The sequence below is a fragment of the Drosophila innubila genome, assembly GCF_004354385.1.
Source record: "Drosophila innubila isolate TH190305 chromosome 2L unlocalized genomic scaffold, UK_Dinn_1.0 4_B_2L, whole genome shotgun sequence".
Taxonomy (NCBI): domain Eukaryota; kingdom Metazoa; phylum Arthropoda; class Insecta; order Diptera; family Drosophilidae; genus Drosophila; species Drosophila innubila.
Window position 1 is genome coordinate 17,929,572 of NW_022995372.1, and position 127,011 is coordinate 18,056,582.

The 127,011-nt window shown below is 37.0% G+C and overlaps 13 protein-coding genes, 1 long non-coding RNA gene and 2 other non-coding genes across 16 annotated transcripts; 8 read left to right on the forward strand and 8 right to left on the reverse strand.

Annotated features, from left to right (window-relative positions):
- The first annotated feature begins 7,236 nt into the window (after positions 1-7,236).
- Positions 7,237-7,926, forward strand: LOC117780813 (fibrinogen-like protein 1). The gene is made up of 2 exons (XM_034617479.1): positions 7,237-7,725; positions 7,789-7,926. The coding sequence occupies exons 1-2, from the start codon at positions 7,295-7,297 to the stop codon at positions 7,904-7,906; spliced, it is 549 nt and encodes a 182-aa protein (XP_034473370.1). The 5' UTR covers positions 7,237-7,294; the 3' UTR covers positions 7,907-7,926.
- Positions 7,927-10,402: 2,476 nt separating this feature from the next.
- Positions 10,403-11,715, forward strand: LOC117782197 (leucine-rich repeat extensin-like protein 3). The gene is made up of 2 exons (XM_034619205.1): positions 10,403-10,462; positions 10,678-11,715. Exons 1-2 carry the CDS (start codon positions 10,460-10,462, stop codon positions 11,554-11,556), a joined length of 882 nt encoding a protein of 293 aa, XP_034475096.1. The 5' UTR covers positions 10,403-10,459; the 3' UTR covers positions 11,557-11,715.
- A 1,397-nt stretch (positions 11,716-13,112) lies between these two features.
- On the reverse strand, positions 13,113-23,408 carry LOC117782198 (microtubule-associated protein futsch). Its single transcript, XM_034619206.1, has 7 exons — positions 22,986-23,408; positions 22,587-22,768; positions 21,989-22,453; positions 18,168-21,929; positions 14,888-18,060; positions 14,730-14,830; positions 13,113-14,291 (listed from the first exon to the last, which is right to left on the reverse strand). Exons 1-7 carry the CDS (start codon positions 23,188-23,190, stop codon positions 13,729-13,731), a joined length of 8,451 nt encoding a protein of 2,816 aa, XP_034475097.1. The 5' UTR covers positions 23,191-23,408; the 3' UTR covers positions 13,113-13,728.
- A 476-nt stretch (positions 23,409-23,884) lies between these two features.
- LOC117780011 (WD repeat domain phosphoinositide-interacting protein 2) lies at positions 23,885-32,160 on the forward strand. The gene is made up of 4 exons (XM_034616378.1): positions 23,885-24,200; positions 29,805-30,538; positions 30,958-31,554; positions 31,615-32,160. The coding sequence occupies exons 1-4, from the start codon at positions 24,163-24,165 to the stop codon at positions 31,713-31,715; spliced, it is 1,470 nt and encodes a 489-aa protein (XP_034472269.1). The 5' UTR covers positions 23,885-24,162; the 3' UTR covers positions 31,716-32,160.
- On the forward strand, positions 26,554-29,363 carry LOC117780010. The gene has a single exon (XM_034616377.1). The coding sequence runs from the start codon at positions 26,739-26,741 to the stop codon at positions 28,812-28,814; it is 2,076 nt and encodes a 691-aa protein (XP_034472268.1). The 5' UTR covers positions 26,554-26,738; the 3' UTR covers positions 28,815-29,363.
- Positions 29,220-29,359, forward strand: LOC117782435. Its single transcript, XR_004617263.1, has one exon. It is a non-coding gene; the product is annotated as a U4 spliceosomal RNA (small nuclear RNA).
- A 396-nt stretch (positions 32,161-32,556) lies between the features above and the next one.
- LOC117780012 (glutamate receptor ionotropic, kainate 2) lies at positions 32,557-37,483 on the reverse strand. The gene is made up of 12 exons (XM_034616379.1): positions 37,415-37,483; positions 37,203-37,349; positions 36,820-36,882; positions 36,564-36,761; positions 36,296-36,507; positions 35,796-36,137; positions 35,295-35,726; positions 34,755-35,113; positions 34,136-34,436; positions 33,942-34,071; positions 33,615-33,883; positions 32,557-33,213 (listed from the first exon to the last, which is right to left on the reverse strand). The coding sequence occupies exons 1-12, from the start codon at positions 37,458-37,460 to the stop codon at positions 32,707-32,709; spliced, it is 3,006 nt and encodes a 1,001-aa protein (XP_034472270.1). The 5' UTR covers positions 37,461-37,483; the 3' UTR covers positions 32,557-32,706.
- A 320-nt stretch (positions 37,484-37,803) lies between these two features.
- Positions 37,804-38,692, reverse strand: LOC117780920 (cilia- and flagella-associated protein 299). Its single transcript, XM_034617615.1, has 2 exons — positions 38,358-38,692; positions 37,804-38,299 (listed from the first exon to the last, which is right to left on the reverse strand). The coding sequence occupies exons 1-2, from the start codon at positions 38,679-38,681 to the stop codon at positions 37,919-37,921; spliced, it is 705 nt and encodes a 234-aa protein (XP_034473506.1). The 5' UTR covers positions 38,682-38,692; the 3' UTR covers positions 37,804-37,918.
- A 545-nt stretch (positions 38,693-39,237) lies between these two features.
- Positions 39,238-43,709, forward strand: LOC117779943 (glutamate receptor ionotropic, kainate 1). Its single transcript, XM_034616297.1, is given in 12 exon segments — positions 39,238-39,847; positions 39,921-40,070; positions 40,137-40,199; positions 40,263-40,469; positions 40,790-40,872; positions 40,944-41,386; positions 41,707-41,884; positions 41,944-42,167; positions 42,219-42,356; positions 42,425-42,855; positions 43,182-43,495; positions 43,497-43,709. Coding segments are annotated over 12 exon segments (2,442 nt in total). The 5' UTR covers positions 39,238-39,756; the 3' UTR covers positions 43,617-43,709.
- Positions 43,710-44,303: 594 nt separating this feature from the next.
- Positions 44,304-49,214, forward strand: LOC117781599 (glutamate receptor ionotropic, kainate 2). Its single transcript, XM_034618375.1, has 13 exons — positions 44,304-44,392; positions 44,593-44,739; positions 44,802-44,864; positions 45,395-45,604; positions 45,815-46,026; positions 46,107-46,265; positions 46,328-46,486; positions 46,840-47,120; positions 47,183-47,372; positions 47,455-47,816; positions 48,129-48,559; positions 48,621-48,880; positions 48,934-49,214. The coding sequence occupies exons 1-13, from the start codon at positions 44,311-44,313 to the stop codon at positions 49,117-49,119; spliced, it is 2,742 nt and encodes a 913-aa protein (XP_034474266.1). The 5' UTR covers positions 44,304-44,310; the 3' UTR covers positions 49,120-49,214.
- Positions 49,215-49,842: 628 nt separating this feature from the next.
- Positions 49,843-49,980, reverse strand: LOC117782437. Its single transcript, XR_004617265.1, has one exon. It is a non-coding gene; the product is annotated as a U4 spliceosomal RNA (small nuclear RNA).
- A 5,372-nt stretch (positions 49,981-55,352) lies between these two features.
- On the reverse strand, positions 55,353-55,616 carry LOC117781612. The gene is made up of 2 exons (XR_004617185.1): positions 55,474-55,616; positions 55,353-55,418 (listed from the first exon to the last, which is right to left on the reverse strand). It is a non-coding gene; the product is annotated as an uncharacterized LOC117781612 (long non-coding RNA).
- Positions 55,617-70,921: 15,305 nt separating this feature from the next.
- LOC117781767 (mitogen-activated protein kinase kinase kinase kinase 4) lies at positions 70,922-72,284 on the reverse strand. Its single transcript, XM_034618589.1, has 2 exons — positions 72,164-72,284; positions 70,922-72,106 (listed from the first exon to the last, which is right to left on the reverse strand). The coding sequence occupies exon 2, from the start codon at positions 72,094-72,096 to the stop codon at positions 70,975-70,977; it is 1,122 nt and encodes a 373-aa protein (XP_034474480.1). The 5' UTR covers positions 72,097-72,106; positions 72,164-72,284; the 3' UTR covers positions 70,922-70,974.
- Positions 72,285-80,699: 8,415 nt separating this feature from the next.
- LOC117780110 (coiled-coil domain-containing protein 34) lies at positions 80,700-82,020 on the reverse strand. Its single transcript, XM_034616518.1, has 2 exons — positions 81,983-82,020; positions 80,700-81,904 (listed from the first exon to the last, which is right to left on the reverse strand). Exon 2 carries the CDS (start codon positions 81,874-81,876, stop codon positions 80,842-80,844), a length of 1,035 nt encoding a protein of 344 aa, XP_034472409.1. The 5' UTR covers positions 81,877-81,904; positions 81,983-82,020; the 3' UTR covers positions 80,700-80,841.
- Positions 82,021-90,371: 8,351 nt separating this feature from the next.
- On the forward strand, positions 90,372-95,845 carry LOC117781858. The gene is made up of 2 exons (XM_034618731.1): positions 90,372-90,489; positions 93,713-95,845. Exon 2 carries the CDS (start codon positions 93,735-93,737, stop codon positions 95,352-95,354), a length of 1,620 nt encoding a protein of 539 aa, XP_034474622.1. The 5' UTR covers positions 90,372-90,489; positions 93,713-93,734; the 3' UTR covers positions 95,355-95,845.
- Positions 95,846-101,231: 5,386 nt separating this feature from the next.
- On the reverse strand, positions 101,232-114,139 carry LOC117779944 (limbic system-associated membrane protein). The gene is made up of 12 exons (XM_034616299.1): positions 114,007-114,139; positions 113,229-113,326; positions 111,345-111,490; positions 111,222-111,283; positions 107,641-107,799; positions 104,666-104,794; positions 104,429-104,566; positions 103,476-103,628; positions 103,356-103,409; positions 102,823-102,915; positions 101,391-101,544; positions 101,232-101,339 (listed from the first exon to the last, which is right to left on the reverse strand). The coding sequence occupies exons 1-12, from the start codon at positions 114,137-114,139 to the stop codon at positions 101,285-101,287; spliced, it is 1,374 nt and encodes a 457-aa protein (XP_034472190.1). The 3' UTR covers positions 101,232-101,284.
- Positions 114,140-127,011: the final 12,872 nt, after the last annotated feature.

Here is a 127,011-nt window from a genome sequence, read left to right on the forward strand (position 1 = left end):
TTATATACAAATTATGACTAATCATTAAAACATTGCCCATAAAACACGGGCTAAAACAAGTTCCACTGGTTTATAACCGCAACTTGAAAAATTTCATTTATTCATTTGTCTAAATTATTAAGCAGAACTCATCTATAAATTGTCGTGCTTAAGAAACCACGAACGGGTTTGTTTACCTGAATCAAATATGAACTCAGCTTATAAAAATGCTTGCCAAAAGTTTCCGATTTTTTTCGTTTTGTTTACAGATCCCACAGACGAGGTGCGAGGGAGTCAGAGCAACAAAAAGCTCGCACGTCATTTGTTCTGCTTTTCACTTCCAGTTAGTGAAATTTTCTATGGTAAAAATAACAACAACAAGAAACTTTTTGTTATTGTTTTCTGTTTGGTGTTAAGCAACAATACGCGGCGAGTGCGTCTTGAAAAAAAAAAAATATAAAAATAATTGAGGTTAACTCTTTGTAGCGCAGCGCTCTCGCTTTTTGAGTCTCCACTTGGAAGTTGACTTGGCCTTTATTGAATAAATGTGACAAACGAACGTGAGACTGACAAACTGACAGACTAACGCACTGAAACGTCAGACAGTCGGCGCTTTTGTTTTGCTATATAGAAAGTAAAAGAAATTGTTCTTTCATGTTGATTGCCGTTGTGCTACTTATACGGACTTCTCCCCGGCATCTTGTATACGCCATATCTGACTGCAGCCAAGCTAGTCTTACATCTCTTTCACTCACTGCCTTAATCGTGAATCAATCAATCAATTACTTAAACACAATTAAAGTGGCAGCTGATACACAATCAATTTTAATGTTAGTCGCTTGGCAAAATGAAAGCGTGCCATTTGTACACTTATTATGATTATATCGAATACATATATAAATGTATAGTTGTAGCTTTTGTTTATCAATAACGATGCATAATCGCATTTTTGCGCAATGAGTATACCCAAAGGCGCGGCTTAAAGTGGAATTTTTGATAAGTTTAACTGAACTTTGAGGCATGATGTCAGCCGCAAGCTATCCTATCGAGTGATTCTACCAACAAAGAGCTATGATCTCAACTGATTGAACATTTTCAAATGTTTAGGTGAGATACAGCATCATATCTTTAAATGTACTTCGAAATATTCTGACTGTTCCAAACACAACTTTAGAGATTTTATTGACAATTGTTTTTAAAAACAACCGTCAGAGATTTCCATTTTCGCAGTCAAAAAAATTTTCTCCCATTAATTTATTTCAACAAAACTATTAATTTTTGGAAAATTTAAAGTTGCATGCATTTTTTTTTTAAATACTTTTAAGATGCCCGAAAGTCAGATATTAATAAAATTCTCACTAAAGATACATTTTATTTTCAAAATGTTATATTCTACATAAACTTTGCACACCGGTTTTAAAATCGACTCAGGTAAGATAAACTTTATATTCGTAATATTCTCTTGTACTTTGTATACCCTTTAGATGCCCGTTACTTAAGTAACTTATTATCATATGCAACTCACCTCTGTTTATATGCAGCCTTTATACACAAAGAATATGTATAAGTTGATTTTATGTATCGCGATCTGCTTTTCAATAATCCAATTTATGTGGCATGTCAGCTGGTTATCCTTGAAGTCTTCCCGTTTCGTATGCAACACAGTCTACCACTGTAAACTGTGGTCTCTTTATAACTAAGTATGTAAGTATTTTGTTGTTGTTTCGATGTTTATGGCAGCTTTAAGTTAACTTTTATATATTTACTAATCAATATATTTGTATGTGCTTGTAGTTTCTCAATGCACAAGGCCAACGTTGTTGCACTGCAGAGAGATAGTTAAGAGTTCGATTGAGTTAGGTTACGTCGAAAGTATTAAAAAAAAAATACGAAAATCAGATTTCAACGCGACACAAAAATATATGAAATTTATGAAACGAACATGTTTATGCAATGTTCTATGATATTTTAATGGGTTGGGCTAGCGGCCTATTAATTATGCATGCAGAAACAAGCACCTGAGCCGCTTGACGAGGCTAAGCACGTTTTCTGAATGCGTTAAGACCTTAAGACGGCAATGGGAACAGTTTTGTAAAAGAAATCTAAGAAAAATATTTATGTTAATTAAAAGGAATATTGGTTGGGGGCGAGTCTAGAGTATTCTTCATGAGATTTCGGATTTTTCTGTACTTTACTCAAACAAAAGACTTAGGCCACAAACTTGCCCCAACTCTCCTATTTGGCAAATTCAGAGCTGTAACCACACGCTGCAATTTTGCAAAGTATTGTAAGTATTTTTTATATATACTTTATACTTGCTACTGTTTTATTTTTTTCTCTTTATTACCTCGATTTCTTTGGTCATTGCGCAAAACACTTGTTGTTGTACCTGTTCCCCTGTTTCCCGTATATAATTTCTACCTGGTTAATGGGAGCGTAAATGCGCAGCTGGCATGCGAAGTTGGTATGAATATAAGTTGTGCTCGTACGTATTCTAATGTCAGTTAACGTAAAGTGCAAAAGCCAGAGACAAGTTAATGGAGTGGTACAAAAAGAACGACAACCACAACAACAGCAGCGGATAGCTGTATATTTAAGGTTCAGCTAACTTTCTTGGATAAACTTGGACAAAACCTAAGATCAATGGCGATGAACAGCTAGATTAATGTTTACACATAAGAAGAAGACAGTTCAGATAAATAATAGTAAATGTATTTCCTCTTCAGCTAAAATATACTAAAATTCTTCCTTCGTTTTTTATAAATATTATTTTATAATATGTTTAATGAATTGTTATTCCTTTCTGCCATTAATTTCTTAAATTTCTACAACAAAATTTGCCTTACAATTTATAAATTCAATTTAATCAATTAAAATTTTCTTCAATATTCAAAAGTATTTTATTATGTTTTCCATAATATTTAATTATATTTATATGAATATTTTGTTTGGTGCTTTAACTTCACAATTTCACTTGTTGTTCCTTTTTTTAATATCCAACTTAGTTTTTACTGCATGTAAAACACTTAAAATTAATTTTGATTGCCAATTTTTCTTTGCAGAGCTGCACGCGTTTTGATTGGCGAAAAAACTTTATACACAAATCCTTTGGCAAACACAAACACAACGACACGTAAGTAGTGCACAAACAATTGTATAAAAATCCAGTTTGAGCGGCTTATAGAGAGAGACACACACAAGCACTGACACTGTCAATTATTATTTTAGGGTCTGATCGAAGATTCGACGACGATTCCAATGCGTATACTGTACCATGCCAGACGAAGGCCAAACTCTGACTAAAACTTGTTCAAGAAATTCAACGCGACTGCACCTGAAGTTTCAGTCAACACCGCAACACACACACACACACACACATACACATGTATATACAGAGACTGAGACCACAAGACACGCCAGCAGAAAAGGCAAAACGCAGGCCGAAAGAAGGTAGAGAGCCACAGAGTGGCCAATACATAGTTAGATAGGTAGAAAAGTACGACAAAAGAGATGAAAATAAAATAGCGCGACGTGCCCGTTTTACAGATTTTATTTAATTTTTTTTCTTCTTTCAGACTTGTCTCTAGCTGGCTTGTTCGCTCGTTCGTTGGCTTACTCAATGCTAGTGCCAGACTTCTTAACGGCTTTCACACACACACACACACACAGCCATACACAAACGCATACTCATTTTATATACACACTACCTACGCTTTTCTAGCTCTCGGGGCAGCTTCAACGTCCACAACGCGCCACAGTTGAAAACATACTGAAAGCTTTGCGGGTCTATCAGTTTGCCGGCAAGACGTTTGAGCGCAACGCCGTTGACTTGCATTTTAATGACGGCTTCGAGAGACTGACTCAAACTTGCGGCGAAATCAACATTGGTTACCTGATCGTCACTGCAACCGCTGCGTGAGCTTCTCTAACGCATCGGGATTAACTGCTAGTTCCTTGGAAAAATCCTACTAATTACAGTGCACTCTCAACATGTGTATTTACTGCTTGGGATTTCCGTCGGCTGTTTTCAAATATTTACCAGTCTGGGCCAAGTCTTGATCCTGGGTCATAAAAATGTGCGAGAATCCTGTACGTGCGAAATGGCAAACGGAAGCGGAATCTACTTAAGTGCAACTCTTGTTGTGGCAATTGCGCTCAACGAAAGACTTAGGCAACGAACTTGCCCAAAATGCCCTTTGGAAAAGTGGCAGCAAACAAACCCAGAAAAAATGTATGTTGTAAAGGGTGCAAGTAAGAAATTAGGTTAAAGTGGATGGTCAATAAAAATAATAGGGTTCATATGAGAGCAGTGTGGCACAACAATTCCACAAAAGGAAGCAAATTTTATTGCTGAGTACCCCTCAGTTTATGCTGTGCTAATGGATCTGGATCATCAACAAACAGCAATTAGAAAATTTATCTTGTGATCCTCATTGTACTAATGATTCATGAATTTTGAAAAGCTAAGTATAAAACATCGTTTTACCTTACATCTTCCAATGAAAATTGTATTTTGTTAGATTCGATTTTTGAAAAGATTTTAGCTAAGATGTTTCTTATAAAACGGGACATTTTGGCAAGAAATAAAATTACATATACTCGTGTGTATATTTAATTCTAAATGCATACATTTTAATAAGTACTAAAATTGTTCATTTTTTACAAGATTAATTGATAATAGTAATAAAAATAAATTAGAACAAAAATTGTTTCTAATTCTTGAAATATTTAAAAAGTAAGAATAAAGCTAGAGATGTGACAATTAAGATAGACTTTAATGAACGGTGATTAGTTAACTCAGATTGAGTTTCGAGTGCAAGTGACGCACCGTTAAACAGGCACTCAAGCACACACACATAGAAACTACTGCAAGTGCAGGTCAAATAGGTATTATGGATATAAAGTACAAGTACTAAGAATGCAGACAAAATGCATTATACTTAAAAATTGGAGAGGAAGAGACGGGTACGATGTAGACACACAATTGGCTCGGTGAAGCTTGGACAGTTGGACAGATGGTCGGACAGCCGGCAAATATTTGAGTTCAGAACGGAAGTGCCATATAAAGCTGGTTCGGTGTTCGGAACCGTTAGACAGAGAGACATGCGCAATGAGTTCTTGAATTGAGTGCGTGTTGCTTAAACAATTTGAGTATGGAGAAAGTTTTGCTATTTGCGTCAGTATGTTAAATTTAAATTTCAGAAAATACAGAAATAATATTAGCAAATTTTGCAGTTTTTTAAAAATCATGTTTCTAAAAGATGAAACTATTGGCTAAGTAGATATAAATGTATAGAATTCTTACGAGCCGTCGAGTTTACCCATGGTCCATAAGAAGGATTAATAATAATTCAACTGGAGGAATTAACCCAAAACCAGATCGTGATAAATACTATATTCTGGGGCTTGCGGCAACCATTTTTCCTGGGATCATCTTTGGAGTATACGTTGCTAAGAGTTTGGCTCAATTTCTCGAGGATAGTGAAATATTTTTTCCTGGAGACGACAATACATTTGATGATTGAGTGTTATCATTATTCTGTTCCAGCTTCAATATCAGTCCAACGATGAATTTAGTAAACCGAATGTTTCTGTGGGATGACACACTGAAATACTTACTTATTATAATTAGTTAAATGTAGAAAATTGACTTCAAACATGTAATTGATTTTACTTCATACACTCGTATACCCAAGCGTTTTTGATAAACCGATATAATATTTAGACCAAGCTTATTTTAAGATGGAGCTAAATGTTAATACCAATTAATTTTTTATAGAATATCTATTGAATTTTTCTAAAGCAAGCTTCACTTTATACATGTTTTCGTTAATAGTATAGTTTTTCTAATAAAATCTACAGAGTACAAAAAGTATATCAGCAATACTCTAACTGGTGATAGAATTTTCAATATCTTGAAAATGGCCGTATTGCCAAGCCTTGGTCCTTGCTATTTATCACTGTGCAATATTGGAAAAATTTAATAATATTAATTTATAGGTTTCAAAAAACAAGTTGAAATTAAAAAAATTTAGATAAATTTACTTTATGTTATTTTAAATTAAATGAAAAGTTTTTTGTGTCTTTCAATTTAATACAAGTTTATTTTATATGCATTTGCATTTTAAATCACTACTACTACATAATTTCTATAGTAAATAATATTATCATATATAGTATACAAATTACTTAGTCTTTTCTACAAATATGTACTTGCAACTCATGAAATAATTATCACAGAGCGCTGCAGCGGGCGCTCTCAAGTTATTCTCTTTTATAATTCCACTGATAAGTAAACGCTTATATATAGAAGACCCGAGCTCAGCCAGATTCAGTTGAAATTATAGTTGATTGTGCAAAGATCGCAGAAATGTGTATTAAAAAGCAAATAATTTTAATAAATGTAATTATTTTATTCGTTTCTGTGCCAATAAAATCGAATAATGAATCTGAAGAGCCTACGACGATCAGAAGCGTTGAGTCAAAATCTGTGAGTTACATTTTGCAAATGCGGATGTTGAAAATAATACTAAAATATTTTTCTCAGAGCTTCGAGATTATTAAAGAAATGGAGGGACAGTGCTATGCATACTGTTTTAATATAGTACAACCTCTACTAGAGCATACAGTCAGCTTACAGGTGAAAGATCAATTAATTCTAAAACAAAACAATACTTTAAAGAATTTAGAGAAACAGTTAGCAGATTTGCAGGCAAAGGTTGGAATATATGAAGAGACAATAAAGAATAAAGACCTTCAATTGGCACAACAGATCCTTAATTCAGAAAAGAGTAAGAACGAAACTATTGAAAATCTTACAATTTATGAAGTGACAGTAAAGAATAAAGACCTTCAACTTCTAGCATCTGAAAATAGTAAGAATGAGATTTTACTTAAGCTTGGAATCTGTGAGGAAAAAATTAAAAGTAAAGACCTTCAATTGGCAAAACAGTTCCTATATTCAGAAAAGAGTATGAACGAAACAATAAATAAGCTTCAAATCTATGAAGAAACCGAGAAAAATAAAGACCTTCAACTTCTAGCATCTGAACAGAGTAAGAATGAAATTTTCCACAAGCTTGGAATCTGTGAGGAGTCCATAAGGAATAAAGACTTACAATTGACACAACAGCTTTTAGCTTCTGAAAAGACTAAAAATGAAATTATAGATAAGAACAGAATGATTACTTTAAAAGATGAATTACAATCTCAACTTAGGGAAAAAAATAAGGAATATGCAGTTAAATTGGACAGCTGTCTAGCCACGAGCTGCATCGGTAAATTAAGTGATGTTTATGAGATAAAAGTTCCTGGTATGGAGGCCTTTTCTGTACCTTGTGATTCGAGCTTAGCTGGATCTGGATGGACTGTCATTCAGCGCCGTAAAGATGGATCTGAGAACTTTAATAGAAACTGGACAGATTATCGTCAGGGATTTGGTGACCTACGTGGAGAGTTTTTTATTGGACTTGAGAAGCTGCACCTAATAACTAAATCGCAAAACCACGAGTTGTACATTTATATGCGGGACTTTGAAAACCAAGTCCGATATGCCCGATATAATAAATTTTTCATTGGCGACGAGAAGGATTTGTATGAGATAAAATCGCTTGGTACTTATTCTGGAGACGCTCAAGACTCAATGGACCCACATAAGAATATGAAATTCTCGACTCCAGATCGCAATAGTAATACTTGTGCCAAAGGATATAAATCCGGCTGGTGGTTTCATAGTTGTTATACCAGGTAAATATTTCGAATGTCAGGTTTATCTAAAAAATAACTGATTCTTTATTTACTTATCTATAGCAATCTTAACGGAATATATGATAAAAATGCAACTAAAATCAATGATCCTGGTATTAAGTGGAACAACTGGCATACTAAGTCTCTTAAATTTGTTCAAATGATGATTAAACCAAATTAAAAAAAATGTTAAGCCGAAAACATCAACAGATTATCTTTAGTTGTTGGTAAGAAAACCCAAAAACAGCCCAACTTTTAAGCTGCGTGGCAGTCAAACAACAGAGAAGAACTCACTCTTGTCACCACAAAAGCTAATCTAAGAGAATAAGGCATCTAGCAGACCAGAGAAACTTATGAAAGTCTGTCCCTAAGATGACACACTGTCAGATAGTATAATCCAGCGACAAACCGAACAACTGTCAGACTGTGTGATATGTAGAGTATATTTAACATTGAATCATTTGCGATAAATTGAACACAGCATGTGTTGTTTAATATAATCAAGTACAGTATGTCAATAAAGTGCTTTGACAAAATCCAAAATCTGCACAATTTCTTTTGCAAGACTTTTATGTATATTTTTCTTTTCAAAACATGTTAAAAAAAGAAAAGATTATTAATTTCGAAAAATACTTTTTTGACTAGCTACGTACTAAAAATAGTACAGTGCGGTAGCGCCGATCCAGCCTTTGTTGTTGCTTAAAAGCATTTTATTTTGTAGTCCTTGGTTCTAAATTCCGACATCGATCTCGTCTGGTGAAGTCCAATTGCACACTCTTAAGTTTCAATAAATTCATATTTGTTTGTTTTAAAGTTCATCAACACAAAATTTAACGGCTCAAAGAGTAATGCTGCCCCATTTGCAAAAAAGTGCTTACTTTTAGTGCTGCCAGACCAAGGAAATACTAAACAGTATTACAGTGCTGTAAAGCGCTTGAACTTGAGTTACTGAGCGCGAAGATTTTGAATGCTGAAAGCTTGAGCTTTTAATGCTCTTTCTGCAACATTTGACGATGATAAAGCTTTTTACATAGACAGACGAACATAATAGCAGTTTAGCTTAGTAATCTACACTAATTAGTATCAGTTAAATCAATAAATTCACTTTCAAGTTGCCGCTTCTCTTGCTCTAAATATTTATTGGGCAAGCTTATTGTTCAGCTCTAGGAGTTTCAGCGTCTTTATCATAGATATATGTATTAGATAATTCTGGACAATGTGAATAGACAATTTGAGACAGTAAATAATATATAAAACCAGTTATATTTATTAACTGCAGATAGTTAAGACGAAGCCTACCTCAAAGGGCTGTCGTGTTTTGTATTTTCCTATGACTTATAATTGGTTAATTACAGATGGCCAGACAACCAATTTAAAGATGATCGTTTTGCAAATGTTGTTGTTGTTGTTTATGATGTTTTTACCTCTGGCTACGTCTGTGGCTATGATGAATTGAGAGTCATAATTAAAACGGCTTTAAAATAGACGCCCGATGCGTGGCCAGGTCAACAATACACTAGACAAGGGCTTCAAACTAGGCTAAGCAAATGCGTTTTTGGTCGGATTGATTTTGTTTTAAGTCGTAAGGTTTTAAGTGAAACATGCCATCCAAATTGCATGTATTAAACATTAACCAATATGCATTGATTGGCATCGCCTTAAATACAAGCAAATTAATCAGGTTTTGTCGGCCGTCTGAAGGTCGCCCCATGGCAACAATACTATAATGCTCCCAAACCAGACACAAACCAAAAGAAAAGAAAAAGGTGTTCGAGCCAACAAAAAAAAAATAAAAATAAAATAAAATAAATAAGAGAAAGACAAAAATAAACGCCAACTAATGCAACGATTGGGTAAAAGTCGCCAAAAATAATAAAATGCTTTTAAAGAAAAATGAAACTTGTAAATTACTTAAATAACAATTAAAATAAACAATATTACAGTGTATAAAGACCAAATGTTGTCTACATAACAGCCTGAAATTAATTTAATGATGGAATGGCCTGACTTGGTTATCCTTGAGCTGGACAAGCCAAGCACGCAGCGTTTAACCATTAGCATTATGGCTTAAAACACGCTAATTGCTGGCCAATAAATGCTTAAGCCATACATTAATATGCGTGAAATGGGCTAACAAACTTTGACATTTGCCCTTACTGTGGCCCCCTAAAATATCTTGTGATTTATGTAGGTGTAAATTAAAATATACTTTTTTTTTGTATATTCACACTCAGATTCTTATGATATTTATATAGGTTTTTAGCTGTAGTTTAATCTTTAAATCATTTAATTTATTTATATATTAAATATTTTTATACTTTATTTTTTTTTAATTAATTTTTTTTGTGTATCTTTCAGATATAAATTTGTGTGTGTTGATATGCTAATGCGTTGGCGTGTCGACTACCGCAATGCTGATGCGCGCCCTATTGACATTGCAAAACCTTCAACTGACTTCGGCTGCGCAGTCGCCGTTGATAAGCGTTAGAGCGAGAGAGAGCGACAGAGAGTGAGCGTGAGAGGCTGAACGTGCAAGCGAATGAGTGAAAGATAGAGAGGAAGATTCAATCTCAACCTGAACTCAACCAACAGACACAAGTCGAGTGTCTTCAATATTTTTTTGGGGTATATAAATGGCGTCGCATCTGCAGGTTGTCATCATTCAGCGTCAGGCACTTGGTCAAACCAAATCCAACGAATCTTTACAACCTTAGTAACAACAATATCAACAACAATGGTAAGCAACAATATCGACAACAACAAGTACATCTGCAACCACAACTACAACTTGACCACATATCACATCCATCAAGATACTTGGAATTGACCTTACATTTATTTACCTTTAACATTGGCCTGTCAATTAACTGGTCGTTAATCTCACATGGATCATCGCTCCACGGATTTTTATAATCGCCTCTTTTATAATCGTTTCTGCATTTTTTTTTGCAGAAATTCTTCGTTTTGGCTGTGTTTGCCATTGCTGCCGTTTCGGCTGATGTCTCGCATCTAAATCTGGGCGGAGGCAACGGTTACTCATACGATAAGCCAACGCCATCGTTTGACATTGACATCCGTTCGGCAGCTGTCCCTGTTCAGAGCCATTCCTACTCAGCACCAGCTCCAGGTCCAGTTTACTCTGCTCCTGCACCAGCTCCTATTTACTCTGCCCCTGCTCCTGCTCCAGCACCTGAGTACCTACCTCCCGTGCAGGATATCCCCGCTCCAGCACCAGCTCCAGTCTATTCTGCTCCCGCTCCAGCTCCAGTCTACTCGGCTCCAGCTCCAGCTCCAGTCTACTCGGCTCCAGCACCAGCTCCAGTCTACTCGGCGCCAGCTCCTGAATACAGTGCACCTGCCCCAGCTCCAGAGTATCTGCCGCCTGTTCAGGACATTCCTGCTCCTGCCCCAGCTCCAGTGTACTCTGCCCCTGCTCCAGCTCCAGTCTACTCTGCCCCTGCTCCTGAGTACCACGCTCCCGCTCCTGAGTACCACGCTCCCGCTCCTGAGTACCACGCTCCCGAGTACAGCGCACCTGCTCCAGTTCAGCCAGCTCCTGAGTACCTTCCCCCTACACAAGAAATTCCCGCTCCCGCCCCAGTTTACTCCGCTCCCGCTCCCGCCCCAGTCTACTCTGCTCCTGCCCCCGCACCAGTGTACTCTGCTCCTTCCCACCCCGCTCCAGAGTATCTGCCACCTGTGCAGGACTTTCCCGCCCCAGCCCCTGCTCCCATCTACTCAGCACCTGCTCCCGGTCCAGTCTACTCTGCCCCCGCTGTCGAGTCCAGTGGATACGAATACAATGTGCCAGCCAGGCGTTTCCGTTTCTAAGTGGTCATCTTCATCCATTCATCAGGGCGAAGTCGTTTGTTAAATTAATAAACGGCCTTTGTCTCTTTGTTGTTGATTATTTGTTGTTATTATGCAAAGTTTCTGTTGAGATTTTTAGCTAATAAATTTATATACAAAATAAAAAATTAAATTAGTAAATACACAAAGGTCTCTTAATTATGGAAAGGTAAGGGGCAACCCTTTTATAATGGACATTGCATGATGCCAACTTTATATACATTCGTATGTACGTATATATATGTACGTATATGTGCATATATGGAGAATGGAGATATTGAAGTGTTATAAAATCCAAGTGCCATAAAAATTGATACAAAATTATGCAAATCTTTTGCTGCTTTTACCAATTCCCCACTGAGGATTATCAAAAGAAATACAATGACATTGAAACTTGGTCAAAGCGACACAGGAAATGTATGTCAAAGGGATCAGAAGCGGAGATTATCATTTTGAAGTTAAGATCTTAATTGCATATCTATTAGTTTAAATCAGTGTAGAAAAATAGGATGCAGTAGGCTATAAAATACATTTTCGAAGCACATATAATAGGAAAAAGGATTTTGTAGCCTACTTTGGACACTATTGATTGTAATGCTTTTTCTGTTCATTTTTAAATTGTTGCACTAAAAAATTAGTAATTTATATCAAAAATTTGAATCGAGTTTTATATCAAAATATATAAAATCTACTTAAAAAGAATCGAGGTGTCGATATATTAGTAAGTAATACATCGAGTTTTACGAAATCACTTTACTTATGCAAAAGTGTAAGGCCAAAATGCATAGTAATAGAAACAAATTGAATTTTCCAATTTTGATGCTAATGTTTTTTTCTTCTACCACAACTTTTTGAAAACAACTACATTACAAAGCAAACAATAAATTTAGGTTATCAAAAACTTGTGTGTTATACTCCATTATTATATTATACTCCATCTTTTAACCAAGACCTTTAAATTTTCTTCAATAAATGGCGAATTTCATAAATTTTTAAATTAATTACTCTGCCGCCAAGGAATAAAATGTTTAAATCATCTATTCGATACCAATTCAATTGTTAATTTCATAAGGTTTCGCTGTTTTGTGACCTAATTAGATAATTTGCATTGGCTAGCCCGTGCATTCAATAGATTCAATAGATCCATAGTCAACTTGTTACATACATTTGGGCCAAATTGAAAGCTGATTAGCAAACGATATTATGACTTATGCAAATATAAACACGTTGCATACGTAGTTGTTTATCCATAACACGAGCTCTTTATAATTAATACTGTTATCTACGACTATTTGCGAATTTTAGCATATGCAAGAGATTTGCAACGAAAGGAGATAAGAAACAAACAAAAATCAAAAACCTTAACCTAACAAGAAAATGTATAATATCAAAATTACTAATTAGTTGCATTAATAAACCTATTACTTAATAATATGAAGAGAATTAGTTATCTTGAAGACTCGACGGCTCAAAAAAAAACAAATATTTTTTATTTTTATTCAACTAATATTAAGTAGTTTTATTTGCTGGTTTGATTCTTTTTTAATTTCATTTGTATTTTAAGTATACGTCAATTAGCCCATTTTGTTATATATAGTTTCATTAACTGTTTATAATATGCATTTATAGTTTAGTTTACGTTAGGTTTCTATAAATATATATTATAGAGGGTAGTGTGTGTGTAAAGGTATATATATATATATATAAATTATTATCATTATATTGTTGCAATCCGTCTAATTGATATCGAGTTCGGTTGATATCGGCTAACGTTAACATATCGATCGAACATATAGAGCTATCCAACTTTCGTACTTTACAATTATAATTAAACTAAAATACTTAAATTGTTGCAGTTGCTGTTGAAGCGACTCTAGGAGCACATAGAGAATACGTTCACAAAAATAAAATCCTAAACTTAAAATAAATAAAATATGTATATTTAATTTAAAACATTTAAATAAATTTGACATCCTTGCATAAATTCATTCTCTTGAATAAATCTATAATATATGCACTTTTTCCGTTGCGATCGTATGTAAGTGTGTGTGTGGACTGAAATTTTCAATAAGATTCGGTTTACTCTACACATATACATTCCTATATATAGATCAACTACATTATATACAAGCTTGCGGCTGACGGCGGCGTTTGTTATGTGTCGTAATCATCCTGCTGAGAGCTGAAGTAGCTAACCAAGCCACTAAATTCCCCAACGCCACCACCGACACTGTTCCCAGTTGCCGCATTGCTGCTATTCCCATGTGCCGAGCTGGAATCCTCCTCCGCAATGGCGGCTGGTGAATCCGCTGTTGAATCACCAACAACAGCCAGCGGAGACTTGGTATTGGAGTAGGCCTCCAGTGTAATTAGTTTCTTGCTGGTTATCACGGATGATTTCGGCATTTCCGTTGTGCTTGCACTTGCATTTGCTGGTGTGTGTGGAGCCGGTTGTGTTGGTGGTGGTTGTTGTTGTTGTGGTGGTGCTACGTTTACGTTTACTACCGGAGCTGCAGATGTAACCGGAACTGAAACTGGGACGGGAGCTGGCGCCGGAGGAGCTGGAGACTTGCCGCGCGTTAATGCGGAAACTGTATGATTTATAGGTGTGACAGGCGGTGGAGGCAGCGCACTGACAATCACTGAACTCGGTGCAGACGCATGCGCGGGTGGTGTCGTTAGAGGTGGTGGATAATAGCCATATGGTGGATAACCGCCTAAAATAAAGAAAGTGGAATTTCAAAAATATACACGACAGAAATAAAAGGTAAGAAAGAAACAAATTATTTGATTCCCCTGCAAAACCCTGAAATTAATCTAAGACCTATATGTTCCTATATGATACAGTAGTTATATTTTAGCAACCTTTTGTCAGGGGGTTTATTTGTTTGTTTAAGATACCTATGAAAACAAATCATTTGCTTACACTAATTCAAAATTTTCGACCGATTGTTACGATTTATACCAAACTGAGTCAGGCTGCATTAGAGCAAACTAAACGCTTATTTTGTGAACTTTATTTCGTATTAAATTATTGGTTTGCTAGAAGCAGACGGACATGGTTATATCGACCCAGCTCGTTGTACTGATCAAGAATATAAATACTTTTTGCGAGGGTATCATGAGGATGTGGCTTTGTCTTAATGTTTACTCACGTGCTCCAGCTGCATAGTCCACTGCGCCGGGTCGCATATTGGGTGCACCAGGTTGCGGCACACGTGGAGGATAGTTGGGATTGCCATATATGGGGGGTGTTCTAGGAAAGGATTGCAGTGTTAGTGTTTCATTCATCTCATTGGGGTAATCAACTCACCTGTAGGGATTCAGATGCGGAGGGGCGTGACGAGCTGGTGGCGGTCCAGCGCCATAGACGCCAGCCAAGGAGCCGGGCGGTGGAGGTGGGCCGCCGTGATGCTCCGGTCCGTGCAGATAGGGCGGTGGGCGCGAATTGGGCACACTGCCAACTGCTCCACCGGCTGAGGACGTGGGTGGTGCCCCACGCAGCGGTGGCGGTGCACCGTAAGTGGGTCGCAACGCAGAGCTGGGCGGCAGCGGCTGACCATAGAAACGTGCTAGTTCCGCACTGCTCGGATACATCCCACCTCCAGGTGGTGGCGGAGCACCGCGTACATGTGCGGGAGGCAGCAGCGAAGGTATCGGCATGCGAGTGATTACAGAGGGCTGGGAGACGGCAACAGGTGCATCTTCATGTGGCTTGAAGAGCTGTGCCGGCGGCGCCTTGCCAGGTGGCGTTGACTTATCGCTGCCCACGGAACTGGATGTGGCGGCGGTGACGGCAGCTGCGGTTTGCTGCTTCTGCAGCTGATCCCGCAGTGGTGTGACCTTTTTTCGACGTCCACGCGGCTTGGGATCGGGTTGCGGAGGCGGCGGACGCACTGCAGCAGCTGCAGCGGCGGCCTGCATGAGGTGTGCAGCCGCAGCCGGCATGGACATGCCCAAGGGCAGTCGCTGCATGGCCGGAAGCTGTTGTTGCTGTGGCGGCGGCGGATAGTTGGCTCGACTTAATGGCTGACCCAACGGAGCGGAAAGCGCATTCTGGAGGAGCTGCATGGCCTGTGGAGGCGGTGCCAGATGACGCTGCAGCATGGGATGCATGCCCGGTGGAGGCTGTTGCTGCTGCTGTTGACCTGGCGGTGGAGGTAACAATGAAGCTGGAAGTGCTCCGGCTGAGCCATGTCCAGGAAACTGATGACGCAACAGTGGCGGATGCATTGTGGGCATCGGCAAACGCTTTCGCATCGGCTCCTGCAAGCCCGACGCACTGGGCAACTGCTCCGGTGTCGTTGGCAAGTGTTTGGGCGCTTTGGATTTGGCGGGCGTGGTGCGTAGCACATCATCCGGTGCGGGCAGCTCCCGTGCAGCAGCTGCCGCCGTGAATTGTTCCTCCTCCTCCACCATGCGCGCTATGGCATCCTCCATATCGTCGGGCAAATCATCTGGCAGTTCGGCATCATCTAGCTCCGATTCATCCACATCGTCCAAATCATCGACAGCCTCACCCTTGCGCTGCAAATAGTCAATATCCAGCACCTTGGCCTGACGTATAACGGACAATGGAACCGTTGACAATGAATCCCCGGCTCCAGGTGTGGCTCCCACTTTATTGGGTGTACGCTTCTCCTGCAATGCACCAGCTGCAGTTGCTCCCTTGATGGGCGTGAGACGAGGCGTGGCTGCCAGCTTGGCTCCCTCAGCATTCTTTTCGGCCAACATGCGCTTGATCTCCTCCTGTTTTTGTATGAATTTCTGACGCTCCTCGGGCGGCGTATCCGGACGCTGTACGCCTGGTTTGATGCCACCGTCGGAGCTGTCATCGTCAAAGTCCTCAATGTACGCATAACGACGTCCACGTGTGCGGGTTCGTTCATCGGAACCACCTCCACCTCCTCCGCCAGCACCACCATCATCAGAGGATGCCGGCCTCTTCTTCTTCTTGCTGCTGCCACCACCACCAGACTTGCCTTTGCCCTTGCCCTTTCCCTTGCCAGCTGACTGCGCTGATGATGACGATGACGTCGTCGATGTGTTTGTCGTCTTCTTTAATGGCTGCGAGCGCGGTTGTTTGCCAGATCCCTTGCCGGACAAAGGCACACCATTGGCGCCTATTTGCTCATCGTCGTCGTCCTCCTCATCTTCCTCCTCGCTTTCGCTGATGTCATCGTCCGAGTACTCCAACTGTTTGGGTTTCTTCGTCACTGGCTTCTTCAATTTTGGTGATTTGCGTGCAATGGCCGAGGATGCTTTCTTGGCGGCTGCCTTCTTGCGCTTGGATGGATGCCAGCCGCCATCATCGCTCTCGCTGGTCGTGTCATCGCAAAGATCGGCACTGTCCATGTTCTCGGTTAGCTCGGAGCCGTTGTCGTCGTCGTCGTCCGTTTCGGTTTCCGTATAATCGGAATCCTCTTTTCGTTTCTTTTTTGATTTGCCGGCCTTGGAGCGTTTCTTCTGCTCCTCTTCACTCTCATCGCTCTCCTCAACCACAAATTTGCGATCCTTGCGTCGTTCACGTGCCGCACGTCTCGCCGCCTTGCGCTGCTTCTTGCCACGTCCAGGACGACGATAAACCTCCAGGCTAGAGTCCGAATCATCCGACGCAGACTGTGAACTGTCTTCGTCGGAGAAACTGGACGTTTTAAAGTCCTCATCGCTGCCATGATCCTCCTCAGAGCTGACATCGAGTGTGGTTAATTTGCGTGCCTTCTTTTTAGCGGGAGGCGCTGCTTTGATCTTTAATTTCTTTGATGCCTTTATAGGCTGATCGTCGTCGTCGTACTCGTCCTCTTGGCTGTCATCGTCATTGCTTGACTTGTCCACTGAGTCTCGTGGCAATTTCTCCGCCTTGTCCTGCTTCGTTTTCTCCTTCTCCCCGCCCTCGTCCTCTGGCTGTTCTCCCTCCTCGCGACGCGTCTTCTCCTTGTCCGCTTCGATAATGGTGCTGATGTCCTTGCCCCTGCCAAGATTCCCAGCACCGGCCACCTCATCCATCTCCTTCTTAAGCGCCGAATTGATCAGATCATCGTATTCATTCAGACGATAACTCACATTGATTTGTCTCCGCTTACGTAGCTTGTAAATGGGCTCATCATCCGAGTCCGAGAAGCTGCTGCTGCTGCTGCTTCCACTGCTGCTGGAGCTGACAGAGCGTGCTCCACCTCCGCCCGATTGCTTACCACTCTTTGTGCCACTGCTGCCACTTTCTGATCCATCATCCTTGCCTCCGCGACGTCGCCGCGTTCCTCGCTTAGCTGCTCTTCTATTACTGCGTCCATCTCCTCGTCTCCGTTTTATTTTGTCCGCCTTGCTGCGTTTATTTGCTTTGCTGGACGCATCGTCATCGTCCTCATCATCGTTGTCCTCATCATCATCGTCACCATCTTCAGCATCATCTTTCTTGCGGGCATTCTGAATTGAACGTTCCTCCAGCTCGCTGGCGGTTCGTGCAGCTGCTGCAGCTTCTGCCACACGCTGCAAAATAAATAAAATTGTGAAAAAAATGTCAAAAAACCAGTTAAATGAGTCGTTTCTCTAATTGCTTCAGTATATAAATAAATGCATGAAATGTTCTTGCTAACCTCAGCTTCCTCAGCTAAAAGCTTCTCCTGTTGCTTGCGGGCAAACATGTCATCGAAGTGCTGCAACTGCTGCTCCAGGGCGGCGATGAGCTGCTCTTGCTGACAGGGCGGACAGTGCCAGTCGCCCTCGGGTATGTAGAAGAGCACGGGACTGAGACAAGAGCAGTGATAACCTTTATTACAGTCCGGCGTATCGCAAAGTAGAATCCATTCGGGATGATCGGATTTGCCACACTTTTGGCACGCTTCATCCGCATCTGCCTCTTCGCTCTCATCGGCGTTTTCCTTGCGAAGCGTGCGAGCACGTTTCATGGGCACGACCTGAGAGTCATCTTCCAGCTCCGATTCGGGTGAGAATTCATGATCGGATTTGAAAAGTGGTGAGCCAGGATCAGTATCGTAGTGTGGGGGCTCTTCTTCCTCCTCTTCGCTTTCAACCTGCTCCTCGGAGTCGGACGACCAACCATCTTTACCTGGACATTTCTTTTTGATCTTTTTCTTTGTCTCTTCAGCTTCGCTGGCCGACTCGACGGATTCTGATTCGCCCGAGGGTTCCAGCACGGTGGGATCAGCTTCCATTTCGGCCTTCTTCTTCTTCTTGAACTGCTGCTTCATGGTACGCAGTGCCACCTCCTCCAGTTTTCGTCGCTCCGCCTCCTCTTTGATTTTCTGTTGTGCTATGCGTCGCGATTGACGCACTGGCGTTTCCGAGTCGTTTGTATCGATGATGTTGGTAGTGTCCACTTCACGCTTCTTTCGCGGACCACGACCACGTCCAACTCCAGGAGTTGCAGGTGTTATTGCTGCTTTTGCTGATACCCCCTTGGATTCTTCTCTCTTTGGTGGTTCCGTCGGTTCGCTCTTTGTTTCCTCCTTGATTGGTGAATTTGTTTTAGCTGCAGGTTTGACTGGGTTAACTGGTTTCTCCTTTTCCTCCTCCTCATCTTGATGCTCCTCCTCGCTTTTAAGTGGATCCTCTTGAATCTGTGGCTTGCTCTCGACGCTAGGTTTATCCTTAATGCCACCCCTGGTGCGTTTTGGTTGTGGCAGCTCCGTATGGACTACAGCAGCACCTCCCCGACGCCCAGAGCGTCGTCCCGGACATTCAGCTGGCGGTGTCGCTTCTTCTTTAACTGGTGGCGGAGTTGACTCCTTGACCTGCCGAGACTCCTCCACTTTAACGGGAGGCGGCGTCGCTGGTTTGATCTGTTCCGCCTCCTGTTTAACTGGAGGCATTTTCTCCTCGACTGGCAAGGATTCCCGCTTGAGTGGTGACGTCTTCTGTTCAATTGGCGTTTTCTCCCGCTCGATTTGCTGAATAGACACTGATTCCTCTTCCACCTGGTCATTATTGCGCTTCAGCTTCTCGCTGACTGCAGGAGGTTCCTCGTTGACGTTTGCCTCCTTAGACTCCTTGCCCTCTTCGCTGCTTCGCCGTTTGCGTTGCTGCGACGACTCTACTCCGACTGGCTGAGGACCTGGAAGGGATGCAACGACAGTTTCGCTGGTCGTGCGTTTTCTGGGTGTTGCATCCTCGTCGCTTTCTTCCTGGCGAATTTGGGTGAGCAGGTTCTTTTTCAGGGGCTTTGTAATAGGCGACTTTTTGGGCGGTGTAAAGGGCACAGGTTCAGCCTTTTCAACCACTGGAGGAGTGACTTCTATAGCTGACGACTCTGCCAGTTGCTCCGTTGGCTTTTCTGGCGTCTTTTTCAATTTCTTTTCAATAATTTCAGCTAGTGTTGGTTTCGTTCTAACTGGATTGGGCTTTTCCAGGTGCCGCTTGGGCGCAATAATCTTACGGCGACTTCGTGCATCTTCCTCACCGCTGGAAGATGTTGTCTCCTCGATTTGAGTCTTTTGTGCTTCTACTTTCCGACGCACCTCCACATTGGTGATCTTCGGGCGCATTTTAATACGTTTACCTCCCACATCCAAGTCATCATCGTTGTCATCCACCAGCTGCTGTTGCTCCTCCTCCGGTTGCAGTTCGGCATAAGCATCAACTTCGCTTTCTGACGTGGAATGACGTGGACTTGGAGCAGTAAAGTCAGTTAAACGACGTTTCCGATTTGGTAGCAGTATTACTTTCTTACCATCATTTTCAGGAGTTGCTTGTGACTTGGATGCGTCATTTCGTTTTTCCTTAATATTTTTTTCATTGGAAGCTTCAGAGGTTGGTTTTCGATTATCGTCGATCTTTGAGGTGCTAGGCAAGGGTTTTTTGACCGAGTCTATCAACTTGTTAACCGTAACCGGCTCTGGAAGAGTTGTAGGCGTTGCATTAGCCGCTTGAACCGTTTCAACCGTTTCGCCTTTATGGCTGCATGCGTTAACAATGTGTCTATCAGTTGCAGCGCCGTTTGCCGCGCCGTTTGAATCTACTTTCTCATTAATGACCGATTTTATTGCAGTTGTCTTTGATGTAGAACATATATCTTCATTTTCAACCGATTTAGCAGTGTTTTCAACCTCTTTCTCTTCATTAACAATCGTTTCTGGTTGTTGTTTTGAGCTTTTTTCTTCAATCGCTACCGTTTTTTTACTTTTTTCAACTGTTTTCTCAGCGAGTTTATCAGTTTCTTCTTTGATAGTTTCATTCTCAGCCTGATGCTGGCTTACATCCTGGACATTTTCGTCTTTTTCAGCTATATTTTCTACTTTGTCTTCATCCTTTTTTGCCTCTGTTTTTATGCTTTCTTTCGCACTTTCCTCACTAGTTTCTATCACCTTCACATTGCAGATTTGTGTAATGTTACCCTCAGATTTAGGTGCGGGATTTTCCTGCTTTTCCATTTGTTCTTTTGAGATTTCTTTTGTTTCATTTGACTCTTCAGTCCTTGCTTCAGGTATTTCCTCCTTCGGATCTATTTCTGGAGCCTTTTCTTCAACTGCTTGTGCACTTTCGCCATCTTCATTGCAATCTTCGGATTTTTTGGTTGTTTCTTCTTCTGTTGATTCATTTCCATTTAGCAACGTCGTCTCCTTTTCCATCTCCTCCACCTTGATACTTTCGCCATTGGTCTTCTCTGGCTTTGCCTCTCGCTCCGATTCTACATTCCCTATGCTATCGAATATGCTGCGTTTAGTTTCCTGCTTTGGTGTCTGCTTGATGGGACTGAGTTTAAGGCATCCTGGCTCGCCGAAAAAGAATGTAGCCTTGGGCTCTGGCTTAGATGTGGATTCTTCCGTGGTAGATTCGTCCTTGGCATTGCCCACCAGACAGTCAACGCCGTTGCCTGAGCCATGCACATAGTAAAGTGGTTCAACGATGACCTCGCCCACAAGTGCATCCAAATCTTCATCGTTTACCAGTGTGTTTAGGAATTGTTCTTCTTCAGGTGTCGCCTGACATTCTCGACCTGCTCCCTGGCCACGAACTATTAGCGTAGGCTCCTCGATAGCTTCGCCGACTTCATCGTCATCGTCGTTATCATCCTCTTCGTTGAATTTTTGCTCATTTTCATCCTCGTCGGCAGCAGCACTGTCGAGTGATTCCTCTTCGCCATCAAGGGATTCCTCTTCCTCCTCCTCGCCTTCATCCAATTCGGAATCTTCCGAATCCGCCTCATTATCATCCTCGGATTTTGTACTCTCATATCGGCTGGGCTTCTTGATGCGTTTCGTGTCCAGGAGCGTTGGTCGATGCTTCTTCTGCTGCTCCTCCGCCGACAGCGCTGTGGGACTGCTGTCCACCTCTTCCAGCGGCCTTTTCTTCGCCGGAGCAGGCGATCCTCCGAGTTTAGCTTGCGTTATAAGCAGTGGCTGCAATTAAAAATTCGTCAAGTAAAACAACATAAAAATCCAAGTAAATAAATACTCACCTTCACCTTCTTCGATTTGGCTTCTGATTCCTGTTGTTCCGGTTGCTGATCGGGAGTACGCAGCTTAATCTTTAAATTGGGCACTTTAGCTTCGTGTGAGTCGTCATCCTGATCCTGCTGCTGCTCCTCGGGGGGAGGCAGCTGTGCATTGTTGCTGCTACTGCTGCTACTTGTAGTATCCTCATCCGCCTCACCGATGTCTTTGGAGGGCAGGACGACTTCGTTACCACGCAGGCGTGCAATTAAATTCACAAATTCATCTCGATTTGTGGCCACCACCTGCCATATTTCTTCATCCAAATGCTCCTGATAGATCCTCAAATTGCAGTCGCCATCCTGCGTCAACCAGTAGGCATGGCCCAAACGATCCCGTCCAATTGGCTGTGCGCGCAGTGAACTCGCATTCACCGTCAGGATATGAGCTCGAAATTTCGCATTACGCTCAAATTGGCTTTCGAGAAGTTCCTAATGGGGAAATGAAGCAAATACAAAGATTAATTGGGTACTTTTTAAAGATATGCATTATTTGTTGCGTTATTATTTTGAACAGTGTTGTTATGTGGAATATAAACGTGATTTAATTTTGTTTTATACTCACGCGTAAAATGCGAAGTTTGACCTTTAAACTGGAGTTGCGGTAGCCAAAGCGTTCAATCTCCCAGGCATCCTGCACGGAGTAGCCAAAACAGAATTTGCTCAATGCCGATTCCCAGCTTTTCTCGTGCACCGTTTTTCGCGTCTTGCGCAACAGTTTAATGTGCAGGTCTCGCAATTCGGGCACTGTAAAAAGTATGTGTGTGAGGTATGTTATCTAAATGTTGCGATTGTTTTTGTTTTTGTTTTCTTTTAAATTTTTTTCGGTCTCCGCTTTACTCCAAACCAAACAATAATACAAACAAGCAAACGCTCTCTGCCACTCTCTCTCTCTCAGTGGTACACACACACACGGTTGCATAGATTTGTATGCACGGACATATGTACATACACACGTACGTACCTTCATCGTTGTTTGTCAACCACTCCTGCAATTGCTTAAAGTTTGGCAATGCCAAGCCCAAATCTTTAGCAAATTTTTGCATAAACGCACATATTACTGCAAAATCTGGATCATTTGCACATGTATGCAACGTTGTAGTTAATGCATCGTCATCTTTATCTCTGCATTCTTCTTTACATTCAGCCGTAGCTGAAGACGCCGCCATTTTTCATGCGTCTGCTGAAAAAAATGTGCAAGGCGCTCTGAAACTTGAACACTACACTTGCAAAACAGCAAATAAAACACAAAACACGTACGGCATTTGTTTAAACTTTAAGTACGCCTAATACACATCACTTTATTGCACGAATTAGGCATTTTTTTAATCACTTTTATAGCACTATTAATTTACTTTATTTTTCGACGCATGAGAACCGATAGGCGACCGATTAATGGTGGTGGTCGACCAATACTCTGCAATTTGTGGAGGTCGGTCGATAAGCTGTAAGCAGTATCACTTGACGAAACTTTTAGCGTTCAGTTGCCAGACTTAGCAACAGTGTTTTAACAGTGAATATAATTTTTTGCAAAATGATATAACTTTGCAACAAATTAATAATTAGATGCTAACTTTCAATTCGAAATTAGATTAAGCAATGGTGTTCATTAAAGGAAAGGTTTGAAGTTCGTCAACCCTCGGGCGGGGAAGTTTCCAATATAATTTTAGGAACATTTTTAAAATATCCATAAAATTTTAAAAACAATTCTGCAAAAATTTTCAAAATTTTACCTTCAAACTTAAGAACAATCTTTGAAAAGGTATTTTTTAAAAACGTTACTATATTTTTCTTTTTGCCAAAAATGGTACGAACTGCCAGACTAAACATTTTTTCTGGGAAAGGTGGCAGCCTTTTGTTTTAAGACAAATGTAGCAGAAGCAAATAAGAAGAGCGTAGAAAAACAACAAAGACGGACAAAAACAAGTCGAAACTTAAATTTGTATCTGAGAATTTAAAAGTGACTTTTTGTGCGAATTCTCGAATTTTTGTTGTTGTGAAATAGTGCAATAAATTTTTATCATACAACATATCAAAACGAAAAAAAGCAAACGAAACAAACAAAAACAAAACCAGCCAGTGAAAGTGTGTGAAATAAAAGATACATCATAGATAAATAGCAACTGAAACAGATTGCTAAAATGGCAGCATATCAAATGAATTTCAACCAGGACTTTACGTAAGTTATAACAAATTCAATTGTCAACTTATTTGCAGACACACACAAAAAGCCTTGCTTCCAAATAAAGAAGGTCATTGTAGCAAAAAAAGTGGCAAAAAAAATGAGATACAACGACAAACGAGACAAGTAAACAAGCAAAACAGCTGCCGGGCGGGGGTGCGATGGGGAACAATGGCTGCTAATAGCTGAACTGTAACAATGCCTATCAGTACGTGTGTGTGTGTGTGAGAGAGAGAGCGTGTAGTGGTGTCGTTTGTTTATTAGAACATGCAAACAACCAGTTCTAATAAGAATAACATGCATACATTTATTATGAAATATAGTTTATGGACAGCGGGAGGGAAAGCATTAAGCTACACTAGTTTGCAAAGTAGCGAACCAAGATAATTACATGGATGGTACCGAAATGTGTGAAAATAACAGCTCAATAGATAATAAAGCAGCTCATTCCATTCTACATACTGTTAATAGTTCACATCTGACATCATCACAACAGAAAAGCAAGCAATGCATAAAATTAAAAGTTTGCTGTGCAGTGTAACAGTTTAGTTTGTGTGTACCAACTCAGATACACGCACTGACACACTGACACATTGTGTGCGTGTGTGTGTCTGTGTGCAACAGCTGATGCTGAATTTGACTTGCAATCTTATTAAACTTGTTTTTATTTATTTAAAGCTTTTTGTTGTATTAAAAGATTGTTTATTTCTACTCAGCTGATGTCATATTGAGGTATAACCCCGTTACTTGTAGCGCAACTGCTCTTTCTCTCTCTCTCTTTCTGTCTCTTTCTCTCGCTCTCTCCTAGGGTGCATGTGACGCACATATATAACAAAAACAAAAACAATCAATATTGCTTCTTATGGCGAAAATATGAAAAAGAAAAACACTTAACAACAAATACCTTTATTCAAGTATACATTAGCAATAACAAAGGCCACAACAACAAAGCTGATAGACGCGCGTCATAAAGCGAGAACAAAGAACGACTGAAGAAAAGAGATAGGAAGTTTTCTAATCAGAACAAATCAATTAGCTTTAAAAGCGCGCTGCGGGTGAATGCACCAACAAAAAAACCAATTAGACATTGATTTGATTGAATGCCAAGTTCAAGGGCACAGGTGCAATTGCAGTTGCAGGTGCAAGGGAAGCGCAGATAATGACAAGACGATGCCAAAGCACGCGTTGAATACCTGCGCGAATAGTGCAATTGAGTCAATATTGTTTTTTCTTTGTTATTGTTTACAATTTCCAGTTGTTGGTCATCGGTGTTATTGCGTGTCTTTTCGCTTCTCTTCTTTGCATACTCTTTTTTGTAGTTTCCAATCAGACTGTAGTTCAGTTCGTAGCATTTTCATTTTCAAATTCGAATTAAAATGTCGTCTGTAAACATTTTAAAATTTTATAATTGCTGAATGGGAGTAATGAAATTAAATAATTTAATTTGCTTTTAATGCGAAAAAGCCCCACTGCACCTGGTACTGTGAATTTTAATTTATAGCTGATGCGTCATTTTAAAATTAGCCAAAGTCAAAACAAAAATAATATACTTAATCATGTATAGTTAATATGCTAGTAAACAACACAGAACAAAAACAAATAATAATAAAAACAAACCGCAAACAAGGCTGTCGCGCTATCGATATTAAGAGGGGTCTGAATCCCCACCACATAAGGCATGGAGAAGAAGGCCTTGAGCCTCTTTTTATTTTTTGCTATAAACTAGTTTTAATGCCATGAAAACAATAACAATCACGGCTAAACAAATCGGCCGAGTAGACACACACGTGTTGCGCTCAGCATGAAATTTGTTGCTCTATCAAAACTTATCGTTTTGGGCGAACTGTGAATGAAACGTGCTTGAAATAAAATTGTTTCGCAAATATCTCAAGCCCAAACTTTTCCATGGTCGAATGGCTTTGTATAATCTCAAGTGCGAACGCGTAAAAAGCAAAGCAAACTCAAAGCTTTAAAGCTGTGCATTTTCAAAAAGAGCGCGCTCATGTGCTTTCTGCAGACAGAGGTCTGGCACCTCTGAGGACTATCGATAGGTTAAGTTATCGGTGATAGAGCTGTTTACAACGATTAAGATCGAAAATTTTAACAAAAATACAAACCAAAAATAAAAAATGATCTTTACGAATCCAAGGTCTGTCAGCGGTTACATTTTTAAGGTTGCCAGACGTTCACTGACCGAAATAATATCGAATATCATATCATAGTAGAATATCGACAAAATCGCATTGAATATCAAATCGTTTTCAGCTAAAATGTAGCCAATCAATATCTATATAATATAGATATCGCCATCGTTGTTCATCGTAGTTTAAAAAAGGTACGAAAATGTAGAATACCGAAAATGTACTAATTTTTTAAGTACAAAAATCAAACCAGATCGGATATTTTTACTGGATGGGCAACCCTCGATACACTCTAATATAAAAACAACAAAGCGAAATTGCATTTGACATTGAAAAAGGCGGAAATTGGAGCAGAATTTGATTTGCATTGAGGTTGGGAAAAATTAATTGTGCAATGGAGCAGCGTGCTAATTTCTTGGCTTTAACGCTCTTGGATGCGCTGGAAGATGAGAACGAGTCCGATATATTCTCAATGCTGGATAGGAACACTATCAACTCCAGCGTCGTGCCCTGTGAGCGCGGCTTGGCTCCGTTGCACTATGTGTGCGGGATGCAGAACGAGGAGTTGGCCCTGAAAATCCTGCAACGCTTTCTAGAGAGCGATCAGGTGGATGCGAATGTGTGCTGCGATGGAAACATGACGGCACTTCATATAGCTGCAATTTATGGTCGAGTGGAGCTGGTGCGCCTGCTATTGGAGCATGGTGCTCGACCGGATCTCATTGATGACGAGCACAAGATGCCCATGCACTATGCCATTGAGGAGTGCCACTTCGAGGTGCTGCAGCTGCTCAGCGATCACATATTAAAGGAGAAGCAGGCGAAGCAGGAGAAGCAACTGAAGCAGTCACTGAAAACGCCCAAGTCTATGATTAAGTATAACCACGATGTGACCTCGCCCTATTATATCAACATTACACACAGACGAAACAAGCCGCAGCCCAGTTTTCCCGATGAAATGGAGTTGGAGCATTCGGTGAATCTCTTTGCGCTCACCAGGGATCATCTGGAGGAGCTGTCAAACCGTGAGAAACCGTCGAGTGGTCGTCGCACATTAATTGAGAGCTGGCGGGATAAAGTGGAGCGTTCGCGTGTCCGCAAATCTATGTTGCAGGAGGAGCACGTTGAGGCCCTTGTGGATCAGGCCATGACCCAGGATGACTTTGACTATGAGCAGCATGTGCAGCAGACACTTAGGGAATCCGATCAGGAGCGAGAACGGGACCAGGATCAGGCAGCATCACAGCAACAAACCGCATCCGAAGCAGGTAGAGCCGCCTTTGGCCAACTGGTGGAGCAAGTGGCTCAAGCGTGTGTGCTGGAGCAGAGCTATCACACTGCACAGGATGAGATACAGACGCCCAAAAAGGAGGACTACTATCTGCAGATGACTGAAGCATATGTCCACACGGATGATGAGAATGGACTCGTCTTCTACGAGACCAAATTACTGCAGAATGCCGTCAAGAGTGTGCCAAGCAAGAGAAGGGAGAAGCAGGAGCATCTGAAAGTTCCGTCTCCTCCACAGCTGGACAGCAGTGTGAGCACAAATCTGACCCTGCCCCTGGACTACGAGACGGATGCACTGCGTGCGGAACTGACACAGTTGGGAGCACCAGTTGGACCCATCACTCGAACAACCAAACGACTGTATATCAAGCAGCTCATCAAGTACAAACGGAACACGGAGGCGTTGCTGGCGGCACAGAAGCATGCAAAGGCGGCACAAATCAAATACTCCGTGGAACTACATCACACGCTCCGTTCCCAGCCCGACTTCGATCACATCGCCAACGAGTACATGAAATATGAAATTCAGTCAGCTGCTCACTTTGCCACGGCTTCGACCACGACAAATGGACGACAGATGCGCGAGGGTCACCTGAAGCAGAGTTTCATCTACATGTTGATTGATCCACGGATCTCGCGCAATTTGCCGGGAGAGCGCAACTTCCTGGATCCCTTGTGCATTTGGTCACGCTTTCTGGATGCCATTTTCTACGTGGGCAAGGGCAAAAGCTCACGACCCTATGCCCATCTCTATGATGCAATGCGTCAGCATACGCGTGCCCATCAACAGCAGCATAATCCTGCAGAGAAACGAGGAAAGGCTAAACGCTGCCTGCTGATGCCAGAGCTGTTCAAGTCGCCGCCGCCAGCGGGAAGTGGCCCAGCTGGCAGCAGGAAACTCCAACGCATCCTGGACATTTGGCAGCATGGAAGCGGCGTCGTTTGCTTACATGTATTCCACAACATTCTGCCAACGGATGCATATACAAGAGAGGCGTCCATCATTGATGCACTCGGTCTCACACACTTGACCAACTTGAAGCGGGGGGATTACTATGGCCCGGCACAGATCTGGACAATGAAGCACAAGAAACAATTAGGAATCGCGCTGCTCCACAAGGCGATGCACATTTATTTGGCCGAAGGGGAATCCCAATTGTCGCCCAGTGACTTGATTTAGTAGCAATTGCAGTTCGTCCTTTTTTGCAATAAGTACCAAGTACAAAGTGTAGCAAGCCAAAATATTTTATAGCTGGATCTCAATTGTAGAATAAATTAATATGAAAACAAATACAAAACATATGTCATAAGTCAAAACAAACTAATTTTGCCCTTGTTGGTATTTATAAATACGCCACCTGTAGTTTTGTCTTACAACTGACGACACGCCATCTTTTGTCTGTTTATGAAAGCTTCATCAAAATACATAGGCATACAACAACAATTGCAGCCCAAAAGTATGCAGCACATTTCGTAACAACAAAACGTTTGTCTGCTTCCAATTTTAGCGTGAACGCTGCTTGGAATTCTCAACTGGTTCTAGTTACTCAACAATGTAGTAGTCGTTGAATTGCAAAGGAAAGTTATCTTTGCGCAGAGGCGATATCGTAACCAATGAAGTTCTACTGAGGTGCGATTATTGCTAGTTGAAAACTTTAACCAATACCCCGCCATGGGGACGTGAAATACCGTCCACTACGGCAATTTTTGGAAGCCCGAGAGGGCTAAATTCATAATAAATTTGAGTTAAACTCTTACTAAATTGTCACGAATATGTCACCTTTGCCATATTTTCATGATAGTTAATTTAAAGCTAGACTTGGCTGCTTTGTAATTTAACAAATAGAAATTGCTAAGATGTTCTGTTAGGTAGATAGATTGATATTTCGAAAATGAAATGAATATAATGACTTTTAGATAATATATAAATTATATTGCAAATTTAAAAGAACACTTCATTCTAGTACAAAATTACTTTTGTCTTGTTGTTGATATGTTTATTTTTATTTGAAAATAATAGAGAATGCGTTAGAGTTCCGGGGAACTTTAAAACACGGTTCAGATTTTAATGACGGGTTGACAGTTGTTGATAGTTTACAATTGAGTTTGAAGCTGATTACTAAGAATACTTTATACATATATTTATATATCGTTTTCTTTTCATTCGTAGATCTCTGTCTGTGCTGAGTAGCACTGGCCTGCGTTTATATTCGATAGGTGGTCAGGATAAAGTCGAGGAGATCTTTGCCAAGGACAATACGGAGCAAATAAGGATTGTGGAGCGGCTCTTCAACAGTTCTCTGGTGGTGCTGGTCACCTCACAGAAGCCCAACTGTCTGAAGATGCTGCACTTTAAGAAGAAACAGGACATCTGTAATTGCTTCTATCCCTCGGAGATTCTCTGCGTGCGGATGAATCGACAGCGTTTAATTGTCTGTCTGGCCGAGAGCATACACATACACGATATACGCGACATGAAGATCCTCCACTCCATTGAGAACATTGCGCCAAATGAGCTGGGACTCTGTGCGCTTTCCCTCAATTCGCACCTAGCGTTTCCCATCTGCCAATCCAGCGGTGAGCTGCGTATCTTCAATGCCAACAAACTGAGAACGGGCATGACAATTAAGGCACATGACACGCCCCTTTCAGCGCTTACCTTCTCGCCCAGCGGAGCTCTATTGGCAACCGCCTCCGAGCGAGGCACTGTGATACGTGTCTTCTGTGTGAAGAATGGACAGCGGGTGCAGGAGTTCCGGCGAGGAGTCAAGCGCTGTGTTCGAATCGCATCTCTGGTCTTTGCAGCGGGCGGTGACTTTCTGTGCGCCTCCTCCAACACGGAAACGGTGCATGTCTTCAAGATCGATGCGAAGGCTGTGGAAGTGGCGGAACTCAAGGCCATAGGTTAGTGGATAATGATGAGTTCTGGTCATGGGCATTTTTATAGTTCGACAAAAATCAATATGAAATATTTAGATTAAAAAAAGTAATTTTCATATCTGGCTATTAAGCGGTTTTTTTTATTGAGAGATACTCTTTTTTTAAATTCAATAACCTGTAAAATCTACATAAATTTGCCGAAGATTCGAATCTCGCTGATCTACCTTTTTTTGTTTAATTTTGTACTTGAAATTTTTATTATAAATCGTTATTTTTATTTGATTTGTTTTTATATAAGTATGTCTGCAAAGAATGAATCAACATTTAAATACCATTAATATATATCTGAAAGAAAATTGTTTGATAAAATGAGATCTATCTTTTGAAATGCCTATATGCTAGCAAAGTCGGAGTATCTAACCTCTTATCTCTCTAATACATAGCTGAAGTGGCGGCCAAGTGCGACAGCCTGTCTAAAGAAGCGACGACGACGACGACGACGACGACTTCGAAAGCGACAGGTGTAAAAGCAACGGCAGAGGAAGCGACAGAAGCTGCTCCTGCTCCGGCTGCAGCCAGCTGGGGCGGCATGTTCACCAAGGCGGTGTCATCGTTGTTGCTGCCGGCTCAGGTGAGCGAAGTGCTGGCCCAGGATCGAGCCTTTGCTACGGTAGCGTTGCCCCAGTCGGGTCTGAAGAACATCTGTGCACTGACACGGGTGCAGAAAGAGCTGCGTCTGTTGATTGCCTGCGAGGATGGATTCCTCTACATGCACGACTTTAACGTGGAGCGAGGTGGCGCTTGCAAGTTGCTGGCGGTGCACGATCTACGTGGTGCTCTCGAGGACGTCATTGAGCTGCAGCTGAGCGAGAGTGTGATGCGTACGCCATCAAAGCCTCTGCCAGCAACAACAATGCCACAACAATCGTTGACCATGCTAAAGAGCTGTGCGGCCAGTGTGCTTATCGAGAATCCAGATCCGGCGCCGGATAATAGCTATGCGGGCATATTGCGTGGTGAGCAGGCGGATGCCATGTCAGGTGAGTGGGAATGATGACTTACCAGATGGATCGCTTGCTCATCAGTGTCTTCCCCCTCAGATTCTGCCAAATTTCGCAAGCTTTGCGATGCCATTGACACGCCCACAAAGCTGTACGACGAGCGACAGTTTCCGCCCGTGGCCATCGCAGCAAAGGATTGACAGCGACGCCATGCCCACAAAGATATGATGGTTGTCGAGAAATCTCAGTGTGGTTAAGAACGCTCTCTGCATTTCGAAATGTCCAAACAGTTGTTAAAAAATCCCAAAAAAAATTTATGAAATTAGCTAATTATTTAAAGCAATTTATTATAGTTTAACAAAACATTAAAAAACAAAAACAATTAAAAAAAAAAACAAACACTCGTCAGAGGAAAATCGCAAAAAAAAGTATTTTAGTTAATACGATAATGTAATTAATGTCTATGCTTAGCAATAATTAATTCATTGCTAATTTATGCAATTCGTTTTTGTATATAACTAACTTTAACTTGTAACTTTTAGGTCAAAATTAAACTCTCGGCATTCTCATTTCGATAGTTGTTCTCTCTACTTTGTAAAATATATGTATTTATTTATACGGGAAAATCTAATTTAATCTTATGTACGAGTATAACAAAAAACATTGTTCGGAAGAAGCTCAAATATCCAAAACCGAAACAGAAAAAAAGAGTAAGGAGTAGAAAGATAACTAATCGTCTAAATGTACCTTAAACAATGAGCAACAACAAACGTATTCAATTAGCTTTGCAAGTAAATAATTAATATTAATCTTTCAAATATGAATATGACTAAGTATTAAAAAAAAAAAAACTACAATTTACAAACTGAGATTCTCCTAAATCAATTAAAACCATTTATCAATTAAAAAAAAAAATATCAAGTCAATATGCCCAAATCAGAAAAGAGAAAACCGTCAAAAAAAATAAAATCCGCAAAAAACCCAATTAAACATTGTTCTTAGTAATACTTTTCCTTTGAAAGCGTATAGTGTTTAACCCTTTAATGACCAACTTTTTGAAGAATTTTTGTAATTCAAAAGCCAAAATAGTTTGTAAATGCATTTTTGTATGTGTTATAAACTTCCAATTCAAAAGATTGTATTAGCTTGGGTCATTAATGGGCTAAGCACTATTTCAAATATACGTTGTTTTTAGATTCCATCGCTTAATTTGCTTTCGCGTTGTTCCTTCGACTGATCTGGCTCATGCTGATGATGATGATGGTGGTGATGATGATGATGATGATGTCTCCGCTGTGGCATTTGTGGTGGAGGATCATCCACCTGCTGCTCATTTTCTGGCCTTTGCTCCGGCTCTGTATCAACACTCATTTGTGTGGATTTATCCAATTTCCAGCCAATTTCAATGGGAGGCGTTTCCGTCCTATGAGATTTCAACGAGAACATGGAACCAATTTTCTTGAGCTTGCTGTGCACCGAGGATTCCACATCGCCTGAGCTCTTGAGACTCTTGCTGGATATGCCCAATGACTTGGAACGTGATGAGCGCGACTTGGAACCCTTTGATTTGGACGAAGAGCTGGATGACGAAGAGGATGACGAGCTGTGAGATCCGACGCTAGTGCGCACCGGCTTGGTGGTTATCCAAATACATAAAGCAAACATAACCTCCGCCTTGAGAGCTTCCTTCAGCGAGATCTGTGAGGGAACATGCAAAATTGTTTTGAATATTGTTTTGTATTCAACATCTAATTGATAATAATTGGGCCAACAATAAAATATTAATTCAAAATTCACTTTCTTAACAAAAGCTAAAAGTTTATGTTGTTAATTATAAAATGTTAATACAGATTATTGGCCTAAAATAGTTTGCAGTTTATATTACGAATTGTAAAAGCTTAAAGTATCTAGAAAAACTGGCAAACAATTAAGAAAAGAATAATATTAATTTTGTATTAAGTTGAAGCAAGACTCGAACCTTATCCTTCAGTTAAGATCTCTGTAGTCATACCGATATCAGGCTCTATATCTCGAGTCACCGAACGGAATCTCCTCCAATATTTTGGAGATTTGCCGCCATGATCAAAACTAGAACTCACCTTCTCCTCTATGGCCACTGTTTTGACATTCCAAAAGAACTCTGTGCAGCCCAGGACCATGGCTGCCATTAGACCCAAACCCAAAACGAGAAAGACGCCACCGACATTCTCTAGACCCAATTCCGGGGTATCAGCATCCCCCTCCTCGTCGCCCCCGCAGCTGCCACCGCCATGCATTTCCTTCCACCATTTGCGCTTCAGCTCCGAGAGAACTCCCAACTCACCCAACTTCAATACTGCGCCACTTATCTGCTTGCGATAGGGTGAGTCTGAAAGAAAGCCAAGTCTTCATTATTTTAGGCCCATACAACTCAATGGATAACCTACTAAAGGGCATTGCAATGCCGTAACTTTTGTAATCCAGCCAGCCGCCGATTTGCATAAGGTCACATTTACGTTCCACATTGTACTCCAACGTTGTGGATTCCATGAAGAATGCATACAGATTTTTACCTTTCTGAGAGACGAGTGAACTTTTAGAATAAGAAATGAAAAAAACTTTAAAAGATTTTTTTACTAACCTGAACACGTTCCACGCCCTCGTCGTTAGTTTTGGTAAAGACAGAGGGTCTAGCACTCTCCATTGCTGTCCACATCTTTTGATATGTACTGAAATTGGAATCTCTGAAGAAGCCCAAAGTGGAGCCACCGAGTAGTGCACCATATTTGATCTTGTTCTGGGAAGCCAGATCCTCGGCACTGTTAATAGAGCTCGCTTGTCTCGAATTGGTCAAAAAGGCCGCCAAATTAGCCGTATAGGAATTTAACATCATGAGTGCAAAGAACCACCACATTCCCGTAACCAGACGCGTTGAAGCTGCTCTACAGGGTGAATTACAAATGTGATTATTTAATTAACTTATTAAATTAAATTATAATTAATTGTGCTTTTCTTGATTCTACACTGAAAATAATTATATATTAACCATATTATTAAAATGATTAAATGGTAAAATATTAATTTTTTGTATGACTGCTTAGAGTATTCCATAAAGTTAATGTGCTCTTTAAATAATACCCATTACTTGTAGAATACGGTGGTATATTGTATTGGATTGAAAATCGTCCTCGTTTTTACTTTTTTTGCTTAAAAAAAACTCGCAAAGTTTCTAATTCTAATTTGCATCTAATTCTACTCACTTGGGCAATATATCGCAACCCTGACCCATAAGCGAACCTATAGACAGCCACATGGTATTGTGCAAAAACCAGATATTCTCCACCTCCTCCGGTTCCTTGCAGGGATGCGGATTCTCCCAATCGTCGGGGGCCATGCGAGCCAATGCGAATAGTAAAAATGATATAAACAGATAGGCGGAACCCATATAGATCCAGACATCCAGCGAGAAGGGCGACAGAAAGGAGAACAAATCCGTGGGTGGTATGGGTGGCTTTGAGAATAGAATACTAATACCCAGATTCATAAAAGGTGGCGTAAAGTCTACGGCTTGACGTCTTGATGAGGTCATGGTCAGATCACATATTCCCAGATCAGCATTCTGTAATGGGATGGAAGACGAGAGTTTACTTTCAGTTCAGGCGATTACAAAATTATTATAATGTTTGTAATTGTCATTTAATTGATAGTAGAAAATCGAAAAACAGATAAACTTCAATGGGAAGTATAAAAAAAGTAAATGATTATTACACACGTTTCCCAATTCCACATTTTTAACTCACCCCATCGAGCAGCTGTCTTACAATACCATCCCAGGTTTCTGTAACCTTATTGAGACTACCATATTTGCCATCTGGTGACATACGGAATTCATATTTGAAATTCAGCATGCGTGCTATGTTATCAATGAGATCCATGGAGTAGCCCTCGTAGCGAGCATTTCCCAGCAAGATTTCTCCCTCTTCGGGCTCTTTTAGGGTCAAAAATGGTGCTCCGATGCGCGAGGAGATGATAAAGGTCTTGTTGGACAGCTTTTGACCCACACGCTTTTCGCTCTCCTCATCATCGTTGAGCACATCTAAACCGTTGACTGGATCCCAGATGGCAAGATCTAAAAAGCCGCCAGCTTCGATTTCCATGAAGCGTAGACTGAAGAAGCTCCGCTGTCCATATTCGTTAAAGTCGACGCGACCCGTAGCGACCTCCTCGGACCGCTATCAAAATCGAATAACTTTAGATTAAAAGATATTTGCATTGACTTCAAATACTACAAGAAATCTTACGGCTTTCATAAACTCAATAATTCGTCTGCCTTGCGGCCAGGGTTTTTTGCGCTTGCACTCAATCTCTGGCGCTTTCAGCTCCTCGATGATCCCAAGTTCGGTGAGACCCTTTGAGAATAGCCAGACTGCATCGTTGAGCAATATCATCTGACTTTTGACCTGTGTGGGCAGCACTTTATAATAACGACCCTCACGTTTCTCCCGCTCCTCCCAATCATGCACCACATTCTTAATGTGAAAGTCTGTTGGATCCATCAACCGAACTGTCGTTATGTTGGCATCCACGTTGAAGATGTCGCCCAGCTCCAATGTGTGTGTATCAAGCAGGGGTATAAACACGCTCTGTAAATGGATTAAATTACTTATGTTGAAGAAAAAAAACTTCTTTCTTGACTTCTTAAGCATATAAAAGAATTTATTAAAAAATTAAAATTCTGTTAAAGAATCTAAATGTTAATTTTTTTTTATTAATTTTACTTCTTGGTTTTTCAATTCCTCACCTGATATTCACCCAACATTTTGAGGTCATTGGCCTGTTCCAATATGCTCAGTAGATTTTCGGCGGAGCAATGTAAAATTAGACAGTTATCGGTGGATAGTTTAATTTCCTTTAAAAAAGGTCTATGATCCTCATCTGGCCCCAACTGCCTGACCGTTGTTGGATTACTATCCGGATCGCCAATCTGAAGTATATCTTGCAGCTGTTGCAATTCTGAATGCAGAAAATTATCGGACTGAGCACACTTGCAATATATTTTATTCTCTTACCCTTCTCGGATTCATAGATAACTGTAAAGCTGCGCCATCCAAAACTTTGCACAATTTCTGCAAAGCCTTGAGCCAAAAGTAGATTATCGGGATGCAAATTGATGGTCATAGTTGACTGTTCATATAGACGAGTATCGGGCTGCCAATCATACACAATATGTGGTATATCCAAGGTATGACAAATCGATGCAATTATATCTGGAAAATTACAAAGTCTTTTAGTATACTATATAGTACTCGTAATAATCAAACTTGCCTGAACTACTGCCAGTGCTGGGTCCAAAAATGGCAATAACTCCCTGCGAAATCAGGTTACAAACTGTAAGTAAAGTACATTTTTAATGTAATTAAATCATAAGAATTTTTTAATTGGCAATTTACTACATATTTTGAGATAAGTACGTTTATAAAGATATCGAGCCCCTTATGCGAAAATTAAAATTTTACAGTTTTACAGAGAGACTCTTTTAAATATCGGTTGTTGTATGTCTTGTGTCGCTTACGTTATAATTGATTGGCCAATATCTTCGTAAACATATACAATAAAAATAAAATACTGTCACTGTTTGTCATAGCTATACACGATTTATCACCTCATTCATAAATATATATTTATAATATTTTCTTCTTCGTATTCACCTGTTTTCTCCATTATAAAACTGTCATCTGTGTTGGCATAGACCACCACTGGGACGAGTTCTATATTTCTTTCCAAAATATTAGCACGATCAACAGCCGTGCGAAATGCTATTTCCGCCTCATCCTTGTCCGATGTAAAAATGCTGCCTAGAATGAAAAAGTGCAAATATAGAATTTCTGAATGCAGCTGACCCAGTTTTTAGGGTACTTACCCACCATAAATTTCTCCCTGTCTGCGACAGAGTGCACCACTAGCATCACCAGCCAATATATATATTTGAACCACATTTTATTAAAATATTCGCATTTAAATAGGATTATTAAAGTTTTCAATTGGTATTTTTTGTCTTTTGCTGATGATGTAAAAGTTGCTAAGAAATTTGCAACTATAACGTTGAGAGGTCTAGAATACAATGAGCTATGTCGCCCATATACATAGATGAATAAAACTCAACTGAACTATGCTAATTTTAAAAGTTAGATCTCAGCATACCGACAGTTTAGAGAGAATAAGAGAGCGTGAGAGCGCCCTCTGTTGTTTGTTGTGCTAAACATATTCTAAACAACAAGGTAGAAAGACAAAGAGAAACAAATTTTGTTATTGGACTTTCGCCAGCGAATCGAGTACTTTTACTACTTAATTTCTTATAATTATTAAAAAGGTACATTAATAAGATACATTTGTTTAATTTGATATGGCAAATTCTCAAATACAGCTATACCTTTTTGCGGACAACATGGTCATAAAATACGACAGTACCATATATAGGGGAATCAGCCATTGAACGATTTACATTTCTCGAAAACTTATTCCATGCTCCAGCCACAGGAATCAATTTATGATCACCTTTGTGCATAAATATCATGCCAAGAACATCATCGTGCATTACCTTGAAATTATCGCTATCGTTAAATAGGACCTCATTGTTTCTATTATTTCTGTAGCTCAGATGATATGACCTTGGTTTTAGCTTCGCATGACCTTCAAATATACCTTTCCAATCGGTGTGCTTAAAGGAATTGCGAATCGCATTGTGCCAACTCATTCCCAAATCGATATAGCCCGAAATCAATTCACACGAGATAAACACAATTGTCTGCGAAAAACTTTATTTGAATCTTACACGTAATTGACTCAATTAATTTTCGGCTTACCGATAACACTTTGTTGAATATTTGTGATTCACGATGTTTGAACTGAAGTAGGACTGGATCGGTGTTATCGGGAGACATAAATCTACTAAATGGCTGGATGCCCATTATTTTTGGTCGTAACGATTGCTTTGCCAAATTGGTTCGCCTCGCAAACTCCCTCTCTTCGTAGGGTAGTTCTGTGGAGCGATATCCCAATTTGACAATGGAACGTGCGATCTTTTTGTTCCCCAAATACATAGCATCTTTTTTTGTTGTGAATGAGTCCAGATAATCCTCATAGTTTTTAAAATATACAAGTCTTAAGTCCACAGTTTCGTCAACCATTTTTTTTTTTTTTTTTTCTAGTTCATGGGACAAGCGGTTAGCTAAGACATGCAGCATCGTTAGTTAACCATCTCACCTCTTTAATAATTAATATTTAAGTTTTTTTTTTTCTTAATAGAACTTAAAATCTAACTGGTTTTAAATCAACTGACAATAATTTCATTGAAAGTTCCTAGAGTCAGCTAAAACATAAGTAGATATAGTTTCGTATATAAATATATATATACTTCTGTAATGTTAAATTTTTTTTTTATTTAGTTGTCAATATAAAAAAATTGTAGTTTTGGTAAAAGTTTTCATATTTGAATCATTTTATCCGTACTGATCTCCTGAATCTACTTTGACAGTGATTTTTATAGTACTTTAATGTGTTCATTGACTAACAGACATTTAATAGATTTGACAAGATCAAAAGTATAATTGACTACTTTGGAGATCAAAACATCTGCCAAGAGCAAACAAAAGCAAGAACATCATATGCTATTTGACACACAATATGAAAAGTCCCTGACAAACATAACGCAAAAAAAAAAAGAGAGAACAAGAAACACAAATAAATCGAAAAGGAATGAATAAGGAAAATGTCGAAAAAAAAATCAACACATTGAATGGTAGACTAGATGCCGCCTACGTCATCGACAAGCGCCATAAATAATGCTATGCTACGACAAATGGCACATGGCAATTCCTCAAGAGACTGAGAGAAACAAAAGAGAAAATAGAAGAGAGAACCGCAGTCTATATTTATATATATATATGAGAAGACTTGAGTTATTGCCAGATGAACAGTTGGACAGTTGGAGAGCGGGACACAGTTAGGCCGGGCGGTCAGTGTGCGTGCTAAGCGCTCCAAGACTGGATGCTGCGGTCGCTTGGAGTAACAGCTGAAAATAAAATACAAAATACTATATACATTTAAAAAAAAATTTACGTAATTTTGTAGTGTGTGTGTGTCCGTTTGCATAGCTAGAAATTCAACAACGAAATGGCCACTGCATTTAGAAAATTCAATTAGTTTGAGTGCGTTGTTTAGCTAGTATTTTAAAATATATATATTTTTTTTCTTTTTGGAAAAATGCATTTGTATCCAGTTTACATTTACGCTGTGTTATTTTTAAAGTATGCCCTCGCTTTTGGCGAAGAGAGGCATACAAAAATCATAGTGGGTATGTTTTAAGATACCACAATATTATCATATTTATCCCAGTAATGTTGACATCTTAAAATAAAAAAATAAAGGCGCCATTTTCTTTGAAAATGAAAGGCAAATCGAATTAGGTTTCGACCAGGCCCTGCGTGAGGTGAACAACTTGAAATTCTCGGAGCTACAGTTTACATCCATCAAACGATATATGCCAACCAATGATAGTTTCCTACTCCAACAGATCAGTAAGTATTCAATATAATACTCAATATTCATGTACAGACTGATATCAGGCCACATCTTCCGCGTAGCTTGTGAACTAATTTCCAATGGCGTTGCGGCTATTTTCGGACCAAGTTCAAAGGCAGCGAGTGGTACGTTTGACGGACCATATGCTGTGATCATTATTTTGTAATCGCCTTGTGTTGTTTTCGTAGATATTGTAGCGCAAATCGCAAACATGACCGGCACTCCTCATATTGAATTTGATTGGAAAGCCGAGGCAACGCGTCAGGAGCATTTAAATAATCGGATGACTGTAAATGTGGCTCCTTCGTTATCAGCATTATCCCGTGCTTATTACGAGATTATCAAAACTAACTATGAGTGGCGCACCTTTACGCTAATCTATGAAACGCCAGAGGGTAAGTTATTATTAGCATAATACAGTTTCGATCAACGCCGTGGACTTCTTACGAGCTGAGTCACTTGATTCTGGCATAAAGTTAGAGTGTTGCATAATGCAGAAAAATCAAATACGTGTGCTTCACATAAATTATTATTATTATTTTTTTTTTGATACGATTATTAATAATATGAGCACGCTACATGCTATTTTATTATTTAAAGTGCAATTTAAAGAATTAACAGAACAGGTAAGTAACAGATTTTAAACATTCACTTTATGAGGTTCGTAAACCCAGCTTAAATGTATTTTCATGAACATCGTGATGATTTCTGAAAGTTAACATCGACTTTACCTGGATAAGTTCGCTTGTCAACGACTCTACTTTAAACTTAAAATGGACTCACTTGAGTGAAGTGGATGTGAGTAGTGCCTTGAAATGAAATATGTATAAAATTAACAATGTTATGATTTGGTTCTCTTTATCTTTTAGCAAATTCTTGGTAGTCAAATGATGCTGCCTATACTCATCTATGATGCTGTGGTACTGTTTACCAACTCTATACGTAATGTGATCACTGCGATGCAACAGTATCATCCACCCAACAGCGATTGTGGTGCACGTTTTAGTGGCCCCTGGATAATGGGTGACTATATCATAAGTGAAATGAAATCTATATCGGAGGACGATGTTGAGCCGCATTTTAAAACGGAAAACATGAAACTGAATGAGTATGGACAGCGCACACATTTCAATTTGGAAATCTACAAGCCAACGGTTAATGAGCCCCTGATGATTTGGACGCCAGATAATGGCATTAAGATAAGAAAACTGAATCCAGAAACTGAAAGTTCAGCAGCAGCAACGGATTTTTCGGTGCAACGCAAGGTCTACACTGTGGTGACACATTATGAAAAGCCATACTTCATGATGAAGTGCGTTTAGTAGCTATTTTATAGATAGGCGGTGGGCAGCTTGTAGTTCACCTAAGCTCACAAAATGCATATCTTTATGTTATTCAAATTGGCATCACTATGTCGCCATATTCATTGTCGATAAGAAAGCAACCACAACAGCAAAAACAAAGAACAACATAACAAAACTCATGCTCTGCTTCGAGTCGAGGCGCTGAACACATATTGTTTTAGACCCTGCTGTTTTTGTAGAGCTTACTTGAAAAATTTGGTTGCCCGGTCCTGATGAAGATAATAGATTATGTGGAGTATTCATAATCTTATTTGTTGTGTACTTTTAGAGAAGATCACGAGAACTACAGAGGGCAGGAGAAGTTTGAGGGATATGCCGTGGATCTGATTGGAAAGCTATCTGAGCTTATGGAATTCGATTATGAGTTTATGATTGTCAATGGCAACGGTAAATATAATCCTGACACTAAACAGTGGGATGGCATAATACGCAAGCTGATAGATCATGTAAGATCGATTGTTTCATAACAGTTGAAGCTAATATTAAATAATTGATTCCTTAACAGCATGCACAGATTGGAGTCTGTGATTTGACGATCACTCAACTGCGTCGATCGGTTGTCGATTTCACAGTGCCGTTTATGCAGCTCGGAATTAGCATATTACATTATAAGAGTCCGCCGGTACAAAAGAATCCTTTCGCCTTCTTGGATCCCTTTGCGCTAGATGTATGGATCTATGTGATATTTGCACAGTTGGTAATGACATTGGCATTTGTGCTGATTGCGAGGTGAGTGATGACTTTTTAACTTTCGGTTTAAACTAATTTTATACGGTGTAGACTCTCCTATCGCGAGTGGATGCCACCGAATCCCGCCATTGTTGATCCCGATGAGTTGGAGAATATCTGGAATGTAAATAACAGTTGCTGGTTAATGGTTGGTTCAATAATGCAACAGGGTTGCGATATATTGCCCAGGTTTGAGTAGTTCCAAGTGGGAAACCCTTCATATATAACAAGAAATTAAGGTCCTATTAAAATTCCAGAGGTCCCCATATGCGCATTCTAACTGGAATGTGGTGGTTCTTTGCCCTAATGATGCTCAGCACTTATACGGCCAATTTGGCGGCCTTTTTGACCAGCAACAAATGGCAGAGCACCATCAAAAGCTTGGGAGATTTGATTGAGCAGGATGAAGTGAGCTTTGGCAGTATGAGCGGAGGTAGCACCTCTTTGTTTTTTTCAGAATCAAATGATACCGACTATCAGCGTGCCTGGAATCAAATGAAAGGTTTCAATCCCTCCGCATTTACCAGCAACAATGGAGAGGGTGTTGAACGTGTTCGTAAGGAGAAGGGCAAATACGCTTTCCTTATGGAGACAACCAGCATGACATATAACATTGAACGCAATTGCGATTTACGTCAGATTGGCGGACAAATTGGGGAAAAGCATTATGGATTGGCTGTGCCTTTAGGTGAGTTAAGATTTAATATGAACTTAGTAGAGTTAAGCCTATCAGTTAAGTGAAATATTTAAATACTTCGAGGTTTCCAAGATTATGTTCTCATCAGTTGTTCTTGCGCTGTGATTTTTCTTTTTCGTCAGAGAGGAGAAACTATTATTATTCGTAAATTATAACACAGATTTACTATATTAAAAATTTGTTTATAAAATGTTCATATATAAATTTGCAGAAAAATAAAATTAGCAAGGACGTCGATACATTTAGTTTAATTATGCTGTATATTAATAAATAAATAATTTTATTTCCTCATTAAATATTTTAATTATGTATTGCAGGCGCCGATTACCGTACAAATTTGAGCGTTTCGATTCTACAGTTGAGTGAAAAGGGTGAACTCTATAAGCTGAAGAACAAATGGTGGAAGAAGCATAATGTAACCTGCGAAATGTTTCATGAGGTGGATGGCGATGAGTTGTCCATCATTGAGCTGGGTGGTGTTTTTCTGGTACTCGCTGGTGGAGTTGTCACTGGCGTTATTCTGGGCATCTTTGAGTTCCTCTGGAATGTGCAAAATGTGGCCGTGGAGGAGCGGGTTACGCCCTGGGAGGCATTAAAGGCCGAGCTGATATTTGCTCTGAAGTTTTGGGTAACGAAAAAAGCCCATGCGTATATCCAGCAGTAGTAGCAGCAGTGCTGATAAATCATCCAGACGATCTTCGGCATCCAGGCGCAGTTCTAAGGAGAAAACGCGCAGCAAGACGGCCAGTTAGAAAATAAAGATAGGCAACAAATTTGTTAATAAGTTTTGAAATCAAGTTGTATAAATGTTTGCAAGAAAATACAACAATTGGTTAATGATTATATATGCTCGTCATTTTATTATATTTTTATTAATAGAATTTTCTATAGAGATATTTTTCTGTCAAGCGTTTTTTATGCTATTTGAAATGCCCTACATTAAATACGTCGTGGGCTTTGGGCATACAATTTCAGGGCAAATTTGCTGTCAATTTATTTGGCTCATTTCCAGCTGTAGCTCATGTCACAGTCTATATAACCGAAAGATCGAGATGCTCTTGCTCTGTGTCCATTGTCTTGTCCATAAAACAAATGGCCTCCGCTCCCCAGCCACGAAATTGGTGCTAAAATAAGCAGCACTCTCTTCAGAGATCTCACTTCTACTTTTGCTTTGTCCAACAAATTATCTTTCTAGTGGCTCAGTGCCTCGTGCGCAGTGCTCCGGCAAGGTCCAAGTTGGCATATGGTGGCTTCTCCAAAAATTTGGTGCTGTCGTCGTCGATTGGAATATTTTTTACGCTTGATTGGGATATTTTTCATGTGATACTTATTTATGGATATAAAGTAAATTGTGAAGTGTTTGTTTTTTGTGCATCGCCTTATATAAGCAATATGAAAATATTCATTTGAGATGGACAATGCCAAGAGAGAATAATCTATAGAGTCATGCTTACTCTAAAGTTCCTAGTTTTTATCGCATTAGTTTTAAGCACTCATGCCGATGATGATGGATTAGTTATGAAAATAGGTAAGAAAATATATTAAACATGAATTCAAACTTATAATAAATGCAAATGCTGACTTAAGTAATTTTTAAAGCATACAATGTGTAATTGAAAGTATTTCTATATAAATAAATTACTATTTAAATACTTTTAGACATAAACTCTTAAAAAATTATTGTATTTGAAAGACTATAAGACTATATTATTAATTCAATCAATGCAGGTGCTATTTTCTTTGACTCTGAAACAAAACTGGCTGAGGCCTTTGATGCGGCTATCGAGGAAGTAAATGCAGTGAGTCCTGTGCTGAAGTTGGAGCCTTTGAAGCACTATATAACTGTAGATGATAGCATAATGCTCCAGGACTTGAGTAAGTATTCATTGATATGAATAAATTAAATTAGTAAATGCCATTTATTTATATTTATTTAGCTTGTGACTTGATTGGAAATGGTGTCGCTGCTATTTTGGGACCAAGTTCAAAGACAGGCAGTGGTAAGTAAACTTTCTTTCGCCGATAAGTTAAATTATTTTTAAACAATATGAGCGTCATAAAATTTTATCACAGACATATACATTGTTGTTGTCTCCCCAGTCTAGACAGAGCACACGTGTATACTTGAGAGAAGGAGCGCACTTAATGTTATATTTTTTTTTAGTCACAGATTGCGCGAGAGTATCTTTTAATGTATATGTATTATCGCTTATATTCTTGTTTATACATTCTCAATACGCCACTAACCTCGTTAATGATTCTTGTTGTTTCATATAAATTTGGCAAAAGCAAACATTAGTTCCAAATAATTTTGCAGTAAACAAACGTATAAGCGAATATGTAGTCCCCAACTAGATGGGACACTTGCGAGTGGTTTTTTGGAACGTTGCCAGGCAAATCTATTTGGTATTTCCATTTGTTTCGTTGCGTTGTTTTGCTCGCCACTTTCATTGTATGTTTTGCTAGTTCGCCGAGTCATTCTAAACAAAAATATTTATGAGCATTAAAACTTGTACAACATCATTTCTAGATATCGTTGAGGTGCTCTGTAATATGACGGGCATTCCGCATCTGCAGTTCGATTGGCATCCCCAGCAGTCCTTTCGAGAGCGTCTCAACCATCAAATGACCATCAATGTGGCTCCATCGGAGCTAATACTGTCTACGGCCCTTTCTGATATACTGCGCAGCAAATATTTCGATTGGAAATCATTTACAATTGCCTATGAACGAGATGCACGTAAGTTGACTAAGGGTAGTTGCAGTAACAACTGCTTCTGTCCAATGTCTTACTTTATTTTGGCTTTATTATATGCCAACTTTTTTTTTAATATCTATATCGATCAATTCGATCGTTTACATAATAGAATAAAATAGTAGTTTATATCTCTGCTTCCATCATCCATAAATTTCCCTTCCCCACTCATCGTAATTCCTTTCTTTAATATAGATCTCGCACGGTTGCAACATATTTTTGCCTGGAAACAAGTTCACAAGACTGGCATTAAGCTACAGGAGTTTCAGCGTGGTGACGACTATCGTATACTTTGGAAACGAATTAGCAGTTCTCGTGAAAAGTTCGTGCTGCTTGACTGTTCCTCTGATATAATATCGGAGGTGATCAATGCCTCTATAGGTTTCAACATGACTGGATCATTTAATGTGAGTAGATATATATTATACTCCCGTTCGTCCTCACACCTTCTGTTTGTCTCTGTCTCTTTCTCTTTTACTTCATTTAGAATCTTTTCATAACCAATCTAGATACTCATCTCAGTGGCATAGATCGTTTCTATTCGAATGTGTTTCGAGTTGCTGTTGCCGCTATACGACTTCGCACCTATGTTCCTCCGCCAGTGCATGACGAGATCGATGTATTCGATGATGCGGAAGAGGATCGAGTGAGTTGAGCATAACATTTCTTAAATTATGATGGAAAGAAATAAATCTTATTTTACAATAGTTTGCCTCATTGGGAACGCAGCTGATATACGATGCGGTTGTGCTCTTTTATAATGCCATGTTACAATTGAGTCAACGTTCCGGATTCTACTCGCCTCAGTTTAGCTGTGGGCGTGGCTTCTGGCAGCCAGGACCGCTTCTAGTACAGCAGATGAAGAAGGTAGGACTTGTTCTAGCTTCCTTTTAATAAATTGACTAATTTATTTTTTAAATATTTCGAATCTTAAGTCTTTGTATAATGTGTATCAGCAATATACCGAGTATACACTTTGCTATTGAGAAATGTCTTGATTTGTTGTATATATTAAACTTACATGCATATTTTTGAACTTAGTCCCATTTTTAAATCATACATTTTCCGTTATTACATAATTGCATTACTCGCATATTTGTTGATTGGTTAAATGAGCATCAATTTAAATTAAAAAAAAAAAAAAATATGGCCCGTTTTAACATCGGAGAAAGTGTCATTAGAAGGGTTAAAAGAAATTTAAAATCTCTTTTCGTCTCTAGCTCTCACCGAAACAAGTGAAACCGCCTTATAAGACACAACGATTGCAAATAACCGACGATGGTCAACGGGAGGACTTCAATTTAGAGGTGTATAACCCGATTATCGATCATGTTACGCACATCTGGAACAAAGAGTTTCAGCTGGTGGACTTTGACAAGATCAGGGAGAACTCAACGAAGGCACTGAAACAGCGACGTCTTGAGACCAAAGTAGATTTTTCTCAAAAGACCGTAAAATATACGGTGGCTACACGTGTGGGCAAACCCTATTTCAGCTGGCGGTTAGTATAAACTGTTAAATGGTAAGAAATGAAATCAAGTCTAACCAATATTTCATTGAAAGTAAGGAACCGGAAGGCGTGCACTACGAGGGCAATGAACGTTTCGAGGGATACGCAGTGGACCTGCTGTATAATCTTGCGGAGGAATGCAAATTTGATTTCCATATCGAGCCAGTGAGGGATAACAAATATGGAAGCTATGATGCAAAGACTGATGAATGGGATGGCATAATTAGGCAGCTAATTGACAATGTAAGTGCCCACCAATAAATTTCCAAATATCATAATATACTTAATTAAGCCTTCTCACTTCTACCCCTCTGCCGTAAATCAGAATGCACAGATTGGCATCTGTGATTTAACAATTACTCAGGCGCGTCGTTCGGTTGTGGATTTTACGGTGCCATTTATGCAGTTGGGCATTAGCATCCTGGCATACAAGGAACCTCCACCACAGGCCAATAAATATGGCTTCCTCAATCCCTACAATGTGAATGTTTGGCTTCATCTTATGGTTGCTATGCTAATAACAGCCATGGCATTGATACTGGTCGGTCGCATGGATCCCTATGAATGGGAGCCGCCGGTCTTAAATGAGGTTAATGAGGAGGAGGTTGAGAATACTTGGCACTTGCACAATACCATGTGGCTTGTCTTGGGCTCTATACTCAATCAAGGTTGTGATCTGTTGCCCAGGTACGTCTCAACAACTTCATTAGAATATCACATTTCAGATGCACTTCACAGTTTGAGTAATAATCTGACTTATCTGAGAAATGAAATTTATTAAAATCGTTAAGACATGAGTTGATTAATTTCTTGCAAGTCGGCTAAAATAAAATAATACTTATAATTCTATATTAATTTAATTTTACAACAGTACACAAATAATAATAATAAATATTTTACTGTTAAATTTTTATTTAATAATTTTAAAGGCTTTAGATATCATAGAATCAATTTAAAAAAATAAATAAAAAATTGGTAAATTATTTTCCTCAATTTTAGGGGCGTGCCAATGCGTCTGCTGACAGCCTTCTGGTGGATTTTTGCCCTGCTCATCTCTCAAACATATATAGCCAAGTTGGCTGCCTTTATTACCTCTTCGAAGATGACTGGAAGCATTGCCTCCTTGCATGATCTGGTTGATCAGAATAAGGTGCAATTTGGTACCCTTCGAGGAGGAGCTACTTCTGTTTACTTCTCGGAATCGAATGATACGGAGAATCGTATGGCCTGGAACAAGATGTTGTCTGTGAAACCGGATGCTTTCACTAAGAATAACGAGGAAGGTGTTGATCGTGTCAAGCTAAACAAGGGAAAATATGCGTTTCTAATGGAAACGACCAGTCTACAATACTACACGCAAAGGAATTGTGAGCTTACCCAGATAGGTGAAAGTTTTGGAGAGAAGCATTACGGCATTGCGGTGCCATTGAGTAAGATCATTGAGTAGATCTATTGCTTTTGATAGATTTATTGCTTTTTCCTCCTCCTTAGATGCAAACTTTAGATCGAATCTCAGTGTTGGCATCCTTAGGCTCAGCGAGAAGGGTGTGCTCTACAAGATACGAAATAAATGGTTTAATACGAATGGCACAACGTGCGATCACAACGGCCCCACCGATGATAATGGACAGTATGATATGGATGCAGTAGGTGGGCTTTTTGTGGTCCTCATTGTGGGTATCATTATTTCGTTTATCATTGGCGTGGTGGAGTTCCTCTGGCACGTCCATAAAATTGCGCTGAAAGAAAAGGTGAGCTGATTTCCTAATCCTCTAGAAATCGGAATAAATTCATTCTCTTACAGATTAAGCCCATGGTCGCATTTAAAGGAGAGATAAACTTTCTCATTCGAGTCTGGTTAAGACGGAAACCCCAGCACACTTATCGCCAGAGTCGAGACTCTACCTCGACGGGTTACTCCTCACTCGGCCAAATGACCAGCACGTCTTGTGCCAAAAAGAGAAAGAAATTAAAAAGTCGTTCAGAGTAGAAATCACTGAACGACTTAAACATTCATTCAAATAGCATTTCTAATTATAAAAAAAGAAACTTTAATAAATAAATAATAATTATTTTAAGAAAGTATGGAAAGTGACTTAAAGTAATATTCTTGTATGAATACGGTCGAGTCTACTTTCATTTAAATGTGAAATTGATTTTCAAGTCAGCTCTTTCGAGCTTAAAAAAATTGCCTCAATGTGAGCAGAGCTCACAGAGGGCGAGATATTGGTTATAGTTTTCAACTACACTGATAAAAAAAATGTTCTAAAATCAAGATTTTGGTCTCAGAACTAAGATTTTTGGTCTAAAAAATGCGTCGAGAACATCAAATTCTTGAAATAAGAGAACACATCTTGATTTTAAGAACATTTTAAATAAGACCAAGTTCTTATTTTAAGAATAAATGTTCTTAAAATTAAAATCAAAAAATAAAATAAATGAAAATTATTTTTTTTATATTTATATTTTTTTATTTTATTTATTTATATTTTATTCTGTTTTAGTAATTTTATAAATGTTATTTTAATTTGTTACGAGGGATCAACCGCCGCCTACTGCTTCACAACTGAAGCGGCCTCTCTAACCAGAGCGCCACGGTGCCATCATTTGTTTGATACGAAATAGTACCTATTTATACTTTCCTAACAATTTAAGATTTTTATTGATTTTAAGATTTTTTAGATTAATAATCTTAGTTTTAGTAATTTGGTCTTAAAATAATCTAATTTTAAGAACAAAATATTTAAGATGAATGTTCTTGATTTTAGAACTTGGTCTTTTTTTTCAGTGTAGCAATAATCGCAACTCGGTTATGACCTCATTGTTTGCGATAATGCCACTGCACAAGGTTGTGATTTGGTCAGCAAAACTTAAGACAGTTATACTCTGCAAGAACTTTAACAGCTTGAGAATTATTGTGAGAAGACTTTAAAGAATTGCAGTAGGGTTAGAGCTTAATCTCCACATAATGATTATAAAAGTGCGAACCAGTTTAACTGACAATGTCCGAGAACCAGTTTCAATTCAGTTGCATTAGCAATCGCAGACAATGTCAGTGCACCCTGGTCGCAGTTAAGTTTTAAAGCTCCTCTTTTAGGGGTTGGCCACTGATTGAACCCTTAGCTATTGAATTGTTATGACCTAACAAGCCATTCTTCTTCTGTTTTATTTTTCTGGGAAGGAAACTCTTTTGATGATGACCAATGCCCGCTTAAGACACGCACTCGCAGTCAACTTTGATGGCACTTGGCCCAAAAAAGGAAGAGGAAAGGAAAAATAAAAGGGTCAAGAGTCTGTAGTGCGTTTGGGCCAGATATTTGGATTATGCAAGTTAAGCGGCTTTCCTAGAGTGCGTCCAAATTGTAAGCAGCTTTAAGACCACAATGAACAATTTGCTTTAAAGTAGATGCTTACCATTCTTTCACCTCTGCCAATTGGCCGCTTTTTATAGGCCCACTCAAAGTCATCAACAAATTGCTCCTCACTTTCCAAATGGCCAACACTTTGTGCTCTGCGCCTTGTAATTTAAATGGCCTTTTTATGGTGCGGGTCATAAAGTGTGCTAATAAGGGTTAATTATGTATCGCAGTTGACGTTCCAAGTGCCAACATAAGATGCGCAAATTGTAACTGCCAATTACCCTAGAGGAATGTTAATGAGCCTCTCTTGAATTGTTCCACTCCAGGGGAAGACAATAACTGAATGGATAGATAATCCTTATAAGATCAGCTCAGTAGTTTAGGGGATGAGGCGTTTTCTTTTTTACAGATCCTATATCAACTAAATCTAATAGCATTTATAGTTCAACTTCTTTTTAATCGTTATTAAATTGTAAAGTTCTAGATTTAAAGCATACAGTTTAGTATTTAGTTGTAGTAACATTTGAAAAGTTTGATTTCCTGAATTTATATAATTCCTTTGTTATGACTAAGAAAATAGATCACATTCAAACGGCAATCTGAGTGAAATGCGAGTACTTCTCATCCCTGTTTAAAATGTCAGACCAAAACAAGCTTATTAGCCCATGTCAAAACGCCTCCAGAGTAGACGGACACACAGCAAAAACTTTTGCCAAAACGGATGTTGCCAATATCAACACCATAAAATAACAACAACGAGAGGAAACACAAACACAAACCCCAATCCAAAACCAAATCCAAACTCAAACTCATAAAAACAGACGCAGTCGATTGCCTCATCGTCGAAGCGGAAACAATTGACTCGTTTACACGGCCAACAGAAAAAAAACCGAAAAAAAAGAAAACACAACATGACAACATAAACATGAGGCGTCAATAAAAAGAAGCAACAAAAAGGTCTCGGAAAAAAGGCCACATTGTAACCAGTGCAAATGTGGATATGTTTCCGAATTGTTTTAGTTAGGGACAGACTCATACTCTTTTTGAAATTTCGGGACTCTCTCACTTTGATTTGGGTTACTATAACATTTATTTAAATATTTTGTTGTATATATTTATTTTATTTTATTATTTAATTGTTTATCTTTTATTTTTTAATATTATGTTGTAGCTTTGAGTGTTTAACCACATTGTGATTGTTGTGTGAGTTTTATTCATTTGTTTTTTTTTTTGATTTTTCACGCAATTTGTGCAAAAAACCGCAATTTGTTTTATTGTGTTTTGTGCTTGTGGATAAAATTTTAATTGTTATTTATGGTCGGTCATGCAAATTTCATAGGCAATTTTTAGTGGCTGCTGTGTTAATTGGTTGGTAGTTGGAGACAAGTAGCAGATGGTAAATACTACACAAATATGTGACACGCCACGAAATAAGGTAAAATTAATTAACAAATTTAGTAGTTCTTAAATTTTAAACTTTTTCATAAAATTTAAACATTTAACCGAACTTAAGAAAAATTTAAAAATAATAATAATATATTTTGTAGTCCAAAGCTACTTTAAGCTACTGAACGTAGAGCTTTAATCATTCAATTGTTTGTTAGCTATAATAAAAAAGATGATCAAAAGAGCTGATTATATTAAACGTACTTGTTGACTGCATATTAAGTATACGCCTCGTTTTCATGTTGCTGAGTTACGAAGTCAAAAATTTGGCATAATCTGGAAAGCATGCGACTTAAAAATGCATTGAAAAATTGGATGGCATACAAATCTATGTTCGGTATGAAGCCCCAACGCATTCTAAACAACAATGCTCTGGCATGCAACAAACAACAGCAACAAGAGCAGGGACTAGAACAACAATTACTGAAGAGCCAGGCAGTATGTTGGCTTGTATTTTCGTTAGCAACACGCGCGGCAACGATACTTGTTGTGGCTCTAGTTGCAAAATCAGGCAGCTAACCAGCAGAAAACAAGTAGGCAAATAAAAACATAGCCAGAGCCGACACAGAGGAGCCTTCAGGCTCAGAGACCAGGCACCACGCATCAGGCATCAGGCCCAAATTCAATATGGCGCCACAGAGGAAGTGCTACAGACGCAACCAGTGCGGCCGTCTGTATGTGTGTGTGTGTGTGTGTGTCTGTACTCGTATGAGTGCTTCTACGAGTGTGTATGTGGTGTGTGTGTTCACATTGAACCAACAGCTTGTGGCGTCAATTTGTGGACATTATTGTTTCATGACTGCGACCAGGACTGGGACATGAACGGAGCCTAAGCAAAGCCCGACAACTCGCCGCAATCACTGGGAACTATAGTATTTTGGGACAGAGGCGTGGCACTTGTGTGGGCGTGTGCATGCGGGCTTGCAGCCATACAAGCTGTTGTGATCTAATTTTTGATTATTTACGAGATTTTCGCGTTAAATTTGCGCGAAAAATTAATTGCAGCCACAGTTTGTTGGCTTTTAGCGGCTCTGTTAGTTTCGGATGACCAGTTTTCTAATTTTGTTTAGTCAAACAGACACAGCTAGTGTGGGAGAGAATGAAATAGACCATACACACTCTCATGGGAGCTGAAATTAATTAAGCTAAAATGAGCGCAATGCGGGAATAATGAGATATCAATTAGATATTGTTTTTATTATAATGATGCTGTTGCACTTTGAGCATGATATGTTAAAATTAAAAGCAAATTTCAGGAAATTTGAGAATTAAAAGATTTGTTTTGGAACTAGTAGGGGATAAGATTACCTGTGCGTTGTATATCGCAATTTTTAAAAATTGTGATTTTAATTATTTTAGAAAATTTTAAAATAGTAGTTATTGGGAGTTGCTCAATCAATAATTAAGAAATAATTTTTTCTTTTTATATTAAAAAATATTAGATATTACTGTTAGTTTTATTTAAAAAAATATTTAATATTTTAATGTTCTTTCATTTGCATTTAAATGAATGCGAACTCACTGGCCCAAAATTTTGAGCAAATGACCTAGAAGCTAATTGGATTGAATTTGATGACCTACCAGAATGCAGAATAAATCAACATCATATTTTCTGTTTCAAGTTTCGAATTCAAGTTGGTTTCTTTTTTGCGATTGGTCAATATCTAGGTGAGCTCATGCAATTGAAATTTCATAACAGAAGTGCTGCTGGGGCAGCAGTTGAGAGCTGCCGTACGACACACTCTGACGACATTTACAAACGTATTAATTGAATTTAGTTTACTGCCTTACAACTCAGCTGGCAACCTCTTTCCACCCACACAGCCTGTGGAAACAAACTTCTCCGACTGCTAAATGTTAGGTCAGCTCTGGGGTCTAGGTCTGAACTCTCTCTGCAATTGCAAAATTGATTTGAATTTCCAGTCAATGTCAACGCGTTGCAGTTATAAGTTCGTTCTACTACTGCTGTGAAAGTCTCGCTAGAGAGAAAGTGAGATAGCTGGCGAATTGAGACCACAACCTGGAGTCTATAACGTAAGTGAAAGAGAACTACAAACCCATTCCCAAAATACAATTTGAGTCATAGTTCGATGCATTTTTCGTTTCAATGAAAATTTGTTATTGTTTTATTGGGAATTTGTTACATGAAATTTGCTATTGTTGTTGTTATTATTATTACATTTAAGTTCATTTGTTGCCAGTAATAGTATAATAGAAGTATTAGTTTATAATTAATTCGAAAATTTAAATGCGATTTACCAGTTTCAGTTGCTGCCAATAGATTGAACAATTGTCGAATAGCTGCACAAAATTTAAGTGGTTAACTAAAGTATGACCTCTACTATTAATAAAGTAGTTCTACCAAAATATAAAAAAATGTATCGTTTAAGATATCATATACTTGCTCTATACTTTTCTCCCTCTTGGTACTTTTTTTTACAGTCTGAAGAAAAATACACAAAGACCAGAAGATGAGTTTTTCTCCAATTAATGATTTTACGAATGTAAATTTACTTTTGTTCATTATTTTATTGTAAGAAGCTAATGGAGTTAAATAAAAAATTAATCAACGCAAAAAAAAAATTTTTAAAAATATTAAAAAAAAAAATTTCGATCCTGAAATAGAACAATTATTTCACAATCGCCTCTCGCTGTCCATCATGCCCTATTCAAAAAACTACAGAGTATGCGAATACAATTGACATATGTAATTAACATTTACGCATATCATATGTGACCTCAAGTATTTTACAAACAATTCGTATATGTGAGGATTATTTTGCAACTTCTATAAATGAATAAAATACACAATGCATTCAATGTATATCATAATTTTGAGTTAATTTTTAACAATTTAATAACAAATTATTAAATGTTATATGCTTTTGTAAGCTTATATTGAATAATTTAAAACATAATTCCCCTAAATTAATGAGCTTATTTAAGTTAAGCATTCACAAGCTTCATTCGTTGTTTCATCGTAGAATTTCGTTAGGAACTTAATAAAATAATGAGCCGATGCGACATTGAAAACGGGAAAATGTACGCCTACCAGAACATGCGATAGGCTGCTGCTGCTAAATAATAAATAAATACGCGACGCACACACACATCCGACACACATATAGATACTTTCTATGTATATAATGCGCAGAGAAGAGCCGTTAAGTATGCTATAGAAATGTTTGACGTGACGTTATACTTGTGAGCGACAAGTGAATTGACTAACTTATCTCAATTTTACTTAACATTTATTACCAGATAACTTTGAAGAGCTGGTATTTAATATATATAATTTCACATCTTAAATACACTGTTTTTTGATTTTTTTTGGTACAATATCGTTTGCTTCTGAGATTTTTCTAACTTGGCGACTGCGCATATTTCGTTGGTTTTCTTTTCTCCCAACAGTTTGCCATTTATTGTTTTTGTTTTATTTTTCCTGCTGCTTTCTTATGTTCATTCTTATGTTTTCCCACCTGGTCTGAAGGGTCGTTATCTTTCCATTGCGGCGTGTGTTGGATTTCATGAAAACTCACCACACAATATAGGTGTAACCAGCCTAATTACGAGTCGAATTAAACACAACAAATTGTCCCACTTTGTCCATAGTTTATTGGCCCCAAAGCACATGGTAATTGTTTAGAAAAATGCCAACAAAATTAAGTTTTAGATTTTAAAGTTTGTTTATTAATTGTGGCTTGCTTTTTTTCTTTTCTTTTTATCATGCTATTTCTTTTTATATCTAATTGTCAAAGTTATGTAAGGGTTATCGATAATTAACAGTCGTGTTGTAATAATATATAAGAGGTAGTCAGGAAATGTAAAAAAAAAATAGATGAAAAATTAAGTTTAGTTATGTTGTTATAGGATTATAGCGATGTGGAGAGATATTTTTGTTTTTGTAAATTTTAAAGTCTAATTCATTAAGAAAGATGTACTGAAGGATGAATTTCTTTCTGTTTAAAATAAATAAAAATAAGAACACTGACAGAAAAATATAAGGTAAAATATGACTTTAATCAAATGGTACTCAAATGAGAATTAAGTTAATTTAATTATGATTTATGTTATTTATTATCTATCATCTATCATCATCTCTATAGAGCTTAAATCAAAATAATTCCCACATTTGCATTAACAATTATTAAATTCAAATACGTACTTATTTATTGATCAGATTGAAGCACCCTTTACAATACGTTATGATACTTATATAAACCTCCATTCCTCCAGCTTTAGTGTGTTCTGTGTTTTACATGCTCGTCATGCACGTTCATTGCGTTCTTAGTTACCATTATGCTGGCATCTATGATTAACATGGCTATAATAGTCACTAAGTGCATGCTTTTGACTTTGCTGCATACGTTTCAAAGTCATTAGAATCCCCACATATACAGACACACACACAAGCACACGCACACTAACATATTCTAGGATTGCAGCCCTTACTGTGGTCATTATGCAGTTGGTTATTTTCAACATTTCGTGGCTCAAGTACTTATTTGTATGGAGCGAGCGCCTTTAACTGTTCAGCAGTTTCTGTTTTCAGTTTTCGAGTTGATCGTTCTTTCATTAGAAGCACTTAAAAATCGACACGGTATACAGTTATTTATTATTTGTTATTTACCTTTGCCAAATTGCTTACTTCAAGCCCCATTCTGTATTTTCAATCAGCCTAATGATAGAGACGGACAGAGGAAATGAGAGGGGAGTTAGAGAGGAAGAGAAAGAGAGAGAATAAGAGAGATAGCCGGAGTGCAATTTGCTTTTTAATTAAAAGAAAATAAGTAGCCGAAAAGTGGACACTCGAAAAACTACTCGCAATACACTTAAACAAACGAAAAAAGATAAACAAACCATAATAACAATAACAAACAAGTTGCCACTTCATTTCGAATGGTCCAACGATGCCCTGATAACTACTTAGTGCCAATATTAAAATCCATCACAAAGCAACGAAAAACTCTTGTTCGAAAGATAAACAACAGCAACAGACAAGAGTATAAGAAACCAAAAAGAGACACTAATCAACATTTATGGTAGATTTTGGGATTTGGTCAAATATTAAAATAAAATTTTATGTATATCTTAATAGTTAGCACATACTGAAAGTATAAGCGTATAAAATATATATTAAATATTAAATATTAAATATTAAATATTAAATATTAAATATTAAATATTAAATATTAAATATTAAATATTAAATATTAAATATTAAATATTAAATATTAAATATTAAATATTAAATATTAAATATTAAATATTAAATATTAAATATTAAATATTAAATATTAAATATTAAATATTAAATATTAAATATTAAATATTAAATATTAAATATTAAATATTAAACATTAAAAGAATCATACAAAAAAGTAGTATACAGGGTATCTCTAAGCGTGCTAGTAAAATGGAGAGATTGCTTTTCTTTTGGATTTTCTTTTAAGCAAATAATTTCATATTTTTGTGCTTAAGCGCTTATTTGCTTAGTGGCTGGCTGCGATGTAATCTGGAAAATGTACTCGCGGTTACAGTAGTCAGTACGACTGTAGAGCTCTAGGAGTAGCTCCTCCACTCGAGCTAATGACACTTTATGTGGCCAGGCTGAAGTGGTTCATCGGGTTCGACTAGAGTTGCAGGACCAACTGGTTCTGGGTGTCTATAGAATGTGGTTTACGCTCCTTGTCTGTGGGCCAAGTTTTTGAGCAAAAGGCGTAAGCTCCAATGGCGCCAAGCAATGTAAGTGGCTAAAATGCAGTTGGAGGGTTTTCGCTTCTTGGTATATGCATATAGATAAGTATGCATCGGTGTGTTTGTGTAGTAGCTACTTGGTCAAGTGATTTAGCTTGTGATTATATTGAGTGCAGTAGCTTGGGTTGACTGTTGGAAGTGAATTCAATTGGCATGCCCCATGCGGTTATTTTGCGGCTATCTGTGAATGAGTTTACCACAACTTGTTAATAGCACCACACGGCAAAGGTGCTATCATTAAATGAATAAACAAATAATACACAAAAATGTAGGCTATTCCAATAATAATAATGTAACTAATACCTATTATTTATTTCACAATTATTTTATAGCAACTCTTAATCTATTGTATGAAATAGTTATATCGAAAAACCTTTGTAATAATTTATTATTATACGATAGTAAAATAAATCTTGTTAAATTGTATTTAATGTGGATCTGCCGAGAACTTAAAATATAAATGTATTTGTTTTGTTACTTGTCAAAATAATTGAAGTATTCTTAGAATTGTTATGTGAAGCTTATAAATAATCTGCAAGCTCTACACAAATTTAAAGTGCAATTAATTACACATGAAGTGCCTTAAGGTGAGCAGGGCGTGACGGCTTTTACGATTTTAAACGCTTCCGCCGTACAATGCAGCTGGAAAATAAATTAAAAAATTTAGTAAGCCATTTGTTGTTGTCCGTTGTCTGTTTGCCACACATAAAACTTGCTCGTTCTGTTGTCTGTCGGCCGAGGTAATAAACAAAAAAATTTACGCGTTGCTAACATGCAACTTGTGGCGCTTACAACTTGACTCAAGGTTTTCTTCAAGCGATTGCACAAGTAAGTGAAAGAAGGGGGTCTAGGATCGTAGGGGGATTGAGAAAAGGGAGGGAAAACTAATGCAATTTGCGGTGCGCATAAAACATGCAGCTGGCATTTCTATAAAGGTTATGCCCAGCAATTTCATGGTATTGTTTCTTTCGAGCAACTTTGTAATTGAAATCAAAGTGTGTAAACTGAGAGCAAAATCAATCCTAATGTGGCACACATGAACACTTCTGCCCCCATTTGTTGCAGCTTCTAACCCATCTGCTACTGAAAGTCATCTTTATATATACATACATATGTTTGAACATATATTTTGATTAAAGCTCGAACACAATTAAGCAATATGTAACTGAAAACTGTGTGTGAATTGTTAAAAAGAATGGCAAGTGTTTGATTTTGATTTGGCTAACATTTCACTTGATTACATTTATTTCTCTCTGTGTGTGTGTGCATGTGAATGGCCAAAGTTTGAGTACAAATTTTACCGAGTACTCTAAAGCTGACAATGAAGCAATTGCTAGACAATAATCACTTTCCAAGTACTACAATATATAATGTTTAGTCTGTAAGTTATCAACTTTAAATTTAAATTTAGTGTTTTTTGTACAGAGTTATGCTTGAATAAATAATACTGTTGAATTAGTTTACAAAAAAATAAATAAAAAAAATTGGTCTTATTCATGAAATGTGAAAATTTAAGCTATGCAAATATAGATAGAAATCGAGTTGCTTAAAAAAGTCTGACATATATGTGTATAATGTCAATACTATGAATAACATAATAAATAACTTGTTCCGCAATATTTTACATACGGTTTGATAATATAAATTTATCCATACGATTCTTACAATATATAATTTGTTTAAAATAATTATAATATATTCCGTACAAATAAGGAAATATTATGTTATTTAAAATTATTTTGTAATAATTTTTTATTTAAGTTTGCATTTTTTCTTAATAGGTTTTAAAATGAATACAAAGGTTGATATTTCAATTCTTAAGCTGTCCGTTCCCTTTTTTAACATTATTTATTACTACATATTACACCATTAACTATGCATATGTGAATGTATTATGCTAAATTATCTTTGTGATGCCAACTAAAATGTCCGATAAACAGCTTTTCAGCTTCGATTTGCCAGCTAATTTACCACAATAGGATTATGGCTCTACTACTAAGTTTTAGCCACAATAGGCTTATTAGGCTAAACGTAAGACTTTGGGGTCATATAATCTCCCATTAGCATGTGCTTAGAAATATGACAGTATATGTGTTGCAACAGTTGAAGCAAGAAAATCAACGCTTTCATGGCATCAACATTAAATATTGATAAATTAAACGCTCAGTATGTATACAACCGACAATGTCTTCTTTTAATATGTTATCTACTTAAACTAGGTCCACTGAGCCTCTTTGCATTGATTAGAAGTGCAGTATGTCATAATGTTTGTTTTTGCGCCTGCGAGTATGCAATCAACTAGCATGCCAGCAAATGCACGAGTCAAGAATATAAATTGATAAATTACAAAATTATTAATTAAAGTTAGAAGAAGACAAGCTCCAGCCCGAACCTCTCGCCAACTGAAAGTTATGCCTTAATATTAAGATATTCATAATTTCCATATACCGCACACAATAAATCTGTTGTGTGTGTGTTTGTGTGTTGGTGTGTGTCTGCGTGTGTGTGTATGCTTTGGTTAGGTCCTGGCAGCAACAACAACATCAGCCGCTTAAGTTCATGTCATTTGTCATATTTGAATTTTACACTTCCTTCCGGTGCGTCTCTTGGAATTGCAATTTGCTGCACAACCGCCGGCTACAATTTCCCCGCCTTTCGTCTGCCGCCTCTAATCACTCCACCTACTTGAACAGCAGCCGTTATAATTAACCAAGTTGCAGTGTCCTCAGCTATGCATCAACCCACCCCAAATTCCATAAGGTGGTCTTAACCAAAACTCTTCGCATGACAAATGTCTTCAATTGCAGTTCCTGTGTATCTGCGGGTTGCATCTCAACGGCATGCAGTTCGCTTAAGATTCACAGATACAAAATGGCCACCTAGCTTATGTAAATGCCGTTGACGTTGTAGATGACCTCAACGACCTCCTGATTCTCGCTCTCTGGCTATTTTAGATAAATTCCTACGATTATATTTTGCTCAATTGCACGTGCCTGCACAAGTATGTGTCTCTGTGTGTGTGACTGTATCTAATTGTATCTATCTATCACTGCGGACGGCAGTTCGCGTTAGTGACGAAAGCAGCACGAAGGGTGCGAAAGGCGACTAACTATATATACAGCTAAGTTGGAAAATTTGCGCCGACTGTCCGATCAGATCGAGTTATATACCGATCGACAGGTTTAGTTCTAACTTACAAAATGGCGTACTAAAACTTTTTCTAACCAACCTGGGTCATGAGATACGGGGGTGTAAGTGGGAGGGGAAAAATTTTGATAATTGCAGCTTATGGGGCCGTTGGGGCTTTTTGGTAAAATTTATTATTTTTAAAAAATTCTACTTAAAAATACGCGTCGATTGATACCTTAATCACCCAAATCCGATAACTGGTTCAAAAGATAAATAAATTTGAAAATTTTAGTGGACTTCTCAAAATGAAATGAAAAGTCAGTTTGTTTGTCTGTTTGTCTGTTTGTCTGTTTGCATCAAAGCCTAAAGAAGCTTAAATGTAATGATGGGGATTGATTCCTTTTCAAAATCTAGAAATGTTTGTTCTACGACTTTTCAATTTCCCGCTAGTTTAGGGAAAACGCTAAATCCCGCCAAAATTGAACCTCAACAGTTTCCAAACCATAGAAGCTACAGATATGTTCTATATATCATTAGAAAGGTGTGTTTGAGGGCTTTTAGGCGTACCTTTAAACTTTTTCTAAAGTACTCAGGTAACATTTTACAGGTGAAATAAAGTTTTTAGCTTACATTTTGGCGATTTCTGACAAAACGGCTCTAACGATTTTTGTTAAATTTTAATATGTTGTAATACGTACAATTTCGCGTTTTTTGGTATATGAAACATAAATTTTGGTTGAGGGGTTCGAAGATATTACCTGTTATGAATAAATATTTTTCTATCGGTCGAAAATCACGTTTTAGTACGAAAAATTTTTTGGTTTTATGAGATATCTCAACCAAAATGATACAATATGCATTTAACTTGGTTTTATATATTTGACCAAAGTTGGTTCAAATCGGACCACTATATCATATAGCTGTCATAGGACCGATCGGGTCAAAATTAGGTTTTAGTATGAAAACTTTTTTGTTTAATGAGAAATCTTAACCAAACTAATACAATATGCATTTAACTTGGTTTTATATATCCTGACCAAAGTTGGTTCAAATCGGACCACTATATCATATAGCTGTCATAGACCGATCGGTCCAATATTAAGTCTTAGTATGAAAAACTTTTTTGTTTTACTAGATATCGTAACCAAACTAATAGAATATGCATTTATTTAAGACTTATATATCCTGAACAAAGTTGGTTCTAATCGGAACCACTATATCATATAGCTGTCATAGGACCGATCGGGTGAAATCCAAGTCTTAGTATGAAAAACTTTTTTTTTCATAGTAAGTACGAGGTCTCCGCCAGTATAGTATGCTCGGCTGTAGCAACGCGAGTAAAGCGAGCAGGGGGCGGGGCCCCCTAGTTTTTCTTTATAATTAAAGAAAAAATTTTTAAATATGAAATACGTTCAACAACTAAATTTTTATATTTTACTATTTGCCTGCATTAATGATAAAGTTACAATGTCAAAAGCAAAAGCAATTGCAAATTTTGATATCCAAAAGTTCTAACGAGTGTTTAGTGATTTGAAAGTTCAGACTCAAATGATATATTTGTGACGAATAAAATTGTTTAATCTGTGTTTTAAATAAAATATAAAAAAACGAAAATTGGCATTCGGCACTGCGCGTTATTTTTATGTACAAAGAAGATCACCCTTTTACTCACAGTGCACAATGCCAATTTTCGTTTTTTATATTAATTTATATTTTATTTAAAATTTTTAGATTAAACTGAATTTTGTTCTGTCACAAAATTGGATATCAGAAATGGGTCTAAATTGCTTTCGTCACTAGATTTTACCTCGTTTAGAGGTTTTTTTGTGATACATACTATACATATATATGAATGTGCGGTATTTTGGCAAATTGATTTGAGATTTACCATTAAGATGATTTCCATGCATTTTGAATTTTGTTGCCCAAATTACTTTCCTATAAATTATAGATATTGTAATGAATATAAAATTAATTAATGCCGCAGACACAGAGGCATACGGTAAGCCAATTTGGAGTTAACATATTTCCATGCCGATGAGCCATGCAGCTCATGTATTTCTAATTAGAAATGAACAACTAGTTAATACTCTTTCTATTCTTGAAATTCTTCTTTTTGAGATTTAGCTATAACGGGTGTAGTTAAGTCTAAAAGGAATTCAGATTATAGGGCATCATTGATATATTTCTAATAAACAAAACTTATTAAATTAAAATTAATTTGCATGTGGATCACAGTTTCATTTGTAGTTATTATATGTATTATACCAATTCAATTGAGAATTAAATTCCTAAGCAAGGAATAATTTATATATTTCATTCATTGTGGCGATCTATTGACTTGATTAAATCGATTTCCAAAATAAAATCAACAACTCACTGAGGATTGTTCATCGTAGTTAATTTGTAGAATTGAGCTTGGTCGTTAAATTGACAAAGTTTGAATAAAGCATGAAAACAATACAAGAAAAATAAAATTTGTAATAAAAGAATGCATTTATTTGTGATTACAATTGCGTTTTCGAGTTAAGAAATTTTTTTTGGAGAAATCTCGATATTTTCAACTCGATCTACTATTTTTCGATATATCGACAAATACTCGATACTCGATCTAAAAATTGAATTTACATCACAAATTTTATTGTTCATTAAATATATTGAATAGTTTATTTATCCCACAAATTTGCTTAAATATCACCTAAAACTGTCCGGGGAAATACATGACTTATAAAGAAATATTAAATTTGTTGTTCGTTTTATTTTTTGGATACAAAAATTCAATTTTATTTAGAGTGAATATTTGTTATTCTCTGAAATATTTAATTTAAAATGTAGAACAATTAAAATTATTGATTATTTAACTGGATTTGATGCTCTTGAATTATTTTATTTTAGCTTTAAGTGATTTTAAAGAGACCACAAGCCTTTAATTGAGTTGGCCGGCAATTGTGAACCTCAGCTTTTGGTTAAGTCTCAAACACAATCGAAATAAGCACGTTTCGAGTTGCTTGTTGGTTGCTTTGAACACATTGCGGTTACACACATGGCCCACTCAATAGCATTGTAATCCCAGGCGCGCCTAAAATCGGGAAAAAGAACAGAGACAACACACCAACGCAGATTACAAGGCAAACTCACAACACGATAGCAATAAAAAAACTTGGCTGATAAAAAACAGGAGAATAGGAAAAAACTAGAGTCGGAGCAACTCTAAAAACAATTTGACATTTGGCCAACAAACAGGAGAAGAGAAAAACAAAACCAATACCGTTGCGACCTCGTGTCGGTGGCCATAAAAAATTAGTGGGTCTGCCAGGCGAGCAACTCACGTTATCAGCAACGCCATCAATTGACGACTCGACAAACTGACGACCTGGCCAGTTGACAAACTGACGGACGCTGTCAACGCCCCAGAAAACATCCAAACAACGTGGCCAAAGCACAAAGCATAGGAGTCAAATGCAGAACGCCTATAAGTTGGCAACGAAATCAAATGAATGCCCTGTCTGGCAACTGGACAAGCTTCGTGTTGGGTAATGCAAAACGATAATAATACGTGACCAGTCTGGATTCACTACTCAGACTCAGACTCAGTACTACAGTAAATATAGGGACTGCCTCCTTAAAGTCAGGTCGAGTTTAAACCAAAGAGAGCTTTAGTTCAAAATAGACAAAATGATTTTTGTAGTATATTTCGAGCGCTTACAAATTGATGTGAATTTCTTCACATGTTGCAGCAACAACTGTGCAACAAACATATACACACACAAACACACACGCGAGCTAACCACTACGCCATTCATCATCATCGGCAACTGAATATTTTATTCAGTTTTTTTTTGTTGCCTTTTAGAGATATAAGATACGAGTATCCACACTTTTGCTGGACATGCTAAGCGGCGAGCAGGATAAAAGATACATTCTTCTTTCAGTCTTTTTTTTTGTGACAGTGTGTATGTGTGTGAGAATATGTGTGGAAAGTGTGTGGGAAAATAAGGACTATATTATTTGGCTGGATCAACTTTAATAAGCTAGGCGAGCACAGTGTGTTGATATATAAAAGACATGAGTTAAAATTGAGGTTATTTTATGAACTACTTTAACGGATTACTTATGTAAAATTCTACCATTTGAATGAAATTAATTTTATATTTTGCCAATCATTCTTTTTGTCACTCAATGTGTAAGAAGTGGAAGAACATTAGGGAAGAAGAGAAATGTTAAGCGATGAAAAAGACTTCCATAGAAATTACAATCTGGTATTAGTGTGGCTGAAGAAAACCTATTTATCTAATCAATGAATCCGCATTAACCTTCGCCTTATAGAAATAAAAAAAGTATAATATAAAGAAGCATACTTAATATTATTATTAAATTTATTTTCAATTTTTTTTCCAATTACAATTGTTAGCATTATATGTGAATATGTATCAAATCTTTTATTATATGCGGCAATTTATGCAATACAAATAGCTTTTGATGCACTTTGCGTGCAGCCACTAATATAAAAGACATATGATTTAATTTGAATCATGAAGGCACATACCTTTTTCCACAACTCCTGGTTTATACGTTCAGTTTGAGCACTCATTTGCATGGATACCCGTACTTAAAACTCAACACTCTCTACAAATAATAGCAAAAAAGCTGATAACGCACCGGGGTCTGAGCTTGCTTTGTTATTTCATATGAACTATCTCAGTATATTTATGAAACGTGCCGGTAAGTACGCATTTACAAAAAAAATAGCAAACTTGACCAGTAATAAAAAGTTTGGACCTAATAAAAATTTAAATATTATCAAGCTGACTAATATGTTCAAAATTTTTGCTGTTTTGTATTAATGCTAACTCATGAATGATATGAGGGTCTATTAATTTTTTATTCATTTTGAGTTTAAATCAGGATCGAAATCATTATGAGCTATACTATGAAAATTACACAATAATATGTAATATATGAAGTTTTATCAATGATAATGATAAATTTTAGGTAATTTTACATAAATCGATTCCTCTTTACATAGTATCGCAATGATACTTCAAATTGGGCAACACATTGGATACCAAACGAAATAAAATTGGTTTTTATTAATATAATAATTGTTTTTGAATTGAACCATTTGTATACTTAGGCAAATATTACAAAAATGCAATGATACTCACAGGGAGAGTAAAACAAACAGTATGGGTATTTGTGTCTTTCTAAAGTCTACTTTTTGGCTCGCCCGGCCTTTGTGTGTGTTGTGAGTGCAAATTCACATGTGTGTGTGGCAGCTCAGTGCGGCTGGTTTGGCTTTTGTGTGCGCCTATTGTCAAATTGAATTGTAATAGACACGTTTTTGCATGGCGAGTGTTTGTCTGTGTGTGTGTGCGCTTCTCACTGCTTGACACTTTATATTTACAGCTGCGCTCGGCACGCTCGACCAGACCCCATGCCCCATGCTACATGCCCCAGCTTTATTCGCAACTCTAGTCCGTGTCCCTGGTATCATAGTCAGTCCACAGTCCGTAGCCGTCTTAATTTTATGCATACAATACGTATGCGGCGTCTTTCGCGCGCATAAAAAAATTTTATTGCATACATTTAGGCAGCTGCAGAGCTTCTGTCTGCTGTCTACAGTTTTCTGTCTCTGCCTGGCCATGGGCACAGCTCCTGGGTTGCCATCATATTTGCATTTTCTTATTTAAATGTCGACTTTTAAATGACGACAAATTGTTTTGACGTTGTGTCGCTTTTTGATTTAAAAAACAAAACGAAGTGAAGCAAAAAAAATAAATAAAATGCAAAGACAAACCAGTTGAAAGGCCCACATGTGTGAGTAGGTGTATTCATGTGTCTTATCATGTGTGTGTGTGTGACAAGTGGAAAATGGTTTTGTATTCGCTTAAAGGCTTAAAAGCTTGCTGCTTTGTCTAGGCCACAAAAATGTGTGAATATGATAAAAATACAAGGCAAAATGTAAGGCGAAATATCTTAACAATAAAATTTCAAAAATACATAAATGTAAAAAAATAATAAAAAAGAAAAGAAGCTATGTCATATGCAAGCTGAAGGACATCAAATACATTGTAAGCGCCTTTTTTTTTTGCAGTAATAACAAATATTGAAATATTTTAATATATTTATTAATTTTTTTTAATATTTTATTTTTTTAAATAAAATAAAATATAATAACACTATTGATTTAAAAAGGCCCTTCAGATGAGGACATATCGTTTGACAGCGCTATTCTACTTTGTGCAATGTGTAATTCGAATTACTGGAAAATCCATTGATTTTTAAAATAGCAATCCCCTTAATGCCAATTTAAAGGAAACAAAAATTTCAAAAACCGTAAAAACAGTAAACAACATTGTCACTTAATTTAATCACATTTATGAAAACCACTAATTGACTTTTGAACGTTAATGCTCGAGCCCCATTGAAAATACCAGCAGACACACATACAGGTGAACAATACATAAACACATACAGCAACATTTGCGCAGACAAATTATTGCACATGGCTAGGATGCAGGACAACAAAATGTTGCCATAATTGGTATTTTTGATATGCATAAAATTTTGCCAGGTCATAAGCTCCAATTTCTCTATAAAATTCTCTTTCTCTCTCTCTCTCTCTCTCTCTCTCTCTCTTTATCTCTCTGGTTCTCTCTCGTTCTCTGTCGGTCTCACTCTTTGTATGTGTATGTGCGGATGTTTATGTGAGGCTAATTAAATTATTATTTGCCACAAAATAGCGTTTCATGGCAGAACAGGAATATCTAAAGATACGTGAATCTAAATATGCTCAACATTGTTTATGTATCTCTATGCGTTAAATAATTGTTGGCAATTTCTATCGAATTTGTCATTTTTAGCATGCTTCTGTCATAGCTGCCGCAAATTTCATTAGTTAACTCCAAATTGTGATAATTTTCGATATTTTCTAGAAAAATATGAAATGCCATTATGGTTAGGCAAATATTTAAATTAAACGGAATAGCATATTGCAGATTCTTTAAAGTATCTTGTTCATAAATACCTTATCTATCTATTGAAGAATAGTTACGGTATTTCTCCAATTTTAAATATTTAATACTATTCTTCTGAGGATATCTCACAGTTCAATACTGTTAACAAGAATATTCTTGCTTTCTCAGACTTTCAGGAGTGTGAATCATATCAAATCTGAATTAGCAATGATTCAGACATGATATGATTAGATAATGCAAATTGACTTTGAAAAGAGTTTAACAAGATTTTGTTGACTAACATTTTTAATTCACTTCAATAGCTGTATATACAAAACGTTTGTAGAATGAAAAATATTTCGATACACTTTAAAAATATTTTGTTACTTGTTGCAAGCGCAGCACTTGACTCTTGCAACACTTAGACTTTAGCCTACTCGAATATTTGCCAATTTATTTTAATTAATGCAGAATCGATTGCTGTTACATGAACGAGGGCACTTTATTAGCTATAGACAAATTTTGAAAATAGCTTGTTAGCAACTAGAATCATCATGTCCTTCGATACAAACTGCATGTTTATTTTTGAAACAACGCTTGCAAATGGGTCGAATCGGGTTTGTTTCCGTTGATGTCACTGCTAATTGCCACTAGAAAATTGTATGGCAGTTATTTTTTTCAAAGGATTTGAACAGATGACATATTTTTGTTAAGTGTTGGCATGGAAATGACGGTAATTGAGTCGATTCATTTGGACTATGCATAGGCTAACACGGTTTTAAATCTGCTACTATTTGCTCAAAATTATCGTACATCTATAAACATAAAAAACGTATTGCATTATGTTTTGCAAAGTGATCAGGAAACCTTAACAAAATTAAGATGAGCTACATAAGTTGTATTGTAAAATAATTGCACAACTATCGTGCATCGAGAATTGTTATCGATAATTTATTAACTATTAAAGATATGCCGACTTAACGTCGTGTAGGAGATTTCTGACTGATGGAGAATCTTTACAAACATCAGAGCTCAATCAGTGATACTTCATGTTTTGTTTTCGGATTGCACATTTCGTTTATTTTTCACACGCTATCAGTTTTCAATGAATTTTCAGTATTTCAGTATTTCACTTCAGTTTTCATGCACTCAATGCGTGCGTCGGTTTTCCATGACGACTTTTCAGTGTAAACATGACTGAATCTCTCTGTATGAGTCTGTGTGTTTGTGTGTGTGTGTGTGTGTAAAAGTGAATGAATGAATATGTATATGTTTGCATATCCTCGCAACCATTCGCCTCCATTCCCAGCAGTTTGCCAATCAATGTTTGTGGAAAAATATTTGCTTCTCTTATTTTCCACACTCTTAGGCTGCTGCGTGTTTATTTTGTGTGTGAGTGTCTGTATGTGTGTTTTGTTTTTATATTCAATAAATCGGTCCAAGCACGCCGTGCCGCTCGATTGCAGTGGATTAAATTATTAATAAAAATTGCTATAAAGCACAGACAACAAAATGTGAAATGCCATTCTTCATGTTGCGCAGGTTAAAAGCGCGTAGATACTTTAATTTGATTAACATTTAAATTGATTGTGCGGCTACTCAAATTGTGTTATTGGCTGCTGTTGAAAAGGTGAAAGCACAGGGTTAATTTAAAGCCATATCAAATATAAACAGACCTTATGGGAATTCTCTCAAAAAGTAGTTTGTCACGAATAGGATTGCAACAGTTCATTTTCAGAGAATATATACAACATACGAACGAACCAGATCAGAATCAAATTAAATGTTGATCAGAATCAATAAATTTAGTAATTTACTGATTAATTCCTTTATAAACCAGATTCATGCAGTAGAAAATTGGTTCTGAATAAATATTGTTGCATTTATTAATTTGAGTAAAATAAGTAATATATTAAATCATAAAATCTCATATTAGAATTATGGACAGAAAGTTTATTTGTAGTATGCATAAAGTCAAAGCAATATAGGGTTTCTGTGTTTATTCGATTAAAATTTCCCAAGGCGATTTACTTATTAAAATGGTAGAATGGTCAACCATTGAGTTATGCGAGTAATAATCCCCTCCTACTGTGAGCACCGTCCGTCAAATTCTATATGAAATCACATTTAATTTCCATACTCCTTAAGACGAAAAATATAGCAAAAAATAAATGTCTTTAGGCCGACTGGTAGACCGGTTAGCCGAAGCTCAAATAAAATTTCAGCTGCACGCCATTTTCATATTAAATAACTTTGTATATATTTCCGGTGCTGTTGCGATGAGTTGTTCTCACAGTTTTCTTTTTTTCTGTTGTTGTTTTTTGTTTCTTTTGAGAGTCGACAGGTGAACAAATTCACAGGATTCAGCTTTAAGCAGGAAACAACTAAACACAAGCTTTCATCATTCTAGATTACTTATGAAATTAAACATAAATTAAGTTGATGCTATAAATATTGATTAGTTTGCTTTAACGCATCGGGCAGCAGATTTCCATCACACAAAAGTACCTCTTGCCTTAAACATCTATAACCAGTTGCAGTTAAGTGGTTCCGCAAAGCAGGCCACACCATATCTTAACACTGGCAAGCAGACAACCAATGTAAATGGCCCGAAGAGTGTTATCCCATGCTGGGGTGTTAGCCAGTGAAAAGGATGCCTGCAAATGTTTTGATAGTAAGTGTTACTGTTGTCAATGAGGATTACACATGTGTTGTGGGGTCTTAAACCCTTTGAACGTTAATGTGTGGCTTGCTTGTGCGAGTATATAATTGATTTCTGCTACAAACGCGTTGAGCCATATTCAGTTGAAGCAAACTGAAGCTCTGTTTATATGTAATGTATTAATGTAAAAAAAATTACATGTAACATAAAAATCATGTTGTAGAAATGAGTTAAAATGAGAATGAATGCATATTGAGAATTTTTTTCAATTTGGAATGTTTTTTTTTACTTTATAGTTACTGTTGGCTCTGAATACTTTATTCACATTTTTCGCGATTAACAGTCTTTTGTAGTTGTTACTGCTCAGACACTTTTGATAAATGACTGATGAATTTTTCTTAAGGTATTTTGTTGTTATTTGTGATTGTGTTCTTCTTTATCCACCCATTATTCGCATCATACATACATACACAAAATATACTATAGTTGCATATTTTTAGTCTGTTTATTGCTTACTGTTTATTTAGCTCAAAAGTTTAGTGCACCCATTGGTTTGGATTAATATAGATATCGGAGATAGTGCCGCGCAACGTTTTAAAACCCTGATTAAGTGGCACCGGTTTGGGACGTTGTGGTGCACTCTTTATCCAATGATTCCACGCGATCGCCGCCTGTTCCTTACGCTGCTGCTGCTCCTGTTGTTTTCGGTACGCCTGGCATTGCTGGATCTGACGACGATGCTCTGCCTCTTGGATTTTTCGCATCTCCCACGCCTGCAGACGCAACTGAGCTTCTTCATCAAATTGAGATTGTGATTTATTATTGTTATTGATTCTACGCTTGACTGAATTGATACTCTGCTGGGCCTTTCTTTTGCACCATTCCTGAACACGCTGCTCATTTAGCCGTCGACGATATTCCTCTTTTTCTCGCAGTTGCTTTTTTTGCTCTCGCGCTGCCTGTTGCTTGTATTGGTATTGTCTCTTCTTGCCGGATAGCCAATTGTCATAGGCCTCGTTGGATTGACGCAACATTTTCATTTGTCCCAATTGCTCCTGCTGATCGTCATTCAGAGACGCCGTACCGGAGCCCAGTTCGAGGAAGGGCACATCACGGCCCTGAGATTCAAATTCAGTTAGGGGCGATTCTTCATATACGGACATTGCCTCCTCTGGCTCCCAGCTGCACATGGAAGTCGTGGAGCCTCTTTCCAGTGGACGTTTCTCTACTTCGCCTTGTACAAATATCATCCTCTCCAGAGGTTGCTCATCTGTATTTGGATCTGAATATGCGTTACTCTCGGACATGGAACTATTCTCACTAGTGTTCTCCGTAGGCGACTGACACACCGTCAGAGATTCAAGGGATCTGGGCGAGTTACAGCGCAGTGTGGACATCTCCGTGTCGGCCATCGAGTTGACCTCGCAGGACGATGCGGAGCCACCCACAAAGCGCACTGTGCTCGGTATAGAGACCAATTCGGATCGCTCCATGCCGTAGGTCTTAATATATGTTCGCGAGCATCTTGATTGCGGTATCTCCATCTCTCCCTCATCCTCTGTGGTAAAAGGTTGCATCTGCAACTTGGATCGACCTCCGCTATACATCTCACAATCAACCACCTTGCAACGGCTGTTCATGCGACCGACAAATGCCATTTCAATAGATCTAACAAGAAAATGCATTAAAAATCGTTGCTGCAAGCCCCCCTCAATCAAAACTTACCTTTGAATCCAATTAGTCCAAATGGGTGGGAATACGTCGTCTTTAGTTGACGATTCCGCTCGCTTATCAAATTCAAATAAAAGGAGAGAAATTGTAAAGCAAATAAAACTGTGTGTAAGTGTGTTCAACAATAATCAGAATGAATCTCTGATATTCTATGAATATATACCCAAACACTTTTGACAAGGAACTCCAAGCAAACAGAATTAAATATAAGAGTAAACAAATTTTTTTCAATTCATTGATGGACGGAGGGAAATAACGGAGGATTCTCGTCCTTTGTTTCGCCTGAAATACTTTTAAATAATTAATACAAATACAATTATTAAATAAGAATTTAATTGGCGAGAAGTGCTCTACAATTTATAGCAGAATATACAATTAGACGAAAACTGGGATTGGAATCTTTTGTACATATTTGTCATCTCTTTAACTTTTTCTGTAAACATTCCAAAAAATTAATAATATGAAAGAGCAGTTAATTGATTTATAACAAACAACCCCTGTAAGTCGATAAAAAAGAAACTATTGAAGACTTAAAATAGTTTACGGAATTTAAACGAAACCCGATTGAACTCTGTCTTTCCATTAATTACTTAAGTATGATGGATAACATTTAATAATTTGTATATTTCATTGATAACTGGCTTAATTTAAGTGACTTTGTGACTTACATTTCTTCCGCCCCAAGAATTCACTGGTGGGAGTTGCATTTAAATTACTGAGGAAACGGTTGGAGTAAATAACATTCTTGATTTCATTTTCTATTAATATACAATTTAGCTATTTTTTTGCTATTATACGAGTACGTGTTACTCGTATGTTTGAGTATGAGTCTGTGGCATTTGTGCCACACCCGCTCAGCATTTGATTGCCGTTGCAGTTGCGGCTTTTACATTCTAATCGAAATTTTTTATTGTTAAAAGTCACGAAATGTGAGCGAAGCGACGTTGCGACGAGGTCGTCGCGGTAATGTCAGTTATTTGACAGTACCCCTCCCCCCACACACTAGCAACAGTCGAGTGCAGTGCCCGAACTGAGTGCACACCGAGACGGTATCCACCCAACCACAACCCAACAATTCGAGAGTTCCGCTTCTGGAGTCGTCGCAGTAACCACAGGATCGGCCATTTCAGTGCCGCCGCCGTCTGAAAGCTAAGCCCAAACTGTGCCACTTAGCCGTGTGGGCATAAAAATTGCAGTCACAATCGCAGTTGCAGCCGCAGTGGTAACTGAATTCCCTTTACCTGCCACTGCCATGTCATCCACCACATTCACTATCGCTACAGGTAAAAACAAAAGCCAGACCGCGTTGGCATTGCGACCAACATTATTTTATAATTTACAAGCAAGTCGTCTGCTACACGATTTGTCTTTATCGACAACACACGAATTCCCCTCAAAAGGGAAAGAGGAAGGTTGAGCATGAAATGCCATTAGTGTTGTGTGGGCCAATAGGCGGCTTGGAGTTAAACTAGTTTTCGATTTTAGACATATTATGGAATTTCATTGATAGAAATCGAAATTATTGTTTGCAATGCGCGACGGAATTGCTACAGTGTATAATTTTATAGCATACTATTAGGCGGAGAGTGCCTTTTGAAGATGGTATCTGAGCTACAGATTGTACGATTTCCATTTGACTTTTCAAATCAAGCAAAGTGGATTGAGCTGTATGTGAGTCAAGACCATTAGCTCCTTGAAGATACTTTTTATTTAAGTTACTTTAACTATTCAGTGTCAAAATAGGGTGTCTACTTATCGAAAAATATAAATATAAAAAATTGGTGGAATAATTGTAATTTATTTGCAGTTTTTAATGTGTAAATTAAATAAAACTTAGAGCTGTATTGCATATCTACTGATTAATATTCTTACAAACATATTTTTAAATTTAAATTTATAATTTATTTCTATTACTTTAAGAGATTATTCCGAGTGTTAAACTAAAAAGCATATTTAATTTTTAAAGGGACATAAATAATTACATTAAGAAATATTATTGCTTTAATAATTTTTTAAAATGTTGAATTTTTGTTAAATTTAAAAGCGGTATTCAGAGATGATCTGATTAATCAAAATATTTCAATGCCCCACAATTTTTCTCAATTAATAATTACTTTGCTGCAAAACTAATAGAAGTAATCATTCGCTTTTAAAAAAGGTTCGCTATAGAACATTTTGTAAGGATTGGCAACATATACAATTTCAAGAGTGATATTAACCTGTCTACCTTGAAAAAGTTATATTCAATTCAGTTGATCTGAATTGGTTTGAGCCAGGGAATTTGGGCTTTACATAAATAATAGAAAAGCATGATTAATATTATGTGCATTGGTAGATTTACTTGAATACACTTTGTTCACTTCAAATGAAATGTTCGAGCATTATCCAAAGTGTAATTAGTTGTAAGTGAATGGAATTAGGTACTCGAAGCCGGAAAAAAGGCAGATAAATGGACAGGTTTAGGTGCATGTTAAACAAGTTCCAATTGGCACGCAAAGAATTTAAAACAACAATTAATTAGACACAAATTGAAATTCATGACTCGCGCTAATCAGAGCTTCATTTACATGTGAAACCAATATTAGCAGGGACATACAACTGGAACAAGCACTCTATGTCTGGCACTAGGACAGGTCAGGTTTATGAGAGCGAAGGAGAAACAAAGGCAGAGATAGAGAGAAACTATTAAAGGGCAAAATTATGTCAGCAATTAGGCAGGGAAACTATGATACTTGAAACAGACGCACATGGAAGTGAATCGAAGGGAGGCCCAGGCAAAGGAATACATCTAGAACTGAAGCCCTGGTCAGTTGACTGGGAGTCGGAGTAGGACGTAGTTCAGGCTGTGATGGTGTGGGGACATCATTAAAAAGTCATTTACATGCAGACTGGGCCATGTCGCAGCACATTTAGCCGTATAGCAGCGACATGGCGATTGACAGACTGACTGACTGACTGACTGACTAACTGAATGGTTGACTGCCTGCGTTTTCAAGTTGTTAATTTTAGATTTGAAACACGTTTTCAACTCAATTTTATCGCATGTTACGCCTTGTTGCCTCTCGCTTTTATACCAAACAGACTGAGAGGCCCTTCCATCTTCCATCTTCCATCTTCCTTCGTCCTTCTGTCCTTCTTTGTGCCCCACCCTTCGACTACCTTCCACAGTTTGCCATGAATTTTGATTTGAAGTGTCGTCGTCGTCATTTCTATGCAAGCACTGCTCCAATTAGAGGGCAAGCGTAATTTATGCGCCCCAAGAAACTTGCTACAAATTGGCCATTGTTGCATTTGCTATTGATAGGCCAAATTCCCGTCGCGATCCCCATCTCAAATCCTGCTCCTGACCCATATGCATTTAGCTCGTACGAAAAGTTGAACAAAAGCATCACTCAAAAAGTTTTAATATAATTTTCCATAATAATATCTCAGTAGAAAAAAGTTTTACCTAGGACAGCAGAGCCTTAGAGACACCTGGATGACCGCACGCATGGGAATTTGAACAGGTGGCGAACCTAAAACTCATAAAGCTAATTAAGAAATGTGCCAAAATTGTTCTGGCTCTCACTCGCTGTCGTAAATTTATTTAAAGCCGACAAGCGACCGTGAGAAATTCATATTTATGCGCCTCAATGTAGGCAACACTTTTTGGGGAATTTTAAGCATGTCAAGCTGAGTTGTAATTGAATTAAGTTTGCATTTGTATGTGTATAATTAAGCATAAGCTAGACAAAGTTAAATATATATCAATGTTGGCAATTTCAGTTGTTCCGTAAATTGTCATAGCCCCAATATCGCCTTCTGTTTCCTTATATAAGAAATGTGCGGCGAATTTGATGGTAATATGGTTTACGAAACTCGTTCACTTCTTCTGAACTGTAAATAAATGCAATATCTAGCTTGCAATGCAATATCTAGCTTGCAAAGCATAGTTTTAGGCTGTTTGTGCCTTTGCGTCAACACTTTTTGAAAACATTTTTGCATATTTACTTTTGCAAGATTGCGTTTCCCATTGACCAAGTTTTTCGTTGAGAAAAATCTTTATTTAATCAGACATTGTTCGTAGTTTGTAGCTTAAAAGTTAGGACCGAAAGTTTTGCAGGCAATTGTTTCTGGCATTGTCTCCTCTGTAAATGTCTCTTGACATTTTGTTTAGCATACTTTTCTGACAGTACAAATATGATGCGATCAAATAAAAACTTTATGCAATTACACAGAGGCGAGCCTGAAGTCCCAGTAGAGCAGTTTTTTGCTCGGCTCTTGCCTATTTTTAGGCTAGAGAAAAATCTAATAACTGTTAAATCACCTGCAAAATGCTCATTTCACAGCGCAATAAACACGCAGCAACCGACTGCCCCATTCTCTATACTCTACCTCTCTCTATTTGCTTTCTTTACTTGATGCGAGGTTGTCCTTGTAATACCATCGGCTTGCCTTGTCGACTTAAACACTTACAAGGACTTAACCACCTTTTGTTATTCTTGCGTAGCCTGTCTGTCACTTTAATCTGCGCCTTGCACGCATCATAGAAATCATGTGAAGGACACAAACAGCAACACACATACACTTAAATACAAACACAAATCAGGCACCTTCCTTTCCCTGGGTTGGCATGCATGCCAGTGGTAAAAAGTTATTAGCACGCGCCTTTGACTTGAGTAAGTCATATTCGTCTCTTTTGCTGAGTAGCGCAGGCACTGAAAATATGTACCTTTATATATGTATGTGTAGGTGGGTGTGAGGGTGTATTAATTGCACAAGCTCTTTGAAAGTGAAAGCGTCTCATGCACCGCTAAAGTTTGAGTTGTTGCAAATGACAGCTTAGCAGTGATTTCACTGGTAACATTACATTATTTGAATGCACGTGCTTAAAATATATATTTAAATATATGCTGCAAAGTTTCATGGTTTTCTTTATTTAACTGCTGCTACTTATTATATGTTTTATAACATTGAAGATGTCTTTTTCAATTTTTTCGCTAAGCTTATCTCACAAAAATATTGTAAAATATTTTTTAGCGAACGTTAAACATTATATTAGCTGTTTTCAGGAGAAGCAGCGATGCAGCCAAAGTGTGTTCCAAAACGTAGAGTCATACATAGAAAAAGATTTGATTATAAGATATTCCTTTATTCATTTATATTATTATTTATAAATTGTATATTTTCTTGATACGTTTTAAAAATACTACATATTCAAAATTTATTATTTAATCGCAAAAAGGCTTTTTACTTTGTTTTTGTGTTTTTATATGCAAGACTCAGGCAATTGGCCAATACATCAAATGTTGAACTTTACTCATCATATCGGTTATTTCTAGTTGCTAGCGCCGACAAAGCACTGTCCCCTGTTACCTTTTATTCGTTACTCCTCGAGTTTTATTCCCTTGCCATTGGTTATTGATCACTCGTCATCACTGTGATATATTTGAGTCCATTGTCTGGGCATAAAACCATGCCTGCTCTCGACTGCTCACCTGAACGCCTTACAGTTTGCATTGTCTTTTGCTCAATTGTTGGGACGTTTGCTGCTTTTTTCTCCTTTTGATAACTGCTGCCATTGCATTATTTATGTGCTCAGCACGCCACAACCGTGTGGACAGGTCGTTTTCATTGTTTCACCACTAAACACAAGGCGATTTATCTTTTTTTCCTCCAATTGTTCTTTATCTGTGGCATAGCCTCTCATGGCTCTTATGCAAAATGTTCACACTCGTGTCGGATTGAGATTGAGGGCAGTTCATTTAGTTAAATGAGGCCTGAAGAGCTCTCTAAGCAATTCATTTTTAATCAGTTAATGCTTTGTTTATATAGCACATAAACATCTTAAATATGGCTCGAAAAAAAGAGGAAGAGAGTAGAATTTGAGTTGCTCTACGAAAACTGATACATTTTTAAAATGGAAAGTAGCTCTTTTTCTTAAAGCTCCTTCGAAAGTAAATCAACCTAACAGATTTTAAGAAATCGCTTTATTATGAACTTGACTGCAAACCGGTTCTGAGCCAAAACTTGCAGAGCTGGTTTTTGGGTAATCTGAGCCGGATCATGAACCGAACCTTTGATATTATTTACCCCGCAAGCTCGAATCTAGATCGGACCACTGTCTTAAATAAAGTGTACGATTCGAGAAAAAGAAATTTGAAATTATTTACCCCGCAATCACGAATCTTGATCAAGCCACTGTCTTAAATAAAGTGTACGATTCGAGAAAAAGAAATTTTATTAATTTTTTGCTTTTCTAATGTTACATACCTTAGTCTTTTTCAATAGTTCGAACCATCGAGCCTAACATTTACCTACAATTTAGTGCCTTGCAGCCTTGATTATATATATTATAAATGCCATGTTAAACGATACTAGCTCCTAATCTTTGTAAAGAACTTAATCTATTGAGCGGAAAATTATCCGATTAAATTGTAATTGGATAAGCTAGAATATTAAATAAATCTGCAATCCGGAAAGCATTACTAAAATAATAAATAATTTATAAAACTTTATAATGAAAATAATTTTTTAAAATTTGTTTGTTTATTATAATTTTGGATTGGTGTGGTATTAATTTGTGGAACTCTTAAAATTTTGAAAAAGGTTGCGACCAACGTGTTTGATATGATGTATTTTTTATAGTTCAGCTGTAATTGAACTTGTGGACCTTTTTGCATCTCTGTTAATTCAGTTCTATATTTTAATGCGCTTTCCAGCTAGCTTCAAAGCCAACCCCAGCGTTGCAGTCACTTGCACAATGAAGCGTGCGTTTGGGCCGTGATGGTGGGAGTTTGGGTTGATAAAGAGAGGGTAGGACGAACCTGTTTGTGTCTATCAAGCCGGAATGCACACCACAATAATATCAAAGCGAAAGTGCGTAAACAATGCAAACAACATGAAAACGGATTGAGCTCTGGAAGCTCTTGGCTTGACTCTGACGCTGACTATGCTATGCTTGCAGCTTGTTGCAGTTGCAACAACATTACAGCAACAACAACAGCGACAACAACAAGGATATACAAGCAAACAACAACAACTAGTTAGTGCAAACTACATTGATGACGAATAACATGCTTCAATACCTACCAGATTTAATCCTGCCAATGCTCATACACACAAAGATATACACAATCAATGCATTCGCTCACATAAACAGACACGCACACACACATACACAGTCATGAAAAAGTAAACATGAGCTTGACCAATGCGTGTGTGTTTGTTCGTGTGTATGTGTATGTGTGTGTAGAAGCAGGAAACCAAACTAGCGTTGACCTCATCAAAAGGATTTACCAGCGTCTTTTTGGTCTTTTTGTTTGCCCAGCTCTGCACGGCCTTTGACTTTGTTCATTGCAGCGGCCTAGGAGCAGAAAGAGAGAGACAGAGAGAGAGAGAGAGGGGTTGAAGAGGAGGTTAGGAAAAGCGGTTTGAAAATTGTGCAAATGAACTTTAGGCCTTTGGCTTATTTTGTTTGCATTTCGGTTTTGCTTTGCGAAGAGTTCTACACACATATGTCTCAATCTCTATCCGTCTCGCTTTCTTTCTATCTCTCTCTCTCTCTCTCTCTCTTTCTATCTCTCTCTATCTCGTTCTGTCTCTGTCACTTTTGCTCTGTTGTGTGTTTGCGTTTAAAAACATGCTTTATTTTATTTTTGACAATATAATTTTGTGACTTTACTGGAAAAGCAGTGTGGAAAATCTAATGAAAATAGGCAGAGACGGTCACACACCCCCTTTACCAGCTGCTGCTTCATCGAGCATACACATAGATACGTATAAACATACGCTTACACACACACTTGCACACAGACTGAGACTGACAACAATTGAAATCATATTGAGTGTCCTGTGCGGTTCTATGCACTCTCAGCTTTCGCATTTTGTTTGTTTTTGTATTTTCGTTGTTATTGCAAATTGTTTTTTGTTTTCATCTGTCACAGTTTTACAATTTACCCTTCTCTCAACACCAGGTCTTTGCCCATCTCTTCTCTCTTCTCTCTTGCCAACGCATTCACATTTATCGAATTGGTTTACGAAATTGGTTAAACTCTGTTGACACAATTGTTTAAATTGACTTTTGAAATCCTAGACGATAATGATTGCGAGGGCAAAGATAGCAACACATAACCGAGAAAAGTGAACATATTCCAATCGATTAAGGGGGTCAGCACATTAAATATAATAAAAATAATTTGGCATCTCTTGCTAAATAAGAGTATTTTTACAGGAAAGTAATTACTTCGAACTATCAATAATTATTAATAAATATCAATTAATCGAACTTTAAGTTATGTATTAAGATTTAATACGAACGTAATGAACTAATTAACATTTCGCAGGATGAGAACTTTTAAAACAACTAGCTCACTAATAAATTTATGATCAATAAATATATTATATACAATCTGCTATAAGATGGATAGATGATAAATGTTATTTTGCACAAAATATTCACAGTCAAATGAGAAAATATATGAAATTAAGAAAATACAACAAATGGGAATAAAATACGTTCAAAATTATCCAATTTATTATTATTTTTTTTTTTTATTTATATTTAGTGTTTATTTTTTGTATATTTGGTATGGGTTGTGTTGACAAGATAACTACAGACAAATAATTACATCAATTAAATCGCTTTTTCATACATTTACACATGACTTTAATTAATGAAGTTAATCTAAAAATTAATGCTCCTCCGATGCCTTCTTAAGGGGCTTCCAGGGAACGGGATTAATGTATATTTGAGAGACGGTGCCACGAAGTGAATCGATGCCCTGATTCATGGGCACCGGTTTGGGCTTATCGTAAACATTGCTCATCCACTTTTGCCAGGCCATCGAAGCGAGCTTCTTGCGACGCTGACTCTCCCTTTCCTTTTTCTGCATATGTCTCTGTCTCTCGAGACGCTGACGCTGCTGTTGCTCCTGTTTCTTGTGCCACCAGCTCTGTACCACCTGCCTGATCTCCGACTGCGAGACATCCCGGACGGGTTTGCTACTCGAACTACCGCTGGTTATCGAGCTGGATGACTGTATGTCCGTTCTCTGCACACGATTCTGTAGTCGCTTCTGCGTCGCCTGTCGCGCCTTATCGTTCAGCCATTTTTCGTAGCAAATCTTGGCCAGATTTTTGCGTTTTTCCTCTTCTTTCTGCTTCTTCTCACGCTGCTCCTTCTGTCGCTGGAGTTCCTGCTGGCGTAACCTTTGCTTCGATGCATACCACGTCTCGTAGGCCACCTGGGGCTCTCGATCTAACTTCAAGCCGCCCAATTCCCGAAGATAGTCTAACGTGCTCGTCTTTGAGTGCAGCTCCAATGAGGGAACCACATTGCTTTGACTCTCCATCTGCTTGAGAGAGCCATACATCTCTGTCCAGCTGTAGAGGGAGTCTGTATTATGATTGCCATGTATATAAGTACTATCTCGTGCTGGCGGCAGAGATAATGGCGCTGAAGATGATGACGACGATTCCCCCTGATCATCATACAATAAATTATGTGCTCCCCGCAAGTTGAGATGCTCCCATCTTTGTGGGGGCAGATAATTATGTGATTCCATTCCCAATGGCTTAGATTGCTCTGATTTTTCCGATGGCTCCGATTGTTCCGATTGGTTTGACGGTGATGATAAGGTGGGCGCCGTGATGCGCGTGCTTCCAGAATAGATCTCTTCCCTCCAAACAACTTTACCATCAGAACCTGTGTGTCCACTAAATGCCATTACGATATCTGTGTCGATGTGTGTGTAACTGCAATAACAACAACACACAAAACAAAATATTGCAATAGCTTTACAATACATACAAAGAAACTTTTAGATGTATTACCTGTTTCGATATGAATTATATTTGTAGTTTGATAGGTACTGACAAGGGATCTGTAGCTAACTTACTTTACTTTCAATAGTGTCTAAATTAGGTAAATAATTTGTATTCACAAATTATACATGTATTGGTTGATTAATTCAATACCATGTTTTACTATCAACAATGCCTTATTTTAGGATAATTATTATTTAGTGTTTTAAAAAAATTAAATAATTTAATACAAAAATATATAAGATCCTTGCAACAAATGTTGAACCAATCATTTTATTTTTCTATTTAGATACCGCCAGAACATTAATATTTAATTTTCATACATATGTGATCTACTTTATTAATGTTTTTAATTTTTAATTTTAAGTTTAAATGAAATGCTTTTAGCCCGTTAATTTATTGAATAAATTAAGTATGTTCCACTGATGCAAATTCGAAAAAAACTAAGATGAGAAAAAGTATACAAGAATTGAAACTACTTACTATCAATTGTAAATCTGACTTTCAAAATGAGTCAATATTTCTTTTAAATATTTTCTAGAGTTAAGAATTAAATAAACATTATGTCGACCCGGTGTAATTAAATCTCATTTCCTTTGTGTTTTATACAGTCTCATTGCAGAGCTGTCAATGCATCAGCCACTCATATTAACCGCCTATCATTGCAGTACCATAAAATATTTGTCATCGTACTATACACACACATGACAGGCACACTCAGGCGTGAACTCAAACATACACACACACACACCACACATGTGACACTCAGTCATATACACGCAATTAAAGCAACACTGCTGCCAATCGCTTTTGCATATGCAAGGAAAAATGTTTAATTACAATCCAGAAAACAACAACAATTACAACAGTGACAACAATAACAAGTGTTTGTAAGGGGAGCTGGCAGGTATGTGATGGAGAGTGGAGGGGGGTGGTGCTGTTGCTGGTGCCCGTGTAAACCTCAGCCGCCGACACATCAGCAAATGGCGGAGGCTCATTGACATTTCCGCTGATTACTTTATGGCCGCACACACACACACACACACACACACATAAACAGTGTACCTCTCCTCTTCAAATACTCACACATACATATTTACACACACGGAGCAGACTCTGGCATAACGCACTGACGCCTGTCGCGTCCCGACGAGACATGACATTTCAACGCCCAACGCGAAAAGCCAACCCACTCGCCAAAATGTAACCGAGTGCAGTATGTGCAACTAGATATAGCACACACGTATACCCTTGCTTTACTGAGTAGTGGATTAATAATAAGAGCAATTGACCAATAAAAAAAATATACACAAAATTTTAAATTAAAACTAAAAATTAAATTAAATTAAATTAAAAGCAAAGAAATTAAATATTTGAAAGTTGAATGTATGGAGAGGACAAGCCGTTAAGCTAAGTATTTATAAGTTGTTTAATAAGGAGAAAATTTTAAGAGAACAGGTCCTGCTTATCCTTTTAAGCATACTATGACTTTTTAATAAAACATTTTATTTATATATGCCTATACCCGAAAGACTGTAATTTTAAAATTTATAATAGAAGATCATTATTATTTTTATGCTGTGAATAACAGCACAACACAAATATATAGATGCGAAACTTTTCATGAGATCAAATTAGTTATATTATTGTTAACTTAATAAAAAGTTACAAAGCTGAACTTAAAGCTAGATTAAATAAAATAATTGAAGGGACGGTGTATAATGTATTTTGCTCAAAAACAAGGAATTTTGTACTTTAAACATTTTAGCAATTGTGAAGTGTATTTACATTTCAATGGTAATATATTTGATGCATTTACTATTAACAAAATACCTGTACATACTACACTTTTTTTTGTAACATACATGGCGCAAAATCTCAAAATTTAACGACAGCCTAATTATGCGTGCAAATGTTTTATAAATATTTTATGAGGTCAGAGCCTGACCATAACTTGGAGCTGAAAGTTGTGGCCACACTGACGCATCCTTTCACACAGCTTTATCTCTGCACATGCTCTTACAGTATTCGCTATACATTTCGGCTTTTTGACTGACCCTGTGGTGTGTCTATGAGTGTGTGAGTGCTTCATGTAAAAGTTTGTGTGTTTTGCGCATCGCTGATTGCATTGCGGTTTAACGACTTCATTATTGTTAATTATACGACGTGTTGCCTGCAAAGAACACCCTTTTCAAATGATGGTAGCATCGTGGTCCTCTCACATGTGTGTTATTGCACATGCAAAAATATGACTTATTTATAGATAGTATAACCACTGAAATAGTGTCAACTGTCAGCAGGTTATTAAATTTCTGTTAGCGGTTTGCTGGGTGCCAACCAAATCATTATTCGAATTAGCAGTTTACCTTGAGGGAAACAAACTGGCGAAATATTTACATAGTCACCCCAGATTCTATACATATACATACATCATACACGTACATGTAGATTCATTACTTACATTCTATAAAAAAGTCGAGCTTAGAACTGGATAATTTCAAACAATCAATATAGTATCACGCGGTTATCTGAAAATTAAACAAAATTATAATTTTCAATCCTTATAAATTTTTTCGTTTTTTTTTTATGTTAAACACTGAAATTACGTAAAAAAAATTTTAATTACATATATTTTCGCAAAGCCTACTTTACAAAATAGGCATATTATTTAAGTCATATTAATAAAAGATATAACTAAACTATAAATAATTTAATATAATTTGTAATGATAATATAGAGAAACACATAGAGATGTAGAGAATGTTTTTAGTAACATTTTTAGCTTCTTTATAATCATTAAATAATATTTTTTTAATATCTTGTATAAAAAATTGCTTAAATTTAAAACCATTAAATAGTGTAGATATTAAAACCTTTTTTGTTTTTGCAGATATATAGCTTAATTATATGCCTGGATTTGCAAATAAAATATCGCTATGAACTAAAAGTCTAAGCAAAGTTTGTTTTTTTGTCTTTTGGTCAATTTGTTTTCTTATCAACCATTGAAGGAGATTTTATTGTCAGCATAATTATGAGTTGCAAGTGCAGAATTCCACAGCATTGTCTGCCATTTCGATAATGCCAAAAATGTAGGTTGCCGGTATTCGCTGTGCTTTACAAATCATAAGCCTGAAATTATATTGTAGACATGTTAACAAATTTTACAGCGTGCTACGCACACTTAACTTAACCACCCATAGTCGAGCCGAACATTAAATTCATTTCCCATGCATAGCAAATTGCCAGACAATGACTATGAAGCCCCGTTCTCCTGCTTCGCAGTTGGCTTTGCGCCCCTTTTGTCAATAGTCAAGATATTTTGATTTGGAATTTGTAAATATGGTCACGTATGTTATTAAACCAAATATGTATGTATCCCTCTGTCATGGTTATGTTTATGTGCAACTCTCAGCGTCTTACAGCAAATTGACTTTTGTATTCTCTCATTTGAAATTGTGGCACATGCAATTCACACACAAATAGATCTATACTTGTGTGTGTGCATGTGCGTGCATATGATTGGTAAAATTTGAATTTATATCGAATTTTTACATTCCGTTTGCGGTTTTAATTAAATCAGTTTACGGAAATTGCTTCACATAAAACAAAGAGCCTATTTGCTGATTGTCTTATGAGATTAAGAATAGGTTATTTACAAGCTATTTAAAATAACCTTGAACTATTTCTATCTTAAAATATTTATAAGAAAAGTTCATTTCGGCTTGCTTGAGCTGCTATTATAATTGCATAAAGTAGTTGCATCCAAACGAAATTTGAATTTTGCAGAACTATTAAATAATAAAAATAATAACATATTTTATAATTAAATAAAGTATTCGCTTCTCATTGTAATTTTCAGAGGATATATACATTACCGATATTCTTAGTTTATTTCTAAGAACTAAGCATGTCGTTAGTAACTTTACATTTAAAGTAAACAAAAATTCATATATTCGCAATTCTCATAAGCATTTAAAGTAAACAAACCGTCATATCAAATATATAACATACCACAAAAAACCGTATCAACTCAAAAAAAGTGCAAATATAAAGAGGAAAGAAAATGCCTATCATTGCGTATGGGAAATGTTGCTAGAATGTATCTTTCACGCTAAATTTACTTGTAATGATGTCGACAGCATGTCAGATACAGTTTGAGGGGTAACAGAGCAGCAGCATTTGGAGAAACTGACAAGTCTCAAAAGTGTGCGTTGTGGGATCCTACGTAAAACCTCGTCGTTGGGTAGTTTCTATGAAAAAAAGAAATATATAAAAACAGAAACATAGGGAAGGCAATGGTACATTAGTGCCCCAAATCCCAATCATAAAGAGAAGCAACTTTTCGCGAACGCATTTTTCATGTCGAAATCGTGGCAATCGGCGTGGCAAATGATGTCCTAGGGGAGTACCCAGATAAAAAAAGTGGGAAAAAAACATGTAAACTCTCGCAATGGCCGCATGTGTAGCGCTAATGAAATAAACATGTTTATTAGATACAAATGCTGGCCCAGAAGACCTTTGCCCCTACCTAATATGGCCATGCTTTTTATTATTGCTACTGGTTCACACAGCGTATGATTAATATTTAGTATTAGCTGCCGTGCACCTGTCGTCTTTGTAATTAATTGAATTATGTTTCTCAGGATGTGCCAGCAAGCAGAGTTCACAATTGAAGGCATTATAAATGCAAAAAGCATCAAAAATAGCGGAAATGCAATTAAATTGTGCAAGGATGGACTCCATTCCTGTGCTCGACGTGTTGGTCTGTAAAAGTGGCTAAGCGCAAATTACCAACAGCTACTTACAGCTGGCTGGCCGAAAAGAAATACCACTTCATTCTATCCTCTGCAGGACCAAGAGTCCTATTATGCTTAATTAAGTTTTTCTGCCACCTTCCAGTTAGTTTTGCTTCAAGAGGCATAGTTGGCATCGAGGTGCAAAGTGCACTGCATAAATGAGGGAGCTGGAAGTAAGAAAAATAAAGAGTGGAGCAAAAATAAGCAATCTTGTTAGTCAGCTACTGTTATGGATTGTAGCATGATAATCAGGCAAGATATTTGAAGAGAAATAAAATTATTCAAGTAGATGAAAGGAGTTTGGAATACTGAATTATTATGTTGGTCGATTATTATGTCGATAACTACATGATGTATATAATAATAATAATTATACATTTTTTAATTCTGTAGAAGGGTAGGTTATAACTTGTTTAATTCAATATATTAAGAGACCTTTCCATACTAATAATGCATTTGTAAAGATCAAATTAGTGGAAAGGTGTTTGAAAATGATCTAATAATTTATTTAATTACAGAAATAACATAAATAAATACTTATACTTAATAACATTATTTTTGGACAATTACTGCACTATTTTCCAAGAAATTTAAAATAAAACTTATTAAACACTTACACAAATTTACTGTCACTTTTATTACCTGCTAAGTGCTTAAATTCTCATCAGATTAATGACATACCCTTTTACCAATATTTTTTTTCATTTTAAAGAAATGTTTACATCTCAATTGATCTCAATGTTTCTTAAGCTATACAATTTAATCCATTAGATTAAATAGAGAAGCTACAACCAACCCGCTAAGGCTTAAATGCACGTAAATAAGTATACGTATATATTTGAGTATAAATGTTCAGGGCATCATTCAGAACTGCATGCTAATGAGGTTAATGCTTGCATTGCACAAAAAAAAAGATCGTCACGCTAGCGCCCATCCTCTTACCTTGTTCATGATGAGGACTGCGATGGATTTTCCAAACGTGTAGAAATACGCTAAAAAAAACTCACAAACAAACCAAATGTCAGACAGACAGGCTGACTGACAGGGCATACTTGAAGAGACAAGCTAATCAAGGTAATGAAATCAGATTTATTTCACCGTTTTTGCGGAGTTACAGAACAGTTGAGGGGCTGCAGATACTTTTGAGGGCATGCAAATAGTACAGAAATGTTTGTCAGCAGTTTGTTTAAAGTGTTTACCAAACAGAAGAGAGACTGAGTGAGGACTGCTTGCTGTGTACCACTGTTGTCTGGAATTTCGGCTTGTGTATAGATGAAACCACAGGAGACTGGTCGGTCTGCTTATTTGCGGCTGGATTAATGAGAAGCTCTGGCGGCTTTTTATATTAGAAATTAAAAGTATTAAAAATACCACGAGCAGAGGGAAAGGCGCGCCAGACAAGATTTAGATAAAAGCTGGTAAAATTGGTAGAGGGATATGGTTTGGCGAGGAATATATTAAATTAAATTTAAATAAATAAGTTGTTAGTAAATTAAGTTTCAGAGTTAAGCTAAATAAAGGTGCATACGAAAATGGATTTGCAAATATTAAAGAAAATTAAATGAAAATAAATACGGTAATACTGAACTGAATAAATTTTAAATATTAATAGATTCGAAAAATAAATCATTCGACATTAATTAAATAATTACCTTTTATTAAGGTCTTAACAAGATTAACAAGCTATGTATGAAACAATTTTAATAATAATAAACCATTTATAAAATCCTTTTTATTTTCATTGTGTTTCATTAAACGAGTCTTCGAAGTTTTGTCTTAATTGATACAATTTTAAATTCTAGAGCAGCGGCTTTCCATATCACGCACAGCTGCGGCATCTTGCCAAACTCAATTAGTTGGCCCAAAACCTGAGTTGGTTGCCTGTCATATTTAATTAAGAAACTTTCAAAACAGTTCCTGATGAAATATTGCTTTCGTCGTTGCCGTTGACGCCTTATCAATGACGGATACAATATAAACTATGCATCGAAATAGTAGCAAAAGCCAAACTAGAGTTGAAACTAATGCGGCAACTGCTGACGATCATACATACACTAACACATCCCCGTGTGTTATTGCCGCCTTTTGGGTGCAAAGCATACATTTCAGTTGACATAGTTTTTGAGTAGCGTTAAAACCGAAAATAGATTTAGATGCAGACGAAGCTGCAGACACTGTGTGCAACACACGCATATACAAACACACACACACGTATTTACTTTTGCAGTAACAGTTGCCCCTCAAGCCATAATTGGTTGCGTCAGTGCATAAGTCACGGGTTCGTTCGAGTCCTTCAAGTCCTGCTCGAGTAGTTGCCATGACAACAAGCACACATTCTCTAGCAATCTAAGTGCCTTTGTGTATGTGTGTGTGTTTGTACACCTGAAAGTATGCAGCATTTATATAGGATAAATGCAAGTCGCCCACTAATTGAATTGCCGACAATATGTGCCCCCTTTGTTGCCCCCGGAACCGGCACAGGCAATGAAATTTTGGTAATTAATATTTTCATGTATGCGGAAATGTGCAACAAACATGTGAGTGACATCGCCCCAACATAAGTTTATTTAGCTAGCTATCAAATGAAATGAGTCTGTAGCTTGCAACTAAAACTCTCTGCCCGCTTTAAAGTTTCAGTGCCTGATATTTTGATTAGACATTAAAAGCTCATAACGCTTTAGACTACAAAATAATAATGCCGAATCTAATCGTTTGCAATTGAATTTGCATTTCCATAAAGATTATTTTGATTAAATTTATATTTTATTAAACTGCAGTATAAATTGTATTAAACATTTTTATAGTAAATATTATATAGCCTTACAGAAATTTTTATTATTTGGCTGAATGCATGTAAAAGATAAAAGGAGGTAAAAAAAAAACTATCTCTTCAAGAAGAAATTAAGATATTTTTAGTATACTACTGTTTTTGACTCCTAACTATATTGCCTCTATTCCACTCGCTATCTTCCATTTCAGCTCATCGCACATCAACTGCTTCAGCAAATTAAAATCATCCACTTGAGAAGCAGCCAAGTAACAAGATTCAACTGTCAAACTTTTTGCTTTGCCATAAGTCAATTAGGTAAATTGACTTACCTTATACCCTGGCAATGGTTGTCGCGTCTTTCGTTACCTATCTCTCTGATTTCTTTTTTGTAATTTGTTAGGGGAATGGGAGGTCACTTAACTGATTTGTTTGTGGTCTGACTGAAGTTAAGTTGCGTCTTCACTTCACTTTGTTTGTGAGGTGCCAATGTGGAACGATTTTTTGACTGGAAACTAAGATGGAGCATTCTAATTGAAAGTATTTTAAAGAGAATTCTTGAAGTTCTTGCATTTAATTAACTATTTTGATATTTAATAATGTTCATTAATGTTAAAGTTAATTAAAGTTGTAAAAATTAAAATATTATTATTTATTAAGTGTCAACTAAGAACAGTTGATTAATATTAAAGTTAAATTATGAAATTAGAAATTAAAACTGAATTGATATAAAAAAATGTTAAATTTAAAACGTATTATTTTCTTGAAACTTAATTTCTGAGTAGGCCAAACTATATTTTCAGTTCAGAAATTTCACACGTATTGATACAAGTATAACATTACATTAACATTTCCAACAAATAAATAAATAAAACGTAAACTTATATACACGGTAATTGAGCAACTGCGAGAAGAGGATCTTCATTTATAGATAACCCGTTACACAATTTCTGGTGAGTTTCCTTTAATTACATATCAAGGCAATATTTTTAAATTGAAGAAGAAATTTAACATTCGGTAGATTCAGATAGATGGTTTTTATTAAAATGGTACTTTAGTATTAAAATTTTATTTTAATCTCTCTTAAATTTCTTTCTGCATTTGCCTTTTTTCTACATATATATGTATATAATAAAATGTAGCGAGAGAATTAAATACAATATAAATTATTTATAAGAAGCATTAATTATATATACAGTTTTGATTTGCACCTTGATTTCCAACAGTTGGGGGATCCCAGTGGATCGAAATTATTGAGTTAATTAAATTTGCGGGCAGCGAAAGTGAAATATAATTGACACGAGTTGCGCATATTGTGAACAGGTTTTAAATTATTTAAACAAAATGGCTGAGACCGCAGACTCGTTCAGGTCAGGTCGCACACATGGCGTATGCGTGATGAAATATGCCTCGCACTGGTCACAGGGAAAATTGTCACGTTTTTAATTAAACGTGCGCCCAGTCAAACAACGTAACGCCAATAATAATCAATGGCAGCTCCAATACTCTCGTAATAATAAAAAACGATATCAACAATAATAACAGGAGAAATGAAATAATAATTAAAAAAAATGAAAAGTGATTTGAGTACGTGTGTGAAATTATTAATTGTATCCGAAATAGCAACCTGTTGCCTGGCCCAATTTTATAATTTAATTTTATTTCAATTTATAAACGCCTTTTGCTCTACGACCTTTGCTTAAATTGCTGAAATTGAAATTGTTCCTTTTCCTTTTATTTCAAACCAATTGTGTCATTGTCTTGTCGCTTAAATATTTAATATTTACCCATTCTTTGTCTGCATTTCAATTTATACTTTATAACATAGCAAAAATTTCCTTTTTAGTTTGCCAGTTACCAGTCACCTGACCACAGCTGTGACAATTCTCAGGATTTTAGTGATGTTTTAAATTTAATTGTAAAAGTTTAAAGTTTTTCCTTTTTCGAGTACTATTTTCTGAATATTTTGCATTGTGAATCTATCAATTAATTAAGAGTAAAATATATACACAGATTTTTTATATGATAAATTTTATAAGATTTTAGAATTAAGCAATATGAAATACATTTTTCCCCATTTCTCGGGGATTTCGAATGATTAAAAAAAGTTAAAACAGAAAACCATCTTAATGAACAAAAAAATACCAGGGATATATATATTTGGGTTGGGGGTCTCGAGGAAATCTGTTTTAAAATATGACTTTGACCTTTTGAAATTGTAAAATCACTATATCGCTTCAAACAAAATCATTTATCGATTGTCCTGAACTCAGCTTGGCCCATATTAAGGCCCAACCCATTCGCAATCCGAATCACACACAAGCATTAAGTGTAAAATTCTTAAGAGGACCGACTTTATCCGAGCGCCTGTCACTCATTTGACAATTCATTTGCAGCTCGTTAAAAAATGTGGAGGTAGTTAATTGTTTTTGTTTTAATAAGGTCGATGTCTGCACAAGATACACCAATTAAGCACAAAAAATCATTTAATTATGTCTATCAAACGTCGCACACAAGCGCCTAAATGCGAGCAGCGATAAGTTTTTTATTACACCTCAGCTCGTGTGTGCATCTGATAAGTTCATGTGTGCGAATATATGTGAGTGTTTGCGTGCGTTTGCGTGTGTCAGTGTATGGGTGAGTCTCATTAAAAATGAAAGCGCTACTCATTAACAGTGCCAGGTAACAGACAACCAACAAGCAAGCCAACAACAAACGATTTTTGAGTCGGCAACTTTACGCTTAAACACCCCAAAAGCCCCCCAAACTGTACATGGGTGCCTGTGTGTGTGTGTGTGTGTGTTTGTGTGTGTGTGTTGTAGTGTAGTTTTAATTACCTTTTGCTGTCGTCGTGTGCGTCGCTCGTTCGACTCGTTGTTTAAGTAATTGTTTGTCATTAGTTAAAATGTTTTCATTTTGTTTTACCAAGCCAATTGGGCCGCGTTTTATGTAGCATCATGGTGTTGTCCTATACACTGAGAGAAATTAATAATAAGGGTGTATAAGGGTTATTTTTTCGGGACATCGACACAGTTGTATTGTAATTGTAAAAATTGGTTTGTTGCATTACAGAAATTTTAACATAACAGTTGAATGTTAGGATATTAGCTGGCTTAAACAGCTCTTGTCGAAGATTCAAAATTTTTACAATAAACTAGTGGGCGGTTATAGTCGCTTGACAGTAGGAAAGTTGATTTTCGACCGATTGTTCCTATGGCAGCTATATGATATATGAAACCGAATTTAACAAAATTTGGTTAGAATGTACAAAACCAGCTTAAAGACATATATTTTATCAGTTTGGTTAAGATATCTCAAAAAACAAAAAACTTTATCATACTAAAAGTTGATTTTTGACCGATCGGTCTTATGACAGCTATATGATATAGTCGACCGATTTGAACGAAGTTCGGCCAGGATGGACAAAACCAAGTTAAATGCATATTCTATTAATTTGATTAAGATATCTCTCTGTCTGTCTGTCTGTCCGTCTGTTTGAACGCGTCGATTTCAGAAACCATAAGAGCTTGAGACTTCAAACTAGGTATGCAGGTTCCAGGATACCATAGGCAGATCAAGTTTTTTTTTTTTTTTTGGATCGGATAATAATATCGTATAGCTGCCATAGGAACGATACATCGAAAATGAATTTTTAGTATGAAAAAGTAATTTGTTTGTTGAGATATCAGAACCAAACTGATAAAGTATGTCTTTAAGTTGGTTTTGTACATTCTAACCAAATTTTGTTTAATTCGATTCCATATATCATACAGCTGCCATAGGAACAATCGGTCGAAAATCAACTTTCAGTACAGAGTACCTTGGCACAGGGTATCCTACTGTCGAGAGTGCTCGACTGTAACCGCCCACATGTTCACTTTTAAATAGTGTTGTTGATTGAAATTTGTAAGGACTGAAGTAAATTAGTTCTGAAAGTTCTTTATAATGCAATCTAAATTGAAAAAATTAATATTTATACTTAGAAACTCTGCTCTTAAATTTTGTTCTCTTTCCAAGTAGGCATTGTTTTATTTTTTCGGATCAGCCTTGTGAATTCAAGCTTGTTATTTAGAAGTCCAAATTGTGAGGGCTAACACAAATGACTGAAAACAATTATAATTAAACATTGACATAATCATCGCATTAATCCAATATCTTAAATCGACTCTTCCACAGAACACTTGGTGATCTTTCAGTCATGGCCTTTGTGGCACGTCGCAATATTGAGGGCAAGTTGGTGGATTGCCAGGTGATTTCGGGGGGACTTCGCAACGGCTCGATGTCAGTGTCCGATGTGAGTGATGATGATACTGATTCGGGCACAGTGCATGGCTACAGTAATCGCTCCTATGTATCGCCCACTGTGCGCTATGTGGCCGCCAAGGAGGAAGATGACGATCTGGCCAGCTGCTACACATATGACGGCACTCGTGGACGCGGAGGCGGACGGGATCCCGATCCCGAAGTTGACTCGGTGGGAAACTATAGTGATCAGTATGAAAGCGGTGAGGAGATTGCCAATGCCGAGGATCAGGGAGCAGGTGGCGACTATCCTTCCGATGATGAGAGCGGCAAGTCTAGCATATCCGAACGAGATATAGATGAGAAGACAGTTATCACGCCACGTCGCTATATTTCTGGTGGAGGAGATGCTGATCGGGTGCTGCATGAGTATTCGAACGTGGATGCCATAAGTCTGAGCTCCATTGACGAAGTCACAGTGTGTAGTCCGAGTGATAATCTCAAAACGCATCCAGATGATAATATGAGCCTTGCGTCGTATGATGTGGCCACCGTTTGTCATTCGGGCGAGCAGGCAAAGATGCAACAAGATGATGGTCTCAGCATGTGCTCCTATGATGTGGCCACAGTTTGTCACCCGAATGAGCAATCAGATGATATAATTAGTCTTGGCTCCATTCAGCCAGGAGATCCGGGCATCGCTCTGGACAGCATGAGCACCAACACATTCGATTGCCAGAGTCAAGTGACCAGTCGCACCTATAACTTGAAGTCAACGACAGTGCGTAGGGATGATTGCTCCTCGGCTTCCACCTGTAGCTGGACTGATATGTACGGTGGGGCACTTAAGCAGTCCGAGAGTCGCAGCAATATTGTGCCTTCTCTCAGCCTTAATTTGTCGACAACCTCTTCGTCTGGGTCCTCCACATACTTCCGTAACATCGACGACAAGAAGGAACGCCATGGCGGTCAGACGGCCTATCAGGAGTGGGTGAAGCGCAAGGAGCGCCAGAAGCTGCAGAAGCAACAGGCCGCCAAGGAGGAGCGCGAAAAAAAGGATGCCGAAACAGCAATGCGCCAGCGTTTGGCCAAGGAGCGCTACCAGGAATGGTGCAGGCAAAAGGAGCTGCAGCAGAAAAAGCCATCGACCAGTAGCATTAAGAGCGGCGGCAGCGCCGGCAGCGCCGGCAGCTCCGCCAGCTACAGCAGCCAGTGCAGCTCGTTAACCTCGAGTGGCAACAGTCCCAATCGACCCCAGTCCAGGCTGCAACGCAAGGAAACCCCGGAGGCAGCTAAGAAGCGCCTGGAGGAATGGGATCGCATTAAGAAACAGCAGCAGCAGCGTGAACGTGAACGACTCCGTCAGCAGGAGCTGAGCAAGGAGCGGTTGGAGCAGCAGCGCAAACAGAAGTCCGAGGGTGCCTGGCAGAACTGGATGAAGACGGTGGGAAAGCGAGCCAAGCCGGTGCCACTGAACCAGGGATTCGACACCTTGCGTGGCACCATATCAAACATCTATGTTAATCCAAATCAATGGGTCTCCAACATCGATCCCCATGACTCTCGCGGCAATTGAGCGCCGGAAAGCTCTGTTAAAGTTCCAGTCGTTTTCATTGGCATTTCAAGAAATTCCAAAAAAAAGTTTTGAAAACCTATCTTCTACGAAATGGGTCCAATTATGACCGGCGGTGATAATGGTGTACCCAACCAAAAAAACAACAAAACCCCATATATAAGTATATATTTATTTGTTTACTGACATATTGGTTGGCTCACTACAATTTGAGCACCGATGTTTCAATAAACCAATAGTTGCATAGACAAAAAAAAGGGTGAAAAGGTTCAAAGTTCATAAATTGTGGGTAATCTTACGAGCTATTGAACTACAATTTGAAGTTCATTTTTGAAGCTTTTTAAGTTCAATTAATCAAGTTTATGCGAAAAGCTTTCAAGCTAATCCTAACACATAGCTGCACAAAGATGGTATCTCTTAAAAGGCAGGAGCTTTCAATTTGCATTATTAACAATTATATCCTACGATCAAATAAATGACGAGTTTTTACACTTGATTTATAAGCATCTTTTCCAATGATACTCTTTCGAGAATATTAGCTGTTGAAATTCATTTTATCTATTTTATTATTTTTGTGTAAAAATATTTATATATGTTTTTTAAATTTCGATAAATTTCCATCTCTTTATTGCACAGTGTATTTTGTACATATCCCAGCAATGGCAATTATAATCGGTTTAGTTACAGACCACGGACATTTCATATAAGTGGATATTTTCGTCTCTGTCCCCTTCTCTTTCTGCCTCCGCCTTTGCCGCTGACTCTTCTGAACAGATTATTAATAAATGCCTGCCTTTTCGACCCTCTGGGGAAGTCCCAAACTCAAACTGGACCCTCTGGGCCATTCGATAACCTTTGGCCTTGCCTTTGTAATGGCTTTTTCTAGAAACAAGAATATTTGGAACCAAAATATAAATGTCCCCTTAACGGAACCTTCTTGTTTACCATTTTGTATGCTTGTCTATTGTCAACTTTTTCTAGTAGGATATATACATGTATTTGTCTACACTGCCCCGATAGTGTGTGCGTGTGTGTGTGTCAATTTGTGCCTTTATTATTTATTTGTCAGCTCCATGGAGAGTTTGAGTCTGCGACTGGTCGGAGGCTTAATTAAGCACCGCACTCAGCTTGGACTTTATTTATGCAATTAACCAAAGCTGCGTGTAATAAAGTCCAGCAAGGTAAAATCTTTGATTAATTGTAGTTTTGTTTACATGACGAGAAAGCGAGCCCGAACATGATTATGTGGGTTCAGGGCAAACTAGCTAATAAGTAGACTGTTTGCGCGTCTTTTCTTTTAGGTGATTAGTATATCGTCCTCATTTCTAGTTTCTGTTATTGTCTACTAAGCTTCGGCAATTTGTTTACCTCTGCCATGTGATGTTAATCGTTTTTAAGACCCCATCAGTATAATTATGGAGGTTCTTAGCAATGGTTGCCTATTGAGGACTTTCACTTGAAGAAGTCTAAATTAATGTACTGAATAAGATATAACTTGAGATTTTCGTGAATTTTCTTTATAATTTCCCATATTGAAGTATCAACTTTAATAATAATATTAAAAAAATACTAAAATAATTTGTAAATTCAAAGCATTTAGTTAGGTTAGATACACGTCCTCTTGGTGCATTGTAATATTCTATTCACAAATCATTGCTAATGTCTACTTTTTGGACTTCGTACTGTTCTGCGATTTATTTACATTTTAGCATTTTGTTGTCCTTGTTCCTGTTCCCATTTTCTTGCTTTCCTGGGTTATAAACTTTAATGCCATATCGTAAAATGTAAACAAGGCAAAAAAAAAATAAATTGCTAATGGGCCATTGCGAACCTGGGACGGAAACTGGAACTCATATGATGCCATAATCAGAGCAATGACAATGACAAAATGTTAACGATATGTGCGGTCTGCATAGACTTTTATGGGCAACTATAAATTATAAAACAATTTCCTAAAGGTTTCTTGGCGTCTGCTAGAAATTAAGAGAACATTTAAAATAATTTTGCTACATTTAAATAGCAATTAAGGACGCACTGAAAAAGTGGGAAGAGTTTTTGCAAAATATATAAAACAAACATTGGCTAACAAAACAACAATTAATGCAGATTAACGCAAATTTGCGCATTTTAAATGCAAATCAGAAACAGGCAACAGCAACAATGGAAACAACAATTACTGAGCGACCAACAATTATAATAAATAATAACCACGAAAAAAATTCCAAATGATTTGCTTGGGGTGCTGCTTGCTGTCGCCGTGCAAAGAAAATTAATAATAAATCTCAAAATGCTCATTAACTTAATTACTGTGTTTATTTTCATTGCCCTTCCGTTGACGTTTTCACCGACGACGCTTTCCGATTTTTCTCTCAGTTTTGGCAGGTTTGCCTTTGTATTTGTATTTCGTATACTCTGTGCTCGTGAAATAACTGCAAAAGGGTATAACACTCAAGCGAGTGCAGACAATTTAACAATCAATTCTTGAAATATTCGAAAAATTGATAAAAGACATTGTCCTGTCTAAATTTCTACAACTCATCTAATTTTGTTTATTAAATCCTACCGTCCAAATCAATCCATCTGCAAGATGCGAAAGCAATTAAAATTTTTATTTACTTAAACAGCATGCAAAATTTAACAGAGTATTTCTTAGTTTACCGTCGAAGCTTTTGCTCACTTACTCATTTTTTTTTGTGCTTTTGTTCAAATATTTTCTTTCGCTGCGTCACGCAATTTTTATAGCTCCCCTCCGCGGGCATTTCTGCCCCAGAAAGTTCTGATAAACAACTCAACGATGAAAAAATAGCCCCAAAACATGAAGAAATTGAGCGTCTTTAACCTTAATGTGTATTTAAGTAATGTTAATTGTGTGTAGAGCCGCCAGCTGACGCCAGGTGGCTCTATACCGCATTCTCCCTTGCACATTTCCATCTTTCTTTCTCTTATTCTCTCACCCTCTCTATGGTATTGTGTCCTTGTTGTTTTTCCTATTTGGCACATTTTTTTGTAATTATGCTAATTTTCTATTTTCACCTGCATTTGGAAGCGTATCTAAATGTTGTGTTACAAAATTGCTGGCTAGTTGTTAATTGAATATCAAGTGAGACTCGCTCAGGTAGCAATTAGCAAGTGACTAGAGGTTCCAATAAATACAGTTCTTACAAATTGAATGTTGTTCATGGTCTTACTTTCATAATTGAATTTGGGCTCTCCTAATAGTATCATGCCTTTCAAACAAACATATTCTTTACATTTTTACATTTTACTTGACAACTAAAATGATGTAGCGCAATATGTTTAAGAACTAAGTACAATGAAATTTGAGAGAGAAGGCATATAGACACCGATACTGTTTCTACTCTGTTTTTATTCTATTAGTCATATCGTACTCAGTGGATGAGCTCTATTTTCAGCACAGCTTTCAGTTCAGTCAGTAATATAGACTGAGATATAAGGTGTATCTGACAGTCGAATACACTCGACAATAGCGTGCTTACTTTATTATAAATACTTGAATGATCCAATCCTTGAGCAGCTTGATATAATATATATTGCAATGACATTGGTAGAATTTAAGCAAAGATATTAAATTCTGAATTTTTTATTGCTGCTCTTGCATATTAAATGAAAATCTCGAAAAAATGTTTCTGTTTTCGATAAATTATCGCTTGTAATTTCATATGAGTATTTTATTAATACTTATTTGCGTTTTAAGCATTTTTTATGTAAAAATTGATCTCTTTGCGAATTTTCGCCGATTACTTTTTCTCTTTTGCAATCAGGAAGCAAGGCTTAATACCCCATAACACTTTGACATTATTAAAATTCACATTATCCGGGTAAGTGAGTCGATTTACTCGTCCGTGTATTTTAATGTGTGTGTGTAGCCAGTGTTGCAAAAGAGCTTTAGTAAGCCATGCATGCATCTATGATGCATATTTACTACATTTTAACCTTGAGATTTATACGTATTATATGCAAAAACAACTGACAGACATTTGCACCCAACACTCTCTCATGGGACTTGGACAGTGGCTGGTTGGGGGTACGGGTACAGAGTACACATGCCAACAGAAAAAGAGGTTCTGAAAAACGCGTTGAATATGAAGAGTGGTTGGTGGGGACAGGGGGAAGGAGAGGCGACTGTGGTTTCAGCTGTTTTGGCATGTTTGAAAATTCCTGGAAACAAATGTAATAAAAACTACTCGTAATACACACACATACATTCGCTTACACGCACACAGTTAAAGTGCTTGGCTTTTTATTAGCTGCGGGTTTGAGGAGAATTCTTTTTGGTTCAGTTTCTGTTTCAGTTGCTGTTTTAAATATTTTTGCGTGCTGGCCTGCACTTAAAGCTCTAATGAAAGAATTGTGGTTTTATTTGGAATTAGTAGCTGGTTTTAATTTGATTTTTTAGTGCTCACTTGAGTATATTTCAAATTTATGCGCATTCCTGGCATTTTGATAGACTGAACAAAACAAAATCAAATGAGCTGCGATTCGTTTTGTAGGCAGTTCGTACAAAATTAATCTCATTGCAAGTGAAATCAAAACCAAACTCTTTTTTTCACTTCAATCTTTAAAGTTTATTTATTATTAAATATTCCTGTCGATTTGCCATTTACATGTGTGTTGCTTACACTTTAATTTACAATACTGTTATCCCCGCTCTACTAAATTCCACAGAAATAGCACACAAATGTATCGAAATTTAAATGGAATTGAGTCGAAAATAGGAGGAACAAGTCTCAATATATTTAACTAATATTATTTGCTTTTCATAACAGTTTTTAAGTTAATATACATATTTTTTTTTCGCTTACATTTTTAAATAAATATTCAATAAATATTTTGTAATAATAATAATTTGGTTTTAAAGTTGTTACAGCAAATTAAATGCTTAAGCTTAATTGATTTATATTTATTCGTGCATATACAATAATAAGTATATATTTATTAATATTATAGAATATTAACTTGTAAATTTTTAATTGCTTTCCAAACAAATAACTCTATATGTATTTGATATATGTTTTTTACGATGTTGGCTATGCTAAATACATAAGTTAAGTAAATGATATGCATTTTATTGTTTTGGTTTCATTTGAATATATTAAGTTTTTATGTTTGGAGGGAGCTGAAGGAAGAAAACCAAAATAATTTTGAAGTTTATTTAGATATTTAACTCGGTTATTTTTAACATATATCTTCTTAAGTTATTTAATTATATTTTTACATACACAGCTAACTGCTCAGCATGTTTTTTTATTTGGTTTTTGTTGAATATATTTTTTTTAACGTTGAGTATATTTCTTACATTTTTCAAAATATAAGCTATTTTTTATTTATATTGAACTCAGCCCGCTCCAAACATTGCCTTGTAAGACGCCTTAAATCTAGTCATGAACTTCGTAATCAATTTGCTTGCTATTAAATATTACTTTGCACACATACAGTCTCACATGGTTTATACAAATTTACAATAGACATGTTGTTAATCTCTTAACGAAATAAAGAAAACCTTTTGCTGTACGTATGTACATGTGCCATATAGTTGTATTTTGTATCTTATTCATATATTCGTATATTACAATTAAGCAATTTAAGCTATACTCATACTTATCTATAGAACTCGACAGCTTAAACATGCACGCGTAGGGATTAGGAAGCCTGGTTGACTTATTCATTAATAGCTATGTATATGATGTGATTCGAGCATCTTCAACATACGATATGATATATATGTTATGTATTCAGCTTTACTTTAGCTTAACCACTTGCCATAAATCAGCAGCTGCATTTTGGCGTTTTGGCATTGGCAAACTCCATGAAGCCAAGCGCCATCATCGCATTGCCAACATTGGCAGCAACATCTCCATATCGAATTCCTCTTCCGGATTCAGCTTAATCACTGTGAGCGCTTCGCGTCTATGTCAAACATGTGTCAGTGTTTGTGGCAACAATGTCAGTTGAGTTTTTCGCAGTTGTCTCGTCAATGTCGCCAACGACGATGACGATGATGACGATGACGATGACGACGACGACGTCATCCCCATCAGCAGCAGCGTCACCACAAGTGGTAGAAGCGGAACCAGGCAGCTCAGCGTCTGTCTGGGACGTTTGGAAAGCTGTGACGCAGCTGACGACGCTCCATACATGCTGTCAATGCTCTCCGCACTAAGACTCAAATCGGCTATTGGCGAGAGCAAGGATGACGAGAAAGAGAGGGATAGAGGGTGTTGGAGAAAAGTGGAAAATGTTAATGTGCTTGGCGGTTTAACTGCGGAAATTGGTTAAGCTCTCGTGCGGTTTTCGTGTATGTTGGGAAGCAGTTCTTCTGATTAGCTGGCCAGTGATTTCCTTAACTGCCAGTTGACAAGATTGACTTCATGCTGAACCAAACACCAAAATTTCCCACCCATCAGTCAAACACCAATAAATCAACAGTCAGTTAAAAGAGTTCAAATAGTTTCTACATTGTATCCGTTCAAATCCCTTATTTATGTATTTCAGTTACTTTTACGAAACAAGTTTCATTCTTCTAAACCTAAACTCAAAATCAAAAATTATTATCAAAGAATAATATAGTTTTAGTAACTTTTTTATAATACAAATGCCTTTAATATTCAAATCTTATCTCTTGAAAATGTGTTAGGCCAATCCTCAAACTTGTTATAAATGTGTCCAAAGCAAATTATACGAACTTTAATATTTGAAATATTTTACTCAGCCGCATACAATACCAAATAGCATTCTATCATTTGCATGTTTAAGCTGCCCGATTTATTACCTAGAAAACCGTCAGTCTATCCTGAAACGTATTGTGTCTAGCCGAAAATACAACTCAGGTTTCCGCACATTTTTCAACTTGGATTCAAATACACAAACAACTCAATTAGGCTATAAAAATAGAATAAGGGGGAAAAAAACTTCTGGCACTTAAGCTGAACTTTATTGCCCATCCTTCAAATGTGAAATTCCTTCTCTTTCTGTTCCTCTTTCTCTTGCTTTCCTCTGAAATTTCGGTCACAAAAGAATTTATTTGATTGTATCCAAGTATTTACAAATCATTAAATTGCCATAAAGCCAAACCGAGCGTGTTTATTGATATACAATTATGCGGGTTCCAAGAACGCAAAACTTTTACCTGCCCCAAAAAGTATGCAACGTTTTTTCATCTTATTTGCACAAGCTTTTCTTATATACGAGAATTTTTATTGGTCTTGTGGCTGGCAAATTAGTGTGAAAATCTGTTAAACAAGCGGTGAAAAACCGCTCAACTCACAATGTCCCTACCTAGGTAATATTTTTTTACGGCCTTCGTCCCTGTCTCAAGTGGCCTGTTAAGCTGTGGGTTGAACTGCGGGAGGGAGAGGGTGTTGGGTCGTCCATAAATGCTTGAAATATGGACCGTAACCCTAATCGGTGCGACGCACACCCAACTGGGGATGAGCACATCGACTTGGCTTACCTTTTCGCTTGCCAGGATTCTCGGTGTCCTCGCCGCTGTGCTCCTGCGCCCTGGATGAATGATACATTTCCGAGCTTTTCGTACGCTTTTTGCCTGTGTTTCGTAAAAAAATTATTGAACTTGCGGTTTAGTTTTGCGGCTTTTAAAAGTATCTTCCAGTTACTTTTACTAATACTAAGTTATTCTTAATGCATATTCAGTTTTGTTGCTTTTAAATTTTCTATTTTCCATTTTCCATTTTACAGTCCCCTTCTTGGCCTTACGGCCAGGTTCACCTGACGATTTCAAACGGATTTGCATGCCAAATGAATTATTTATGCCGTTTCTCCCAGTTCTTCTTTATGATTTCTGTGAGGCAAAGTGAAATATTTGCCGCTCATCTGAAATTTATGCCGAGTGGCTATTAAATCTCGCTTTTCTCGCGCCTTCTCTGAAATCTTTTATAAGTGTTTTGGCTTGACAGTTGAACTGAAGTCACATCTACTCCATTATTGTTCCAATTTTAAAGATTTTCCTTTCCCATTTTTACTTACCTTTATGACGCGCATCGAAGCTTTCCACATAGTTGACGGCATTGGGTGGAATTCCTGTAGTTGGATCTTTGGTTTAGTTTCAGACTTTTTCAATGTCAACTAAGATTCAGCTGGACTTACTGTAAAGCTTAATGGTGCCGTCGGTATCTCCCAGTGAGTTCTTGGCCACACAACGATAGGCCCCAAATTCAGCTTGTGAGAGGGGATTAATGTGCAGTTTCATCGAGCTGCGATATCCGGCTATTTCTGTGACATTTGCTGAGTATTTGCCGCCTGCAAAGATAGTTCCATGTGTTATATAATTCATTAAAATATTAAAATAATTAATATTTAATTGAAATTTTGCATTATTAAATCATTTAAGCCATGTCATGTGCATTGCCACAAAATGTATGCAAAGTCCCCAACAATGTCGCTGACAGCCAGACAGGACTTTAATTTATGCACGAACTCTTGTCACACTCCACATTTGGGGAACTGAGGAAAAATCCCGGGGCCATAGAAGAGGTAGGCTTGCTCTCCTTTTTTGAGCTGCCAATTAAAAAGTGCCCAAAACAAAATGTGAATGAAATTTATTTGCATTTATTAAAAATAATTCAAATGAAACGAATCGCAGTCCCCTCCACTTTGTAGTCCTAAACACGCATGTCCCGGACATTCGAGAAACCGCAGCAGTGTGGCACACAACCATCATTAGGTTTGCCAACCCCATATTGGGGAGAGCAAGAGGGTCACAAATATAATTCACACTCATATTACTAAATCAGCTAATTAAAAACTCTTTTTTACACTCAACGGCCATCAGTTAGCTCTATTTGAGCGATTCCGGGTAAAATCATGGTCGCGATATGGGCAGATGTGGGTTCAGGAAATCTAATGTATTTGTGCTGCGTTCTGAAATGTAAAATTACACTTTCTTCAACAAATAAAAAAATAAAAGACAACTGACAGTAAATAAAAAAACTTTTTTGACACTATAAAAGCTCTAGGAATTAATCTGTTAATGTTGACTGAAATATTTTCAGTAATTCACATTTTAATCAAATTAAATTTTGGTTATTAATTTCCCTTACCTGGTGGCACAATCTCGCCACGCTCACGTGTCCAATAGTTTATGGACTTGGGATAGGCCTCCGATTGACATTCGAGAGTAACTCCCTTACCCTCGACAGCGCCAATCAGTTGATTCTGCACTGTGATCATTGGTGGAACTAAAAAAAAATTTATAAATTAAATTATATTTTAATGGTACATACACGTATTGAAGTTAATATCTCATTAAGGAAAAATTATTTTTTATTTATACTAACAATGCACTACAAGGGTTATCCTCTTGCTCACTGAGGGTGGTACTCCATTTGAAGCTATGCATAAATATGCTCCCATATGTTGACGCTTTACACGAGGTATTACCAGATCGGTACCTTCAATGCTGGGCACTGCAGATAAAAGAAATCAGACTTTAATACTCGTATTCTTCTACAAAATGGGTAGCTCAGGAAAATGCCGAAAACATTTAAATATATTTTCATAAAAATCATTTACAATTTGAATAACTGAGAATTTAAGTTCCTTTTAAAATAATCTACTTATTTTCTAACATTAAATAAAATAATATGATTAATGAACAATTTTAATACTTTTTATACCCGTCCCGTTTTAAAGCTCTCCACCAACAAATCCATTAAACGGATGAAGCAGTTGGCAAAAGTTAACGGTCAGATAAAGCAGAAAGCACCTATGAAATTACCACAGAGTCGTAACTACAAATGTATCTACAAAATGTTTAGCCATGTAATGATAGTTATTACATTCGGCTAAGCTCTTTCATATTGTACAACAAAAAGTTGCATACAAAAGCGAAAAACTTTCAGCGACTTTTATGATGCTGTGCAGCCCTCATTTGGGGATAGGGGTGTCGAGAAGGGGAAAGGGTAAAAACGGATAGCAAGGTCCACGCAAACATCCTGTTTTGATAGCTATAGTCGAACTCGGGTTTTATTATATAAATTGCATAGTTGTTGGTTAAGCCGGCAGTTGCACAGACTTGCAGTCCCGTACGATGATGATGATATGGAATTCTATGGAATGAAGTGCTGGCTAGTTTGCGCTTAATATTGTTACGTATGAAAAGGTTAGCGGCTGGATATATTCGAATAATAAGCAGATTTTTCGTTTATTGATTTGACCAGGTCGGGTCACAGGTCAGCGGCTTTAATACGGGATCCAAATAAGGCCGCATTGCTTATTAGCCAGACTATTTGTGCGGCCATTAAACGTAATAGCCACGAAAAACGTGTAATTTGCTTGAAATGAACAGAAAAGTCGCGCCACGCTAAAATAACATAAAAACTTTACTCTCACCAGGATTTCATTTGAAACAAAGCGAATAACCAAAACGAATAATCAAATTTCAAATAAAAAACTTTTGCTCCACAAAGCAGCCCGCAATTTTAAAACTGGAAACATTCTAAGAAGTGAATCACGAACTTGCACATACCCTATAATATGTATTTAATATTACATTTTTAAACCAAATGGGTTTTAAAATGTCGTTGGATTGATATTCTTACAATTATTAATTTTACTAATTACAAATTTATTTTTTAACTGTGGTTATTTTATAAAATTAGTCTATAGTAATTAATTATGTTTTTAATTATTATATTTTTTCCTTAAGCATTTGTATGCCTTGTAGATTGCTGCTTTAGTTTGTATACAATAAACACATAGACAAACTGAAAATTAAATATCCTTCCTGGGGTGGAAAAAATGCTACCTTAAAAACGTCACGAAGGCAGTGACAACATTAAAATAATCATTAAATATGATAATTTGAGAATTAAATTAAAGTTAATTTCTTAATTATGTTACAAACATAGTGATTTAGTGATTATAACTCTCACACGAATACCGTACTTAATGGAAACACACACAAACACATATATCGCGTTTTAAAAGCATTGCAGGTAATTCAATGACTCCTGGACAACCCTTGCTCGGGGTGGCAGACATTTTAAGCCCCACTGAAAAGGTCATTCTGCCAACTTTTGTACTATTTATGCTGATTTTTGTTTTTGGTTTTGCTTTATATTTTGACCGCTGTGGCTTTTTTTCGTGTTCACAGGTTTGCATTTTTTTTCACGTGCCTTTTTCCAGTCAACCTTTGATTTTGGCCTTTCGTGTGGACTTTGATGGGATTGGACTTGTTTATGTGTTGCAGTGCATGCAACGGGATACACCAAAAGAAATTTATAGTGTTCATTATTTTGAGTAAATTAGGCTTTGGCGATACATAAAACAAGTGATCTATATTGTTATAAAATTGTAAATTTTGATTTAATATATATACTTTTTTAGTAAAAAAAAAAAAAAAAAAAAAAAACAATGTAGATATATATACTCTACTTGTTATGTTCATCGTAGTCCAATAATTCTAAGAGTGTATTCATAAATGAATTCTTGAGTATATAAACAATTGAAAAGTAATAAGTATATTTATTTATTTAAAAATATATTCATTTTAGTATGTAGAGTTTTGAATTAGTTCAGGATTTTATGCATGAGTGTACTCACGACTATATATTCAAAAGTGCAATGAGTGTATTCACAAAATGGGCTATTGGTTACTCGACAGATTTAGCAACATTCTGTTGAAGCTTACAACAAAATTGCCCTAAATCAAAGCTTTAACAAGGTTTCGCAAGCCCTTCAAGGCCAATTAGAAGTGCTGCAACAGCCCCACATAACATATAGTACTAACTAACCACGCGCTAATTCTGTCAGTGCAGCCATCAAACACAAGACTGAGACCGAGACCGAGACTGAGGCAGTGGGGATAATGAAGAAGGAGGAGGAAGGGGTTGCTTCGTTGCCAGCACCAAATCGCCACTCGCAAAAATAGTATGCAGGCAGGTAGAAACAGGTGCTCGTGTGATGGCGACGTACCCGCTGCTCAGCACCTCTGCAGCTGTGCTGCTGTGTGGTGCACTTGTCTGCTGGGCCATAACCCAGTGACTGTTGGCTGTTGGCTGTTAGCTGCTACTGCCGGTCGCTGTCTTTTTGTGTAAAAGTACTCCAAAATTACGGCTGGCAAACCTCATGCAGCAGGCGGCAACAACAGCAAAAAGTACTTACCACACACACACACACACACACACACACACTAACACACACACACACCAACACATAGAGGGAAAGAGAGAGAGAGAGAGACACATTGCATGCATATGGTCATAGTGATATGTAGTGCAAACCCAAAACTGATTCCCAACTGCTGACTTACCCTCCTCGCCGTTGGCCAACTCGATGGGCACTCCACTTTCACGTCGCCATGTAATTGTCGGCTCTGGTGAACCGGTAGCAGCGCATTTGAGCGTCACGTTGCTGCCCTCGCGTACGACCATGTCCGTGCTTGTAGGATAATCTAGGATATCCGGCGGTACTGTTGCACCACCAACAACAACAACAACAACGACACCGACAACCACAACAACAACAGCAGCAGTCGAGGACGCAGCCAGACGTTCATCGTTGTCGTCAACAGATAATGTTTATAGCAAATATATATATTTTTTGTGAACATCACATGAAAAGAGAAAGAGAGAGATGAAAAAACAAATGAGATGGAGATAGTGATATGACCTGCATTGTCACGCAGTTTAAATAATTATTTAAAATTTGTAATGTATAAATAATTTGAATTAATATTTCACTCAGCTGGCAAGCTGATTCATATTTATACTCCATTCATATAACACGAGTAAGTCCCAAATGATATCCTTGCCAGCCAAATGAGTCCTTGTCTGCGCCTTTGTTCGCAAAGACAAACTTTTCATAAAAACAAAATTATATATTACATATATGACCAGGGACACGGCGTTGAATGTGCGCGACCTTAGCGGAAAACCTATAAACCAGAACCAGAACCAGAGAATGTAATAATGGCGTTCAGGTATCAGGGGGAATAAACAATGATGATGAAGGGTGGAAATGTGGGAGCGGGATGTATGCCAAATAGGCGCCTGTTGTTTGTACTATGTATATGTGTATGCATATAATACGCCGCAATTATGTGGTCGGTAAATGACCAAAAAATGTGCTGGTGTTGACAAAGAGCTTGTTATGCCGAGGGAAACGAGACGGGCAGCTCTGTTATATCCAGCTGTGTGCTGAACTCGGCTGACCACTGAACGGTCATTAAGTGGCCAAGGTTAGAACAATGGCGAGGGGAGCATGACCAGACAAGGGATGAACTGGGAAGACTGGGAAGATTTCAACAAAAAAGATAACATTCTCTTATTTATTATACATTTTTTTTTTAAATTTTATCCATGATGAAAGATGTTACAAGTTTAATAAAATGCTTTGAAATTAAAAAGATACTTACTATATCTTGGACTAAAATAATAAGTATATTCATAATGAATTTTACATTTTTTTAGCACTCAAATTTTCTGATATAAGCTCAGGTTTCATGATACAATATCTGTCAAATTTTCCGATTTGGAAATAGCATGTATACAAATTATATAAATAATACATTAAAGGACGGGTAATTTATAAAACTATATTTAGCGAAATAAAAACAATATGTCTGAAATATATTCTCGAATTTTCCTTTTAAATTCAAAAAATAGTAAAAAGCTTAAAAAAATCAAAATTTTCTTAACTCAAATTGCCTTAAAACTACTGGTTCAAATTTAAAGCTGTATATAAACGAATTACAGATACATTCATTAGCTTTTGGAAAATGTAAAGATTTTTAAAATCGCTTTTGGCATTCTAATATGTAAATATATTCTTGATTAATATCAACAACTAGTCAATATAGCCCTGTTTGTCTGTATTGTCTCAGAAAATGTATATAAAATTAATTTTAATTAGACTCAAGAGCTTTCAATTTGAAACATTTAACATTCTCAGATCTTGATACTGTTAAGTTGTCTTATCTATCAATTGCACATGTGCTCTCTGCCATTAAATAAAAATGTTTGTTCTGAAATCTCAAATGTCAAGTGTCTCCTTCGCAATATTTCTATGAAAATCTCACCAGCTTAAATGCCGAATACCTTTTGTATAGGTGCGCGTGTAGTCAGTTCATCTGTATATATGTATAAGTATTTATGAATGCTTGTGTGTGTGTGTGATTATATGTGTGTGTGTGTGTGTGTGTGTGTGGTAAACGGTATTCGAACGGACGAAGCTGCCAACTGAGCGGTCGCTGCCGTTTGTCGTCGGCTGTTTAACTGCACTTGGTCACGAAAATCATCTGCACGAGTCCCTCGCTCCCACCCCTACCGTGTAGAGTCACTAACTTCACTCACCCCCTCTGCAGACCGTCGAGTGTTCGCTGTGTAGCTGTGGTGCTCTGATTATCCACTGCAAATACACACAGTTGATTATACTTTTTCGTGCTTGCCACCAACTCAGAATCGACTGCATGGTGGCTAAAATATTTAGCGCGTTGATTTAGATTTGCCAGCGAAAGGTATTTAGGCAGTAGTAGCAGAGTAGACTAGGTGGAGGAGTGGAGTGGAAAGACCACAAATGGACAACTGGCTAACAACCCAAACGGCCTAGGCCGGACGCATTTCTTACGTCTGCTTTTGCTGTGCCGTTTTAATTCAAAATCAACAATTTCTGCGGTTCACTGGACGGTTAAACACGTTTAAGCAGTCACAATTGATGGCGGGATTGGGCGGGTGCTGGTGCAGTTGCAGTAGCAGAAGCAGAAGCGGGGGCAGAAGGAGGGGGGTATATCAGGGTCGGTCACTCGATTTTTCAGTGGTTCGTTGTGTGCATTAGCCACTGAAATTTCATAAACCACGAAGCGAACTCAATTCCGTTCTCTTGTTGCCCCGATGCGGAAACGTTTTGTTGGCAACGTGGCGGATTTATTTTTATACTTGGCATTTTCATTAATAATAGGGTATATACACTTGTAGATTCATTTGATCTGCGTTAATGACTAAGTTGATTTTCGGATGTATTATAGATATCACAGAATAGATGAGATGACATGAAAAGAGAAATGATAAAAAAGTCCGCAACTGTTATAATATTTAAAATAATAACTAAGAATTACTACATTCTCCAATGCTCTTTAAAATTTTTTCATTAGTATACAAATTTTACTTCTTTGTAAAAATAAATAAATTTCATTTTTTCATTCAAAATTCCGGAATAACACGTAGTTTAATATTATTTATAAATAAAATTGCTTACATATTTTATAGTTTAAAATACAAGGTAAGAACTAACATTAATCTAAAAAGTTTTTCAAATACAAGTTAAAAGCTTACACTGTGTCCAGGACACCCCCTAAAAATTGTATTTATGATATTCCAATTCATACACATTATTTTACTTAGGCTTGATATTTTAATTTATTAAGGCTTAGCTGTAATATTGTTGAAAGTTAAAGTTGTAAATAAATGTTGAAAACAAGAAAAATAAATATTTATGGACAATCTTCGTGAATTTCAAGAACTATGACTAAACACATAATTTGTTGTAATCCATGTTACTGTAGTATATTTTCTGCACATTGCTTAATTGGATAAGAACTGTACTATTTGATCCCTAATATTTACTCGCATCGATTTATGGGAATGAAATGATATTTTGAGTTCTGAAAGCCTATTACAGAGTATTTGCAAGTCGATTACTCTTATTTACGTTCAGGCATACATTTATATTTTATTTTTCACAGTTATTCGTGGGAACCGAATGCGAATACCGGTTCAAACAATGGCTCCGAGCCATGGCAACCAGGCGTATGATTGTTTGGCAAACCAAATGGAAATGGAAAAGTTTTTTATTGCAGCGTCCTGTACGCTTGATGCTTGTCTTCTGGTCACTTACCCACAACGTCCAAATAGCCCATTTGACTTTTCATTGGATCCGTATTTATTTGGCACATGTACCTGCGAATTACAGAGTTGTAGATCAGTAATTAGTTGTATTCGGATAAGTGATATAGCTTACCAGCCCTTATCTGATTCCTTAATGTCCCTGATACGCATTGTCCAGGTCTTGTGCTCCGAGTTGGCAATGCCAATCCGTTGATTCTTGGTTATCACATGGTTCTGTATGGTCAGAATCGTCTGTGTGTCGACTCGCAGCCACGCAACCTGTGTGAGCAAATGGACACCAATGGCGATTAACGATGGGAGTTTAATTAGTGGTTCCCTCTACAATTAGTACATGGGTATATATGACTCATGTGTATGGGATGGGAACTGACAGCTGTTTCTTATTAATAATACTTGTTCCAAATGAATATTCGATATTTAAAGTAAGCTTTTATTAAAAGCACAAACAGTGTCTCATTGCGTTTACATTGCAAATAAAAAATTATGAACTTAATTTATTATTAACTGAATTAATTATTTGTGTTTATTAAGTATCGAAATCCAATTTACATAAATCAGATAAAGCCAAAGAATATTTAAAATATAAACAAGCAAGAGTCAATCATACAATAAAACTGAGAAGTAATTACGAAATAAGTGTTTACACATTTATGTAGTGTAGCAACGTTATATATTAAAATAAAGTCGAGTGTCGGGTGTCGCTTACGTTGTAATTGAAAGGAAAATATCTCCTTAAATATATACAATTTATATTTAATATTTTGTCTGCAGATGCTGTTGGTATTTATGAACACATTTGAGTCATTTGTGAAAATGGGACTCTATATATCCTGAGTATGTGGCTTAAAAAAAAAGTCATTACAAAATCTATTCCAAGAACTATTTTTTACATTTTCACTTATAAGTAACTATGCTAGCTGGCAGCTATGTCACGCACATCCACACACACATACTCATGCTTATGGGCCCAGTAATTGTACAATTACACTGGTAAATTATTATGCGATAAAGCACGCAGTGTGCAAGCTGTGAGAGAAATATATTTGGTGTACTCGTATGTATAATAACCAATTCCCCAGCTCCCCAGATTCCATAACCCTTTGCGGCACTTTGCATGTGTAAATGTGGCTGACTTGGGAAAGCAATTTGGGTGCTCAGCTGAGCTGACATGTTAACACGTGAAGCTATTTAAGTAATTTCAATTTATAAATATATATAAATCTAATCTATAAGTGAAATGTTTGGGTATGGAGTGGGCTAATAAATTATTTATGCAGTGAATTGAATTTAACTTTTGGTTCTGTTGTCAGCATAAAATAAGTAATTACACCCAAGTGCCTGCTCAATTATCTTTGAGCAGAACATCGCTTAATTGTTCATGACAGTGTTATACGATGGAGAGAGACAGAGAGAGAAAGAGAGCGAAAGCGAATGACAGAACAAAGCTTTGCGCTTCAATGGTACTTTACCACTGACTCCCTTCTCTTTCTCTAACTCTCTCTCTCTCTCTCTCTCTCACTCATGCACATACTGGCACACACAGTTACAGAAAACGATGATGAAGCGACGAATTCAACCATCTTTAGTACTTGGCGGCCCCTCGTTTAACACATTCTTATTTTCATTCCCTTTATACTTCTGCTTCTCAGTCATATTTCAATTACTTTTTATGTGATTTTCGCTTTTGTTATTGCTAAGCTCTGCATATTCCCATTTATGTTTTTATTTTCACTTTCATTTCCATTCAATGTTTGCTGCTCTTGTTGTTGCTGTTGTTGTGTTTGTTCTCGTTGTTTTTGGGGTGTCGAGATTTGGTCTTTGAGATTACGAATGCGCCGTCTGGTTCCAGGTAAAATGCTAATGAATATTAATGCGACTGGTTGGGTTCTTGTGGCTGCTTATTGAGTGTGTAATTGAGCCAGGGGCTGAGTGGGGATGTGATGGGATGGGAGGGGTTTATTGGGGTATCTGCGATTAGTTTGGGGATGAGGCCTACCTTATATGGTCCTAGATCCTGCACCACACACGTGAGGAAAGCGTCACGTCCCACTGGCGCTGTCACATTCGCAATTGGATAACTAAATTTTGGATCAGCTATAATAGAGAAGAGTGGTCAAATTATCATATTAATAATATTCTTGAATCAAAGTTAATTGGAATTTAATCGAAAAAATATTGTATCAGCTACAAACTTATTATGTTAGCTCGTATTATTACAATGCCAATTATATTTTCGATTTGTTAACACATTCTATTTTTGTCCCTTTGTGTCTGTTAAGTGGAAATATTGTATTCAAGTATATAAGCTATTAATGTGGATATTATGCATTCGTTTTTTTTTTTTTTTTGTCAAATTACTGTGACAATATTGGGATTTACGTATTTTGTTTATTTGTTTGAACTATAAAATATTTTTTCTGTTATACTTAATTCAGTTTGCTTAAATCAAATGGTAACATTTCATATTTTACAATTCACTACTAGTTTTAGATATATTTTATTCAATAAATTAATGTACACTCAGAAAATAAAAATCAAGTATTCCGGCTTCAAATCAAGTACGATCGATGTCATAATTGCGCCAATCCCGTAAACTCTTGAGTCAAGTACTAAATTCTCATAATGCTTTTAATTAAATCCCAAACTTCTTGATTCTAGACATTTTTTTAAGTACTTTTGGGATGAGTTCAAGAACATTTTGTACTTATTTCAAGAGCGTTTTACACTATATTTAGTCTTTTATATAAATGTTCAATGTTTAAAAGTTAACTTACCAATAACTTCGGCTGGTACATCGATCCTCTGCATATTGCATTTCTGGCACATTAGTATGATAAGCACTGCAACATTTATTGCATACTTCCAGGCGTTAGCCTGCTTGAGTCTTCTAGCATATATTGTGGACATTTCGGGCGATTATCAATCACTTTTTATTTGTTTGTGTTTTTTTTATTTACGGTTTTGGTTTTAATATATCTTTAGCTTATTTCACATGGCCGCTGTAGGAGATCGATGCAATTTCACATGGCCGCTGTAGGAGATCGATGCAATTTAGCTCAACTGTTTTATTTTCTGCTTACTTTTATAACGCAAACTTGAACTTAAATAGAATGCGAAAGTTTGCACAGGAAAATGCCCAGTGAGCAATGAAAACAATCCAAGCCCCTTTTGGGTTCAGTTACTGTGCCTGGTTGTTGATTGTTCCTGCTTCTGGTAATTGGCAGTCATTAGCGCGCCTCAATTGCCATAAACTTATGCAGCTGGTTGTTGTTGTTATTTATGCGTGTAAACAGCGGAAAGTTTAACAAAAGTACTTGAAAACAGATTTGAAACTACGAAACAATGGCAGGCCAGCAAAGCAAACAATAAACCGTCGAAAATACGTTAAATTAAAAAGTTTCAAGTTTAAAGCGCCCATTGGGCCCCGACGTTTTCCCAAGAATCTTACCCTCTAGCCTGTGTCCTGTGTTTCCCGAGGCATACTCGGTATTTCTGCAAAGAGTTTTGCGTGTTCAGACTGTGTAAATTGTATTGGAAAACAGCTGGTAGAAATTAACTAGGACCTGCAACTATCTGGCGAAGGTGTTGCATGTTGCCGTGGGCTGTTGCCTCCGACTGTTGCCTTCTATCTGCCTCCAGTTGTATTGCTCTATGCTCATTTCATTTCATTTTTGCTTTTGCTGTGGCATTTAAACGTTGCACCGGGGCCAAAACTGTTTATGGAACGGAAATGAAATGTTTCGTTTCTGCCTGCCGCATCGTGTGTGTGTGATGGGTGTGTGTGTGATGGGTGTGTGTGTATGTGTGTGTTCGTGTGTGGGCTGCCTTTTTCCTCGTAAATAAAGCTCAAAATCGTGCAGCCCCTTATATGAAGTCGGATGGATATGTCTGCTCAGTTTGAAATAGTTGCAGTCGCCATTTCTATTGCCTACCATTAGGCTGAGTGCATGTGACATGTAAGCTGATAGAATGACTCTGACGCAATGCAGTTGTAATTGGGTTCCTACTTTTCGGGCTCCAAGTTACAGCTTATTTTATAACGCATAAAATTGGAAGAGTTTTCAACTGAATAGTTCGAATGAAATTACTTCAGACGCTCAGCAATATTTAATACCACCCACAGACCTCTGGGTAAAATGAGATTATTCCTAGAAAGACTAAAGCTCATGCAAAGTTTTGATAAATTAAAATGAAACAAAAACCAAATGAATGAAACCAAACAAAAATATTTTGATAATTGAGCAAAGCTCAAGTGATCGTGAATTATTGAAATATTAGATTTTGAATTATAAAAAATCCATCTAACTATTGAACGTGTTTCATCAAATAATTAAATTAACAATTTTTGTAGAACAATTTGTAATAGCATTGTAGACAGACTTGTAAATTAGCCATTAGAAACCTATTCTTATTTTATTTATGTTCATATTGAGACACTCTGTAGCAATTTTGTATAATTTACATTCGCATGACGCACATATACTACAACAATTAGCTTTACAAATAGTACTATCATAGGCGACACACACACATAGAGCCTCCTAGGGCTTCAGTGCACAAATAAGATTTTCATACCTGTGACTGTGTACAGGCTATAGTTCTTGGTAGAAGCCACAGCCAAGGCAGCTGAAGTCTAAACTGACATGGGGTCGCATGCTCTAAATTATTAATAATATTGCTATGCCTATTTACTAGACGTTTTAGTGTTGTCTCTCGTCTACCTTTGAGGACAGCAACGTGTAGGACAACCTAAGTTCATGGCGTGCATATTGAGCAAAGGACATACGAGTCGGCTCGCCAGTTTTCCTTTCATTTGCACTAAGCTATGTAAAAATCAATACAAACCACATACAAAAACAAAAAACGTAAAGAATTTTAATGAAATGTCATTTTAAAATTGTTTCTGTCAACTGTGGCCGCCAGAAAGTAGACTTTAATTTACATTGGAAGTTATTTATGGTTCGGATTTAGAGGCCATTTCACATGCAATGCATTGGACACACGATAAGCATAAGACAATCTATATGAAAACAATTTCAACTTTTTAAGCTATAAGTATTTGATATTTGATAGAGATCTGTTAAATATTAGTAGGAGTAAACTTCAACAAGTTGTGCTGTCATTTTGGGTAAGTTCAAAAGAGAAGCTTTGATTACTTATGTGGATCTACTTACACATACTCAGTAGTTAGCAACTTCAATTTATGACACATAATAAACGCTACTCAGGGAACACTGAGACCTCATTGTTGTATATAATGTTTATGGTTTCGGACATGCAAAGTCGGATGGCTCGCTCTGTCTCTGTCTCTATCTTTATGTTTTCTCTTTCTGCCTCGTTTTCATTAACAAAAGCATTCCTCACAATTTGTATAATCAGCTTTTAAATGATGTGCAAATTGTGTGTGTGCCACAGGAGCTGCCATAAAAAGTGTCTCACACACTCAACCACAGTTGTCATGTGAATAACCACAGACATGGTCAAGCTTTGTTTATGTTTACGCCTGAGGTTATGCAGCACAAAACTGCAAAATTGATGCAGATGCTGTGCAATTAATGCAAAAATAAACATACCTCTCTATACTCAGTTCTCCAGTTGCAAATGCAACACACACATATTTTCAATTTTTAACATAAACATAAATTAGCACGTGATATATTTCGTTGTTATCGTGATGCAACTTCGACATTTTTCAGTGTTATATTTTCTCCGTTCTTTTATTTTTTTGCTCCATTAAAGGGGTGAGATAGAGTGAAGAGAGGGAAGGGTAAAGGGATCATTGCATAAAATTAGCATATATCAAAATGTATGGTAAAATAATTTCTAGTGCTTGGCGGCGCCTTCAAGTATGCAAAGTTTTGCTCAGTTTTTCCCCCTCTTTTTATTCATATCCCATTCCTACTCCACTTCCCCTTTGACATAAGCGCCTTCAGCACGGAAGTTGATTATTATCGCTTGTTATTAACAACGGCAACAACAACAACAACAGTTGGCAGGGCATAATAAGGCTTAGGGCCTTGTGACTGGCTTGCAATTTTCCACCTCCTGTCAAAAGGGTAGAGAGGGAAGTGTGGGGATTGGCTATTATGTCAAAATACAGGGCCGAACCATTCTGATTTTTGCTGAGCTTCAGCTACGTCTTGAACTCGAACTACTCGGAGTGTCCGTTTCGGGATTTAGAAGTCCAGCTGAAATTGAGCTTTTGTTATTTGCAATTGTATGTGAATGGATATGTAAGAGGTCGAGTGAGTATCATTTTTGTTGAGTTTTTTGAATGCAGTTTGTTTGTGTCCACTTGCAACGGATATATAGTCTATAGAGGCTATGAGTTCAATATTTCACACCAATTATATACTAAAAGTAAAAGCTTAATTTTTCTACTGTCAAATATATGTGTTGAAAAGATTTTATGAATAAATTATTAACACAGTCTGTATAATACGAAAATATATACATTCCAAAATTTTTTTTAGTAATTGTAATAAAAATCCTAACAATTAATTTATGGCTAATAAATGAAGCTGAATAAATTAAGTAGCTCTCACTTTTAGAAAGTCTAAGTCATTATGATTAATTTATGAGTATTTTTAATCTATTTTAATTCCTTATGAAAGAGTATTTTCTATTTTGTCAGTCCTAATCAAAAAATGTATTAATTTTTTATCGCTTAAGCTTAGACATATGAAAAAATGTATAGAAAGGATCATTGAATCTAATCATTTGCTCTCAACAAAATGTCGAAATCATCATCAGAATTAAGAGATTTGTAGGAGTTTTGATTGTGGCACTAATAGAAATATCTATAGATGTGTTTGTTTATTACCATAACAATACCTGTAAGCGATTCGATTATTTTAAATCGTATTTCCTTTGCTCCATATATCAATCTCATTCACCTGGCACAGGCCCAAAAACGAAAATCGCAATCAGCTCAACAGCGAATGACAACAAATGCAGACAAAGTTTTATGTAAAATGCAAATGACACGAAAATGGAAAAGGCCGAAAAACATGTGCTCCCAAATGTCCAAGTTGGCGCAAAACAAAAATCTATCATTCCGGCCCCAACAAGTATGCAACATATTTGCAACAAATAATAATGTGCCTGCCGATTTACATATTTATGTAGTATGGACGTTATGGTATGTTTATGTGAGAACGTATGTACATATGTCGCTTTGCCATTTGCCGGCTTCGTTAGTGAGTGTGGTTTATGGATATCAATGAACTTTAAATTGCAGCCATCGCCATGAAACATGAAATATGCAATTGCAATTGTGCACGCCTAAAGCTATGCAACACTAGAATAAGTATGGGCCGTGGCAATAAACACCAGAGCCCAGACACATTTATAGGCAAATTTCATGTGAATATGAATGTGTATCTCTGCCTGCCGCATACATCAAAAACACACGCGTCCCACCAAACGAAACGACATCGCGAATGTAACCATTGACCGCCTCGGTCATTTGGGGTATATGTATGTGGTGTGGCAGAGGCGTGTGTCTATGGGGGTGTGGCAGAACTCGAGTAGTATAAATAACCTGGTTTTACTTTTTTCGACTCTAGTAACATATGTATGTAGTTCTTTTTAAATATAATTACAGTAAACACGCATTTGCAAGCTACTTGCTAACTAAATTGCCAACAAGCGGTTAAAAACGCGCGCGTTTTTCGGCTAGCGCGCGACAAAACACGCGAACGAATCGTCCACTTCACTTATTTGTTGTTGCACTGCATTTATGCAATCAGCTTGTTGTTGTTGTTAATTTGCTTATTAATTATCAGATCAAATGACACATTTATACCTGTTTTACACGTGTTTCTTATTTATTTTCTTAAATGATTAATACTTATTAATATTAAGCTAAATATTGTTTTCTGAATCTTTTGTTTGTTAGTCAACTTGTAAGCAACAGTTTGGAAAACATGCAACACTCGAGTTTTCACGATCAGCTTTACAGCTTTTCCGGAACAGAGCACGGAGAGTTAGAAGCACAACCGTGCGCCACGAGCGTTGTCGTTCGACTGAAACTGGCGGCCAAAGCGAATGCCACACGAAGCAGCCACAACCGAACCGAAGACAAGTGAATGGTAACCAGCAAATCGTCGTAGTCGTCGTCGTCGTCGTCGTTGTTGGTGTTGTGGTGCCGCTTGATGGTCGTATATAGTTGGGTGGTTTGGGTGGCTTTCGCTGGCTTCTACCGGTGGCAGTTGCGTCGCGAACGAATCAGACAACTGTGATTTTTGTTGTTGTTGTTGTTGGCAACATTTTATTTGGCTTTTTGTTGCTGTTCGCTCGTTTCACATTCTTTTTTCTAACTTTTGGTTTATTTGTAACTCACTCTCTGTGTGAGTGGGTCTATGTGTGCGTGTGTGTGTGTGTGTGTGTGTGCTGGCACGTTGCCCAATGGGGGGTGGCTGTTGTAAATTCACCACAGTTGAATTCTCCATGGCACACAGATTGAACGAGAATTGAATTGAAAGCAACCCTTCGGGGGAAATTTACTCAGCATACTCTTAGGTGCGTCGCGTTTGTGAATTTATGAATGAATTCCTCGTTTTGTATGCCGACCTGTAAAACGGGTTGAGCTCATTTCAACTATAAACTGGTATTACTGTTGGCGAGTGCGTGTTAAGCACAAATTGATTGTCATTGGTCATGGCATTGGCTGGTGCCTCAGCTGGTAGTAGTAAAACTCGCATACATGATTAATAAATTGAATTGTTTTATGTAGATTGGTTAATTCAAAGCTGACACAACCTGTGGCGAAGTGAATAAAGACGATCAAAATTATAATCAAAAAATTAAACAAAACATGTAGGAAGTAATACCGAAACCCTTAACCAAAACTAACCGTATCAATTTTAGTAAATTCCTTTTTAAGATCCGAGATTTGAAATGTTTGTACTCTAATTGGTTTTTTTTATTTATGTTTATAATTTGAAAGATATATGATAGATGAAAGAAGAAGAAAGAAGAATAAATTTACATTACGCAAGGAAATCGCTAAGGATTTTACAAAGTTAGTTTAAAATTTTTATAAGAATGTCATGGGAAAAGTATTGAAAAAACTGAATGGAAAAAGAGGCCATATCGGCTACGATTTGGCAATGTTATGATACTCGTAGCTTGGAGTTTTAGAAAAATTGTCGGGGAAAAAATGGACACGGATGAGAAAAAAAAAATATAATTTTCCAATTTTGATGCAGAATCAAAATAGAGTCAAAAAAATGATAAAATTGGCATTCCGCAAGAAAATTGGTAAAGATTTGGCAAAAAATGAAAGTGTTAAAGTTTTGTAAAAATGTCATGTTGAACCGGAACCGGATAAACCCGACATAGAACTTTTTACCGCAATAGTTGTTCCAGATTCTAGTTAAGTAAGCTCTAAAACTACAATTTTTTGTCACGACTTTGGACTTTTACAATCTAAATTATCTAAAAATGCGTTAAGTTGAACAACAGAGAGAATATCTTAATAAAATAACCTCTTAATTGTGTATTTTTAATAAGTTTGTTTTGGAAATAAAAATCCGTATATGTCGAATATTCTTGGCTTTAAAAGCTTAATGGTAGGAGTACTAATGTATGCATGTGTATAGCTAAAAAATTAAAATACAAATATTTTATAAATGAAAAATTCGAAGTAAAAATTCGAAAATAAAATGTCTTTATTAATTAAGTCTAAAATATTTTTAAATTAAAGCATTTTCAATATTTAGTAGCTTCAACTAACGAAAGTATACTTTTGTTTTCTTAAGATCTCACATTTAATTGATTTCATCGAACCCACAAGAAGAAGAAACAAACTTACACACACACGCAAACAGGTATACATTCTCACACACACTTGGTAGGGGCTTTTCAATAACGGTGCCAGATTGTGTCAGGCACCGTTAGAGTTGCCGGTTCGATCTCTCCGCTCTTCTTCATTCCCCTGCATTGCCTCATTTGCCAACTTAATTGCGCACATATATCAGTTTTAGTTCCTTAAGGTTCTCAATTTTCAGCGGGCGGCTAATCACCCCGCAAAGCCACTCCCCCTCCACGCGACGCCCCTTTCTTGCCATGGCTAGCCTATCATTTTCACACAACACACGCACACGGCCAATAAATAAGAGAAAAACAAAAGCGACAAAAGAAAAAAATTCAAACAAGCAAAAGAGTCTCATGTTGAAATGGCACGATGGGAAATACCCTCTATGCAGGTTTAAAGTAGCCTAAATTAACTAAGGAAGCGTGATCAATCAGGAGAATGAAATGCACCGTGTTGAAATGTGGTGACAGTGACGTCTATATGACTGTATATTCAATCTAGATAAGAAGAGGAGAACTTTAATGAACTAGGAGCAAGGATTGCAGCGATATTGAAGTAAAATAGGCTAAACTTTAAAATAATAATGGATGAAATATTCTTGAGGACATATTGAAAAGTATTTCCTTAATCAATAATACGTATCTATAAAAACTTATGCCTAGAGTTGCTATCATGATACCATAGCCTTTCATGCATGATTACAGGGTACACATAAATAAAAAAAATGCCAGCAGCGTTAAAATTATTGTTATGAAGCGAAAACGTTGAAAAGGAAATCCGCGTCCGGCGACGTCGTCGTCGTCGTCGGCGTCATCGTCATCGTCATCATCACCGTCATCGAGGTCCTGTCCTGCTTGAATGGATGTCTGCCTGCCTGGTTGCTCCTTCAACTTTTGCATTGCGTGCCAATGCACTTGCGCCACAAATCATTTTGGCTGAAAGTCCTGGGGCAAAGGGTTAGGTTTTTGGTTTATTCGCAGGTCTTCGACGTCGGGTCGCAACTTGTTTTCAAGTTTCTTTCGCTTCCTTGGCAACTTTTTGTGTTGCTTCCTTTTTGTTTTGGTCCCGTTTTCGGGGAGACTAATATAAATTTTGACACCTGATAATTGCTTTTCACTCGCTTCCGCGTTTTGTGTGTTGGATGCGACGACGACAGCTGCAGCAACTACTTTTCACCTCCTTCCCCATCCTATCAACCGCCAACCACCTTGTAATTGTGAATGAACATGCAAAGTTACAGAATAGTTATGGATGTGTGTGTGTGTGTGTGCCTTCTTGAACTGCTATAAATTATTTCTAAGTTTGAGTTTTTGCATTTTTACGATGCGCCTCTTTTAATAGACAAACTTATGGTGAATTATAGGCACAACCTTCATGGCATTAAACACCTTCCCTCACTCTATTTCGCCTTGCTTTATATGGGGGAAATTGGCAATTAAAAGTGCATAAAACAAGATAATTATATGAAATGGTGTCAGAAGTGAAATGTCATGATAGAACGAAACAATTACCAACGTAAGTATATATATATATATATATCAAATTTTTCGGGATATACAATGAGATTTAAAATGTGATCATAATCTTAATAATTTTTATCTTCACTCACTTGCCTCTTAAGCTCGACTCTCTCTTCATAAATTGTTTATTTTATTCTCTCGTTATTCTCTCGTTAAGCTTCAGAAAGCTTTAATGCTCTGTCAACAAATTTGGTTTTACTCAATGAACGAGTATTATTCCCCAAGGAAAGCAAAGTAGAGTGACAATTGAATAAGCTTCGATCAGTTGAATTCGTCGGGTAAGACTGAATAGTTATCGTTTTTCAAAGTTCTATATCTGAAATGGAACCATTTTTATCATTTTGCATTCTGTGTTGTTTGATTTTGCACTTATTTGTAAAGTTGTTAAGATGCATTGGATACTTTATTTATTTTATTTATTGTAAATTATTGTATTTAATTAAACTGATCATTTCAATCTGTATAATATGTTGGCAATTATTGCGTCGCCTTTTACGCCAGTGAACATTAAATTGTATATAAAAGAAACAATAAGTGAACATTAATCCATTGTAAAAAATTTTGAAATATTAAAAAATTTGTAAAATTACCAGGAGCAATTGTTCTAAACAGATACCAATAAATTATTTGTCTATTATAAGATGTACCTTGATGTCGTAAAGTAAGTATATAAATATTCATATAAAAGCTACATGTAGAAAAAAAAAACTCTTTACCTATAATATTTTATTTTTATTTTCCATCATTATGAAAATCAATTAACTTTAAATCTTGTTTTGAAAAGCTAAATTAAATAAAACTAGCTATCGATTTAAAATTCAGATTAATTTTATAGGATTTGTAAGCTATTAATCTTATCTTTATGTTGGGTAAAAAATACATTTATATTTAAGAAAATGAATAATAGCTTAAAATTTTTAAATAAATTGTCAGCATTAATTTAAAACTATTAATATTAATCGATATTAATAACTAAGCAGATTCACACACAACTAGACGTTTGTCATTCTGATCTCTGAGAATTAATAATAAAAGAAGATAAATAAACATAGGGTTCTCTCTTGAATGTTTCAAAAATCGACACGTCAGCTCGAAATGATATTTACTGAATTCTATATTGAATTTCTTTGCTTGTTAAACAATTTGTATACATTAATCGATCGACATCAACAGCTAAATAATTTAAAGTCAAGTCAAGACCTGACGACTGTCCATTTGAGTTTTAATATTATAAAAGCTATCAATTTAGATGAAATAAGATTTAGAATATTTTCTTAAAATAATTTGACTCTTAATATCAAATAATAATTACAAATTATTTTATTGAATTTCTTTGATTGTTAAAGGATTTATCCATTCTCTAGTTCTCGCAACGGATGAGAATCCTCTTGTCATGCTTTCAGTGAGTTTTGTTGGGCAAATTCTGACGACAGGCATTTTACCTCGGACTGCTCTCTATTGATTAATGTCATGGACATTATTTTAGCTTTGCTGCTAATGTGAAACAGTAGCTTCTCTCCTCTCTTATGCTCTCTGCTCTCATCACTCTGCACATTGCCTGTTTCCTTAACTAATCGCTAAAATCAGCAAATGTGGAGTTGCCTTGCATCCTGAGCTTTGTGGGTTTGCTGGCAGGCAACCGAAAGCAGTCATAAATTTAATATGACACCTACAAGAGATGGCATGCAGCAGCAGCAGCAGCCAGTTGCATGCCACATGCCCGCACTCTCCCATCTCTTCTCTCCATCTCTTGTTCAATGTGTCACATCAAGTGCATTCATTATTCACACATATCCTGCTAATTAGCAAAATATTGTAAATGTTTGGATTAATGTGTGCAACACACACATTCTCCCCTTCTCTTTCTCTCTCTAACTCGCTCTCTCCACTTCCTATTCTTGCTCCCTCTTCAAGTCTAGTAGTCAAGACAGAAGCAGTGCATCAAATGCGGTACAACGTTGGTTTTTGGTCAATTCACATACTCATATTCCCTCCAGCCCAACTTCCCCATCTTTTCCTCTTCCCACTCCGCCCCCCCTTTATGTGTGACGCACACACAGTGTGTGTGTGTGATTTAGTGCCCAGAGGTATCAGTACCGGTGTCGGTTTGCCCGTCTGGATTGACGTTGTGGCGTCTATAAATTTTTGGTTTGCCTTTCAATCGACCGCCAAATGGAGTCAACTTGATTGACGATTGAATTTTGTGCTGATGCTATCAAAACGGTCGATCGGCGACAAGTTTCAAATATCCGCCCGCAAGTTGGATCAAGCTTCGATTTATGTTGAATTTGTTTACGCAGCGTTTTTATTTAATATTAAGAGAGCTTACTCTCACAATTACATTTGTCGCGACTGGTAATCTTAGCCTAGGTCTGGAGTCGCTCCACCCGCAGCCTGACACCGTTTTCGGGACGTCGGATGATCCCACTCTTGCGAACTGGTAACTGTTCTGGCTCCCCGGTTGCCTGACTGAACCGGAAGACGTTCAGCAAAGTAATCAGCGCCACCTTGACCTGCATTCGTGCAAATCGCAGTCCAATGCAGTTCCTTGATTATAATTATAATATAATTTTGATTATAATAGAAAATTATTAGGAAAATAAAAAGTCTTTAATAACTCGAAACAACAAATTAAAGAATATTGAATTTTAAAAATTCTTGTTTTTATTTTATCCTTTTTTTTAAATTAAAATTAAAATTAATCTCTTGGCTGGAAATTTATGGGAATCTTTGTTTTCTAATAAGATATAAAAAGTCTGACAAATTGTGTACAAAGATCAAATTGTTTGTAGTTATTTTATATCGTGTCTTAATTATATTCTGTTCCATTTTTTTAACTATGTGCACCATGGAGATAAGTTTGAACACTTGAATGTAGATGCTGGGTAAATTCTGAACCATATATTTACCCATATCTTTTAGATTTTATAATAATTTGTTATCTTTAAGAGACTTACCACTAGCTACTGGATCCAAATATTTAATCTCCATCATAGCCTCATAAGAAAGTTTGCCATATTTTGCAAGAACTCTTTGAATTTCCGATCTGAGTTTACTCTGAATATCTTAATTTTTGGCCAACTCGAAGAGAGCATAGCTCATGTTAGTGGAACTGGTCTCAAATCCGGCTACGAAGAATACAAAAATTTGGACTGCCAAGGATAAGCCCTTGCTATGTTCAGATTTACTCAGATCGATTAAAATATTCATAAAATCTATCTTTTTATATTTTCACGTTCCCTGAGTTCAAAAGCTTACCGTACGTTGCTATAGTTGAGCCTGAAAAGAGTCCAGCAAATATTGCGGGTGAGATTGGATAAGAGTTTTGTTTGCCTGGACTCGAAACTGTGCATCCTTCAGACCGTTACACTCTATGCCAAAGTCCCAACTGCCAATCACATCGATGGTATAGAGACCGAAAAATTCTCACAGTGTAACATATTCTGTTATTTTAAGATTTCTAGCAAAGCTTTGACTCAAAAGAGCTTTGGTGGTTGTAGTTTTGACTAATAAGCTTTTTTTATTGTAAAGCTTTCCTCAAATACTCCAACCTGTAGTTTTTGTAGTGCATATAATATCTCACCATACTATATTCACCACTTCGTCGTTTACTGTGGTACCTTATGGTTTCATTAGTAAAACTAGTCGGCCGGTGCTACAGTCGAGCATACTCGACTGTCGGAGACCCCGTACTTACTATCCAAAATCAGTCACTTCTAAAAACTAAATAATATTTAAGATTACCATAAACTCTTATATATTAAATTTGTCGCCGCTCGAATTTGCTTCCGATATAATTAAAAATTTTATCGGCACCCAGGAACACTACGTGGAGGCCATTACACTTGTAATGGGGTCCTTTTCCAAAAAGAAACTTTATCTTAAAATGGAACACTTGGTAGCACAACAAAATCAAATTTCAAAATCACTTGTACACAGCGCACAAAAGAGTTGAAAAGAGTCAGTTTAAAGTCAAATAGACATACATATGCATTAATCATTAGGAAGAGCAGGACATCCATATGTGCAATTAAAGATCTGTTAAGTGCACACATACATACATATGTTGGCACGCGCCAAAACAAAAGAAGTTTCTAGCTAAGCATTCATATATATAAACATGCGTTTATGCATATTTGGCTATGTTAAGCATAAGTGAAACCTTAACAGAGAATAAATTAAACTGCATGTTAAACATGCTAAATGTTAAATCAAATAGTAAAATAATTGAAAACCAAGAAAAGACAAATTTACTAAAAACATAAATTTACACAGTAAATTTATAATAAACATGAAATTAACATAGAATTTTAACTTAACGTTTATATAAATACCAATGTAAAATTATTTAAATGAAATTTTTAAACATGTATTCAATATTAAATGTCAGTATAACATTCATAAATAACAATTTCAATAAATTGTAAAAAAAAAAAAAA

Coding starts and splice junctions, on each gene's coding strand:
- LOC117782198 (XM_034619206.1), bottom strand. CDS start 23,190: ATGGCGGCGTCTTCAGCTACGGCTGAATGTAAAGAAGAATGCAGAGAT. Junction 22,454..22,586: donor TCAAACTTCGCATTTTACGC/GTGAGTATAAAA, acceptor TTTCCCCATTAG/GAACTTCTCGAAAGCCAATT. Junction 18,061..18,167: donor TTTTAGCTGAGGAAGCTGAG/GTTAGCAAGAAC, acceptor TTTATTTTGCAG/CGTGTGGCAGAAGCTGCAGC.
- LOC117781858 (XM_034618731.1), top strand. CDS start 93,735: ATGGCCTTTGTGGCACGTCGCAATATTGAGGGCAAGTTGGTGGATTGC.
- LOC117780011 (XM_034616378.1), top strand. CDS start 24,163: ATGGCAGCATATCAAATGAATTTCAACCAGGACTTTAC. Junction 24,201..29,804: donor AATTTCAACCAGGACTTTAC/GTAAGTTATAAC, acceptor TTTCATTCGTAG/ATCTCTGTCTGTGCTGAGTA. Junction 31,555..31,614: donor GCAGGCGGATGCCATGTCAG/GTGAGTGGGAAT, acceptor CTTCCCCCTCAG/ATTCTGCCAAATTTCGCAAG.
- LOC117780920 (XM_034617615.1), bottom strand. CDS start 38,681: ATGGTTGACGAAACTGTGGACTTAAGACTTGTATATTTTAAAAACTAT. Junction 38,300..38,357: donor TATTCAACAAAGTGTTATCG/GTAAGCCGAAAA, acceptor AGTTTTTCGCAG/ACAATTGTGTTTATCTCGTG.
- LOC117779944 (XM_034616299.1), bottom strand. CDS start 114,139: ATGTCCACAATATATGCTAGAAGACTCAAGCAGGCTAACGCCTGGAAG. Junction 111,284..111,344: donor AAGGAATCAGATAAGGGCTG/GTAAGCTATATC, acceptor TGTAATTCGCAG/GTACATGTGCCAAATAAATA. Junction 107,800..111,221: donor GGGCTATTTGGACGTTGTGG/GTAAGTGACCAG, acceptor GTGGTGCAACAG/TACCGCCGGATATCCTAGAT.
- LOC117780813 (XM_034617479.1), top strand. CDS start 7,295: ATGGAGGCCTTTTCTGTACCTTGTGATTCGAGCTTAGCTGGATCTGGA. Junction 7,726..7,788: donor TTTCATAGTTGTTATACCAG/GTAAATATTTCG, acceptor ACTTATCTATAG/CAATCTTAACGGAATATATG.
- LOC117781767 (XM_034618589.1), bottom strand. CDS start 72,096: ATGGCATTTGTCGGTCGCATGAACAGCCGTTGCAAGGTGGTTGATTGT.
- LOC117780110 (XM_034616518.1), bottom strand. CDS start 81,876: ATGGCATTTAGTGGACACACAGGTTCTGATGGTAAAGTTGTTTGGAGG.
- LOC117781599 (XM_034618375.1), top strand. CDS start 44,311: ATGCTTACTCTAAAGTTCCTAGTTTTTATCGCATTAGTTTTAAGCACT. Junction 46,487..46,839: donor TAGTACAGCAGATGAAGAAG/GTAGGACTTGTT, acceptor TTTCGTCTCTAG/CTCTCACCGAAACAAGTGAA. Junction 47,121..47,182: donor AAACCCTATTTCAGCTGGCG/GTTAGTATAAAC, acceptor TTTCATTGAAAG/TAAGGAACCGGAAGGCGTGC.
- LOC117780012 (XM_034616379.1), bottom strand. CDS start 37,460: ATGCTAGTGGTGCACTCTGTCGCAGACAGGGAGAAATTTATGGTGG. Junction 35,727..35,795: donor TTATTGAGTTTATGAAAGCC/GTAAGATTTCTT, acceptor CGATTTTGATAG/CGGTCCGAGGAGGTCGCTAC. Junction 34,437..34,754: donor GGTTGCGATATATTGCCCAA/GTGAGTAGAATT, acceptor TTCACCCTGTAG/AGCAGCTTCAACGCGTCTGG.
- LOC117780010 (XM_034616377.1), top strand. CDS start 26,739: ATGGAGCAGCGTGCTAATTTCTTGGCTTTAACGCTCTTGGATGCGCTG.